The 128,405-nt window shown below is 58.6% G+C and overlaps 11 protein-coding genes, 2 long non-coding RNA genes and 1 other non-coding gene across 36 annotated transcripts; 7 read left to right on the top strand and 7 right to left on the bottom strand.

Annotated features, from left to right (window-relative positions):
- Window positions 1–8,086: 8,086 nt before the first annotated feature.
- On the bottom strand, window positions 8,087–29,345 carry TRAF2 (TNF receptor associated factor 2). 7 transcript variants are annotated; one of them, XM_019756727.2, is made up of 12 exons: window positions 29,204–29,287; window positions 22,401–22,685; window positions 22,063–22,281; window positions 21,441–21,519; window positions 21,098–21,196; window positions 16,773–16,934; window positions 15,672–15,746; window positions 13,675–13,749; window positions 11,550–11,879; window positions 10,902–11,079; window positions 9,389–9,537; window positions 8,087–8,860 (listed from the first exon to the last, which is right to left on the bottom strand). In XM_019756727.2, the coding sequence occupies exons 3-12, from the start codon at window positions 22,248–22,250 to the stop codon at window positions 8,642–8,644; spliced, it is 1,554 nt and encodes a 517-aa protein (XP_019612286.2). In that variant the 5' UTR covers window positions 22,251–22,281; window positions 22,401–22,685; window positions 29,204–29,287; the 3' UTR covers window positions 8,087–8,641. The 7 variants fall into 7 exon arrangements, 6 of the variants coding, with proteins under 6 accessions (XP_019612286.2, XP_019612285.2, XP_019612284.2 ...); XM_019756726.2 differs by lacking the exon at window positions 29,204–29,287 and adding an exon at window positions 24,387–24,401; XR_012496014.1 differs by lacking the exon at window positions 22,401–22,685 and having other exon boundaries at window positions 9,389–9,805; window positions 29,204–29,321.
- Window positions 29,056–34,323, top strand: LOC109460892 (uncharacterized). Its single transcript, XR_012496017.1, has 2 exons — window positions 29,056–30,172; window positions 32,337–34,323. It is a non-coding gene; the product is annotated as an uncharacterized LOC109460892 (transcript).
- On the bottom strand, window positions 34,209–40,425 carry LOC109460918 (uncharacterized). 3 transcript variants are annotated; one of them, XR_012496015.1, is made up of 3 exons: window positions 36,479–40,396; window positions 35,945–36,159; window positions 34,209–34,854 (listed from the first exon to the last, which is right to left on the bottom strand). It is a non-coding gene; the product is annotated as an uncharacterized LOC109460918 (long non-coding RNA). The 3 variants fall into 3 exon arrangements; XR_012496016.1 differs by having other exon boundaries at window positions 35,982–36,159; XR_002139585.2 differs by lacking the exon at window positions 35,945–36,159 and having other exon boundaries at window positions 36,479–40,425.
- Window positions 40,139–44,307, top strand: EDF1 (endothelial differentiation related factor 1). Its single transcript, XM_019756734.2, has 6 exons — window positions 40,139–40,165; window positions 40,647–40,914; window positions 42,430–42,481; window positions 42,803–42,963; window positions 43,290–43,383; window positions 43,862–44,307. Exons 2-6 carry the CDS (start codon window positions 40,837–40,839, stop codon window positions 43,921–43,923), a joined length of 447 nt encoding a protein of 148 aa, XP_019612293.2. The 5' UTR covers window positions 40,139–40,165; window positions 40,647–40,836; the 3' UTR covers window positions 43,924–44,307.
- A 1,025-nt stretch (window positions 44,308–45,332) lies between these two features.
- Window positions 45,333–54,640, bottom strand: MAMDC4 (MAM domain containing 4). Of its 9 annotated transcripts, XM_074331395.1 has the most exons (29): window positions 53,364–54,640; window positions 52,691–52,786; window positions 52,442–52,615; window positions 52,234–52,359; window positions 51,911–52,041; window positions 51,742–51,826; window positions 51,444–51,569; window positions 51,121–51,258; window positions 50,939–51,027; window positions 50,679–50,852; window positions 50,279–50,363; window positions 50,021–50,200; window positions 49,786–49,908; window positions 49,500–49,631; window positions 49,248–49,384; window positions 49,050–49,161; window positions 48,813–48,929; window positions 48,545–48,679; window positions 48,269–48,405; window positions 47,988–48,201; window positions 47,729–47,866; window positions 47,469–47,587; window positions 47,294–47,384; window positions 47,011–47,157; window positions 46,736–46,870; window positions 46,496–46,623; window positions 46,309–46,417; window positions 45,651–45,829; window positions 45,333–45,535 (listed from the first exon to the last, which is right to left on the bottom strand). In XM_074331395.1, exons 1-29 carry the CDS (start codon window positions 53,452–53,454, stop codon window positions 45,494–45,496), a joined length of 3,690 nt encoding a protein of 1,229 aa, XP_074187496.1. In that variant the 5' UTR covers window positions 53,455–54,640; the 3' UTR covers window positions 45,333–45,493. The 9 variants fall into 9 exon arrangements, with proteins under 9 accessions (XP_074187496.1, XP_074187494.1, XP_074187489.1 ...); XM_074331393.1 differs by lacking the exon at window positions 53,364–54,640 and having other exon boundaries at window positions 50,279–50,852; window positions 52,691–53,285; XM_074331388.1 differs by lacking the exon at window positions 53,364–54,640 and having other exon boundaries at window positions 47,469–47,866; window positions 50,279–50,852; window positions 52,691–53,285.
- Window positions 54,641–54,768: 128 nt separating this feature from the next.
- PHPT1 (phosphohistidine phosphatase 1) lies at window positions 54,769–56,583 on the bottom strand. Its single transcript, XM_019756740.2, has 3 exons — window positions 56,053–56,583; window positions 55,577–55,701; window positions 54,769–55,059 (listed from the first exon to the last, which is right to left on the bottom strand). The coding sequence occupies exons 1-3, from the start codon at window positions 56,210–56,212 to the stop codon at window positions 54,967–54,969; spliced, it is 378 nt and encodes a 125-aa protein (XP_019612299.1). The 5' UTR covers window positions 56,213–56,583; the 3' UTR covers window positions 54,769–54,966.
- Window positions 56,584–56,739: 156 nt separating this feature from the next.
- On the bottom strand, window positions 56,740–64,690 carry AJM1 (apical junction component 1 homolog). Of its 3 annotated transcripts, none has more exons than XM_074331396.1 (3): window positions 64,563–64,690; window positions 61,582–61,665; window positions 56,740–61,506 (listed from the first exon to the last, which is right to left on the bottom strand). In XM_074331396.1, exon 3 carries the CDS (start codon window positions 61,445–61,447, stop codon window positions 58,526–58,528), a length of 2,922 nt encoding a protein of 973 aa, XP_074187497.1. In that variant the 5' UTR covers window positions 61,448–61,506; window positions 61,582–61,665; window positions 64,563–64,690; the 3' UTR covers window positions 56,740–58,525. The 3 variants fall into 3 exon arrangements, with proteins under 3 accessions (XP_074187497.1, XP_019612297.2, XP_019612294.2); XM_019756738.2 differs by lacking the exon at window positions 64,563–64,690 and adding an exon at window positions 63,279–64,532; XM_019756735.2 differs by lacking the exon at window positions 64,563–64,690 and adding an exon at window positions 63,279–64,532 and having other exon boundaries at window positions 56,740–61,665.
- A 137-nt stretch (window positions 64,691–64,827) lies between these two features.
- RABL6 (RAB, member RAS oncogene family like 6) lies at window positions 64,828–86,274 on the bottom strand. 3 transcript variants are annotated; one of them, XM_074331397.1, is made up of 15 exons: window positions 85,908–86,274; window positions 78,469–78,603; window positions 77,391–77,438; window positions 75,053–75,105; window positions 74,206–74,297; window positions 72,207–72,347; window positions 71,425–71,533; window positions 69,878–69,981; window positions 67,936–68,252; window positions 67,612–67,762; window positions 66,928–67,131; window positions 66,626–66,848; window positions 66,299–66,470; window positions 65,488–65,549; window positions 64,828–65,406 (listed from the first exon to the last, which is right to left on the bottom strand). In XM_074331397.1, the coding sequence occupies exons 1-15, from the start codon at window positions 86,035–86,037 to the stop codon at window positions 65,230–65,232; spliced, it is 2,118 nt and encodes a 705-aa protein (XP_074187498.1). In that variant the 5' UTR covers window positions 86,038–86,274; the 3' UTR covers window positions 64,828–65,229. The 3 variants fall into 3 exon arrangements, with proteins under 3 accessions (XP_074187498.1, XP_019612298.2, XP_074187500.1); XM_019756739.2 differs by having other exon boundaries at window positions 71,425–71,530; window positions 85,908–86,273; XM_074331399.1 differs by having other exon boundaries at window positions 78,469–78,598; window positions 85,908–86,048.
- Window positions 86,275–86,575: 301 nt separating this feature from the next.
- On the bottom strand, window positions 86,576–96,333 carry CCDC183 (coiled-coil domain containing 183). The gene is made up of 13 exons (XM_019756827.2): window positions 94,831–96,333; window positions 94,170–94,291; window positions 93,646–93,723; window positions 93,293–93,460; window positions 92,985–93,089; window positions 91,151–91,273; window positions 89,831–89,956; window positions 89,687–89,738; window positions 89,082–89,182; window positions 88,294–88,454; window positions 87,749–88,109; window positions 87,550–87,646; window positions 86,576–86,819 (listed from the first exon to the last, which is right to left on the bottom strand). Exons 1-13 carry the CDS (start codon window positions 94,898–94,900, stop codon window positions 86,701–86,703), a joined length of 1,683 nt encoding a protein of 560 aa, XP_019612386.2. The 5' UTR covers window positions 94,901–96,333; the 3' UTR covers window positions 86,576–86,700.
- LOC141571215 (uncharacterized) lies at window positions 93,358–102,436 on the top strand. The gene is made up of 2 exons (XR_012496013.1): window positions 93,358–93,488; window positions 96,329–102,436. It is a non-coding gene; the product is annotated as an uncharacterized LOC141571215 (long non-coding RNA).
- A 1,588-nt stretch (window positions 102,437–104,024) lies between these two features.
- Window positions 104,025–108,048, top strand: LCN15 (lipocalin 15). Its single transcript, XM_019756704.2, has 7 exons — window positions 104,025–104,131; window positions 104,486–104,625; window positions 104,709–104,779; window positions 104,958–105,068; window positions 105,751–105,852; window positions 106,216–106,282; window positions 107,888–108,048. The coding sequence occupies exons 1-6, from the start codon at window positions 104,036–104,038 to the stop codon at window positions 106,248–106,250; spliced, it is 555 nt and encodes a 184-aa protein (XP_019612263.2). The 5' UTR covers window positions 104,025–104,035; the 3' UTR covers window positions 106,251–106,282; window positions 107,888–108,048.
- A 2,440-nt stretch (window positions 108,049–110,488) lies between these two features.
- Window positions 110,489–114,316, top strand: LCN8 (lipocalin 8). Its single transcript, XM_074331555.1, has 7 exons — window positions 110,489–110,572; window positions 111,587–111,717; window positions 112,184–112,254; window positions 112,575–112,679; window positions 112,765–112,854; window positions 112,954–113,109; window positions 114,207–114,316. Exons 1-7 carry the CDS (start codon window positions 110,489–110,491, stop codon window positions 114,314–114,316), a joined length of 747 nt encoding a protein of 248 aa, XP_074187656.1.
- Window positions 114,317–118,885: 4,569 nt separating this feature from the next.
- LCN6 (lipocalin 6) lies at window positions 118,886–122,177 on the top strand. 3 transcript variants are annotated; one of them, XM_019756680.2, is made up of 7 exons: window positions 118,892–119,291; window positions 119,496–119,635; window positions 120,345–120,415; window positions 120,918–121,028; window positions 121,433–121,534; window positions 121,860–121,885; window positions 122,073–122,177. In XM_019756680.2, the coding sequence occupies exons 1-7, from the start codon at window positions 119,202–119,204 to the stop codon at window positions 122,073–122,075; spliced, it is 543 nt and encodes a 180-aa protein (XP_019612239.1). In that variant the 5' UTR covers window positions 118,892–119,201; the 3' UTR covers window positions 122,076–122,177. The 3 variants fall into 3 exon arrangements, with proteins under 3 accessions (XP_019612237.2, XP_019612238.1, XP_019612239.1); XM_019756678.2 differs by lacking the exon at window positions 121,860–121,885 and having other exon boundaries at window positions 118,886–119,291; XM_019756679.2 differs by lacking the exon at window positions 122,073–122,177 and having other exon boundaries at window positions 118,888–119,291; window positions 121,860–122,066.
- Window positions 122,178–123,127: 950 nt separating this feature from the next.
- On the top strand, window positions 123,128–127,042 carry LCN10 (lipocalin 10). Its single transcript, XM_074331554.1, has 6 exons — window positions 123,128–123,238; window positions 123,883–124,094; window positions 124,579–124,649; window positions 124,926–125,033; window positions 126,101–126,199; window positions 126,587–127,042. The coding sequence occupies exons 1-6, from the start codon at window positions 123,128–123,130 to the stop codon at window positions 126,613–126,615; spliced, it is 630 nt and encodes a 209-aa protein (XP_074187655.1). The 3' UTR covers window positions 126,616–127,042.
- Window positions 127,043–128,405: the final 1,363 nt, after the last annotated feature.

The raw sequence follows: 128,405 nt of genomic DNA, 5'->3' as shown, positions 1-128,405 counted from the left end.
AGCACCACACACAGCAGGAACAAGGAGGAAATCTCGGCAACAAGGACACAACAGCCTACCCGTCCTGCACAAGAGGTGCCCGAAACCAATATCCAGAGCCCCAAGCTGATGCCGTGAAAAGGAGCCAGCAAGCCCCACACACACAAGCACGCTCTCGAGAAATTGGAGAAAATGAGCCATTTTCTGAAAAGGACTTAAGATATATCTAATTTAAAGTCATCAAGGAATCTAAAAACTAACAATCTATAAAACAAAAAGAGGACAGGAATCGAGAACACACAGAAACGTGAAAATTCAAGAGGACCAATGGAAAATCACAGGTAGCACATTTGAAATTAAAGCCCAACATGTGGACAAAAGGTTGGGCCAGATTCGTGTGGTGCAAGAGCCGGGAAGCAGGCTGAATGGAGGGGAAAGGACAACAACCCAGAGGGACGATCAAACGTGAAGGACGCATGCACCGCCGCAGCACTGTCCCTACAGGGCCCCGGAGAGGGCACATGTGGAGAAGTGGGTTTAGAGAACACAGCTTAGGTGTGTGAAGGTGAAATCCTCACATGCTGATGTGTAGTCACACATGACAAGGACCAACTCTCAGCGGCCCAGCAAGGGTACCGAGAAGTCCTAGAAGCTCTGAGGGGTGGTGCTGGGTCCGGGAGAGATGGAGCTGGAGCCAGCGGAGACCTGGTCCCCCTGCGGTGCAGCCACGAGACCTGGACAGAGACAGAGCCCCAAGAACCGCAGAGGGCATGGTGGCAGGCAGGTTGGGAGCAGCAGCACCGGAATCCCCAGAGCCAGCACCCTTCACCACCGTGTATCCTGGGACCTGGCCTGAACTTGCACAGTGCAGCCATGAGCACTGGGCGCAGTCTGCCCCAAGGTCCGGCAAAGAAAGGCCTGCTGCCCAATCCATGGGGAAAGGCCCAGGGCTTTCTCCTCTCTCTTTCAGCACCCCAGGCAATGTCCTAGTGGCAGCGGGAAGAATGGCTGTGGGGGCCCACAAGTGCCACTCAGGCAGGACCCTGCTTGCTCTCCAGTCAGTGCCACGCCACTCCCAGAGCCCGTTATTTTGTGTCCATTGTCCCACTGTCTGGACCAGACATGGACCAACTAAGGAAGGGCACGACAGTGCATGGTCACAGAGCCCTGAGGTTCTGGCTGAAGGGCCAGACAGACAAGGGGCAGCATGGGAAACAGCCCACGTGAGGGTGAGGACCGCCACACCTCCCCAAGTGACCAGAACCACACTCTGCAAACTTGCAGACGGCACCTGACCCAGCCTGAGGCCCAGGTGGGGCACATAGGACCGGCCCCAAGAGCGTGGCTTTGGAGCCTGGACTGATGCTGGGTCCAGCCCCAGAGGCAGTGGGAACGTGGGCCTGAGCCCAACAAGGCCAAGTGCCTGTGAAGACACCAACACCGTCCACAGGATGCAAAGGAGACGCAGATCGGACAAGTGATACTCAGAATGCTCAGAACATAATCCGCGTGGAGTTGGCACACAAAGACCCATGAAGATTTCAACTCACAACGGAAGACACTCGGGGGCCAAGGAGGAGAAGACAGATGTTGAAATTATGTGACAAGAACTCTGAAGTAACTATTAGAAAAATGCTTGAGCAAGCAATCACCAACAGTTTGTAATGGTTGTAAAAATACCAGTCTCGGTAAAGAAACAGAAGGTATTAGAGGAACCCAATGAAAATGTTAAAACTGAAAAGTACAATAACCAAAAATTTAAAACTCACTGGACAGACTCAACAGCAGGATGGAGATGATAGAGGAGATTCAGCAAACTTGGCTGAAGATAAATCAGTGGAAATTCTCCAAAGTGAGGACCTGTGGGGCAGTAAGAACAGAGAAACTAAAGCAGAATATTGGAAAATGTCCGAGTAACTCTGTATCATTATAGGCAGGAAACGGGAAACTGAGGAATAAAAACAGAGAGAACCACCAGGAAACAAAGAACAAAATGGCAAACATATCTAAGTATATCACCAACTACATTATTGTCCAAATGAAACCAACCAAAACAAAAACACTGTGCTGTCTATAAAAAACTCACTTCAAAAGAAAGGATGGAAAAACACATTCCACAAAAATACGATGAAGATAAACAGGATTGGCTATGTTAACATCAAAATACACTTCAGCTAAAAGAACATTACTGGGGACCAAGGGGCATCACACTGATGAGGGGGATTCAGCAAGGCACACTGCAACCCTAAGTGTGTGTGCACCCAACCAAGGAGCCTCAAAACACGCAGAAAGTGACAGCACTGTGGGAGCAGCAGACGACCCCACAGCTGGAGGTGGAGACATCAGACGCCTCTCAGTAAGTCTCCTGGGGCTGCTCTAACAAAGGACCACAAACCGGGTGTTTGGAACAACACAAATGTACGTCTTACAGTTCTGGAGGCAGAAGTCAGGTCGGGGTGCCGGCAGGACCAACGCGCTCTTCCCGTGGCATTCTCCCTGGGTCCCCTCATGTCACCCTCCCTCTGTGCATGTCTGTTTTCATAAGGACAGCAGTCATATTGGACTGGACCTGCCCTAACGACTTCCATCTTAACTTGATCACCTCTGTAAACACCCTATTTCCAAATAAGGTCACTGCGTTACTGCGTTACTGGGGGTTAGGACCTCAACTTGTCTTCTGCAGGGAGATAATTCAGCACAGAACAATCAGCTAATTTAATTTAACTGATGTGTGGAGGACATTCTTCTCAAGTGCACATGAATACTCACCAGGACAGGCCATAGTCTGCACAAAACACATCTCAACAAACAATGTCAGCACTTCTCAACTCCTCTTACGTGAGAGGAAATCCTCGGTACCAGAACCAGACAAAAGCTATAAAAAAGTCAGCTACAGACCAATATCATTCACAAATATACATGCAAAATCCTCAGCAAGATAGGAAACCAAATCCAGCAATCTATGAAATGAAGAGTATGCCGCAACCAAGTGGGGGTCATTCCAGGAGTGCAAAGCTGGTTCAGTATTCGGAGGTGAATCAATGTGAGGCAGCACACTGACGATACCGGCGAAAACCACACAGACAGGACACGACACAAAGAGGGCATTTTACAAAGCATCTAGTCACGATAAAAACCCAGCTAACCAGGAGCGGGAGGGAAGCTGCTCAACCTGGTAAAGGGCCGTGCCCAGAAACTGCAGGTAACATCACACTTAGGGTGAGAGGGACTGCTGCCTGCTCTTCCCACCCCATGCAGCCTCATGCAAGAGAAATGACAGGCATGCAGAGTGGAAAAGAAGAAATAAAACTCTCCCTATTCACAGGTGACGTAATTGTTTATGCACAAAATCTCACCAGATCTACCCCCAAATCCAAGAGCCTCCTCAAACCAATATGTGCATTTATGAAGCTTACAGGATGTGAATATAACTCACAAAAATCAACTATCCCTCTAAACACCAGGACCATATAATTGGAAACCAAAATTTAAAAATCAAGACCTTTTACATCAGCTCAAAAAAGTAAGAAACGCTTAGGCGTAAACCTAACAAAACATGTACAGACACGTATGCTGATCCTACAAAATAATGATGAATACAACCAGAGACCTAAAGAGGCAAGTTATATTCCCGGAGGGGAAGACCTGCCAGAGGTGTCATCGTTCCCCAAACTGATCTGTAGATTTTCCCATCAGAATCCCAGCAGGGTGTTTTGTTGATACAATACTAGCAATGGAACAAATACAGCAGAAACAATTTGAAAAACAATAACGTTGGAGGAACCACCTGCTTGAGCAGATGTAATGCCTACTGCAGATGGTGGTGAAGAAGACACACAGATCAGTGGAACACCACACTTCACATGAATATGGCAGGTGAACGTTTTTAAAAAGTACAAAAACAAGTCAATGAGAGAACAGAGAGGCTACAGTTACGTCAGCCAAATGATGGAAAGTCAGTTCAGTACATGGAGCTGGAACTGGCAAAAAAAGTGAACCCAGAGCGGAACCTCACACGTTGTAGAAAAATGGACCCAACGGATCATAGACCTAAATGAAAACTGTCAAACAATGCACACTTCTAGAAGAAACCATAGAAAACCTTCGCGGTCTGCATTAGGCAAAGACTCTCAGACGTGACCCCACAAGCACAATCCATGTTAGAAAAAGTTAGACTTCAAAACTTCCAATTTCTGTTCTGAAAAACACTTTTTTAAGAGGATGGAAAGGTAAGCTACAGACTGAGAGAAAATATTTACAAATTACATATCCAACAAAAAACTTGTATCTGGACTATACATAACTCAAAACTCAACAGTAAGAAAATAAGCAACTCAATTTAAAAATGGGCAAAGAACACAGACACTTCACCAAAGTAGTACCCAACATCAAACATTACAGAAATGCAAATTAAAACCAAGACAAGATGGCACACCTGACACTGGCTGGCACTTGCACACATACACACTCGTGCACACATACACACGCACACACATATGTGCACACATGCGCACGCACACTGCTCACGAGGACGGAAGCTGACCTGCACGGCGGGAACACCAAGGGCCACAGCTGCTGCGTCAGCCCACGGGCTGCAACCACCCGACACCACAGGCTGGGGGCTTCCACACAGACCTTCCTTCTCACAGCTCTGGAGACTGAAGCCTGCGGTCGGTGCCAGCGTGGTGGGAAGGGTCCTCGTTCAGGTCACATGGCAAAGGGGCTCTGGGTCCCTCCCATTAGGGCACTGATCCCATTCATGGGTCCCACCCTCACGACCTCACCACCTCCCAAAGGGCTCCCCCAACACCTTCACCTTGGGTTAGGGCTTCAATGTGTGGGCGGGGGGCACAAACACAGACCCTAGGCAGCTGCTCTGGAAAAGGGTTTGGCATTTTCTCATGACTTTAAACTACACTCACTGTGTGACATGGCAATGCCACTCCTTAGGGAAATGGACACTTATCTCGACCTGTGCTCACGTGTTCACAGCAGCTCGATCCAGAACTGCCAACAGCTGGAAGCACCCAAATGCCCTTTGACAGCTGTAGTCTCTAGACCAGCCGTGCCGTGGAGCGCTGCTTGGCAACAAGAGGCAGGGATTTTTTTACACGCAGCATCCTGACCCCACAGCACTATGCTGAGTGACAGAAGCGGCCTCAGGTTACACACTGAGTGGTTCCATCTACATGTCATACTTGAAAAGACAAAACTGGGGGTGCGGGGGGGGGGGTGCGGAGACCAGGCCCGTGGCTGTGGGGATGACGATGGGATAGCGTCCAGGGATGTCTGCTTGTCACCTTACATCAACCTACACCCATGTTAAAAGTCACATGGCACACCCAGGGGGACAGAAATCAGCTTTACACTGTGACAAACTAAAAAGCTACCAGGGAGAAAATGTTTTACCTGTACAAAGAGTAACAAACTTGCAGCCAACTTTTCATCTGCAACAGGCCCAGGGACAGTGGTGTCAACCTTCAAAGTGCTGAGAAAAAATAACCATCACCCAGAATTCTAAACCCAGGTCATCGACACTCAAAGTGAGGCTGAAGCTGTGCAGACACAGAGGCCAGAGGCCGGGGGAGAACGTCCGTGGCGCCTTCTCAGGACACGGGACACTGTCCACAGTGAGCCGATAGCACGTGCCACGCCAGGCCCTCCGCGGGACTTTTACAAATAATTATTTTTCTGTTGGAAAAAAAAGAAAAAAATGGAACTGAAATTGTAGATAACATGGAAGATGAGGGAGGACGTGGTCAGACTAAGGCATAAATTAAAATCGCGTCCTGGTGGTGTGTCCACGGGTGCAGCCACTGTGGAAAATGATGGGGCAGCTCTTTCAACAGCTGCACATGGCCGGGTCCCCACTCACAGGCACCTCCCCAAGAGAAGTGGAAACGCGTCCACACGGCGATGTGCCCCCGTGCTCGCGGCTGCCAGGGGTGGAACCGCACTGTCCCCTAAGGGACGAGCAGGCCAGACGCCCGTGCACACCATGGCATGTCCTTCAGCCTGAGGAGGAGGAAGTCCTGATTCAAACTAGAGCCGAGAAGTCTGTGCTCCGAGAAGCCAGACACAGGCCATGCTGTACATGGTCCAGGACAGGCAGAGCCAGAGACAGAAAGCAGGTCTGTGGCTGCCACGGGCTGGGCGGCAATGTTCGAAAACTAGGGTCACAAAGGCAGCTGTGTAACCCAGCTGGCCCTCAGTTGTGGGTCAGCTTGCTGCCTCCCGGGAGGGGATAAAGTGGCTGCACAAGGCCTGCACACAGGGTCTTCCCCTGGGGCCCTGGGTTTCCCCAGGGGGGCCTGCTTCCCTGTGGTATCACCCTGTGGTCGCTGGCACTCAGGAACAGCAGAGTGCTGGTGTTCTGCAGGTCTGGGTGAGGACTTCTGAGCCTGCCCCTGCCCTCCGCACTGCGAGGCAGGGGTCCTCAGCCCTGAGGCCCTCTGGCAAGTTCTCCAGGCTGAGGCCCTCCCTTCCAGGCAGGCGGGCGAGGGGTGGGGGGCACCCAGCTGCCCTGGAGAACAGGGGAGGACCTGGGGGGGCATGCCGGCACCCTGGGCCCGCCCTCCTCTGCTTGGATGCCACACCCCACCTTCCAAAATAGCTTCAGACTTTGCTTATGCTATTGCCTCCTTCCCTCTCTCTCTGACCTTGTATTTGAACACCTTTCCATTCCTCTCACTTTACCGTTCTTTCATTTTAAGGGAAAGGAAATAAACTCACCGACCTACTTGGTGTATAACCTGAACTGATCGAATAAAAAACACATATATATGTAAATACACACACACTACATGTAAACAAACCCAATGTTAAAAACAAGACTTTAAAACTGACAGAACGACACGAGGGTGTTTTACCACCCTGGGGAAGGTTAGGATTTCTTAAGTGGTCAGTAGCAGCATTCATAAAGGAAAGGGTCACCCCCTGACGGTCTCTTTCAATTTCTGTAACCACCAGCACAGAGCCAAGGCACCAAGGACCAGTGTCCACAGATATCAGGACCTCTTTCCACCAACAGGAAAAGAAGACGAACGACCCAGCAGACAGATGGGCCAAGGCAGGCCAGCCATTCTCAGAAGGATTCTGGAGGGGCAGGCCGGGGGCTACACCGGAAGCCACACCAAGGGTGACGGCCAGGGACCTCCCTGTCCGGGTCAGGAGAGCAGTGCCCAAGGGACCTGGAGGGGTGCCATCTGCGGCTGGCCGGCGGCAGCAGTCAGACCCACCGTGTAGAGTGTGCCAGCATGCCACGTTTTAAAGCCCAGGGGGTGGGAAACAACTACCTGCAGGTGATTCCGTGTATGAGTCTTACAAGGAACCAGATTTGTGTGGACGGTGCCTTGAAGAGCTAAGGTGACGAGAGGAAAGGAAAAACAGGCCTCAACTTCTAGACGTGTCTCTAATTAAAACCTATGCATAGTTGGAAAGGCGCATGTGTGAATTCTGGGATGTGGACACACGTGCTTGTCTCCTTATTCTCTGTGCTTTTCTGTTGTTTAACTCCTCGAAATGGATGAGTGAATGAGTGTCAAGGGCAGTCAGGTGTGTCATGGTTCTCTCTGAAGACCCCCATGCAGCCGGAGCCCGGCCTCGGACTCACGGGTCCTGAGAAGACACAGCTACAGTGCAGCAGGGTGCAGAAAGCCATCTGCTGGGACCCCCAAGGCGAGGCCCACCCTGTGGTCAGGGTGCCAGGTGCTGCGGCTGTTGGAACGCCTGGTGCCCACAGAAGTCCTGGTTCCAGGGGGCAGCGCTGCTTGTCAGACCCCCAAATGCAAACAAAGCCACTGGCCATTCTTCCAGGGTTGGGGTCACTGCATAGCGGGGTGAAGTGGGCCCAGAATTGGGAGGAAATGTGGTCCCGCTTTCAAGGCAGCCCTTGGCAAGGCATGAGGAAAAAGGAGTCAGCAAAGAACATTCCAGAAGAAAAAGCCGCAGGCTTCACCAGGCCCGCAGGCATGAGCTTGGAGTGTCAGGGAACCCACATTAACTGCTCAAGGAGCCGGAAACTCAGGCGGGGCAGGGCACCTGTGGGGAGAGGCCTGGGAGGGCCACCACCACCAAGGCTGGAGCCAAATGGACACCACTCACCACAGCGGTTTAACGGTTTAATAACCACTTCTCCACAGCCTGACAGGGCGGCTGGCACCCGTCTAGCGAACAGGCTGAATGTGCACCCCCCACATACTGCAGGGACAGCTGTTGGGACGCTCCAAGGACATGGGCCACCTCCCTGCCCACTGGCTGGCCAGGCTGACACACACCAGGAGTTGCCCTCAGGGCCAGGGGCCAGGCCTGACATCGTCCCTTTTCTCCAGGGGCCAAAGGGTGGGACCAGGCGCCAGGGGGCTTCGCGCTGTGGCCGGATGGGGGCAGCCCTCTCCTCATGGGCCCACCTCCCCTTTGCTTGCCTTGGCCCGGCCACTCCTGTCAAGCGCTCCGGGCACCACGCAGGCCGGCAGCTGGGCAGCACCCGCAGGCCCACGGCCCAGCCATGGCCCAGGGCTCAGCGCCCTCTCCCCGGAGGTGGCCCCCCCATGGGACGTGAACTTGGCACCCGCCCGCTGAAGCAAGGCTCAGGCGCAGCACGGTGGCTCCTCACCAAGCCGCTGGCCAGGCTGCCCCTGACCCCCGGCCCCAGTGGAGGCAGCTAGAGCCCCGTCAGGTCCACGATGGCCTTGATGAAGATGGCATCGTCGCGTACGTAGGAATTCTTGGCCTCCATCTTGGAGACAGGGCAGAAGAGGGGGCAGCCGCTTGCAATGTTCATGTCGCTGACCGGCCTCTGGAAAGAGGACGAGGTCACGTCGGGCCTGAAGGCGTCGATCACATGCTCCCGGTTGTTCTGGTCAAGCAGCATTAAGGTCACCTGGGAGGACAGTGCCCCAGGGAAGGGCAGCAGTGAGCCCAGCCCTCCCCTGCTCCCCCACATGCCAGCCCCTCTGGTGAACGTGCCCATTCCGGCATTTTCTGTCACGGACACCTGGGACCTGAGGACATCTGTGCTATGGAGTGGCGTCCACCTGACAGAACTGGCGGAGCACCGCGGGCCCCTGCACTGCGAGGGCCGAGGGCCGCCAGCGGCATCCACGCACAGGACGATTCTGTGCTGTCCTCGGCCCTGAACCTTCAATTCCTGAACCCAAAGTGGATTCTGGTTTTCAAAGGGCTTGATCACACCTCAGACCAGGGTCCCAAAGCTGTATTCCTTCCTTGGAAACAAACTCTGAGGCGGCATTTCCCACTGCCGGTCCCAAGTGGCTGTGAAGCCGGGGACTGGCAGCGTCGCTGACACTCAGGAGCCGTGGAGCTGACGACACAGCCACAGTGCTCAGTGACAGCGAGCCGGCCCATGGTCCCAGGGGCCCCACAGCGCCCGCGGGACAGGCTCACGCACCTTTTGGTTGAAGGGCCACCTCAGGAGGGCATCGTTGGGGCCCTTCATCACCACGAAGAAGAGAGACAGGTGCGTCCCGCGCCCGGTGCCGTCCCCGTTCAGGTAGATACGCAGACACATCTTATAGCCGTACCTGCTGGTGTAGAAGGCTGTGGGGCAGGCACCGGTGAGCTGGGCCTGCAGGGGCTCAGCCCACCTGGCCACCTTCCCCGAGAAACAGACACAGGACACGCTCAGGTTCGGGGTGCCAAGTACACAGAAGCAGTTGCTAGTGAAAACAAATTTCTTTTTAAAATGTAGTAATTATAAATAGTGTTTTTAAGAAACTTAATATAACCCCAAACTGGCCTGAACTGGCTGTGACCCTGAAGTCGGCTGGGACATCACATGGGAGCCACGGGCGGGGGCTCTGCCAGCCTGGAAGAGGCGACAGCCGGGGATGAACCAGAGCTGCCGGTAGAACAAGAGCGACAGCCAGAGACGAGATGGTTGCCGTTCAAGTAACAAGACACGATGGAACCGTGGGCCTTCTCGCTCGTGCCTCCAGGATCACCTTCCCTTGGCCCCCTGGCTGCCTACCCAGTCCACACCCAAGATGCGCAGGTGGGTTGGGCCTGGCAGCATCTGCCGGAGCAGGACCCACGTCCACAGGCGCGCCTCACGGGGCCACCCCAACCTGGCCTCATGCTCCACCGCCGGCCCTCTCACCCCAGGTCACTCTTGGGGCTTGTGAGAGCGGAATTTGCAGGAAATGAGTCGGCACTGACTTCAGCTACAAGGAGGTGCCCGCCTAGGCCCGTCCAGAGGGGACAGCGCCCACTCCCACACTTCTCATCGCAGCCCAGGAGCAGAGCCTGTGCACCTGGCCCAGTACATGTGGGGAGACAGCACGTGTCGGCCGCCAGGGGAGCTGCTGCAGCTCTGCCCATACTGCGCACGCTCAGAGCGGCCACCTGCCCTCCCCGCCCGTTAAGTTCAAACAAGACAGGAGCCTGTACCCGCTCGGCCCGGACTCTGGGACCCCCGATCTCAGCAGCAGATTCACCAGAGTACACATTAAAATAAAAGGCACTTGTGGCACGTCACTGGAGGTGGGGTCAGGGTACAGGAAGCGAGACGACGGCCCAGGCCACAGTGCACACATGGGCCTCACGGGAAGAACCTCAGGGCGAGGCCGCGGACCTGACAGGAGCACGGGCAGCTACGCAGGCACAGCAGGCGCCTTCCTCCACTCCACACCCCTGCACAGTGCCCCAGACCCTGAGCACCCAGAGGGGACCCACGAACAGAAGAAACAGCCAGCGGCCTGGCTGAGCTGGCGTGGGGAGTCCGCCGGCGCCGCTGCCCCTCCTGGCGGCCCCACAGCCAAAGCGAGTGCTGAGGTGGGGTACGGTGATTAGGGGCCTTCTGCGCCCCCCCCCCCCCCGGGAGGCACAGCACGGCACAGACTGGCCTGGGGGAGACATGAGCACCCAGGACAGCAGCAGCTTGAGCACAAGCTCCAGAACGGCACCTGGGGAGAAGATGGCGGGCGTGCGGCCAGCCACAGCTTCCTGGCGCTTCCTGGCGAAGTCTGAGATCTTCCAGACGAATACCCCATCGAAGGTGGATGCCTCCATCTCATGCACCTTCTGCTCCAGGTCGGCCATCGCCAGGTCCTTCAGGCCGATGCTCCTCTCCAGCTGCTGCACCTGGGGGTGCGGGGAGCCCCGTGAGGGGGAGCCCTTCAGGACGTGCCCGCGGGCCGCTGGGCAGGGGGCTTGCCCGGCTCGCTCTGTGGAGACCACCTTCATCTGGCAGGAGTGAGATCACAAAACCGCCCCCACACCCACCCTCCTGCAGTGTCCCAGGACTGAGGTCGCTGGGTCAGCCTCTCGGGCTGGCTCTGTCCCCACGAGACCCCACCCCACCTGGCCTGAGGTTCGAAGGCTGTATCAGGAAGCACACTCATGGCACCCACACAGGGCACTAGGCACATGCTCCATGGTCTCCTGTACTCCCGAGTCGGGTCCATCGGTGAACAAGGCTCACAAAGGGGCTCTGCTCAGAGGCAGAAAGTGCCGCCACGCTGGAAATCAAGAGGCTGTCCCCAGAGTCCTGGCTCTGAGGCCCGAGGCTCCTGGAACCTGCCCAGATGAGACGGCCCTGCCTGGGCACGAACCTTGTTACTCAGAGCTTCAATCCGGTCCTGGTCCAGCCGGTGCTGCCGGCCGCAGGCCTCGGCGGTCATGGCCACCCTCTCCACCTCCCGGTTCAGGACGCAGACGATGTTCTCGAAGGTGGCCGTCTTCCTCTCCAAGGCCTCGCACCTCTGCAGGAGCTCCACAGACTTGGAGAGCCCCGGCCCTGAGCCCAGCACGCCGGCCTTCCAGCTGACCCCCTCGCTCTGGCCCGGGGACGGGCGCGTGGCCTCTAGGAGGACGCCCAGCAGCATGGCCAGGTGCTCTGGGAGCCGCTGGGCCTCGTGCTCCTGCCGCTTCTCGCTCTCTACCTGCAGAGACAAGATGGGGGCTCGCCCCCACACCTGCGCTCAGCCCTGACCCAGGGACCCCCAGGCCACGCGGGTCTCAGCAGAGCATGAAAGTGCCACCTTGGCTGCCAGCCAGCGTTTCATTTGTAACCATCTGAAGTTCATCCTGTTTCAAAACGACAAACCTCCCCACTAAGTCACTCGTTCCTGTTCAACATAACAGAAGACACAGCATCAGACAAGGTGCCCACGGGGGCAGACGGAAGGGCGACAGTGGCCAGCCTCAGTCTTACTGCACAGAGCTGACTTGGCAGCCAAGTGTCTTCCAAAGCTCCACAACAAAGATTAAGATGTTGGACACTCCGAAAACCAAAAGTAGGGGCGGCTGGATGGCTCGGTTGGTTGGAGTGCCTGCTCTTAACAAGGTTGCCAGTTCAAGTCCAGCATGGGATGGTGGGCTGCGCCCCCTGAAACTAAGATTGAAAACAGCAACTGGACTTGGAGCTGGGCTGTTCCCTCCACAACTAGATTGAAGGACAATGACTTGGAACTGATGGGCCCTGGAGAAACACACTGTTCCCCAATATTCCCCAATAAAAAATTAAAAAACAAACAAAACCAAAAGTAGAAACAAAACACCTGCATGAGAGGCCTGCCCAAGGGGCATGGCCAGGTGCGCTCAGACGGGAGACGCCCAGGTGTTGCAGGGAGCGCCGCTGGGACAGCTGTGCAGGTCACCCGGAAAAAAGCAGACTGTCACTGTGCCTGGGGCTCAAGGTCCAGTGTTAGATCAGCAAAGTCAATGCAATGCGAGGCTTTAGCTGGCATTAGACCCATGACGTGTCCTGACTGCCCACTGAAGGGCATGGTGGTGAGCACCCTGGGCCCACGCACGGGCCCGACAGCCCCCATGTAAAGGGACCTGGGTCTGAGCAGGAAATGGACCAGCGCGGTGTCGCACAGAAAACAGGTCTGACACAGACTGGAGGGACAGAGCAGGTGCTGTCCTTATGCACTGTCCTTAGGGAAACAAAAGCAAAACACCTGAGACCAGGTCAAATGGCAGCACCACCAGGACCAGCACCACCAGAAATGGGGTTTCGCAGAGAAGCGGAGCACCGGCTGGCTGTGCCCAGTCGTCACAGGCCCCAGGCCCTCAGTCGACAGGACGGGGTTGCACACTCCCACCCCTCGGGGCGACACCAGTCGGGAAAGGGGAGCAAGGGGACACGTGGACAGAGCTGCCCCGGCCTGAGGGAGCCGCACAGAAACTGGCAGGTGTGCAGCATGTGGACAGCAGGCGGGTCAAGGTCCTGGTGGGGAGGTCAGTGAGCTTAAGAATGGCCAGGCGAGTGACAAGGGCAGAGAGTCAAGATCACAGGCAGCCGGGGCCAAAGTCACACGAAGGGAGGTGGGGGCAGCAGGTGGGGTTTGGAACCGTTGCCAGGCAGGGTGGTGGATTTCCGGTGGACTGGACGCAAGACACGAGGGTCCAGAGTGACTTCTGGGCATTTGGCCAGAGCGGTGGGGTGAACCAAGGTGCCCCTTCTGGGCAGAGGGGGAGTCGTGGGGTGCAGCTGAGGTCTGAGAGGCCCACTGGACATCAGGGAGGTGCGAGGGGTTGGTCAGGGCTCAGCCACCAGGCAGGGGACATCACCAGGGGGACGAGTAGGTAGAGCAGACTGGGAACTGGGCTTGGGCACCTCCGGCCGGGGCAGTGGATAGGCAGGGAGGTGGGCGGCAACAGGAGGCCTGTCCCAGGAGCTGAGACAGGACCCCCAGGAGGACCCAGGTGGCCCCGGCAGATTGCACTCACCATGTCAGGGCAGCCGACGTCGTGGAACCGGCAGGGCACCTGGCATTTGCCACACGTCCTGACGTGGTCCTGAAACTAGAAGGCGTGGCGTCACAGAGGCCACACTTCTCAGCCTGGGTCAGTGTTCACGCGGGGTTCCTGGGCCCACCCCACCCGCCTCTTCACTCTTGTCAGACCGAAATCCCGCAGCCCATTCCAGAGCCATCGGTGCACGCCTGCATACGCGCTCTGTGTCAATCACCCAGGTGCGGGCAGGTGGGGCCTCACACATGGCCCCCCAACACTTCAGAATGCCTGCAGAGACTGGTCCCCTGCAGCAGTGTGTGGGACACGTCGTGTCTGAGGCCCGGATTCCTGGACCCGGGAATGAGGGGTGCTGGCCTGAGCTGGCCCAGACGCCGGCACCGACCTATGCAGTGCTGGCCCCCGACGACCCACCCGAGACCGGAGAGGTGGAGCACAGGGCCCAGAAAGAGGGGGGCCCCTCCCGCACAGATACACAGCCAGGCTCCGTGAGGCAGCCGCAGGACGACCTAAAAGTGTCCCTCTGCCTCCGTCCTGGGGGACGGAGGGACCTGGAGTCTGAGCAAACCAGACCTCCGACAGCCCAGGAAACATGGGGCAGGGAGACGGCCCAGCTCTGCAGTGAGACAGCCTGAACAGGCCCCCCAAACAGAAATAAGCAAAGCAAAAGGACAATGACTGCAACTGAGTCCCTTACAGTCCCCCAAGAGGGAAGCACAGACCAGAGCCAGCAGGAAATGGGCAGCAGCCACAGATGCTCACACAGGTGTGAGAGAAATAAATGCATATGGACTTGAGCAAAACGACGCTCCGGCATGTTCCCAGTCTGAGAAATGCAAATTGCAGCCTCCCCGAGACACCACTTCTCACCCTCCACGAGGGCGGGCGGGCGGGCGAGACCCCACATTCTGCTGGCTGCTGGTGGGCCGGGGCCCCAGGGCTCCTCTTTGCTGATGGGGTACAGGTTTCTGCATCGCTGGGGACAGCCTCGGGCTGGGATCTGAGCTCTGCCGAGTGCCCTGCATCTCCCTCTGACTTCTCAGAATGCCCCGTTCTAGTTTTCACTTTGGAGCCACGTGACGGATTTCCAAAAGTACAAGACAATCTTTTTTTTCTTTTCCTTAAGGAGGGCACAGCTCACAGTGGCCCATGCTGGGATAGAACCGGCAACCTTGGTGTTATTAGCACCAAGCTCTAACCAACTGAGCCAACTGGCCACTCCAACAATCTTTTTTTTTTAAAGAGCAATCTTAAACACTCAAAAGCAAAAGGAAACGAATGAGCTTAATGGAATGCTGACCCGGCAGCCTGCCCACTCTAGAACGAGAACTAATCACCACGGAGCTGAGTCCAGTCAGTTGTGATCTTGGTGCTGCCGTCATATTACTTCATACAGTCAGATCACAGAGGAAACCACTGCCCGTGTTACTAGGTACCGTGTTTCCCCGAAAATAAGACCTAAGCAGAAAATAAGCGGTCGCGTGATTTTTCAGGATGACATCCCCTGAGCATAAGCCCTAATGCGTCTTTTGGAGCAAAAATGAACATAAGACCTGGTCTTATTTTCGGGGAAACAGATACTAAGACTTCCTTCAGCGAGAGCTGTAAACGGAAGTGAGGTACAGAGCTGGACTGACGTCACTATGAAGCCATGATGACTGTCTCATGAAACAGGGCCGGGGTCCTGCTCCTGACCCTGAAGCTGTGCTGTGGGAGGGGGGGCAGACATGGGGCACGCGGCCACCGCACCCTGAAGCTCAGGAACGCCCGGGGCCCCACAGTGCATGCTTGGCCTGGGTCACGCTCATTGTTTGCGTCACTGGTCATGTAACAGCAAAGCGGCCCAGGCGCCCCCACACCGGCAGGCGGCTGCTTCCCCCTCAGGCGCCAGGCCGCCATGCCCATGCCGCGCAGTGCGCCCCACGGCCAAGGCTCCGCCCGGCGCCTGGTCTGGGAGCTGCCCGACTACTTACTTTCTCGCGGGGGATCTTCTTCTTGCCACAGCCGTCGCACGTCAAGGGGAACTTGGGGCAGACCTCGTCGTGTGCCTGCAGAGAAGCGGTCAGGGCGTCAGAGGTGGGACGTGGGCATGCCGCCGCTGGGGCCAGGTCTGACACCACTGTCCTCGCGACACGGGGCCTGCGGTTCCAAGACGCCCGACCTCAGAGAGGGTGCTGGACATGGGCGGGTCCTGCAGGCACCCGGGAGTCTCAGAGTTCTTAGGACCTCGTCTCATCTGGTGGCCGCCAGAGCAGCACAGGGACAAGCCGCTGAGACAGACTTGACGAGAGCAGCACTGTTTGCTGCCCTGATGGAGACGGGCCCACACGAGCTGGAGAATGGCTGCGCTGGCCGAGGTGTGAGGTTGGCAGGACCTGACCATGAACCTGGGAGCAGCTGGAATATCTCTGAGACCCTGACAAGAGGCTGCAGGGTCCCTGGCACCCCGATGTGCCCTAGCCCTGAGCAGTCCTCGAGATCTAACAGTTTACGGGCAGAGGGGACAGAGGGACATGTGAAGGACACCTTGGGGACACACTCAGCTACCACAGAACGGCCTGCTTCTTCAATAAGTGGCAAAGAAAAAGAGACACCCACAGGGAACCGCTAGAGATGAAGAGACACCTCGGAGGGACCAATGAAATGCAGGCTGGACCGACTGGGTCCTGATGCCAACAAATGTACCCGACAGGCACGTTAGAGGCACAGAACGACAAGGAGCGGCATTTAGATGTGGGGGTGACACGTACAGTGCCCCTGCCTTTTACACACACATTTGGAAGAATTTTTAGATGAAACAACACGAAATCTGGGACTTGTCTCTAACAGTCTGGGAGGCCGACGCAGCCTGGCATGTGGTGACACTGACACCACGAGGGAGGTGACGTGCCTCACTTGCCCTGCAAGGGAAACGCCTTCACACCCGACCACTTCCCACTGGGAACCTCCCGCCACGTGGCTGCCCAGGAAGGGCTGAGGCGCTGCGACAAGCAGCAAAGGCACCATGCTGGCCCCAAGAGAAGGGCCAGGCCAGGCGGCACCAATGCCCAGGCCCTGCGAGCCCCCAGCCTCACCTTCATGTCGGCCCAGCAGCAGGGAGCCCTGCAGTGCCTGCAGCGGAGGCTCCTCTCCGGGCACTCGTACTCCGCGTGGTGGTCTTTGTCACCGAGGCGGACCAGGCCTTTACACGCCGGGCACTCGGTCAGCATGAATGGGCAGTGTCCCTCATGGCAGCTCTGGCAACAAAGGGAGCAAAGTGTCAGCAGAACTCTGCGGGCAGCCACGCAGCTGAGACTCTGCTTCGGTTTCGGTGCTGGACCACTGGACCCGTATCGACCCCACGGTGCCAGCGAGGGTCGGAGGTTAGGACTAATTCCAGCTGGCAGGACCCCAGCCATGCCATGACCCCCAGAATGTCCGTCCCTGCATCTGAGCCATGGGACACCGAGGGGACTGCTGCGAGTGACGTCCAGGGACCACAGGACCACCAGCCAGTGAGGGGACAGGCAGGACGGGACAGGGTGCAGAAAGGCAGGAGCAGAGGGTGGGCCCCCGCAGAGCCAAGGCCTGGTGACAGAGGGACAAAGCTGGCTGGGTGCCAGAGGCCAGGACACAAAGCAGACGAATGAGCAAAGCCGATGTGCTGCGAGGAAAATGGGCCACGGCGGCCAGAGCGAGACGCAGAGGAGGCACTTGGGAGGCGGCACTCATGCCCACACCCACGCCAGGAGCGGCCGGCGAGCCCCACCCTCCCGGAGCTCTCAGCAGGTGCAGGGTGACAGGGCCTGCTTTCCAGGCAACAGGAAGGACAGGTCAGTCCTGGTCCCTCAATAGCCCTGCGGGAGCCACGCGCTGAGCAGCCAAACTGCAGGCAACTCTCGGGAAGTCTGCTGTGCAGGGGCCAGAGAAGTGGCAGGTGCAGGGACCGGGAGCTGCAGATCTGTTTGCTACGGGTTTCATTACTCTTATTATTGTGGCAAAACACACGTAACACTGACCATCGCAGCCACGTTGCGGTGCCAGCTCAGTGGCCTTAGGCACAGTCACCCTGTCGTGCGGCCACCTCCTCCATCATCTCCAGGACTTTCTCGTCTCCCCAAACTGACACTCTGTCCCCTTTACACACTCACACCCACCTGCACCCGTGTTCTAACTTCTGTCTCTGTGAGTCTCACTCCCCTAAGGACCTCTAAGGAGTGGGGATCCAATAGGACTTGTCCTTTGGTGTCTGGCTTCTGTCACCGAGCATGATGGGAGGTTTCAGAACACACTAGAGCTTGTTTTGTGTGCTGACAGGGACGATGCAGAGAAAGGGTGCCTGCTGGGGGAGGGGGAGGCCCCGGGACAGGAAGTTCCGGAGAGGCCAGAGCAGGCGGCCCTTCACCATGGGGTAAGCACCCCACAAAGATTCGGGCTGGGCAGCTCAGGGCCTCCCTGGAGAGGCAGGAGAGCCCGATGCCTGTGTCTGCACAGCCCCCCAGTTTCCAGGATGCGCACCCAGCCTGGTGACGGCTTGGCTGCTGGGGCCGAAGATCATTATTTGGGAGAGACAGAGTGACAGGTGAACTCGAGACGCGGCACATGGGGCATCCTCTGGCACTTCAGACATGGCGCCCGGTGGCACCCACGCCTCCTCACAGGACCCCACAGCACTCGCCTCCTGGACACACACAGACCAAGCACTGCCTCCGATCCAGCCTCCCTGGGGACCCCGTGGCAGCCTGACGGGCGCTGGATGTAGGCAGGACAGGATGGCCCTGATGCTGCCGCAGCACAGGGCACGGGCTGCCATCCCCACCGTGCCCGCTGCCACCATGCAGGCCCCAGGCTGAGCCATGCCGAGCGCGGAGCAATCAATCAACCTCCTGAGCCAGAGGGGCCTCGCAAAAACATCGCACATCACAGTTAGGGCTCGGAGCCACTGCGGGGTGTGCTCTCAGCCAGGTAACACCCTCAGGGGCACGTGGGCAGCTGAAAGGACACAGGCCCAGGCACACAGCCACCAGGACCGCGCCAGCCCCACAGGCCACGCGCACAGGCCACACAGCTCTGCCCGCTCCTCACTCCTGAGACACCTTCAGAGATAAGCGCCGCTTCAGAGAAATCAATGTTCATTCAACCAGAATTCAAACTAAATGTTCAAGCCAGCGGTGGGAGGCCGGGCACGCCGCCTCTGCTGGCTTCTCCTGCCGCGCGTATCCTCGCGCGGCCCCTTCTCTGGGAGCCACCCACAACCCCCTCCCTTCCAGAGAAGCTGGGAGTCCTGTAGTTCAGCACCAGGATGGGCAGTGAGGAGGCTCCACAAACCTCTCTTACTTGCTGGACCTTAAATCACTGAGTTCTTAGAGAACAGTAACCATCACTGCAAAGGCAGAACATGCTCAGAAGCTAAACACCATTTTCCCCTTCGTGCCACACTTTCCAAACTCAGCCGCAGTGCAAGCATTTCCCGAGGCCACCCCAGTTCTGAGGGGCCCGAGGGCACACGTGCTGGCTCAGAGAGAAGCGGGGCTCCTGCTGCAACAAATGTGGTGGCACCTGTGTGCCCAGGCCAGTGGCCTTCCCAGCCAGCAAGTGTCCCTGAGCAGCGGCCGCCCGCCCACCCTCTCACATGACCAGCCCAGCTCGCAGGGACTTTCCGAGCTCCGGGGCAGCCAGGGACTTTCCAGCCGGGTGGGCGGGCGACAACCCAGGGCTGGCTGCAGTTCCTGCCCTCAGCCAGAGGCCCACGAAGCCACGACCCACACCACCGGCCTGGAGGCGGCAGAAAACCCAAAGAATCAGAAGGGAGGGTCGGTCCTCCTGTTCCCAGGGGCTCCTGGTCCCCTGCAAAGGCAACTGGTCCCCCGCAGGGCCTGCCCTCCCTGACCCGAGGCCCGCTCTCTGGACAGCCGGGCAGTAACAGCTGCAGGCCCCTCCTGCTGAGCGGGCAGCAGCGTCACCACTTTTGCAGGTGCAGCTCGGTGGTCTCTGTGCACAGAGGCAGGGGTCTCTTGCTCCCAGGAAGGGCACAGAGGGTGCCATAGTTGCTCCACTTGCAGCACCCCCGCCCCCATCTGCTCCACAGAGGCCCCTCCCCAGACGCAGCCCAGCTGTTCCTGTAGAACACGGCGGCCTGAAGACCATGCAGTCAAGTCGGCCCAGAGAGTGAGGGCAGCTCAGCACATGGAGCGGCGAGCAGGAAGGGAGAAGCCCGCCAGGAACCCAGGATCCCACTAGGCCCGGCACCCCCATCCCCTCGCTGTCCCCTGCTGTTGCAGCTCAGCCCCAGCCCGGTGCCCACCCCACGGCAGAGGGCTCCTGTGGCCTGGGGAGCCTGGATGGGTGCTCGTCTGGCTGTGGGAGAGCCAGGGTTCCACACAAATAGCCCCTGCAGCCTCGCCAACTGGGCAGCAGTGGATGGCACCAAGGCCTCACCATGCTGACAGCCCAATCTGTCACTGTGCCACTGACCACAACCCCCACCCACAGCCGTGTCCACCACCACTCCACTTCCTGTCCCTGAATCTGACTCCTCTGGGGCACTCACAGAAGTGGGTCCTGCAGGGTTTGTCCTTCTGGGACTGCGTCATCTCACCGAGCAGTGTCCTCAGTAGCCATCTATGCTGCAGCCTGTGTCAGAACTCCCTTCTATTTTATGACCTTTTTAGGGCTCACGGTCTGAACACAGCATGTCTTGTTTGTCCCTTCATCAGCTGGTGGACACTAGGCCACTGTGAACCTCTGGGTACATGTAACCATTGAGATGCCAGTTTCTAAAAGGCACTCATTGGTTAAGAAGAGGCGATGGCCAGATAATCAACCGCATGAGCTCCAGCGCCTCTCAGCCTCCACGCGGCAGGGCCAGCAGCCAGATGCCATCACGCAGAAACCCCGACATGTCAAAGCTGGGACGCAAGCCAGCCTGGCCAGGCACAGACAGGCCACGGAGCAGATGCGCACACGGCCACTGCCCATTACGAGCCAGACGCCTTTCTGTGACCACAGGACGAATGCACAGATGACATCCGCAATTCCCAACGTCAATTCAAAATGTGAAAGCCCGTGTCTGAAGACACGACAGAAATGTCCTACCAAGTGAGAAAGCTGATTTCCTGCATGAACAGGGACACGCCGCGGGGACAGTTGGGCTGGCACACTGCTGCTGCACCGCCACCGTCAATAGCAGGGGACTGCAGCCCATTTGACAGACCAGGAAACTGAGGCACAGAAAGGGAAGTGCCCCCCTAGCCCATGCCGCCCAGGCTCCATGGTGCGGGTCTGGGCTCTGCGCAGTTGAGTGTCTAAGTGGACGGGTCATAAGCAGCAGCCGCCCTCTTTGCAGGCGTCAGACACGCCAACACCAGCAGGTGGGGAGGGATTGTACTCCGGGGAGGCTGTGCCGCACAGGAGGCCCTACCTCGTACTCTTTAAGGGTCCCCTTCCAGGTGCAGCCCTCGCTGGGGCAGACGGCCGGCAGGCTCTCCACCTCCCTGCGGGCTGCATTGTCCGGGAAAGCCTGGGGAGAGAGCGAGCGTCCCTGTGGGTAAGCCCCTCCCAGTGGCCCGCCGGCCCACACACCCCACACGGCACCTTCCCGGACAGCGGCTCTCTGCCTGCGACTGGGGCAAATTCCAGACGGCACCGCAGCAGCAGGGGGCATTTCTAGCTGCTGAAGTTTCATCCGCCATCGGTGTTGTTAAAGGAAATGCGAAAATGTTTTCTGTTTATTGTGACATTTTTAGTGTAGATTTTCCACTTACGGAGCTGCTCTCTAAAATAGAAATGCCTTCTTCGTATATGCCCTCGTGCACACAGGCAGCACAGTTCTGAGGCCCGGAGCTGGTGGGGAGAGAAGGGGGTCCCTCCTGAAACCAGGTGCCAAGAATAAGTGGGCGTGACTGCTTGGCCCACGCCACTCCACACACCACTAGGCACCTTCAAACCCATCCCAAGTCAGCAACAAGCACACATCAGTGCTGTGATGTGAAAGCATTTAAAACAGGTCAGATGGTTCACTCCTCTGACGATCAATTACCCCCATCGTGACGAGGCGCTGGCCACCCAGAGACACACGCCCCAGAACAAGGGGCAGGCGCATCTCCCCTCCCGCCCAGCCACCCAGGCAGGTGCCTGCGTCCTAGGGTGGCCCCCCCAACACCACCAGTGTGCGCCGGCAGTGTCCAGTGCCCACCTTAAAAAGCAGGACACGCAGCAGAAATCACCTTTCATAATCAACAGGTTTATTTCACCCCCTACACCCAAACAGCGCGTGTCTCTCCGGGTTATTAACTTCCCAGTCCCATGGGCAGTGAACCGCGCCCACCGTGGAGACCGGGAGCCACCTCTCTGGCCAGCCCGCCCGGGCCGCCCTGCCCAACATACCTCAGGATGCTGCTGAGACAGAAGGAGCAGTAGCGGTGGCCACACTGCGCCTGGAAGGGCCTGCGCAGGACGTTCCTACAGGCTGAGCACAGGTACTTGTCCTCCAGCTTAGTCCCCAGGAGGCTCTTTGAGAAGCCGGGCTGGAGCACGTCTAGGGAGCCAGGAGGGGTCACGCTAGCTGCAGCCATGAGAGCTGCGTGCCCCGCAAGCCACCACGCCCTAAAGAAGAACACAGGCTGCATCAGGGCAGAGCCCAAGTGGTACCCCAACTCGAATATAATCCTCCAGGGAAAACGGCCCCCCTGCCTGGCGGTGAGGGGCTGGGGCATCAAACGGACCCGTGGTCCAGAATCTGCGAGCTGGGCTTTAGCGCTCTGGGAGCCCAGACACGATCCTCGTCCGAACATGGAAATCAAGGCTGGGCCACAGTGTGACCTGCCCGAGCCACGGCTGGTGCACGCCTATCCTGCAGCCCCTGGACCAGCAGGCTGTCCTCAAGGTCACCCAGTGCAGGCCTCCACTCCCAGGCCAGCGTGCTGCATGGGACCTGTGGCCAGCACACAGTGGATGCCGCCTTCCCGCTGATAGCAGTACCCTGCAGGGCTCGGTCTCTCCTCAGGGTCCTACAACAAGTGTATTTTCAGGAGGGTGGACGGCTTTTGCCGTAAGTCTTACACATCTGGCTGTGCCCAGGACAGGGCCGCACCAGCCAGCGGCCTCTCCCATATCAGCTTGGTGCAGCCACTCTGCTCCCCGCCCACCATCGTGAGTGTCCTCTCACTTCAGAGCCACACTCTGCCGTGCGCTAGGCTATGGCAAGGTCCCCAAGGCAAGGCAATCAGGACGGGTGATGGGGGTGGGAGGCACAGCATTCAGAGACCTTGCATGAAACCCACTGTTCAACATCCACAGTCTCAAAAACCCCAAACAAATCGTTCCTATGAGCCCTTGAAAAGGGGCAGTGCCCAAAGCCCCTGAACCCAAGGCACTGTCTCCCCAGGAAGCCTGAGGCCAGGAGGGCCACCAGCCCCTTTGCAAAACCCTCCCAGTGAGGGTTTCCTTCCTGTGTGCCCTGAAGACACCCCCCCTGGGTCTTGTGCAGGGGGGGGGGGGTCACACCGACTTTCAAACCAGGAAGCTATGAAATGACACCCCTTTCCAGGAGGAGAGAGGGGTCTGCGCAAGGCAGCGATGACATTCTTAGGCTGACACCGCAGGAAAGGGTGACAGACAGTGTGTCATCCGGGCAAAGCCACTTTCAGTGAACGTGTTTGCATTTGTAAGTGACGGGGCCTCACACGCGGACGGCACGCCACAGCCCCCTCTGTTTTCATGCCCTGCATTTACTCCTCCAGTCACCTGGCGGAGGGAGGGGACGCTGTGCCCAAGGTCAGCTCAAGGGCACACCTGTCTCTTGCTCGCTCACAGGTCCGTGTGCTCTCCACACACGGGGCGCCTGGGGCCCTGGATGACCCACCCACCCATCCAACAGCTGGGCCATCTCATGCTTTCAAGCCCTTGTGGCACAGGTGTGTAAGCACTAGAGGGTCCCTTCATTAAAACCATTTGGCAGAAGCTCTAAACCACAAGTTGGGAGACCTACAGACACACTAATAGTGCCCACTGGCCAGGGCACCGAGGCGGGAGGACCCTGCAGCCAGATTTTCCCAGGCCCTGTGGTCACCTGCCCCCCCAAACACACAGAACTAGAAAAAGGCCCACAAGAGCACACTCCTGTGTGACAGGCACCCCACATTTTCTATTTTACTTCTTTTTTCTGGTCACACTACCAAACTGATTCCAAGAACCATTCGTGGTTTAAAATCACTGCTCTAAACTACATTCGACAGAGGAACTTTTTCATATCACTAAAAAAGGTCACACTTTTTAGGTCAAAACTCTACCGTAAGTTTACTCCATTACAATATGAAATGTAAAGACTCTGATGGCGGTCCTGTTTTATACGGGCAAAAGGTAAAATACAGAATGAAGGCCGCCACACAAGAGTCCGTGCAATACTCTTTTTGCAAAATGTCGCTGATAGCTTCCTGCAGCGTCTGACACACAGGCTCTGTTCTTTCGAGCCAGCACCCACCTGAGCACAGCGGGCCTGGCCCTGGCACCCAGCCACACCTCTGTGGCAGACTGAACCTATTTTATTAACCCACTGACTATGACTTCTATCAGACACAAAAACACTGTCCTTTTTGACTGAAAGGAAAGGGAAGAGGCCCCAACACACAGCCAGGTCTCGACATCTGTCTGTCCTCTCCTCAGCGTCCTCATAAATACTGCCTCTTAGCGGTCACGACTACCTTACTTACATGCAGGAAGGCAGGGATCTAAGCTCACCCAACAGCAGGGCCCCAGCCACAGGTCAGACGGGCCAGGCCCATGGGGGTTCTCAGTGCTGCGAGCCTTCCACATCGCTCCAGTCTCACTTATAAGTACATTTTCACTTTTAAGAACTGGAATGAGAAACGCATGAAAGTGTTGCGTCACAATCTCCCCCTCTGAGAGCCAGCAACATGCTCAATCCTGCGCCTCCTGTGCTTGTCCAAAGCTTGGAAGAAAATTTCCACATCTCTGGCCGCGTCTGAAATCACACAGAGCGCGGGGAGCCCCAGCTGCCCACTGCGGACAGCTGCACAGACACAGCTGAGAGCGGCCTCTGTCTTTACAGTAGTGACCACAAGGGGTCAGGTGTCAGGAACCAAAATGCCCGCCTGGTCCTTTCAAGCTTCGGTTTGTTTTCCAAACCCTGCCTCTCTCAGGTAAAGTGGTTAAAAACAAGAACTACAAACTATCTATTTGCAATGACTTTGTGAGTGTGCAAATGAGCCATCCGACTTCATATTTCATTCCTCAAACACACTCCACACGTAAGTGAACTTCGCATGGCAGACTTATGCTTTTCTAGAAGGGCATTTCTGCCAGATACAAAGCAGTGTTATGGGATAATTCCAGTCTATCATGTCAGGGACAGCTCAGTGCGCTGTGGCGATGGAGGTGGGACAGCTCAGTGCGCTGTGGCGATGGAGGCGGGACAGCTCAGTGCGCTGTGGCGATGGAGGCGGGACAGCTCAGTGCGCTGTGGCGATGGAGGTGGGGCAGCTCAGTGCGCTGTGGTGATGGAGGTGGGACAGCTCAGTGCACTGTGGTGATGGAGGTGGGACAGCTCAGTGCGCTGTGGTGATGGAGGTGGGACAGCTCAGTGCATTTGGTGATGGACATAGGACAGCAATTACTTTGAGGGTGCAATAGTCATTAGATATTTGGTCTCCGCACAGAGCTCCCCAAACCCCTGGGATTTTCTGAGTAATGGGGACAGAGGAGCACCCTTTATCACTCATAAGCCCCTTTCACTGCCACCACCCACTCCCATACCCAGAGGGGGAGAGAGGCTGCCAACTGACTTAACCACCAATGGCCAACAATTTGATCAATCATGGATTCATGATGGAACCCCCACAAGAACACCTAACGATGGGGTTCAAGGGGTTTCCGGGTTGGTGAACACATCATGAGGCGCAGAAGGTGGCGCGCTGAAAGGACATGGAAGCTGTGCCCCCTCCCCACCCCTTGCCCTGTCATCTCTTCCATCTGGCTGTGACTTGTGTGTGTTTCCCTGAAATGGCTGTGTGAGTGTAGGTTGACGGCGTCAGGTGTCGTTACAACAATCCAGTGCTGCCCAAACTGACGTCAAATCAGGTATTGGAGCACCTGGCTGCTGGTGGCCCCAGCCCGCCAGTCGAGGCCATCTGATGCTCAGCGATGCCGTCCCTGACAAGCCTCCTTGAAACCAATCTGTGCCAGGCCTCCCTCCTGCGATGGCACAGCCCTCTGCTCTCCGTGGTATTGCGGACCTGTGCCCTCTAGCACATAGAAGCCAGGAGGAAGGGACTGGGGTGGGGGGAGATGGGGCCCAGGCTTGTGCAGGGGTGCATGAGCACCCTCTCTGCTCCCAGCTCTGCACACTCACTCCGACACCCCTTAACCCAGCCCTTCCTCCACACTGACCACTGGCCTCGCCGTGACCCACCCCACTCCAAAGCAGGGCACCTCGCTCCTGAAACCCACACAAGCAATTCCTTCTACCCGAGTTCCCTCCTCTTCTCCTCCTACCCCACCCCTGCTGTGTATTCCCTAAATCACAACCAGGCCACCAAGCCACCTGCTCTAAATACCATCTCCACCGCTGCTGGGCCCCACAGAGGACCTGGTCTGGACCCTGCCCCCGCTCAGGGCACAGCTGGGATCAGCTCAGCTCAGACCCCAGGACCCTTCTGCTGAGCCTGCCTCTGCCTCACCCAGGCTCAGCCCCTCCGGGTGGGGGAGGTGGTGGCGGGGCACCGTGCTGGGACAGTGATGGGCCCTCTCTGTGGCCACATGGTCCAGTGCACAGGAAGGACGGGGTATCAAGCAGTCCTGGACTCAAGACAGACAGAAGGTGCACCCACTCTTGCATGATCTGTGGGGCCTGTGGGTCATTTTTTCTGGATTTTTCCTCGCTGGACCTTTCTGCCATTTCCTGCGCATGCTCTTGGTGTCCTGTGTGGAAACCGCCTGCCAGGCCACACTGGATCAGTGCACCCACCAACCACTGGTGGTGGGGGGGGCAGGCTGGCATTTGCCACCTCACCTCATTGACAGAGAGGGGGCCCAAACCTGACTCTCAAAACACAGGGTGAAAGGCCTTTTTCTTCCTGGAGAACCCGCTTTATCCAGCAACAAATGGCCACTGGAAATCCTACACTCTCATCCCCACATTACAACTGTTGTTGAAACAACCTGTTCCTTCAGGTCCCCAGAGGAAAGATGTTCGGGTTTATTCCCCCAGTAAGTTTAGAAAGTCTTTGAGAGAGAACCCCTGGCTGAAACCCCCCCCCCCCCAAATCCTTGCAGCAGCATATGGCCTTCAGTCTAGCCATGGCCCCGCAGGGACGCTTCCGGGCTCCCGCCATGGCCCCCTGTGCCGCTGGGGAGACTGGTGCCTCACTACCGATGCAGTCCACAGGCCAGAGCCACACGGCACAATACAGCCTCAGGTGGCAGAGGTCGGGGACACAGGGGGACACAGGAAGAACGTTGTCAGGAGCCTGCAGGGCTGTCCCAGGCAAAAGGCCCGTGTCAGAGCGCATGCCTCTGGGAGCTTTGTCCTATGAGTGAGGGGACTGAGGTGGGGGAGAGGGAGGGTGGGCGGGGGCTGGAGGCAGGAAGGGCAGCTGCTCCTACGTATGACACACCACTGCTGAAAACAGCTCCTGCTGCTAGGAAAGGCTTTCAGAAAAGCAATTGCGAGGATTTTGTTCACTTGAAATTCAAGCAAGTGGGGACTGGCCGGGTGGCTCAGGTGGTTAGAGCTCCGTGCTCCTAACTCTGAGGGCTGCCGGTTCAATTCCCACATGGGCCAGTGGGCTCTCAGCCTTGACAAGGTTGCCGGTTTGATTTCTCGAGTCCCGCACAAGATGATGGTCTCCGCCCCCTGCGGCTAGGATTGAACACAGCACCTTGAGCTGAGCACCTTGAGCTGAGCTGAGCTGCCAATGAGATCCCGGATGGCTCGCTTGGTTGGAGTGCGTCCTCTCAACCACAAGGTTACCAGTTCGATTCCTTGACTCCTGCAAGGGATGGTGGGCTGCGCCCCCTGCAACCTGCAACTGGCAATGGCGGCTGAATCTGGAGCTGAGCTGCGCCCTCCACAACTAAGACTGAAAGGACAACAACTTGACTTGGAGGGGAGTCCTGGAAGTGCACACTGTTCCCCAATAGGGTCCTGTTCTCCTTCCCCAATAAAATCTTTAAAAAGAAATTCAAGCAAGAGTAGGTTTTGTGGTACGTAAGCTATATGCAATAAAGCTGTTTAAGTAAAAACAAACAAACAAACAAAAAACTCGAGCAACAATTTTGGGTTGGCTGGAACCTCCACCTGAAACCAGTAACTGACTCATAAACACCACAGTCCTTGCAGGTGATATGTGGCCCCCGTGTGCCTCTGCTGAGGGCTGAGAGTCAGGTCCCGCACACGCCCGTCTGCGGGACTCAGCCAGGCTGGAGTGTCTGCTCTCACACGTGCAGCTGTCCTGGGCTCTCCACTGTCTCGGTCAATGAAGACCCACCGTGTCCAGACAGCCTCTCAGCCACTCCAGGCTCCATCCCTCCCGGCAGCTGCCTCCACTCTGGATCCCAGCGCAGGAAGGCCCCTGGGTGTCCCAGCCAATTTCCATGTCCTCACCACCTACCTCTGGCCTCAGTTTCATCCTGGGACACGCACCAGACTCATACAGGCCAAAGGCGGATATCCCAGCCTCCATCACAGGCTTCCCGGTGTGAAAGGGGCGGGGCTGAAGGCTGACCTGAGGTACGCTGGCAGGTACCCTCATATTAACTCAACTGACGGAGAAGCTCTTCCAGGAACGAGGGAATGGGGGGCTGGGAACAGGGGCGCCGCGGGGGGCAGTGGAGGGACAGAGGAAGGAGTCAGGGGGCAGGTGGGTGAGGAGGGAGGCGCGGGGAGGGGGCACTGGGGCCTGCGGGACAGGCTGCAGAGGGCAGCAGTGAGAAAAGGCCGTCCCAGAGGTCGGATCGCACAACGCCGTCCTGAAGTTCGGGGGAGCTTGCTCAAACCCGAAGCAAGTCGGAAAGCCCCGCTGTGGGCAAGAGGAGACTAGGCAGGGACAGGTGAGCCCACCGCGGGACTCAGGGAAGGAAGGGGTGAGACGCCCACAGGCAGCAACCGAAGCTCCGGGCAGCTAGGCTGGGGAAGGGGGTGGGGGGTGCCAGGACCCCAGGCCGAGACCCCAGGTCGTAACCCTGCATCGTGACCCCCGCGCCGTAACCCCGCGTTGTGGGCCCCGAGCAGTGACCCACAGGTCATGACCCTGCGTTGTGGACCCCGGGTCATGACCCCGGGCCGCAGACCCCTGGCGGGGCGCCCGCGGGCGTTCGCGAACTTTCCTGCACCAGCCCCGCTCTGACTTTCAGTTTCCGGCTCCCCCGCCCCGAGAAATCCCCTCAGGCTCGCGGGGCGGCGGCGGCCCTTCCTGCGGACGCCGCGCGCCTAGCCCGGACCCGGCGCCGGAATCCCGACCCGACCCGGAGAGACCGAGACGCCGACGCGGAACCCCGAGGTCCGACTCACCAACGGTCGCCGCGCGTCCGGAACTGCGCGCCCGCCCGGCCGATGCCGCCGCCAACTCGGACCCGCCCCCAAGCGCGCCTGACCGGCTGACACCAGCGCCTACCGAGAGCGCGCGGGGGCCCCGATTGGCCAGCCTTCTCTCCGCCTTGGGCCCGCCCTGCTGACGGACTGACACGAGAGCCTATCATCGGGAGCTTATCATCGGGAGCAGGGAGTCGCTTTGGGCTGCGTACTCTTGTCACCTCCCGGGTTTCTCCGACTGGAGCCTGCTGGGTTTCCGCCAGGCAGCCTCCTGTGTGCAAAGTTCCGTGCGCCGCCAGAGGACCGGACTCATGCAGCAAAGCCCTCCCGAGAACCTGGCAGGTGTCCACGAAGGGTCAGGCCCGGGCCGACGGTACCGTGGCAGCACCTTCCCCACTCCAGCGCCTGGCTCAGAGCTGGGCCCCACCGTGGGTTACATTTACAAGAAAAAGCACGAAAAGACCCACTCATTACGAGCACTAAGGCGATGAGGTCTCCTTTCCGGGTAGTGTTCTAGAAGTAGGTAGTGCTGGTGGTGGGCCGACATTACGAGTGTACATGACACTGAATTGTATGGTTTAAATGGTGACCTTTGTGTTATGTGAATTTTACCACCAAACAAAACGAAAAACGCACAACCTATGGCCTCCAGACACACGGACTGAAATACGGAAATGGAAACATCTAGAAACAAGGCTGTAGTCTTGGCCAGAAAAAAAGGGGCAGCACTGGGACGGCGGAATGTTGGCCCCTTCGCTGCCCCTAAGTGCGTGACCTGAGGCCAGTCTGTGTTTTTATCTGCCAAGGGAAGAGTCGGGACAAAATGGATTATCTGTCATCGAACACGGGCTTTGCTAAATATCTGACAAACAGCGTGTCGTCTCATACCAGCGTCTGGAGAGGGGGACTGCTCTCATTTTGCAGAAAAGGAAACAGAGACTCAGAGAGGTAAGATTCCGTACCCCAGGTCATGCAGCACAGCTGGCACGTCCACTCCAGCGGGTAATCTGAAGCAATGGGAACTGCTTGAGGACATAATAACCGAAAAACAGGCAGGCTTTGAAGTGACCTCATTTGAATGGTTCACATGGCATCAGACGTGCTCGAGTCATTGCTGCATCAATCATTACTTGGTTTGGAGTCTGAACTCCCTGATCCAAAACACCGCATCCCTGGGAGACAACAGCAAGGCCCCCCTGCCTCTGATAGAAGCTCCAGGAATTTAAGCCTGAATTGGCACCTCCCCAGTTCAGTGAGCTTTCACCCCAGCCCCATGGTCAATCGAGCTCTCAGGTGTCCCAGGGGCTGTGAACCCAATAGCAACACTGCAGAAAATGGTTCCTGTTGCAAAAAGGAGGTTTGGCTGCAGCAGTGCACCCCGCTTCCTTGAGAGTAAAGTCGGGCAGTGTCAGCCCTCGCCCAGGGTGGGGACGCTGCCGAAGCTGTGGCGAGGAGCTACCTCAGCCCTGCCCCATGTCCAGAGATTTGGTGACTCAGGGCTTGCCTCCTGGGAAAGCAGCCAGCCGCCTGTGGATGCCACTGAGCCAACCCTGAAGTACCTGACAGTGCTTCTAGCATGGAAATGCTTTCATTTACTTTATTTTTATTTATTTATTTATTTATTTATTTATTTATTTATTTATTTATTTATTTTAAAGATTTTATTGGGGAAGGGGAACAGGACTTTATTGGGGAACAGTGTGTACTACCAGGACTTTTTTCAAGTCAAGTTGTTATCCTTTCAATCTTAGCTGAGGAGGGTGCTGTTCAGCTTCAAGTTGTTGTCCTTTCAGTCTTTGTGGAAGACGCAGCTCAGCTCCAGGTCCAGCCGCTGTTGCCAGTTGCCAGTTGCAGGGGGCGCAGCCCATCACACCTTGGGGGAGTCGAACTGGCAACCTTGTGGTTGAGAGGATGCGCTCCAACCAACTGAGCCATCTGGGAACTCAGCGGCAGCTCAGCTCAAGTTGCCATGTTCAATCTTAGTTGCAGGAGACAGAGCCCACCATCCCTTGCGGGACTCGAGGAGTTGAACCGGCAACCTTGTGGTTGAGAGCCCACTGGCCCATGTGGGAATCGAACCGGCAGCCTTTGGAGTTAGGAGCACAGAGCTCCAACTGCCTGAGCCAGCGGGCCAGCCTGCTTTCATTTACTTTAAACATTGCTGCTTTTACAGGATTTTCATGCACACATTGTTTGGGGTTTTTGTTTGTTTGTTTTGTGTGTGTTTTTTGACCCTGACAATTGGCCTGCAAGGTGTGCAGGATTGAGAATAAAGGGAAAAGGAGCCTCAGTGGCATGACGCTGACCAGGAAGTGGCTGACCCACCACTGACTGCCAGATCAGAAGGGGTAACACCTCTGTTCTGGCAGGCTGGAAAGGAGTGACTCACTCTAGCAGCTCAGGGGATTCCCACTCAAGTTCCTTCCTGTCAAAAAGAAAGCAAAACTCAGCCGGAGGAGGAAGCCACAGTGGGGAGGGGCCAGGAATCACCGGGGACAGCCCCAAGCAGATCTGGGACAGGGCCAGGGCTGGGGTGTCAGGAGCAGCAAAGGACACGCAGGGTTCAGGCCGGGACCCAGCCGCTGTCCTGTGCCTCAGTGCCCCCAGACAGAGGCGTGGGCCTGACTGCAGATGGGCCGATGCCATGTGGACGCCCACTGGTCACAGGCGCGGCAAGCAGGAGGGGCTCTGTCAGCTGGGCCTGCAGACTATGGGATGGGGGTTTGCTGCCACTCTGGCCAAAGGCTCCAGAAGGCAAGCAGCTCAGCCCATGCCCCCAGCCTCGGACAGCCCACCCCATCCCCTTTGTTTTCCTTTCTCATGTTGGCATCTGTGCCCCGAGGACATTTCTGAATGTTAATGGTACCTCTGACCCCACAGGTATTGCCCTCCTAAGGCCCTCCCCTCACGTCCTGTACCCACTCAGGCCTTTGGGAGGACACATGCCAGCCTTGCCCACAGGGCAGGAGGCAGGAAGGCTGACCTGGGCCTCTGCTTGGGACCTGGATGTGTGACGTCCCTCATATGCCAAGTGCTTTCCCCACGACCTCCCGAGGTGGGACCACCTCACCACTTCTCAGAGCTCACCCCTTCCTCTCTTTTCATTTTTCAGATACTTGAAGGTCAACCCTGGGCTGCAGCTTCTGAATGAAGCCGGTTTCGCTCTCACTCTGCCCTCATCTGAGGGACACGTTTCCAGAAAGGCCAGTGCCCCCAGCACTGTGTGAGAATTCCCCTGACCTAGCGCCAGCCAAGAGGGGCTCCCCCTCTGCGCCTCTTCCCCCCCAAAGTATACAGCCAATGTGGCCCCTCCCCCAGGGCAACCCCAGGGAAAAGAGAAAGACACCAGGTAGGGAGCCCCCCCACCGCTAATAGCACCAGAGCTCAGGGACCAGGATGCCGCTCCCAGAGCTGCAGGAAGGAGGGCGTGAAGCCCCCATCAGAAGCGTCAGCCCAGGGAGAGCCCACCGTGAAGGAAGCACGGCAGAGCCTTGCCACGTGTGCAGAGCAGAACTGGGAAAGAACAGGTCCTCATGCTTTGCATTCTCTGTCGACGGGGAAAAGAGACAGAGTGATAAAGGTGGAGGGGGACATGTTCACTGTTCACCATCTCACACTTTTTAAAACCACCTGAGGATAATACCGATTCAAAACACGTTTGTGTTTGAAGCAACAGAAGGTCACTTTGGAAGCTCTGGAAAACACAGAAAAGTACCAAGAAGAAAGCAGAGATCACCCCAAATTCCCCCACCCAGAGTCAAGCTCTGCAGAGATTCCCTATGCAGTTTAACATCCACCTCCTTTCACACAACCTCAGAACACAAATGTCACCCCACCCTCAGAGCCAAAGGCCAGGCGACAACCTCGCAGGCAGAACTGAAAGTGACCAGGTTGTCCTGGCGGGACCCCCCAGCCCTGCAGCAGGGCTGCCTGTGCCCAGGGCCTTTGCACCAGCCAGGCCCTCACTTAACAGTCCCCTCTCTCCCCCTGACGCTGTGCAGGCCTGGGCCCTGTGCGGGTCTTGGCATCTCCGGACGGAGTCTCTTCCTGGCCCTGTGTTGAGTGGGTCCCCCCCACTCGCCCCACGTGACTAGAATCGGTTTATGTGCCTGTTCTACCCCAGATGTGAGTCCCTGGAGGGTAGCGGCCCCTTCGGACTCATTGGGGTCAATTCTTGCCTCATTCTCGCTGGACGGAGAAAGGCTGAGTGGACACGAATGGCTGGGCAGAGTTCAGGTTCCAGGGGCTGCCTTTGGAGCCCGGCGCAGTGGCGGGTCCGCGCGCGTCATCTACCGGCCGCAGCCTGAACTGTCCGCGAACCCGGCCCTGACCTCCGGCGCAGGCACCTCGCTCCTCCCACCGCGGTGCGTGGAATCCGCAAGCCCTGCTCACACGCGGACCCAGCAAGTGAGATCACCTGAGTTCGGGAGGCTCCAGGTGCCCTGTGAGGGTCTCCCCTGCACACTGCCGCAGCGGGCGCTGCCGCCCTCCGCAGTGCTCCCCACCGGGTTCAGCTCTGCTGCTCCGGGACCCCCAGCGCTCTTCAGCCCACCTGGGACCTCTGACCCTGGTGCTGCCGCCTGTCCACCGTCCTTCCTTGCTTCCCCAGACCATGCCCGTCCCCACTCTCTCGCTGGCCGCCTGCCCTGCTCTGGCCACCTGCTGACGCCCTGCACCTGTCTTCTGCGGCTGGCTGGTGTGGGGGGGAGTCGCTCCCCAGTGCACTGGAGAAGCGGGTGGCCCTCCTCCCCCGCCCACCCTCCCGGGCCGACAGCCCACACCTCCCTTCTACTGCACACTGGTCTTGTGTCCTCACTGAGGCCCCGGTGGATCCTTTAGACCCTCCTTCTCCACAGGACCAAGATCTGTCCAGCAATGGCGGCAACAATGGCCGGAAAAGAAAAAGCAGAGAAAAGGTGAACTTCACCTACACAATCCTGCCGCTGGAAAAAGAAAACCCTTCAACAAACAGAAGAGGGCGAAGTGGTGGACCAAGACCTCATTACATTCACTATTCACGTATTTGTTTCCAAAACCAGAGAAATACTTACACTAACATGTCGGTTTTTCTCAGTAATGAATAATAACATTATAGTCCAGTTTGTTTTTGCATCTTAATGTCTGCAAATTTGGCAACAATTTTGCCATAATCGATCTTTTTCTTCTTGTCATGTTCAGTAGACAGTCCAGCCATATTTGTCCATCTATTTTCACTCACAGTTGACCAAAGGACACTTTTTATCAACCTTAATTTTGGTAACTTTCTTTCACTTCAAGCCACAGATACACATAGTTAGGAAGAAAGTTAAACATAGGCTACGTGTGGTACAGAGTCATAAAAATGCCGTTTCACACTACATTCTAGAAACTGATTCTACCCATGTTTGGTCGAAGCGGATCCTAGTGCGAGCCTGTGTGCATGGCAGGATTTTCCAGGGTGAGCTCCTCTTCAGGGCAATCAAGCAGGGACAGAGCCGTTTCTTCTGAGGGTCCCAAAGAGCACGATCTGGCTGACCCGCTGTCTTTACACATACTCCCAGCCAGTCCTGCTGTGTTCAGCCCCTCCCTGTAGCCCAGGCAGCCAGCTGTGGTGCAATCGTGGTGCCGCTCGCCTCCCATGACTTCACATTCTGCAACCCAAAGCGTGGATTGTAGTAACAAAATTAACCAAAAGTTCATTTGGTTTCTATTACTTCCATGTGCTAGCAATCCTAAATAATGTCAGTAATAAAGTACCCCTCCTAGAAATACCTTTTGTTGGCCCATGTGAAGTACAGCAGGCTCTAGACCTGATCCTTTAATACACATTGTATCCTCTGTGGGAAGGGAAAAAGCTATACACTTTGTTTCCCAGCTGCTCCCGAGGGGCTCCCTCTGCAATGTGACAGGCAGCCACGGGCCATCATCAGATATTAGAGGAAAAGACAGACCCAAACTGATGAAAGCAGCAGGGAGGAATGGTGCAGGAACCAGAAGAAAACACGAAAAGAACTGACATTAGTAACCTCAAAAGAAGAGAGAAGTATTTGTGACGCAGGATGCCACAGAATTCAGTGCTGTAAAAGGAACTTATAGGCTATAACAGGGAGCACTTAGACATTACAAATGTGAAATGAAATTCAAGACAAAAGTCAGTAAAAGGGTTATACATTGAGGGAATCTCCCAAAAGTAGAAGAGGGAAAAAAAAGTAGTTTAAAAATAGAAAAGATAAGAACAGTCGTCTCAGTGAGAGATTCTGAAATCTTAGTAATAGGAATTCCAGGAAGTGAAAACAAACAATGAAGGAAAAGAAGTTATCAAAGAAATAGCACAAGAAAATAGCCCTAACTGAGGGGCACTCTTTTCCAACTTTAGAGGGACTACAGTGCTGAGCAAATGATGCGGGGAAAGGCACACCAAGTCCATCATCATGAAGTTGCAGATAAAGGATAAACAGAAGATCCTAAAAACTTGCAAAGGAGGGGAGGGCGAGGGCACACAAAACAGACCGTGTATAAAGGACAGACCACCAGACAGACGTGGGACTACTAACGGTAATATGGAAACTAGAAGACAATGGAGCATGCCTTTGAAATTCTAAGAGAAAACATATTCCAACCTACAATTACTTGCTCAAACTATCAATCAGCCTGAGGATTGGATAAAGATATTTCAAACTGTATCTCAAAAAATATGCCTCCCATGCACTTTTGTTCAGAAAGCTAATGGAGGGTGCCCACCACCGTGAGGAAGGAAGGAAGCCAAGAAGAGGCTGACATTGGCTGCAGGACTGAGGAGAGAGGCGAAGTCAGCACTGAAGGCAGCTCTTGCCTGCCCTGTGTCTTGGGTCGGGAGCCAGCCACCCAAGAAGGCTGTGGAGAGCGGGCTGCAGAGGATGAGGCCCTGGAAACACAGGGAGGGCTGTGCCCAGTCTGGGCTGAATTAAGCGAGGGACCTATAGACATGTGAGTAAACAAAAAAGTTAGAGATGATTGTCAACACAGGGAATCACTTACGTGGGAAAGGAAATACAATCCTAGCACATTATGTGGGTCTGCTGCAACCAATACTTATATAACATTCATCAAAATACTGAGGAAGGATGGAACCAATAACTTTTACATTAAAAATCAGTTACAAGTAGCTGGTCTGTTGATCCAACCTGACGCTATTGGCTTCCACAGGGTGTTCAGCCCCGTCCACTCCTCCCACCCCGGCCAATCCAAATCCCCGGCAGCGCTTCCCCTGTCCATGCCTTGGCCCCACGTACGCACCTGTGTCTTCCACACTGTGGCCAGCAAGTTCTTCCCCAAAGGCAAATCTCAGAAGGTCACTCCTCCCCGAATCCTAAAAAGGCTCCTTCTCAGAAGGTGTCTGTCTGAAGGTGTCAGACCTGTGACAACTTCTACACTGGAGACGGAGCCTAGATGTCACCTCCTGTGATGTTTTCTATAATGGAGACAGAGCCCGGATACAGTATCTGAAATGAAAACTGTTTGGCCTTCATAGCATATTGGTGATGGCAGAAAATAGAATGAGTGATCCTGAAGCTAGAACCCTAGAGATTATCCAACCTGAAGAACAGAGAGAATAAGGACTGAAAAGAAAAAAAAAGAACTGTGAGACATAAGAAGCAGAATTATATACACTAATTGGAGTCCCAGAAGAAGAAAAGAAAGAGAATGGGACAGGAAAACAAATATTTAAATACCGATAAGAACGTTCGCAATTTAATGAAAATCATTAATATAAAGAAGCTCAGCAAGCTCAAGCAGGGCAAATACAAAGAAAAGTACACTTGGGCACATACTAGGAAACCACAAAAAACAAGAGAAAATCTTGAAGGCAGCCAGAGAACAGGTCACATTACATGCAAGGGACAAGGATAAAATGGATATGAAGAACAGCTCACTTCTCATAGGAAACAATGGAAGTCAGGAGACAATGGAATATTTATATCTTTCAAAAGTATGGTGGTTACTCAAAAATTAAAAATTACAATATGATCTAGCAATTCCACTTCTAAGTATACACCCAAAATAATTGAAAGCAGGGTCTTGAAGAGATATGTGTACACCATGTTCATAGCAGCATCACAATAGGTAAACATGGAAGCAACCCCAGTGTCCACTAAATAGTCGAAAAGTGGTTATGTACATGCAATGGAAAGAAATTGTGACACATGCTACATGAATGAATCTTGAGGACACTATGCTAAGTGAAAGAAGCCAGTCACAAAAAGACAAATACTATAGGATTCCACTTATATGAGGGACGTACAATAGCTAAAATCATAATGACAGAAAGTGCAATGGCGGTCACCAAGGACTGGGGGGAGGGGAAAATGGGAGTTATTACAAGGGGCAGATATTCAGCTTTACAAAATGAAGAGTTATGAAGATGGATGATGGTGATGGTTTCACAACATTATTCATGTATTTAATATCACTGAACAGTACACTTACAAATAGATAAGATGGCGGTTTTTATGTTGAGTGTATTTTACTACAATAAAAAAGTGTTGGGGGTATAAGGGGAAAGGATTACACAAAGTCTGGACTACCAGGAGGCGGGGTCATGGGACCACCTTAGAATCTGTCTGCCACTGCCATCATGAATGGTCCTTAAATGAGTAACCCCTCCTTCACGAGGTATTCAAACTCTCACATTTACTAGTTTTTAATTGATAACTTTTAATGCTATTTGTCCTTAGGTATGCAATATTCAAATTAATATCCTTATTTTAAAAACATAGAAATATCTGGGGTTTTTGTTTCCCAGAAGGCTTTGGAATTGTATTTTCTCTATGTATGAAGATAAATGGATGACACTGGTAAACTGCTTATCTTAAAAAATGCAGAAGAGGATTATTGAAATGGCAGTGTGGCAGCTCTGGAGAGACAAGAACTGCTAACGTGGCCTCCCAAATGGGCTCTCCGTGCCACCTGCTGCAGCTTCATCATAAAGACTACTGTCCCCTGGCCCTGAGTAAAGTAGAAGCACCCAGAGCCAGGAATGGGTGTGCACAGGTGAGCCGAGAGGGAATGGGTGGGCAGTGGCAGTAGTGCAGATACCTGCTCCGTCTGTGCTCTGGTGGTAGCAGGTGCCACGAAAATAAGGGTAGAAGTCTTTGTGGCATCAGGCCTGGACTCTCGACCAAAAGTCAGGTGGGATGGTGACTATCGTAGCAGACCCCTGCACTGACAGAGGACACCTAGATCTACATGCCCCATCTCCAGGCCCGACCTAACCAGGGCAGATACAACACCTCGGAGTTGATGCAACTTCTGCTGGGATGCCAGCCATGATCTGGAAGATGGTCTTGAAGTGGATTCACTTAGCCAAGTGTTGGTTAAATTTGCTGAGTAGGATGGTTTAACTGCAATCAGTTAAGACCACTGCCTCTTGGTAGGCTGACTCCTCCTTAGTCACCCTCTTCCTGGGGCCCACTGGAGTGACTACAAGCATTTTTCGGACCCCATCGTGAAAAATAAAGAAAACCTCAACTAAAATTGGGAGTAGGGAGGGCTTGCAGGGAGAGCTCTCCTGCCCTACCACTCATTGTCTGTATCTCCAACAGATGTTTTCTAGGTTACTACCCTAGCAGGAAGATTTTCTATTGGCCTGGGTACAGCTCAGCCAGTGAGACTCACAAACCAGCCAATGAAAAACCACTGCCCTTCCAATTTCCATTTTCTTCCAATAAATTCTTTGTAACAGCCCCTCCCAACCCCACACTTGGCCTTTGTTCTTCAGATTTGCCTGGGGTTTTGCTATAGGTTGCACGTCCTGAATTGCGATTCTTTGCTGTTCCTCAATAAACCTATTTTTGCTGGTAAAATAGCTTCTATATTTAGGTCAATACCACGAAAGGGGACTTGAAATGGGATGCATTTAGTTGGGGTTTATGGGATATTTTCATGCAGTTCAGTCTGGCTGGTCTGTCCTGGGGCGGTATGTTCTCTATGGTTGCCAACAACTACCCACTAGAACAGTGCCCAGCACTGAAAGTATTCGGAAGTGAAGAAGAAACAAAGTCTATAGCATGAACCAGAAGTGAGTCTGTGCGAAATTCTTCCAATCATCCAACATCCTAAGGTTCTTCTTCCCTGGATAAAACTAAAGTTGTCTCCTCTGACGAAATGTATCCCATAATACAGCATATACAATTTAATACACCATATGCCTTTTTTCCTACTGGCTGGGGATTGCACTGATCAGGATTCCTGTATTTGTGCAACACTCACCTGTAGGAATGACACAGTGGGCACTTCTATGTGAAGCCCCAGGTATTACCCAAGCCAGTGTCAGTACTAACAATCAGATACCAATTAGATCAAACACACTAGAGAAATGTCTGAATCATCTCTTCTTTCCACAAAACAATTCTGCAAAGTCATGATGTGGCATTCAAAGAGAACACAGCCAAAATGTAAGCAGAAGCACTAAAGAGATGTATCCGTTAATCCATACAAATGTTATTTTTCTAAATTTTGTGATGTTTGTGATATTTGTCAGGTTTTAAAATTTATAATTTGAGTTCTCATTATATAGTTATTGTAAATTAACTGTAAAATATTACAGTATTATACGATATGTATACATTATATAAAATAGACGTTATACAAAGATCTATTTCTAATTTTGGTTTCCTAATTTTAGTTTTCTTAAAGAGAGCCCTACCCCAAAATGTACCCCAAACATTTCTGCATCACGTGAGCACAACTCCAGAAAAACAGAACTTCGAATTGCATGCAGGGTGGTAAAATAGAGGCATGAAACAGAAACTAAGTTCAACTACAGAAAAATTGATTATGATACATTTCCCTTGCACCCATTTGTGAACGGATATCCGCACCCCCTTTGAGCACGTGGCCAGGCTGGGGTTGGTCCATCCCTATCCCAAAAGGTGCGACCCGGCAGCTGGGTGGGCCCACCGAGAGCCAGGGGGCCTCTCACAGGTTTGCCGAGAGGCTGTGCAGGGCGCAGACCCGCTGGGGTCGGGCTCCGGGGATCCTGCCCTCCCAATCCTCCCTCCCGGCATCTCCTCCTTCCCCCAACGCCCTCCTCTCCACTATTCAAGCAGCCCCTCTCCCCGCGCCGCCTCTTCTACCCCCGCTCATGGTCCGCCGCCGCACCCCTTCTTCTCTTGTGGCCCCCAGTCTCCCTTTCCCTTACAACGTCCCTTCTTCCTCCCCAGCCGCTCTTCGTCTCTTCCCCACCCCTCGCACCCTCCCTCAGCCCAGGGTCTTCGTCTCTCGCCCCGGCCCGCGCCCCCTCCGCGCCCCCTCCGCGCCCCCTCCGCGCCCCCTCCGCGCCCCCTCCGCGCCCCCTCCGCGCCCCCTCCGCGCCCCCTCCGCGCCCCCTCCGCGCCCCCTCCGCGCCCCCTCCGCGCCCTGACGTCGACCTCTCACGTCGCGCGCCGCCCTGGCGTTTCCTCAGGCGAATCGGACGCGGATTGGCCCCGAGCCGCGGGAAGTGCCTGCCCTTCAGTCCGCCGGCCAATGGGAGGCGGGGGCGGGGCCGCGGCCGGCGCCGGAAGCAGCCGAGCGACGAGGCGTCGTAGCGTCGCCGGGTTTGGAGCAGCTGCCGCGGAGCCGCCGGACGGATTGTCGGACTCGCCCGCCCCGCCATGGCCGAGAGCGACTGGGACACGGTGACGGTGCTGCGCAAGAAGGGCCCCACGGCCGCACAGGCCAAGTCCAAGCAGGTGAGGCTCCGCGCCGGCCCCCCGACCCAGGAGCGGCCAGCTGGACCAGGCGGGGCGGACGCGGGGCCAGGGGCCGTGGGTCAAGGGGCCGAGCCGGGGACTAGAGCAGGGAAGGCCGGAGGATTGGGGTGGGGCCGGGGAGGGGCACGGGGCACGGGGCACGGGAGATGGCCGGTCTGGGACGGTCCGGCGCGGATGTGGGGGAGGGGGGCTGGGATGAAGACGAGCGAAGAGGTAGGTCCCGAGGAGGGTACGTAGTCCGGGGGGTGGGGGGTATGGGGCGAGGACAAGGGCTGGGACAGGGCAGGGCGGTAGGGAGACTGGAGCCAGGAGGGCGGCGTGGGTGTGGACAGGGCCTGTGCCCCGAAGAGGGCAGAAGGGTCGGGGTTTTCCTACGACTGATAACAGGCCTGAGGGCGAGGCTCGGGCAAGGTCTCCAGGCCTTAGACCTCTCGGTGTGGACGGGGAGGAGGTTGGGTGGGAGGACCTTGGGGCAGGGACAGGGGTGGGATGGGACAGGGGCAGGGTGGGGGCCTCCCCCCAGACGGTCTGTTCAGTCCAGTGGAGCCCATCGAGGCACATTGCAGGCCATAGTGAGTTTTTAGCCCCAGGCTGAGGTGGCTTAACGGCCCAGCAGACTGGTGGACATTGCCTCCAGGTCTTGCAAGTGTAGACGAGCCCTAAGCAGTACTGGGGCCAGAAGGTTCCCAGGTTGGCCAGTCCAGGTTCAGCTGTGAGTCCAGCGTAAGCGGTGCAGGGCTGCTTCAGTCACCACCCCTGGAGGGTTTTTACCTCAGGAGCCTTAGCTGCACAGTGGCGGGTCTGGGCCAGGACTGGTTGCGGCCCTGGTGACCAGCATTCAGTGGCCTGCCCTGGGCTCATTGCGTGGTCAAAACCAAATTCACTCTCTTTTTCCACGGGAAACTTAATAGCCACAAGCTAGGAGTCATGTGAACACGTCCAGAAAGAATCTTAGAACGCATCATGCTTAGTGACCCACAGTCACTTCTCTGAAGTGTGGAAAGCGCCAAGAAATGCTTCACTGTTGGACAGCTATAGGTCAAGTGGTGTCGCTCCCCCTGGCGGGGCTCTGTGCCGTGTGCCATCGCTTTTACCGGAGCCAGATGCCCTGAGGAAGGCACTGGCCGGTCCTCCCTGCTTTTGCAGTAGAGTCTAGTAGAGAAATAAATCCAATCCAAGTGTGAACTCAGAGGAGTCTGTTGGCGTGTCTTTCTCAACAGCAAAGAAGTGAGCTATTCCTGTCTCCTTAGCAGCAGCTGATTGAGACTTGCCTGGATATTTGGTCGTTGAGGGTTTTGCATAATGAGCTTCACTTTTAAACCCAGCCCTGGTGTGAGCCCTTGAAGGAGCCTGGCTTGTGCACACACTGAGCGGACGGCCGTGCTCAGGCAGCCCCAGGCGTCAGCGCGGCCTGGCTCCCAGCAGTCCCAGCTGGTATTTGCCGGACACTTGCCAAAGCTGATTTTGATCATAAACCATGTTCTCATATTCTAGGCCATCTTAGCAGCTCAGAGACGAGGAGAAGATGTGGAGACTTCCAAGAAATGTAGGTACTCATGCTTTCACTCACAAATCGGGGTGGGCTGGCAGGGTTCACCTCTGCAGACGCGTGCTGGCACCTGGGCTGGGGAATGCCTAGGACCTGAGCAGAGTAGCTGCGGTGGTCATGGGTCAGGAGGGCTTTGCTACCTATTCCTGCCGCGGGGGGACAGTTGTGTGGACTCTGTGCTCTTGGGTCTGTGAACTTCACGTGTCACCTGGACGCAGGGTGCTTGTTGGGCCTGGTTCCTGTCCTGAAATGGCTTTCCTTGGGGTTTGTTGCAAAGCCTGTCTCTGCTCTCGTCCCCCCTCTCCCCTGCCGGTCCAGGGGCTGCTGGCCAGAACAAACAGCATTCGATCACCAAGAACACAGCCAAGCTGGACCGGGAGACTGAGGAGCTGCACCACGACCGGGTGACCCTGGAGGTGGGCAAGGTGATCCAGCAGGGCCGGCAGAGCAAGGGACTGACGCAGAAGGACTTGGCGACGGTGAGTGTGGCAGGTCCCCCACTCCGGGGCTATTGGGAAAGCGCCTATGGCCCAGTCTCTGCCCACCTGCTGACTTAGGGGCTTCAGGTTGCCCTTGGCCCAGGGCCCCTGAAGACCTCTGGGGAAGCTATGAGAGGCCAGTGTAACTTCCTCTCATGTGTGATGTGGCTGCAAATGTGTGCAGACCCCAGAGTTGCTCTCTACTAAAGCCCTTGGTCCCTCGCTGTCACAGAAGGCTGTGCTCTGCGGTGTGTCACCCGTTTGTGTGCTAGTTCCGCAGTATTTCCTTACTGAACGGACACACATGCAGCCCGTCTTCTCTTTAGAAAATCAACGAAAAGCCACAGGTCATTGCGGACTACGAGAGTGGACGGGCCATTCCTAATAACCAGGTTCTGGGCAAAATTGAGAGAGCCATCGGTGAGTGTCTTTGAGGCCTTGGTTGGGTCTGGGCTGCCACTGCCTGACCAGTCCCGAGGGCCGCCCTCGGGAGGGGTTAGTGCGGGTGGGGCCCAGGAAGGCCAAGACCACAGTTTCCTCTCCCCTTCGCATATCCCCCACCACCCCCTCCTCTAAGCCTGGGAACAGAAGGCTCCCGAGTTCTCCCCTGGCATTGGTCACGTCCTGCTCCCACATGCCCCTTTGTGGTGTCCGCTAGAACCTGGGACGTGGGACTCCCAGAGCACTGGTGCTGGGAAGGGACGTCTGCTCTCGTCCATCGGATAGCCCAGCCGGGGATGGAGCGGTGCTCGTCCCTCCCTCCCCTCTCTCCTTCCTGTGGGGTCACGTGGGCACCCGCTGTACTTCTGGCCGATGGCTGGGGACGCTGTGGCGCTGCCCTGTCCTTTGAAGTTCCAGAGTGGGCGCCGCAGTGGTCAGTTGGCCGTGACTCTTTCAGGCCTCAAGCTTCGGGGGAAGGACGTTGGGAAGCCGATTGAGAAGGGACCAAGGGCGAAATGAAGACACAGCCTCGAAACCAGTGCGTCCGGCCGACCTCGCCAGGCTGGGGCCCTTTGACCACCAGCGCCAGCGCCGGCCTCTTCCATGGCCAAGCGGAAACTGGGCATCAGCCCTGCCTGGGAACCCCTCTACCCGAACCTGCTGTCAAACAAAACCTTGCAAAGTGTTTGCTTCTCCAGATTGTTTTGCCTCCCTCCTCCCACGCCTCAAACTGGGGTGCAGAATGCTGCCGTCGTCTCCCAGGGCGTCAGCCTAGCTGTGGGCGTGGCTCCTGGGGGAGCGGAGTGAGAGGGTACGGGGTGCAAGGCCCGATCTGGTCGATGGCAGAAGGTTCCGCCTCTGGTCCGGCTGTTGGAGAAGCTAATAAACCTTCGCTGCCCTTCCTGCTGCTGTGTCCTCATGTCCCATCCCACCTGTCTCATCCTTAGCACCCCGTCCCTCTGGCCCCCATCATGGGGAGGGGGAGTTTTCATGACAAACACTGTAGGGGGCATCTGAGGGGCCATGAAGGTCACTGTCTCCTGAGACAGTTCGTGGGCATTGGCTGACCTCTTGGCAGTGGAGCCCACCCTCCCGTGGCACTGAGTCCCCGGCCACACCCTTCCCAGCAGAACCCAGTGGACCAGGAGCGGGCAGGAGGGGAGCACGTGGCCATCACCACCCCCCCAAGACAGTCCTGCCCAGTGGGGCCTTCTAGGTCCATGCGAGGTCCTGTCCGAGTCCCACGTGGGGAAGCAGAGCCTGGGACCCTCCCTGCGTTAGAAAGCCCTGACTCCGTTTCATTAGATGAGGATGGCATGTGGGTGCACCAGGGTTCATGACACATCCAGGGGAGTCACCCTCAGACCTCATGAGGCCAGCAGGTCAGGGACCTTGGTTGGTGCTCAGGCATCACGGGAGTACCAAGTGACCTCGGCTTTGAGATGTATACTTTCAGGGACTGGTTGGACCTTTAAAGTGGGGTGGTAGACGTGGGGGAGTGTGCCCATGGGACGGTGGGCCCTTCCTGTGGGACAGGCACAGAAGGGCGTGCCCCCCACCAGACTAGCTCCGTGCCACCTGGGACGGGTCAAGTGTTTGCTCCTCAGACTGTCGCCTGTGCCCATGGGCGTGTCTCCCCGTGCAGATAAGTTACCCAGCAGGGCGAGCCAGACACCCCTGCCCCCCCCCCCCCCGTCAGATTCCATCACGTGGGGTGGCCTCCCTGGCCTGGGCAGTGGCTACTCAAGGTCCTATTGCGCCTGCTCCTGGTGCCTCTAGCCCCTGGCCGTGTCTGGTATGGCCTGTGTCCTGCCACTGATGTGGGAGGTGCCCCCAAGTGTGGCCTCGGCAAGTCTGGGTTGGGCACCCCAGGAGCCAACTTCCGGCGGGCGGGCAGGGCAGGATGCACAGACTGGCCTGAGCGGGGCTGTCTTCACGGTTGGTGTGTTTATTGGGGTGAGGGCTGTGCGGGCACGTGGGTGGCAGTCTGTGCAGGATCAGGGGTGCGAGGCTTAGCCTGTCCTTGGGGGGGGGGACAGGGCTGACAGGATGGGGGGGGGGGGCGGGGCGCTCGTCTTCTCTGGGTCGTCTATGGGTTGTCGGTGACTAATGCAGGCAGGGTGACCTGATCCTAGGATGGAGGAGAGGCGCTCGGCGACCGCTGGTGGTGGGGGTCCCACCGCTCCCAGCTCCCCAGGGCCAATCCGAGTGTGGCCACGGCGGTCCCCCCTCCGCAGGGCCCCTACCGCATTGAAGAGAATGTTGTCAAAGCCGGGGGCAGCGGCCACAGTGCTGCCTGGGGAGGGGCAGCCTCCCTTCTTCTGCAGCCAGAGCCGCCCCAAGAGTCCAAGCAGCCCCAGGAGCACGAGGAGGAGGAGGGCGCCGCCCACTGCGGCCGGCACTGAAGTGGCCACTGCCGTGTCCCCTGTGGGCCACAGGGCACGTGAGCCTGAGATTCAAGCCCTCCCTGTCAGCCTCACACCCAAGGCCAAGGACGATGCCTGGGGGTGGCCGGTCCCTGCAGCCCGTGGGTTCCTGGGGTGCACCATCGTGCCAGCACAGGCTGCAGGCTAAGGTTGGGAACTTGGCAGACGGGTGTCAAGGACCCGGCTGGACCCCACTTCATTGTGAACTGACAACCAGTGCGTGTCCCAGCAACAGGCTGGCATCAGCATCCAGCCTGACCAGCCTAGACGTGCCCTGGGAGGGCACCCAGGGACCAGGGACCAGGGAGGAGGAATGGTCCAGCCCAGGAAGGGAGGGGACAGTGGGTGGAGGGAGGGGATGGTGCAGAGCCCTGCCTTGCTGGCGGTCCTGGCCTCTCTGGCAGCCAAGTGGGCCACGAGCTGCCAAACCACAGATGCCCAGACACAGAGCGGGGCCGGCAACCTGAGCAGGGCTTACCCTGGCTGGGTGCAAGCAGCTGGCAACGCTGCCCGGCCAGATACTCAATGTCATCCAGGGCAATGGGCCCCAGGGCTGGCTGACCGCCCAGAGTGGCTTCAAACACGATCTGATTGGGAGGGAGGAGAAGCTGTGTGGACTCGCAGAGGACACCCCACCTGAGCTCTCCCGAGCAGCCTGGCCTCACCTGGAACTCCTCGGTGCTGGCCACCTCCACCTGGCCTTCCAGCCACTGGTGCCGCCGGTGCCCGCCCGCGCCCCACACAGCCAGCTGGCCACGGGGACTTCTCAGGAGCACCCTCAGCTCGCCCTTGTCTGAAATCGGGCCGGGGGGCGGGGGTGAAGTCCCTGACCCATCATGATGCAAGGCTGCCCCCCGGCCTCTGCTGCCCCCACTGCCCAGGCACCGCTGGCCCTGCCGACGTACAGAATTGCTCGGGAAAGCCCATCTGGTACCAGAAGCGGAGGCAGGAGGCCTTGGTGGCAGGCAGAGGCTGGCTGTGCAGCCAGGCCGCCCGGCCCCCTGGGCCCAGCACGCTGGTTTCAAAGAGAGCAAAGTGGCCTGGAAACAGAGAGGGAGGGGCCAGCCCACAGGACTTGAGGCCTCTGACCCTGATGGCATGGGTTGGTTGGCCTGGGATGGGGTGGGTATGTGCCCCTGGGTGTGTGTGGCTCTGGGGTCCCTTCCCAGCTCAGACCCACCTGCGTCAGTGCCTAGAGTGTGGTCCACGGGGGGCTGGGGGTAGTGGGAGGGTGTGGCTCCACTGCTCCAGTCCCAGCTGTACCTGCCCAGGTCAGGCCAGGGCAGATGGCTCCAGCCACACAGGCCAGTCTCAAAGTCACAGGAAGCTGCAGGAGACCAAGGCAGTAAGTGGAGCTGCCCCTGCCCCTCCATCCCCTGGGGCAGCACCACTGCTGGGTGCCGGGTTGGCACAGTTGGCGCCACCCACAAGCCAGGGCCAGGGCCAGGCCGCAAGGCTCCCACCTGGCCGAGGGCAGGGTCCGTCCTGGAGGAGCAGGTCATCCACCGCCATGTAGGAGCGCTCTACCCCAGCAGCCACGGCCTCGAACACCACCTGGGCAGGTACAGGGCAAGGTGTGCTCACAAGTGGTCTGAACCGCCCTTGCGGGTGAGGAAGGACACTCCCCCAGGCACTCACCCTCCAGGCCCGCTGGGCCTGCACATCCACGCTGCCCAGGCGCCAGGCAAGCCCCCCGTGGTCATTGATGCTGAGCACCTGTCGCCTCTCAGCCTCCTCCACGTGGACCTGCAGGGTACCTGCCACGCCAAGCAGCCAGCTTAGGTCAGCAACAGTGGAGGAACGGTGCTGGCTCAGGGCCCTGCACTGATGGGCTCCCAGATGGCCTTGGCATAGGGGCCTGGGTGGACCCCATGGCCCCTCCTCCTGGCAGCCCTCACCTGGGTTTTGGAGGCTCAGGTGGTACCAGAAGGTCAGGCAGGAGGGCTGGGCCAGGGGCCTGTGCTCCTCTGAGGTCAGGGAGGCAATGTGGCCTCGTGGCAGTGTCTGTGGGCTTGTGTTCACCACCATATAGTGCCCTGGAGTGGGGGTGCCAGCTCCAGCCTGCAATCCCGCCCACCCTGGCCCCGCCCCTCACCCTGGCCCCGCCCCACCTGAACCCTGGGCCCCTCAGTCCTCAGCCCCACCCCAGGCCCACACCCTGAGCGGTCTCTGTGGTGTGGTCAGTGCTGGGGCCCCAGGTGGCACGGCCAGTGGTATTGGTCTGGCGTGTCCAGAGGCCCCCAGTGGAGAAGCCACAGGCTGAGTCTTCGAAGGAGCAGCGCTTGGGGGCCCAACAGGGCCCGGGCCGCAAGGCCACGTCATCCAGTGCCATGGTGCCATGGTACCCATCCCGGAGGCCCTGGAACAGCAGCTGGGGGCAGAGAGTGTTAGCGCTGGGGCCTTGCCCTGCCCCTCACCACCCAGGCACCGGACCTCACTTGGTACTGGGCACCAGAGTCCATCTGGTGGTGGAGAGTGGCCCAGGCCTCATGCCAGCAATTGCCATGGGTGCCTGACTGTGACCACAGGTGTGTGTCTGCCTTCCCATCCTGTCTCATCACTAGACGCAGTGTCCCTAGAGGGAGGGTGGAGTTTAGAGGGGACTAGACCCCCACTCCTGATAGCTTCCCACCCTCTCCAGATCCCCTGAGGGGGAGAGACAGAACTCAGACCCCTGTGGGTCTCCTAGCCCTGCCCGGCTCCAGGTCACTCACCAATCTGGGGCCCGTGGAGATGGTACCAGAAGGAGAGACACTCCTCAGAGGCTGCCGGCATCTGGGGCTGGGTGAGCAGGTGCCCACCAGGGCCCCGGGCTGGGGGGTCTGTGGGGTTCAGGAGCACAAAGTAGCCTGTGGGGTGGGGGTGGGGGACACGGCTGAGCTGCAGAGATGTCAGGCTCCAAGAGGGGCACACGCTGTGTGAGCATGCCCCCACCACCCAGGTCTGGGCGCTGCCTCCCAAGTCTGGGTGCCCTCGCCCTACCTTCACCTGTGGTGTGGTCATATCCAGGGCCACGGCTCTCCATCCGGTGCCAGTGGGCATCTGTGAGGTGGCCCGTGTGCCAGCCGCACGTGTCCCGCTCAAAGTTACAGGAGACCTCTGGGGTGGGGCAGTGGTGGGGTTAGCAGCCCTCCTGGGTCCTCAGAGGTTAGGGGGACTTGCTCTCTGGAGTGGGTCTCCCAGAGGTCTGGGTGGGGACGGGGCGAGGGAGGGAAGGACCTGTGTCTCTCTTGGTGGCCACTGAGGTACTGCAGTCCTTCATGATCACGTTGTCCACCCCAGCGCCTTGCTGGCCAGGGCCATCCAAGTCCACCAGGCCCACAAACTCCAGCTTCATGGGGGGCACAAGGGAGGAGGAAGGGGCTGTTAAGTCAGAGCCTGCTTCTTGCGCCCAGGCCCCCAGGCTGCCCTCCTCACCTGGAAGGGCCGGCGGCGTGCCCCCAGAAGGACCGTGTCCACCTTCCAGCTCCTGCTGCTGCTGCCGCTGTTGCTGCTCGGGGCCTGCCACACCAGCTCCCGGGTGCTGCCCTCCACCACGACCAGCGCCAGGAAGCCTGGCCAAGGGGGTCACCATGGGTAGGCCCACCCCACCCCTACCCTCCTAGAGGGTGCACCTCAGACCTCTCACCGCCCCAGGGCTGGGCAGAGGGCCTAGAGGGACAGTGGTACCTTGGGGGTGACTTTGAAAATGGTAAGCCAAGTGGAGTTCACAGTGGGGGCCTGAGGGGCCTAGGGGGGGTGTGAGGACCCGGGCCTCCGCTGTCAGCTGCCCCCAGGCCCTCTGCAAAGACAGGAAGTGCCCTGGGAAACAGCAAGGCAGCTCAGAGCAGATTCCTTCCAGCGACCCCCCAGCTCAGAGACCCTCCCTAGCAAAGAGGCAGAGCAGGGGACCCCTCTGGGGGTACAATTCACAGGCAGGCTCCAGGCTTCCCTGGGCGGGGAACTGGGGCCTCACCAGCAGCAGCTCCACTGGTGCCAGGGTCCCCACTGTCCTGGGCCAGGAGACGCCCCCACTGAAGCCGTCCCACGCTGGCGTCCTCCCAGCCCCCGGCCGTGGGAGGCTCGAAGTCTGTAGTGCCTGCAACACAACGGGCACTGAGCCGCTTTGGGCCCAACGCCCAGCAGTGGGGAGGGTCTGGAGGGAGGATACCCCCCTCCCCCTTCCCCCTCTCTCCCCCTCCGCCCCTCACCGCACTCCTGCTCATCCTCGCCCCCCTCGCACTGCTGTTGGAAGTCACACAGCTGCTCTGGGGGGACACACAGGTCACCACAGGAAAGATGTCCTGGCTCACAGAACCTTTGGGGCTGCAGGCTGGACGGGCCCGGCCAGGATGCTGGGCTCCAGAGCCCAGGAGGTGAGTGGGACACCTCTGTGGGGGCAGAACAGAAAGAGGGTCAGGTGGGGGGGGGGGCAGCGCTTGCCGGGGGGAGGAGCTCCGCAGGCTCACCCAGGACTGGTTGGCAGCCGTCGGACAGGATGAGGTCGTCCAGGCCCACCACGCCTCCTGGACCCGTCTGCCCTGCCAGGTGAATCTGAGAGCACAGGGTCTCAGGAGCCCACCTCCCTCTGTTGTCCCCAGGTTGGCTCCTCTGACCCACACCTTGTACTTCGTAAGTGCGCACACCTCCTCCCATCACACCCCCACAGCCCTTCAGGAGGGGCCATTGGAAAGCCACCCCGCCTTGGCTCTGGTCTCTCCACACACATGCTGCCCACAAAAGAACCCACGAGCTTCCTGCAGACAGCCTGGAGGCCCCGACCTGCTCCCTGAGCTCCCTTCCCCAGCTCCCTGAGGGGCTCCCTGGGCCACCTGCTTGTCCCCCCAGCGCTGCCCTTGCTGGCCTCACCCGGAAGGGGTGCTCGCTCTGGATGTCAACCCGGTCTCGGACCCAGGCAGCCCCCAGCTCCCCATGGCGCCTACGCAGCAGAATGGGGACCTGGGGGGCACTGGGGCTCTGAGTCTGCAGGAATAGCTGGAGACAGCTGGCCTCGGACCCATGCAGGTAGTGATAGAAGATGAGCTGGAAAGGGACGGGGGATGGTCAGGGGAGACTCTCTGGGGCCACAGCAGCCAGGACAGGCAACCCTGCGTCCCCCACCGCTTCACCGAGCAGTTGTGGGGGCCCGATGCTTGGAACTCGGGGCTGGAGAGGACAGCAGGGGCAACGGGCTCAGCCATGGACACCAGGAAGTAGCCTGGGGAGAGAGCAAGCATGAGCCGGGTGGCAGGGCGGGCGCTGCGGTGGGCGTGGGCCAGGGCAGTGGCTGAGGGTCCCCACTCGGCCTCACCCTGAGCGCTGTTCCGGCTGTGGTCACGGCGAGGCCAGGCGGGGTGCTCAGGGCCACCAGCGCTATGGTTCCGGGTCCAGCCCTCAGAGAGCTTCCACAGGCCCAGGCCTGTCTCAAAGTCTGTGGACATGTGGTGGCCTAGGGAGGGAAGCGGGGTTCAGGCCATCTCTGGGCCCCTAGCCTGCCCATTGGTGCTGACTGCCCCAAGCCGTGTGGCTCCGTCTCCAGGTGGACACAAGCCACCCCACCTCCAGAAGGGCCGTGCCAAGGAACAGCCCCCCCCCCCCCCCCCCCCCCGTGTTCTCTCAAGGATCCCTGCTCACTGCAGGTGGGCGTGTCCTCATCTGAACTGTCCCCACAGTTGTCGTCCCCATCGCACAGCTGGTGGGGCTCCACGCAAGCCTTGTTCCGGCAATGGTGATGCCCCAGAGGGCAGCGCGCCTGGGGGGCTAGGGTGGGGGAGGGTTAACTCATCACCCTGGCCCCAAGACCCTGGGGATGGGGCAGCTGGGGGAGAAGCTCAAGACCTTGTGGGCCAGGAGCGTGCAGGCGAGGAGCTCCAGCTAACCCATTGTCCCCCAGATGTGCCCCCCCACCCCTACCCCCCACACAGGGCCTTACTGGGCAGTGCACAGCCCCAGAAAGCTACGTCATCCAACGCCACAGCGCCCCTGTGGGTGGCATTGCGGATGGCAGAGAAGGTCACCTGAAGAAAACAGGGTCCTTAGGACCTAAGTCAGGGCTCAGACCTTTCCTGCTACCCCCACCAACCAGACCACCCACAGCTCACCCGGAAGTCACCCCGGATGCGGCCAGTGGCCACCACCAGCTCCTGCCAGCCTGGGCCCCAGGGTCCCGAGCTTTGCCACAGGGTCAGTGTCTCCATTCCATGGGTCAGCTCCAGCCGCAGCTCAGCCACATCTGTAGTGGGGGATCCTGGGGCACTTAGGTCCCTCTGGTGCCTCCCAGCCTGCTGGCTGTGCCCTGCGCCCAGGACCCCTACCCCTTCTTTGGGGCACCCTGCCAGTCTCTGCAGCAGTGCCCCTTCCTTTCCCAGTCCCTGGGTTTAGGACACCCCACCCAGGCCGCAGGATCGGGGGTCCAGGTGCACACCTGCAGAGGCTGCGTGGTACCACAGCCTCAGCTCACAGGTGGGGGCCGCCTCGTGTAGGACAGGGGAGCGCAGGGCTGCGGTGGACGCCTCTTTTCCACGGTGGGTGACAACCGCCACATACCAGCCTGAATGGGCAGAGAAGTCAGATGAGGCAGGAACCCAAGAAGGGAGGGGGTGGCATGGAGACGCCCCCACACCAAGCCTCACCCAGGTCAGTGCCAAGAGTGTGGTCTGAATGGAGCCCGGGGTCCTCTGGCACAGCCCCTGCCCGGTCTCGGAACCATCTGTAGCCTGAGGTGCTGATGTCTCGCCAGCCACAGGAGTCCTGCTCGAAGTCGCAGGTGAAGGGGGCACCCAGGGGGGGTGAGGCCCCATGGTAACCTGGGATAGTGGGCGGTCAGGTGAGCTGCCTGTGGAGGACTGGCCCTGCCCGCTCCCTGTACAGCCATGGCTCACCACACTGGGTCTCGTCCGAGCAGCCCCTGCAGTCACACACGAAGTTGCACATGGCCTCGCTGGGGGTCCTGCAGAGGTTGGGGACCCAGGCCCAGCCTGGGGACCTGGCTGCCACCAAAGAGACAGCTAGGTGGTCTGGGGCAGGGTGATTTCCCCACCCCAGTTGGTCGGAGACTGTCCCAGTTCTCAGAAACCCCTCAGACTCGGGCACCCCAGGACATTGGTCATCCTACTTTGGGGCCCAGGCAAGGAGGTCGAGGGAGGGGGCTGGGTCTGAGGCTAGAGGCCCCCTGTCAAGGCCAAGCAGAGTACATCTGGCCTGCGAGAGGCTGACTACACATCAGTACTGGGGGGATGTGGGTGGGTCTGCATGGGACCAAGGGCCCCCCTAGGCTGGAGCACCCCCTGGGGAAGGAAGCAGGAGACCAGCAGGGAAGCAGAGGCCCCCTGCCAGGAGAGTGCCCCCAAGGGGAGGCACCATGGGTGACCCAGGCCCCCTCAGGCTCCATGCAGTCCAAGGGCACGGATGTGACTCCAAGACCCTCTCACCTTGGGCCTGGGAGAGCGGATGTTTTCCCTGGTGGGACAATCCCCAGGACCCCAAAGGCTCACCCTGGGGTCCCCCACGGCCTTGCACCCAAACCCCCGGCCAGCCCTGCTTCAGGAGCAGGACCTGATGACTCACCCAGGAGCAGGACCAGGGTGGGCAGGAGGTGGCTGGGCAGAGGCATGGTCAGAGCAGAGGGTGCGAGGCCAGGAGCCATGCTTGCACTGGGCAGCCAGTGGGGACTTTGCTGGGTTATCAACCTGTGGCCCCATGGGCTGACTGCTCTAATTGGAGAGCGGCCCCCTGGCCAGCCCCTCCCCTTGCTGATGAGGTACTCTGGGTTGTAAAAGTGTCCAAAAGGGGCCCCTGCCCCAGGTCAGCCCCCACCTGCCCAGCAACTTCAGATCAAAGGTCAGGCCCCGCTCATCATGCCCACTGCCACACAGCCCTGCCTGGTGGAGGCACCAGCTGGGGCAGTGCAGACAGCACCGGCTGCAGCCACTTCTCCCGAGGCCTCTGTCCCCACCTGGCTGCGAGGTCAGCATGGCCCAGGGCTACCAGCAGGAGCCCAGCTTGTGCAACCCATCACTGCGGGCGTGGGGCAGCAGCCAGAGACCTTGACCATGTCCATCCATCACTCAGTCTGCAGTTCGTCTATAGAAAAGCACTTATCTGTGGACAACTGTCCTGAGCAGCATGGCTGGGCGTCCAGGAGCCTAAAGTGTTATGGCACAGACCAGACCCCCAGGGCAGGGTTGGGAGTCAGGGTCTGCCCACAATTTACACTGACCTGGGAGTCTGTGTCACCGGAACCTGTTTCCTTGTCTGTAAAATGAGGTGGCAATAGCACCTGCCTGGTGGCTACCCTGAACTCACCTATGCACACGTGATCACAGGCAAAGTAGGAAGCACCCACACTCAGTAGCCAAAGGGACACTGTGTCTCAGTGTATCTGGCCCTGCCCTCCGTGTGACCCCCCCACATACAGCCTTGCACCCAGAAAGGAGAGGGTTCTGGGAGAGGAGACAGGCTTCCAGAACATGGCTGTTGGAAGCCCTGCCCATTCACTTTGAGCAGGAGGCCTTGGCTGTGGGACCTGCTCTTGGAAGCAAGGTGTCACAGGTCACTTTCATGTGTGACTTCAGCTGGCTAAGCAGAGACCCTGAAAACAGGCAGCCATGACGGTGGTCACTGGCACCCTCTCTGCCCTGTGCCCTGGGAAGGCTACCCTGGCCCTGGCCGGCCCTGAGGGACCAGACACTAAGCTCTTGCATAAGGGCCAGGTGTGCCTCCTCCCAGATGTCCTTGGGGATAGCAGCCTTGTGGAGGAGCAATTAGGCCATAAACGGGGACAGCAGCTCCAGGGCTCCCTTATCAGACCCCAAAGGGCTGAGTATGCACTGCCACTCCCTGGGGCCCCAAAAGGTGGAGTCAAAGGGATCCCAGGGCTGCCTCTGGCTCTCCGCCACCCTCCTGCTTTACTCAGGGGTCCGTAGGGGTGACCCATGAGCAGAGAACCTGACACATAGCATCCAGGGACCAGAAGGGGTGACAATGCTTTTAATTCCCATGGGCGAGGTAAACCCAGGCATTGGGGCCAGGCTGCTGTCTGTCTCCCAGGCTGGGCCAGGGTGGCACAGTGCCAGGGGATGCAGCCCAGCCCCTCAGGAGGGGCTTCAAGGGCAGAGTTCCAAATGGATGGCTCGAGGCAGGAGGTCTCAGATGGGTCTCAGTAGCCGTCATCAGCCCAGGTGACCTCATAGTCAGGGTACCTAGCTTTGATCTTCTCAGTGGAGACAGAGTGCTGGGCTCGACCGTATCCCTGAAGAGAGAAGACAGCTTTTACAGCCCCTGTACTGGCTCTGGGTGGCCAGTTAGCAGGTGACACCCAGGAGCCAGATTGGGGAGGGGGGCAGGGCGGAGCAATCACCCCTAACCACCCCAGAGAGCTGTTCTGCGGAAAGGTGGCCACAAGGCGAACAGACATGGATGGCGAGCCCTCTAGCCCAAGCTCTGAGCTATGCTAGGTGCCAAGAGAACACCCGTGTCCTCTGGTGGCTTGGTGATGGGAGAGGGAGGGGCCTGAGTTTCACCCCAATACTGACTGCCTCAACGAGCTGAGGGACAGCGACAGCCGAGCCAGCCCTCTTGGGTGGGACAGGACTCAGCTCAGTGTAGCTGAGGGTCAGGCAGCCGCCTCCCTCCCACCCCATGTGCTTCCAGCCCCATGTCACATAGGAAACCGGACTGTCCGGGCCCTGGACTGGGGTTCTGCAGTTGAGACAGCAGTGGGTGCTTGTGAGAGCGGGTCAGGCAACTGGGAGGGCCAGCAAGCTCACCATGGAGTAGCCGTACACGTGGATCTTCTTGTCCTGGCTCTGGTGGGAAATGCGCCCGCCTCCCATGCACTCGCAGCCATACCCCTTCTTCTGCATCTCGCCAGACACCTGGTCGTAGATGTCGGCTGGGAGGAGGAGGGCGGCTCAGCACTCAGCTGTGGCTGCCCTTAGGGCCCAGGGGGTCTGTTGCCCCAGCTCTGAGCAGCTCCTTCCTCAGGACAGGAGCCCCTCCAGGCTGGGGAGGGATGAAAAGGAAAACGGGGGCTCCTGGGCAGGGGCGCTGGGACTAGGAGAGCCGGGTTCGGGCCATGGTATCTTCTTGGCCTCCCGGACCCCCCCTCTTCTGGGCCTGACCACGATCAGACCTGACACAAGATCACCTCCCAAGACGTCCCCTCGGCCCCGCCCCACAGCGGTGGCTGATCCCGCCCACAGACTCCGGCGGCCCCGCCCCTGACCCTCCGCCCCGCCCTCACCGTGGTACTCGGCCCACTTGTAGCCACGCACGATCTCCTTACTCTCCCCTGCAGGGGCCCCGGAGGGAGCCGTCGCATGGACTCGAATCAGCACGTATTTGAAGACGCCATCGGAGTCGATATCCACATCGGGGATCTGGGCGAGGTCCGCCGCCGCCATGTTCCTCGGAGCGCACCCGCCCCTGCGGCCCGCACCCCTCCCCCCACACAACCCAGTGCAGGAGGCGGGCTCTGGGAGTCCGTAGCCAATCTCGCGGGGGCATGCTGGTTTGGCCCTTAGCCTATCGTGCCGCCGGCCCGCAGCAAGGACTGGCCAATCGCAACCTAGTTCCTTGCGTCCCTGAGACCACGTGGGTCCTACTTAAAGGGGAACGTGGGATCCCGAGTGGATGGTGGTTAAAACCAGCGGAAGCAGAGTTCTTTTCCAGCCCGGTGACAGGCTGGTGGCAGTCGCCTTTGGAGGAGGTTAGGGGGTCCATGAGTTCGGGAGAACATTCGCTGGCTCCGACCTGACCGCCTACCCCACCGTCTCCTAGAGTCTCCCTCCCCGGTCCGCCGCCCTGACCGAGGGCCGCCCTCCCGTTTCCCCCACCGTGTCCGGAGGGTGGCCTCCTCCGCCCCCTACCGTGTCCGAGGGCTTCCTCACCCTGTCCCACCCGCGCCCCCGCACAATGAGGCAGCAATGGCTACATTCGAGTTGTTTTACTTGGTTTGAAAAGCGCTCGCCCTCTAGAAACAATCCCGGTTCAGGGATCTTCCAGGACGGCCGGTCCTCAGGCGTGGGGATGAAGGCGAGTGGGGCAAGCGGGGCGTGTGGCCGTCGCAAACGCGCGGGGCCGAGGCGGGCGCGCGGGCGTGTGGTGGAGGGAGGTATAGGGGGCACAGTCGGGGGAGAGAACCGGAAAAGGAGGCGTTCACAATTTAATTTGAGGAACCTCAAATTCAATTGATGCCCACTCCCGGCCCCGACTGGGTGCTGGGCGCTCCAGGAGGGCACCTTGAGGGCGCCCAGCCTCGCCGCTTCTCAGGGTCACTTGTCCTCCATGGAGTCCGGGCCAGGGCCAGATGCACCCCGGGGGAGGGCGGGTCCGAGGGTCACCCCAGCGTGCGCTCCCGAGGGCCGGAGTCGGGCCGCTGGCCTCGCGTTTCCAGCTCGCAGCACAGGGCACTGCCAGAGCAAGTGCGCGCGGGCGGGGGCAGTTCGTGCAATGGTTCTCCCCACCCCTCGGTGGACCCCTGCCCTAATTCGTTTCCGCACCTGCTTCCACCACGCTTTTCCTGCCCCACTCCCAACTGGGAATGCCCTCTGTCTCCCTACCTGCTTCCTGCCTCACTGTGAGGTTAGGGCTTGCGCTGCCGTTTGCAGCCCCGCTCTGCCCTGGCACGTGCCTAGGCCCATCCTGTCGGGTGTGGGCAGGCGGCTGGACTCACGCCCAGCCAGATCTCAGCTCTGGACTGGCGCCTGGCCTGCGCCCCCACCCACACCCTTTGTTTCCCCTGGCCGGGTCCTCCTCCCCTCTGGCTGGGTATCTTTGCGCGTGGGCCGAAGACCTCCAAGTACTACTCCCCTGCCTCTTACCCCAGCCCCTCCTGTAGGGTGGCCTGTGGTGAGGGGAGGCAGGCGGGCCCCAACGAAAAACGCGCGGGCTCGGGGGCCGGCTATTTCCTTTCCAGCCGGAGCTGGGATCAGCGGAACGCACCGCGCACCACCAGGGCAGGACGCGCTGGGGACACGGATACACCGAAACCAATCAGGGTGTTTGCCAAAGAGGAAAGGCCTCTGAGCAGGACGCATCCCAGACCACAGGAGGTTAAAGGGGACGAGACTAGTCTTTGGTCAATTCGGGCCCTTGGACCAGGGCAAACCAGGGTTGGAGAGGTTCCAAGGAGGCCCTGCAGACGACAGGGGACGGACGAACAGTATCTGCGCGCTGGGGTCTGCAGTAGTGACCCCTCCGCTTGAAGGCAGGGCTGGGCGGTCCTCAGGCCCACCCCGCCTCCCAGCGGGGAGCACCAAGTGGCCAAGGACCAGACTCTGGGTAGGGCCGAGGGAGGGCTGGGAAAGGGATAGCAGGGCTGGACGGGTGCGGGGGACGCAGGAGAGGAGGAGGGAAAGACAGGGCCTGTGAAAAACACAATGGGGTGCGACCTGGGCGGAGCTCTTGGAGAGCAGGACAGAGGCTGGGCGAATTTGAGGAGGGGCTTGGGAGAAGCAGGGGCGGGGTCTGAGCGGACCCTAGGTGAACTGGGCAGAGCCTTAGGGTTGGGCGGGGCGTGGGCCCTTGTGGACTCGTCCGAGTCTGAATGGGCTGAGCAGGGCTCGGAGCATCCCTGGGTGGATTGGGCGGGGCCTGAGTGACTTGGGCGGGGCTCGGGGCGGTCCTGGGTGGGACCTGAGAATGGTGGGAGGGCCCAGGGTGGACTGGGTGGGGCCTGGGTGGATTGGACCGGGCCCTATCGCGCCCCTCGCGGCTCACATGATGTCGTCGAGCAGGTTGGCACTGGCCACCCAATCGAGCGCGCGAGGCTCGGAAGCGGCCATGATCATGCACATGAAGGGGCGGCCGGTGCGCCGGTCAGTGGGGTAGATGGTGGTGGGCGTAAAGCGCCGGTTGGCCTCGACAAATTCGCAGAGCTGTTCGTAGACGCGCGGGAACTCGTGGCGCAGGAAGACGCCACGCAGCCGCAGCTCGCGCTGGATGTGGATAAAGGCCACCTCGCGTGCGCGCCGACCCGCCTCGCCTTCCTGGTCCAGGCCCGCCGTGCCTGGCGGCGGCGTCAGAATCAACGTCTCCATGTCGGGTTCGCGGCCCCGGGCCGGGGGTGGCCGTGCCGGGCTGCCCGCCGCCAGCGCCACTTTGGCGAACTTGCGCACGGTGGGCCCAGGGCTGCGCGGGGCGGGCCGGGCGAGGCCGCCGGGGGGTGCGGCCCCGGGGCCTACGGCCACCGACACGCTGAGCAGGAAGCACTCCGCCGGCTCGTAGAGGCGCCCGGCCGCCGCCAGCTCACGCGCGTAGCTGCCCAGGGGTGCCGCGTGCGTGGCCAGCTCGCGCAGCGATAGGTAGGTGGGCGACAGAAGCAGTCCCTCGAGGCCGAAGCGCAGGAAGTTGTCTGCGGAACCAGGGCTCGGGAAACCCAGGAAGAGCACACCACGGCCGCGCGACAAGAAGCCGACACGCGCGATGCGAGAGAAGGCGCGGTGCACTGGGCCGCTGTCGCGGCAGAACTGCAGCACGTGGCGGCACACGCTGCCCACGCGGCCATACACGCAGCGCGCCTTGTGTGCGTCCCAGTCCTCGCGGCGGCACAGCCGCGAGCAATAGTAGGTGTAGCAGCTGTGGCAGGACTTGAAGTATAGGCAGGCATTGAACATGGTCTCAGTGCGCCGGCAGCGCGCGTTGGAGCACGTCATCAGGTCGTCCTCATCCGCGCTGGGCTCTGGGGATGCGTCGGCCGCCTGCCCCGGGCCTGTAGGCTCCTCCGCGCTGCCCGCAGAGGCGGGTGGTGAACGCGGCGCCAGCGCGAGGACCCCGGGGCCCGCAGGCCGAGAATCCAGCAGGCGGCGAAGCTGGCGGCCCAGGCCGTTGGCTGCCGGCTCGGGGACTTGACCGGCTGGAGGCCTCGAGTCGATAACCAGGTCAGTGATGAGCTCGTCCAGCTGCTCGAGACTGCGCTGGCGGCCAGAGGTGGGGCCGTCGGGGGCAGCGCGCGGGGGCGGCCCGGGGCGGCCCCCAGGCAGCTCCCAGCCCCTGGCAGTCGGGCGCTCGGCGGCGCGCAAATCATTGTCGGTGATGGTGATCTCGGGCGTCACGTACCAATTGCGACCCGGGCCCTCGCCCGCGCGGCCCTTCTCCGACAGCGAAGTCTCAGACAGTGACAGTGCCGCGTAGCGTCTGGGCGAGGTGGACAGGTTCACAACGATGGGTGGGCGGCGGCCTTCCGGGGAGGCGCCTTGCGGCTCCCGCGCCTCGCGCCCTAGCAGGTTCTCGTAGCTGCGGCCGCGGCCCAGGGGATCCTCGCGGCGCGGCCCAGGCGCCAGGATGTTGTCCCAGGAGCGCGAGTAGTGGCGGCTGTCGGTCGCCAACCGGGGCGGGCTGGTGCCGGTGCCACCGTGCCAAGAGGCGAGCAACGGGCCGTGGTCCGGGGGAGGCGCCACCTGCAGGGTGCGGTAAGGCCGCGGGCCCCAGTCGCCCCAGGCCTGGCTGCCACGTGGGTGTGGGTAAGTCCGCGTCACGGTGTCGCGGTCGCGGTACCACCCGAAGTCCTCTGTGTAAAAGGATCTGGCGGCGGGGTGGGCCTGGGACTCCTCGGGAGGATAACGGGGGCCCCAGGGTGGGCCGTAGGCTCGGAGTGCCTCCCCATAGTTGGAACGGGAGGGAGGTTCCTGGACCGGGAAGGTGCGCGCTTCCCCTGCATAGTAGGCGCCCCCGTGCCTTGGATTGGGGCCGGCGTGCTCCTCGGAAGGGAAGGGCCTGGGGTAGTAGCTGTTGAAGTGAGGACCGGGGCTGGCTGTAAAGCCGCCGGGGTGGCCCTCAGGCTCCTCGGTGTAGAAGAATTGGGTGGGGCCCGGCGGGGTGGTGAAGGGCAGACTTCGGCGCTCCAAGTAGTCCCGGGGCCCCGGCAGGGGCCCGTCGCAATACAGCGCTCGAGGGTCCGCACAGTACAAGTCACTGGGGGTGGGGGTGCGCGACAGCGCCATGTGGCGAGGCCCGGGCACTGTGAGGCCGTGGAGCTGCGGGGCGGCTCTGGCCCAGGATGTGGTCTCGGCGGGTCCGCAGGGCCGCGAGCCCCGGACCGCGTGTTGCAGCACCGCATCGTCAGGCTTGATATCCAGGCGGCAGCGGACGTGGGCGGCGGGCACGACGGGCGGCTCAGGAGGCGCGCATCGGCCGGCGGCGGCGCATAGGGGCGCGATGCGACCTGGGCCGCCCCGCTGCGGCTGCAGCTTGATGGGGTGCAGCTCGTTGGCGAGCGCACGCAGAGCGGGGTACGCCGGCTCGCGGCGCGGCGACCCCTCAGCCCGCACCGCTCGTTGGGCCTCCCTGCCTCGGCGCGGCAGCACTGGCGGTGAGGCAGGCGCGGGCGCAAGGCCTGGGGGCGCGCGGGGCGCACTCTTGGAGCGGGCGCGGCGCCGGGATTCGCCGTCGCGGGGCCGGGCGCGGGGCGCCGGGGGCTCCGTGGGCGGCGGCTCAGGGAGAGCCTCCATGGCCGCCCCGTCCAGCGCCTCCAGGAAGTCGAAGCTGCGGCAGTGGCGCTTGTTGAAAGGCGCGGGCGCAGCAGGCCGGGCCACGGGGCGCTCACATGGCGGGCGCCTGGACGCGGGCCCCGGGGCCGCCACTTTGATGTCCTGGTACACGGTCGACACCAACAGGTCTGGCGGGTCCGTGCGGGTCATCTTAAAAGAGGTCCCCAGAATGGCAGCTGCAGCTCACTCGGCCTTGTGGGGCTTTCGCCCTGGTGGGAGACACCGGTCAGGGCGGCCCCTTCGCATCCCAGGCCGGGCTACACACACGCGCTGGCCCGACTTACCTGGGGCGCAGTGGGCAGAGCAGCCCTGGTTTTGGGCCTTGGCTGAGGCCGCAGGCACTTGCTCCATGCCGGCGTCAGAAGCACCTGCAGGAGGAACCCATTTGTGCAGCCACTCAGGTCCTTTCCCCGTGCCACCATCTTTGGGCCATTTTCTACTGGGATGGAGCTGGGATGGGTCAGCTAGAAAGGTGATGCCTAGAAAGGTGATGCCGCTGCTGTGGTTCCCGAGCTCCTGGCCCTAGTAGTGACCACTGGACAGGCTTGGTTAGATCCCCTTTCCTGGGACAGGACAGGGTAGGAAGAGTAGGGGTGCCCTCCTCTCCCCCTCCCATGCCCACAGGCTAGAATGACGGTGAGCTCATTTGGAGCATCAGGTACAGACAGACTTCTTTATGGCTGTTGGCTCCACAAAACCGGTGGGTGACAGAAGCCCCCTCCTAGCATCCCGTGCAGAGAAAGCCCACCCCTGGCCTTGGCCTTAGCCAGCTCTGCGCAGTCTCCCGCCCCACCTGCTGACCAGGCTGGGCATGGAACCCTTCCCCTAGTGCTGCTGCATTGGGGACAGCCCACTGTGCCAAGCCTCAGTGGGCCCCGAAGTGGTCCCATTAGGTCTAGGCCTGGTCCCTAGGCTGACGAACTGGCACATCCCACCGTTGACACTTACTATGGCCCAGGCCGAAATAATGTCCCCGAAGAGCATACTGGGCCCTAACGCCTCCTTTCCTTTACAGAAACCTGACTCCAGCTATCATGAGCTGGTTGAAACCCACCAAACTCCCTGGGGTATCATGACAAGGCCTGGAAAGTGACCCACTAGCTTTGCACCCTGCCCATTGCAGCCTGGAAACCCGTTGCCAGACCACGTGGGTGTGTGAGAGCCATGGTCATGGCTGCCCTTTTCCCCTGAGTAGAGCACCTGGTCAGGAGGCCGCCAGTGGAGGAGGCAGGGTGGTGGGCGGCCAAAGCCCCTCCCCCCTTCTAAGGAGCAGTCCTCCCCCCAGCAGCTCTGGGAGGCTCCATGGAAACCTGAGGTTCCAGGCCTCTGCGATGCTAGCTAGGTTGGGGTCCACCCCTCTGCACCAGGCTCACAGACTTGGGCCACCCGCCCCTCTAGACGGTGCTGACAGGGCCCGACCTCCTCACAGCCTGGGGGCGCATGCTCCAGGGTGAGCTGGGGAAGGAGGAGCTGGGCTCTCATCTGGCAGGACTTTTGGTGGGGTAGACCCTCTGTCCCAGCTGTGTACGGGGCTTCCCACCAGTAGGGCTGTTCTTCTGGGTCAGGGCCACTAACGCCCAGTGCTTGTCCCCATCCCGGCCTCACATCCACCACAACTCTCCCTGATTCGCAGGACATCCCCCATCGCCTCCTGCCATCCATCCTAAGCTCAAAGCCAGGCCGGAATTGGGGGCCGTATGACAGGGTGAGACTCCGCCCCAGGGAGGTGACAGCCTGGCCTTGCCGCTGCGGTGGTGAGCGAGACACCCCACTCCATGGGAATGGGGGTGGTCTGCCCCGCTTGGGTCCCAGGCCTAATAAGCTTCGCAGGTGGCCCTCCCCACCGCGCAGCCTAGCCCCGGTCCCCAGCCCGGCCCTCGCGGGACCTGCCGGTGTCGGCCAGGGGTGGGACCCCTCCCCCCCATCTTGTGGGCGCCCCATCCCCACATGGCGCGCGGGGCAGTGCCCGCCGACCCCTTACCTGGGCGCTGCTCCCCCGCGGAGCCCAATGGGCTGCGCAGGCCCAGGCCCACCCGTCGTGCCCCGCTCCACCGCGTCCCGGGCGCATCCGCGCCGCGTCCCCGGCACCGGCAGAAGCTTCGAGGCAGCGGCGCGGAGGCCGTCCGGCCGCTCAGTGCTGCCCCCGATGGCCACCGGTGAATTTGCATTTAAAGGGGCCGCGCCATGGGCCTGGGACCCGCGCGGCCCGCTGGCTCCACACTGGGGCTGTGCTGGGTGCTGCGTGACGAGCCCTCCTGCATCCAAAAGGGTGGGGTCTAACCAGGATACTCGCGCCTAGGGAGCAGCCTACCCATCCTGCCAGCCCCTACCTGGTGTCCTGGAGGACCCCTCCCCAGGGCAGCTGGTGGCCCAGCAGGATGTGGCAGCATGGCTCTGGAGGAGCCCCAAGTCCTGGCCGGGGCTGTGGACAGCTCCCACAATGCACACCTCGGGTTGGGCCCAGGCAGGAGCAGATGGGCTGCTCCCTGCCCTGCTGGCTCTGTGCTGCAGTCGGAGGCGCCAAACTCTGCAGGTACCTGGGGCCATATGGCTCCGTACCTGAGTGGGCCCTGAAACCCCGTCCCCTGATGCCCAGCCTTTTCCAGGCGAGAACACGCTCCTGGTTCCCCCCTCCAGCCCCGGCATTCAGTGTCCAGGCAGGCAGAGGCTGTCACTACTCATAAGCCACATGTGGATATCATCTCCAGCCCTGCCAGTCACTCCCAAACAAGATGCCAAGCCAGGGAACATTCTAGCTTGCCAGAGGCTCCAAAGAGCAGGACCTGCCCACTGTGGGTTCGTTAGATGTGGGGCCCTGGGCAAGTCCACTTCATATTGGCCTTGTCCCCACATCTGTGGGCACCACAAGAATGATCAACCTCATAGGCTGTGTGCTAAAGGGAGTCCCTACATCTCAGCTTCGTGCCCGCCCCCTCCCCCGCACAATACTCCAGGCACAGGAATTGGGGACCGGAGGCTTCCTGGGACTGGGAAGGCCCAGCCACCATCCTCCCACCTGGAGCACAGTCTGCCCAGCCCTGGAGAGTGGGGCAGCTCCAGTATCAAAGCTGTTCTCCCGGCAACTGTGGGAAGTGGGAGGAGCCAGGTGCTGCAGGCCCCTGGAGGGGGCAGGGCCTGAGGGGAGGCAGGGAGTAGGGAGATAGCTGGGACAGGACAGGGACTCTCGGAAGCCAGCAGGGCAGAGGCACACACCTGCCCTCAGGGCTGGACACCCCCAGGTATTCCCCGGGAGCAATTATCCAACCTTGGCCTAGGCGGGCTGGGACAGGCACGCAGGACAGTGGCCATGCCGGGGCCGTCCTCTGAAGATGTCTGGCCAGTCGTGCTGGGAGGCCTCCTACCCCAGAAGGCAGTCTCCCTTCTGGGGAAAATCGGCTCTTCAGCCCAAAGGCAGGGAGCTCAGGCCTTTCCCACCAGCCACAGCAACTAGGGGCAAAGGCGGCCGCCTGGCAGGCGTTCCCACCTCGCTGCCCTGGGAGCCCAGCAGCAGGGGAAAGCACACACAGACGCGCAGTAAAACAGGAGAGCTTTATGGTTGGAGTGGAGTGGAAGGAGAAAAAGGAAATGAGTGAGGTGTCCCGGCTCTGGCTGGCGGGCACGCCCATGCAGGTGCAATGCTGGACACCGTGCCTGGGAGAGGCGCCTGCACTGTCCAGAGGACCAAGGTCCGGGACGGGCACTCCGCAGCCCTGGTGGAGCGACGGCAGGAAGCCGAGCACTGCCGCATGCGGTGGGCTGGGCAAGCAGGAGCCAGTGCTGCGAGGACGCCCCGTCCCTGTAAACAGCCTCACGGGTCTCCGGGGGCCTCAGTCCCTCCCTGAGAAGCGCTGGGGGCCTGCTGCCTGCTGCCCCCCTCCCTGCAAGGCGGGCCCAGCAAGCAGAGTGGGCCTGCCGCCCGCCGGAGGCCAGGCCTACAGCTCCTCGTAGTCCCCGCCCCCGCCGTGGCCGGCTGGGGCCCCGCCCCCCAGGAAGGCCTCCAGCTCGTCCAGCGCCGACCTCCGGCCGCGCGGCCGCCGGCGCCGCTCCTCCCCGCCTTCCTCCTTGCCCCTCTTGTGCTTGCTCCTCTTCTTCGCGGCCTTTTCTTCCTCCTGGGGGCACAGCATGGCATCACTGGGCGCCGAGAGACCAGGGCCCACCGGAGACCCCGGGCGGCACTGGGGAGCACTTACCTCTCTGCCTTTCTTCTTCTTCTTCTTCTCCTTCTCCTTGGAGGAAGGCCTGCCCTCCTTATCTGCACAGAGAGGACACAGCAGGACACTGCGTCAGCTCCCCCACTTGGCTCCCTGCCAGTGTGGGAGGCAGAGGCTCCATCTCAACCGGGTGTCGGTGGGAGCCGTGCCCCTCAGCCTCTGGCCAGGGTCTGAACGCCCCTCTCCGGTCCTGGCCACAAGGCTGACCTGCCGGCGACCCTAGTGTGCTCACTGATGTGCCAATACTTCAACCCCAGGACAAGCCTAGGGAGGTAGTTTTCTCTCCATCCTGGGGACCAGGAGCTTCTGGGACATATCCCAGGTGGCACTGCTAGTTGGGGCAGAGCTGGGCTCACGTGGCAAAGGGTGAGGCAGAGCCGGGGAGCCAAGGCGCCAGCCAGTGCCAACACAGACCCTGAGTGCTCAGCAGGCCTGGAGACCACACCAGCTTGTACGGAGCGCTGGACTCGGGGTACACAGGGCTCGGCCAGCTCCCGGCAGTGCCAGCAGTGCCACCAAATCCCTCCTGTGTGGACACCTGGTCAGATCCCTCCAGTCTGGTCGTGGCCTGCTGCCTGACACCGAGAGCCTGGGATGTCATCAGAACACAGCTGGACCCCAAGCAGGGCCGAGGACTGCCTCGTGGGGCTTCTCAGGGCCCCGCCGCTCTGAGGACCCCGGGGTAGAAAGCACAGTAAGGGTCAGAAGCATGAACCCGGGCTGGGCCGCCCCAGGTCACCCAGCACCCAGGAAGACGGGGGTGAGGACAGGATGTGAAGGCCCCCGATACCTTCACTGCTGCTCGTCTTCCGGCCTGTCTCCTCCAGCCCCAACCCGAACAGGTCAGCGTCGCTCTTCACTCGGAAGGAGGGGACCGGGGGCTGGCGGGGTGGGGGCGGCTGGGCAGGGCCAGCATCCTCGTCGGTCACATCGGAGAGGTCCTCTCGTACCGGGAACTCGTCCTGGAGAAGGAGCGGGCAGGGCAGGCGGCCCCCGCCAGGTCCCTCCATCACGGGGCTCCTACAGTCAGGCTCCCCTGTTTCCCAGGCAGGTGACAAGCCCCCTCGCACACCACCCTCCTGGCCCGCCTGCTCAGGGTGTCCTCGGGGCTCCTCACCACTCTCCTGGGAGTGTCAGAGTCACTCTCGAAGTCGGGGTCGTCCATGACAAAGGATAGCATCTGGGCCGCAATGGGCCCCTCAGGGTCGCTCTCTGAAGACGCTGCTGGTTCACCCGGCTCATCCGCGTGCCCTCCAGAGGAGCCCTCAGCAGGGGGCCCTCGCGGCCCTGCAGCCCTGGGAGCCGCGCCCCTGTGCGGCCTCAAGGCCTTTGTGGAGGACCTTCGGGACAAGGAGCTGGTCAGGGGGTCCACAGGTGCCCCATCCCAGGATCCCTTTCCTCGGCGACCCCTCCACATACCGTTTGGTCTCTGATTCTGTGCACTTCTTGGGGGCCAGGACAGTGGCTTTGGGGCGCCCTGCTACCTCCTCACTGGAAAGAATGATCTTCTCCGTGGGGGCGGGACTCGTGGGTAGCGGGGGACTGCCAGGTGGCTTATCTTCGAGGTCCACGTCGTCCTGGAAACCTGCCACCATCGGGTTTCCTCCTGGGGCCTCCCCATCGCTGCAAAGGAGGAGCAGGGCGGTCAGAGGTCACGAGGGGGTACCGTGCTTCGGGCACTCCTGGCATCCACAGGCACTGGCCGTCCCCTCTGCAGCAGGCATGGACACTGTGGGTCTGATGCCTGCGGTGCTCACATTCCCGTGGGGGGACAGACGGCAAACAGGGACCTACTTCGAGAGTGGCTGCAGGGCTGCTTTGCAGAGGGGCCCTACTGCTGTGACAAAAGCGGCAGCAGCATAGAGACCAGGCCGGTGAGAGCGGGGCCTGCTGTGTCCTGCAGGATGGGGGGTAAAGGGTGGACCTGCAGGTGGCGCGGGCACTCGGGTAGGAGCATGGTGCTGCCTTCACTCTGCCACTTTGCATTTTTACAGGGACGTTGTGACGTTGCATGTACAGGAATGTGGGGGTGGCTGAGGCTGAGAAAGGCAGCTGCTGGCTGTGGCGGTGCCATCGCGGGCACAAGCCCAGCGCCATCCTCACCTGTCGCTCTCCTGAGGGACCTCGGCCCCGACTTTCTTCTCATCCTTCAGGGGAGCTGTGTCGTCCAGGAAGCCGTGGTCAAGGCCGTCTGCAGGAACAAAATCCTCCACGTCTTGGACTTTCGGTGGGGCCTCTGCAGCTGGGGTGGGATCTGTGCCCACAGGGCCGGGACACAAGCAGGGGTGATGTGTGACTGGAACAGCAAGCTGCCCACCCAGGAGTAGGGGACCCTGTCCCAGGCTGGGGGAGCTTGCGGGGCCAAGGACACAGCACCAACCACCACTTAGGCCACCCACACCCCGAGGGGCCTCGCCTGGGGCCTACCTGGGGGCGCAGGGGCAGCCTCAGTGGCAGGCGTGGTCCCAAACAGCCGGGAGATGATGCTGCGTCTCGGTGGGGTGGGGGCCACAGGATGTGCTGGGGGCAGCGGGGCCTCCGAGGGCGATGTGGGGGAGGGGCCGGCTGAGGGGGTGTGCAGCGCCAGCTGTGGGGCCGGCTGGGGCGTGCTGGGGCTGGAGCTCCCCGTGGACACGGTGCTCGGAGGCACCACTGGGGACTGCGAGCCCGAGGACGGGCTCTGCCCATTGGCCGCCAGTGGGGACGCGTGGCCCCGGCTGCGTGCCTCCATCATCTCCAGGAAGCTGGGAAAACAGGGCAGAGTGAGAATCCTGACTCCTAGTCTCGTCCAGATTTGCTGGCAGTGACGGGGGTAGCAGTGTCCGTCCCAGGCTCAGCAGCCCTTGTGCCCCATGGCATCAAGCAGCACATCCCTGGACAGGGACCGGGGCTGGCAGGCAGGCCTTGCCCCCCTCACGCACAGCTTCCCATAGGGACTGAGCCCCTGACAAGCCGTTGTCCTTGGGCTGAGGATAGGTTCTCTAAGCTCGAAGGAAGGCCTATGTCCTTCGACGGGGCTTTCTCCCAGGTCTGGGGACGAGCTGGCCCCTGCTCGCCTGCTGTGGTCCCCGGGGACCAGGAAGGGGGTGTCGGCTGGCTGCCCTCACCTCTAGGTTGGGACTTTGAGGATGAGGCGTGGTGCAGGTTGGGAGTAGAGTCCAGACTGGCCCAGTCCTCGGCCAGCCCCCATCTCCTACGGGTGGGACATGGGCACAGACCGCCATGTCCCTGGGACAGCGTGCCGGGTGGCGGGGGTGCATACGCTGTCAGAGGAAACCTGTGGGAGCGGCTCGGCAGCTCCTGGGCAGGGCTCCCTCTGGGTGCACTGTTTCCAGAGCCAACAGCCAGGTCTGCATCCAGGGAGAGACCCAAGGCCCTTCTGAGAGTCCCCCTAGGGACAGACACCTGCTGGGGGAGCCAGAGGGGTCAGTCTCCCGCCAGGGCCGCCGCCAGAAGCAGCGTTTCTGGAGCCCTGACATTTAGGTGCTTTCTTTGGGAGCCGCGTGTCTTCAGGTTCCACCCACGCCGAAGTACAAGCGCCTCTCCCTCTCCTCGCAGCTGTGGGCACCCCAGGGACCCCAACAGGGCAGAGGTGCTCCCTCTTTGGCCTTCGACGCAGGGGTGCTAAGCACCCAGGCAGGGCCAGGACAACGCCCCACCGTGAACGCCAGCCCTCGCTATCAAGGAGCCCACACGCCTCTGCCACCCAAACCCTCCCAAGGTCGAGGAGCTCTCTGAAGGCCCTACTCTGTGCTGGTGTCAACCTGGGAAACCGAGCTCCAAAGGCGGCAGCCTGGTTTTGTCTGCGCCTTGGCTGGAGAGGCCGCCAACAGGCGAGGCTGGTTTGGACAGAGGCGCAGCACCAACAGCTGCACCACCTGTGTCCCTGTCCCCACGGCCAGGTGGCTGTCCGGGGCGGGAGCCGAGCAACCATCTCTGGTTATGCCTGCCAGTTCAGAGCCACCCATGTGTGGGTCCTGTCAAGCCAATCGACACGGCCACACCTGCTCAGTGCCTCTGGAAGAGCCAGGTATCTCTTCCCAAGGTCAGGTGGGCTGCACTTAAACTTTAACCCACTTGTTCTAGACAAGCGCTTCTTTTACTCTAAATATTTTATTGTTGCACATTAATAGTAAAGCACCTGACACAGGGAACAGAGAGCTGCAGGCCTCCAGGCACAGTGAGACCCACCCTCACCCACCCCGCGGGGCCTAGGTTGTCCCACCTTCGCAGCTGAAATGACTTGGTTTTTTTGGAATCTCATAAGTCACCCAGGCCCACAGAGCTAGGGACAGGTGGTACTGCCCCCGCTGTCTCGTCAGCATGAGCCCCGCCCCCGATCCAGCCCCGGCCCCCAGGGCCGACGTACATGCTGTAGTTCTGGTCCTCGGTCTCCTGCTGCACGGACAGTTCCTCCAGCGTGGCGTCGATGTCCAGCTGGTTCGTCTCCAGCTGCCGCAACAGTGTCTCCCTCTGCGGGAAGGAAACAGAGACCTGAGCAGGGATGTCGCTGCAGCGAGCCGCCCCTCTCCAGCCTCACGACCCCACCGGGCTAGCCCTTGATGAACTGAACAGCAGCTGAGGCACGGCTGCTCGGAGACCTGGACGCCCACGGGACACCGAAGTCGCTCAGTGTGGCTACGAGGACGGACCTCAGTGCTGGGACAGACCAGCCAGAGGCGGCCTGATGACACAAGGTGCTCCGGAGGTTCAGAAAGCCCCAACATTAGTTGAAAACAGTCTTCCTGCCATCTGCTTTTCCACGCCGAGTGGACACGGCCCCCCGCCGGTACCAGAACTCAGCCCTCACATGTGTATCCACTACGGAATATTCTGTCACTGGTCTGACACCGGATGGCACCCACAGCCTGGGACGGAGCATGGGACCTTCGGAACCCACCTGGGTTCTGTCCCTGGGGGTGGGGGGTGTCACACTTGGGTAAAAAGCTAAAGGCGACACCAGGCATGCAGTGACACCCAGCCCCCATCTAAGTGGGGACACCACCACCCACATCAGCCAGCAGGATCCGTGTTTCTTTTAAAACAAATAGGCAAGAAGAAAGGAAGACCACCAGTCTCCTGAGCAAGTTTCCTGTCCTCCTGGAGAAGGAGTGAAGCCACTGCAGCTGCACTGGGGCCGCAACTCAACACACTGGTGACAAGCAGCGTGGATGTCACATGCCGAATAAAGTGACTTCTGCGTGTGGGGTGGGACAGAAGGACCCTGGAGGTGCAGAAGGCAGACCAAGCCTGCGGTTCTGTGGTTTTGACAAAAGCACCGTGCGAATGTGATGAGCTAACACTAAGCGAGGGGCACAGAACCCTGTGCCCATCTCTGTAACTAAGAATCACCCCCAACAAAATGTTTATAAAAACAGCTATGTCACGTAGGCCCAGTGGGCTGCAAACCTGGGGCTGCATTTGCGCAGCGTGGGGAGGGGGCATGGGACATCTGGGCAGGAGGCTGGGCACCTTCAGGACAGTCCCCACTGCTGCTGAGAGGGGCCGGGTCCACAGTGGGGGGTGGCTGGCCCAGCCACAAGGGGGTCAGAGGAGCTGGGGTGCAGCATGGGCACCCACGGCGAAGGGGGACAGGCCATGGCTCAGCACAGGCTGAAGGGAGGGAGTTGCAAAGCCCGCTGGTCCAGGCATCTGGTTCTCAGCCCGAGAAGGATGCCTTAGGACGCCCACGTGCTCCTGCTGTCTGTCGTTCTAGAAAGGCCCCTGTCCCACGCCAACCTGGCAGAGGGGAGGGGACAGAACGAGCTGTCCCGGGGCCACCAGCACCATCACGCAAAATTCTAACTGGTGACTGCACTCTGAGCTAACTGCCAAACTGCCTCCTCAGGCTCAGGAGCCGGGCGCCCTGTGCCAGAGCACGTGGAGAAACATGTCCCCACCTGCAGGCAGACTTACCTGGAGCTGCAGAAACGGAATGTTGAAGAACTTATGAAGGTACTTCAGGCCAAAGCTGTTCTTCATGGAGGACTCGGCGTAGCGGAAGTAGGACGAGCCTGGGGGCCTGCTTGCAGAAAGAACAGACCTGGCACCGTGGTGGCACTGGGCAGTGTGGCGTGTCCCCCCTGGGCTGAGGACTGCCCCTGGGCCAGGCTGCCCTGGACACCCCGCGGTCTGAGCTGCCTTCTGCAGTTGACCGCCCCTAGTGGAAGGACAAGAGCCAGCGGCCGCACGACCCCTGGGCCTAGCCCTAAGTGTCAGTGGGCCCTGCTCAGCTGAGCGCCCAGCGGGCGATGACTGGACTAGGCCCCTGTGCCCTCCCTCCCGGCATGCTCGTTGCCAGGAAGCCAACTGCCACCCCTGGTCTTGTTTCAGGTCCCTGTTGCAGAGCGGTCCTGCCATCCGCCACTACTCTCCAGCCCTTACTGCTCGAGGCGTGATCCAGAAGGCCCGCCCTTCCTCCCTCCCTACCTCCCATCAGGTCCACGTCTGTGTCCCACCCTCATCCCCACTGTCCGCCTCAGCACCATGGCCTCAGGGGCCAGGCCCACCATGCAGGGTGGCCTAGCTGTTTGCCTAAAGGTGGCGCTCGTCTACCTGACTGGACTAGAGGGCGGGGCCCTAGAGCAGGGCAGCTGGTTGTGGATGGAGCCCGTGGGAGGGGAGGCCAGGCCAGGAGCAGGTCTCACCCACAAGGTGACAGGAATCCAGGCTCCCAGGCCCTGGCTGACGGCACTCACCTGTCCAGGCTATTGATGAGTCCGTGCACGTCGTCGGGCAGGACGACGCGGTGCTCGCCCATGTCACGGTAGTTGCCCAGCACGCACACCGGCACGTGGGTCGGCACCTTTGGGAGCTCCCGCAGGATGTAGCTAAAGGTCCTTCGGAGCATGGAGGAGAGATCTGCCTGAATTTCAGCCCAAGACCCCAGACCCAAGGCCCCTCATGTTCACAGAGCGCGATGGGAACAGCACGGTGGGCGTGTGCAGACCCTCCCCCACTGTTGTCATGGTCTCCGCCCCACTGAACAGCCTTTGGTGTCTGCCTGTTTTCAGCTGCTCATGAGTCCCCTTCCTGCGTATATCCTTTCACGACTTGCGCAGGTCACGGCTGTGGCTCTCCAAGGTGTCCTGCTGGCTTAGTGCTTTGCTCTTGTGGACGTAGGGCCTCGCACGGTCCCCTCAAACAGGGCCCACACCTGTGGGGCTGATGGTCATTCACTCTAATGGCTGTCACACAGCGTCTTCCAAATGGCGCGCAAGGAATAACTAATGGGAGTGTGACGACACTTCCCTCATGCAGAGCAAGCCAGTGTAAATCAGTGAGAGGTACAGCACACGCCATGTTTACGGCCTGGTTCCATCTTATTTACACACGTATTTGAAACTGTTGTGGGACCACAGGGCTCAAGAAGCGACTGCTCCCCAGCCTGGCACCACCTGCCCACTAGACACCTGTGCCCAGGTCTCATGGGCTCACGGACACGCTCTGCCACCACCTCCTCGGGCCCGCCTGCCCTGTCTCCCATGCTTGACAGGCCCAGGGGGCTTTCCTGTCACTCTTCTGTACTTCGGTCACTGGTTGTCCAGCAAAGGCTACAGAACACTCCAGTAACGCTGGGTGGCCGAGTGTCTGCCAGACAGACGCACCTGACTCCCCGGGCAGCTCCCACAGCACACACGCTGGTCTCCGCTGGCAAGGGGAGTCGCTGCCTCTCCCACAGATGTATCTGGGAGAGGTGTGCTCCGCCATCCTACTCCACACGTGTCTCCAGCGTGCTGCCTGCTGCCACCCAGGGGCGTCAAACGTGTTGGCAGTCAGTCCGCACTGGGAGGTGTGTCCCTGCAGGGCAGCGCAGCTGGGCACCAGGGGACGTGCCCCTCAGGAAGCGTCGTCTGCAATGTCCTAGTTCTGTAGCGAACGTCTTGTGCAATGCTCAGGAGACCTGGCTGTGCTCCGCCACACGACCAGAGGGAAGTCTCATGACGGGCTCCGTTTTTCTCTGCACGTCCCAGTTTTTCTTCAGCAAGCATGGATTCCATATGCAGCGATAACGGTCACCCTCGAAAAGCAGAGCAAAAGGGCAAACACCCCACAGGCCATTTGTAAACATGCTGCTGTCAGCTCCTCCTTCGGCATCTTGAAGACTGTCATTTTGGGCGGCACCAGAGTGGCCCAGGGAGGCCCGGCCTCGAGGCTGCTTCCACACTAGTTCAGGACGCCTGCCTTTCTGCAGGGTCGGAAGTCCCATGTGCTTTGTCCCACAGGATTCCACGCGGACAGGCTCTGGGAGCTGGAGCCCTACACTAGCCCTGGCACCCCCCCGCCCCCGCCATCTTGCTCTGGAGCCTTTCACTGGGGTGGGTCTTAGCTGTGCATCCTCCTAGCATGACTCAAAGAATGGAGGGTCCTGGAGCCCCTGACACAAGTGGCCATTTGCTTCTGCCGAATTTTAGACGGTGTTTTCAGGAAGGTGCACACCTGGTCCCACCACCTTGAGCAAGCCTGCCCTCCACGCACAGATGTGAACACCACCCCACCTGGTCCCTGCCCACATTTGCGGATACCCAGAGACATTAGGGTCGTGGCTTCCGTGTGGCTGAACCACCAGCACGCACACTCACAGCTGGCCCTCGAGAGATTCAGCACCAGCAGGGATGCTGACGAAACTAGCATGTGTTCAGCCACGGGGTGGCCCTTGGGGTGGGGTGGTGCTTGCCAGCCAGCGTCCTGACTTACCACTGCTTGGTGATGTCAAACATCATGACCACCCCGTTACAGTTCTTGTACACATCCAGGAACTCTGCGTCCAGGGCCATCTCAGACTCCGCCTGGGGACAGGAAGGAAGAGGCATGAGTCGGTGTTCCAAGCGGGGTCCCCCAGGTGGGTGCCCACATCTGGAAAACGCTGGACAGGACTTTTACCATCTGAAAAGATACCAGCTCATCTCATTTTGGAAAAAAACATGTAAACGTAAGGTCATCCAGTGTGGGGTCAGAAAGCTTTGCCGCAAAGGGTCTGGCAGTAACTATTCCAGGCTCTGGGGCCACATCACTCTGCCCCTGTCCTAGGGGGCTCTTCTCCACTAGCCATTGGCGGCACCCCACGCTCAGGGTCCCGAGCTCCTCAGCACTCAGAAGGATGAGGGTGCCGGGGCAGCCAGAGCCCCATGGCAAGACATGCACTGCAGCGCCGAGGAGACTTCTAGAGCACACAGATCGGGGCGGCAGACCTGGCCAGGTGGTCACTTAACCTTCCTGACATGAAAGGGAGTGAGGAGGCTGACTACGGACAGCAGGACAGAGCAAGACCCTTAGAAACACCTGGAAAGCTTCCCTGGAACAGAGAATGCTGGTTGGCCCCAACTTCTGTGTGTCCAGGGCAGTGACCGCATGAGAGCCCCCTGGGAGCCACGCCCATGCCCACCTGTGCCCGGGCCACAGCTTGAAAGCATGTCCTGTGCTTTTAAGGGCTGAGGCCTCTGTGATGGGGATATAAAATTTGGCCAGGTCACCTAAGCCCCTCTCAGGTCACTGAAGCTCTGCGCAGGGCCTGGCAGGCGTCACAGGGCAGGACGCAGCTTACCTCCTGGGGGTCGTTCTCCATCTTCAAGCCATCACCTCGCTTTTTGCATTTTCCTTATTGAAAGACACAAAAATGACTGGGTAGAATTTCTAGGCCCAAGGACAGCCTGAGGCAGGAGCACCCCTCCCCATGTCCCACCCCCACTTCCAGTAGGAGCCACACTGACTGGAGGCCCTGGGAGACCTGCTGATGGCAGGATGCGCTGGGAACCCAGTGAGGCCTCCTTGGCAGCTCCGGTCTGGAGAAAGGCCCCCCTGGGCCTGGCCTTGAAGGCACGGGCAGGCCTCACACGGCTCAGTGGCCGCATGGTGACACCACCCTGAGGCCCCGCCGAGCTCTGCTTCAGATGCAGGCACTTCCTTCCCGGACTGACAAGCACCAGCTGGCCCAGCCTGAGGGGCTGACTTCAAGGCCATGGCGGGCTGAGCTGTGCTGAGGGTGGACAAGCTGACCCCCGGGGCTGAGGCTGGGCTCTGGTGGCTCCTGAGAAACAGCTGCTTCGCCATCACGTGCCCTCCCCTTCGTGGCTGAGATGTTACCAACCAAGGCGGAAGGACTGCTTCTCACCCTGGGAATTCCAGCCCCCGTCTCAGAGCAGCGCGTCGGCAAAACTAACAAACAACCCCCAGAACAAACGAGTTCGTTTATTAGAAGACCAACTTCTGCCTCTTTCCACAGCTTCCTGAACCCCTCACCATCTCTGACCCCATCCAACAGATGACAAGTTAGGGTGGTAGAGAGAAGATGTCTTTCCTCCACTCAAGAAGGTTCTTACCACAGGAGAACCAGGTGACACGGAGCTGAGAGGACGCCGAGGGCTGGCATGGAGCCCTGTGCCCACTGGCCCGCCAGCTGGGGACCTTTCCCCTGCTGTGCAGCCCCGCCTCCTTTCCAAGCCGCCAGGGACTCTGTCCTGGGAGCCTGCCCCTATGACTTCACGGTGTGAGGCTCATGCCTTACATAGGCAGGAAGTGAGGCGCTTGGAGGTCCCCTGGGATGAGCAGTGTCTACCTCTGCACCCCAGGACAGTTCCCAACCAGAACACATGCTACTCAGAAGGCGCCCTGTCCCCAAATAGGGACCCCAGTCCGGACACATATCCCACCCAAACGAGGGAATACGTAGGGGTCCGGAGCTGGGCATGGGGCAGGGGCAGCAGGGAGGAGGTGCACCCAGGGCACGGAGGGCAGCTCTGGCTGAGTGACGGCTTCCCCTTGCCCGGGACAGTGACTGGGCTGAGCAGGACTGCCTTCCAAACGTGCCCACGTCCCCACACATGTGACGCGCTGCAGGCACGCTCAGGAAGCACCAGGCCCTACAGGCCCCACCTGGCTTAAGGTGTCCTGGCACTCCTGCTGGCGCTCAGGCCCCAGGGCTGCCATCAGAAGCCTCACTGCCCTTCCTGTGCCAGCTGAATTGGTCCTCGGCACCCACGCCCACCCCAAAGAGCACGGCAGGGGCAGGGGCCTGCACACTCTGCACCCGGAACCACAAGCTCACAGAAGACACAGCCTCCTTTGTCACCGGAGGACACATGCAGCTAGTGTGCCTGCGAGGTCAGACGGTACTCAGCAGCAGGGAGGGACGTGGGTCCCCCCCAGGCATCACAGAGGAGGGACTTGTGACCTGAGTGTGAGGGGGAAATAAAACAAGGCGCCCAAAGGGGAACTTGCTGCCCTCACCACTGGGTGCACACGGCACAGCCCAGTAGCTTCGAGGGGGTCTGTGTGTGTGTGCTGGGGTCTCCGACAGCTCAAGTGCTCCCCTGTGAGGACATGGAGACAACACAGCTGGCAGCGCCTGTGAGGCAGAGCCAGATGGACACATTACCCCAGGGACAGCTGCTTCAGAAGCCAGGGAGCTGGTCCTGGGCTCTGGGCACTCATCCACGGGGGCTCTGATAAGTGGGGTGCTATACTAGCGGCACTGCAGGAGGGGCTCCCAGAAGGGCCTCATGGAGGCCTCTGGGTTTGGAGCCCACCCACCTCCACCAGCCACGTCTGCCCGCACTGCCCTGGCCTCGGTTTCAGCGGGCGAACAGATGTTTACACAGCAGAGACCGTGGTCCCTCACAGGTCACTGCTGTACATCCCATCGTCCACCAGACGCCAGGGAGCTGGCCCAGGACCCAGACACTGAACGGACAGCTAGCGCCAACCCAGACCTCCTGTGGCCAGGGCTCCGCAGTGGGGAGAGCCCACACCAAATCTGACCGGTCAGCAGAGATTTGAGGGACATGCAAACGAGCCAGGGAATAAGAGGGGAGGGGGCGGGCTCATCTCTCTACAGGAAGAATAAAACATGAAAGAAAGGTACTCATAATAAAGACACGACTTACCTTTGTCAACTACGTCCCAGACCTCAACTTTCACGATGTCATCAGTGGCTAAAATGGGGAAAATGAGGATTAGTTCCCAAGTAAACTGCCGGTTTCACAAAGATGGGCTTCCCAGCAGCTGTCCTGGAGTCAGTACCCTACCTGGGTGCTGTCCCCAAGGCCACCCAGCTCCTGCCCAGGTCATTTGCATGTGCAGGGACCTGGAACACTCCCTCCCTAGATGGCAGGAAGGCTCGTGGCAGTGGGCCCACCTCTCTACCCCAAGGAGAACTGCTGTGCACCTGCCCCAAGCTGGGGGGCAGCTTCACCCAGAACTGGGAAGGGGGTGCCCTGGGTGGGTGGGTGGAGCTTGCCATGCTGCCCTAAGGCTCCTGTCAGCACCTGGCGGGACGCAAGCCCATGCAGGTGCCCCAGGATGTGGTCTGGCTGCCACCAAGTGGGAGCCAGAACTTGCACCAAGGCCCCCATGGGTCCTGTGGTTGACCCACTACATTTTTTTCTCAATGAAATGGAACTTTTAAAATGTTTCATGATTCCTAACATGCAAAGCAGCCCACCCGGCTGCGGGCCGAACACCAAGGAGCGAAAGCACAGGCAGCTCTGGCCACGCCCAGAGGGCGCCAGGTGCGTTCTGCTCACCAATGGGTCTTGTAAACCAACCACCTCCCGGCACTTTTGGGGACAGGCACTTTACAAACCCTGGAGTAAAGACCTGGGCTCGATGGGACGGAGGGCACCTTTCCTCTGGTGGAGCAAACGCACGGCTCAGGGGCGGCAGCACAGAAGCTCCACCTGGGGGAGGCCTTGGCTCCCCCAGGACGTGCCTCGGGCTTAACTGGCGCTTTTACATTGCCAAGGTCACCAGGATGGAGAGTGGATTTCAGGGCCCCAAAGCAGCTTGAATGAGCACCCCCATGACAGCCCCTCTGAGGTCACGGGGCCTCCCACACGTGTACAGTTTCTATGACGACACCTGGTTGAGAAGGCGTCTCCAGGGAACCGAGGCCAAGGAAGGGCAATAGGATGAACGACCCCAACCTGCAAAGGGCACTGCACCTGCCCCCTCGCCCAGCCTCACTTTTGTAGTTCCAGTGGATGCTGGTGACCTGGATCTCCTGCGTGGGAATGTACTCTTCCACAAACTTCTTGCCTTGCAGCCGGTGCCACAGCGCAGTCTTGCCGGTGTTCCTGTCTCCTCGGATCACTATCTTCACTGGCGGGAGGCAGAAAGGGCAGATCAGGTAAATAAACCAAAGGCAAACTTGAACTTCCCCGACAGGTCAGATCACACACATGGCAGCCTGCGCGGCTGGTGAGCAGGGAGGAGCCGAGCGCTGGGGTGGGGGGTGGAGGACACCACCACCGGCATAGCTGTGGAGACCAGAGACCCCGTGCCCACCCGCTGCACACCTGGGGGTGCTCCGGGGCGACCAGGCCTCTGCTCTCCCTCCCTGCTCACAGAGGAGGACCTGGGAGGCATTTCCTCCTGGGCTGACGGACTGATAACCTGCTTGCACTGGACTCTGTACTGGCAGAAAAGCCACCTCCCCTAGAGCTGGACACCCAGGAGGGTTCACAGAGTCAGGGTCAGGGTCGGGCTGCGGGAGGTGGGGAGGGGTGCGCTCCTTAGGCAGTTTCCTACATCCGGATGGTTTGCTCTCAGCCTTGTACTTTTAGTGCACAATTCTGCAGAACGCCAGGCTTTTCCAGAGCACAAGTGTGGGCTTACAGCAGAAAGCCTGTGCTCTATTTTGCCCTCTCGACAAGTATTTATTGAGCGGCCTGTGTGCCAGGTGTGGACGCGGGAGGACAGCACAGGGTCCCGGAGAGCACAGGTCGGCCCGCTGGCGGGACAAGCGGGGGCAGGAGCTTGCAGGGGCTGGAGCCCACAGCTCCAGGCAGGAGCTGCCTCTGAGAGAAGGCATGGGTTGAGCACAAGAGTGCCAGGATCTGGTCTGTTCTGGAAAGATGCTGAAGGAGGGCAGACAGGAGTGCCATGCAGAGCCAGTGTGGCAGACCGAGGATGGGAGTGGAGACGACAGCCTTTGGGGGGGCACTGGACCTCAAGGGAGATGGTGTCAAAAACGGCTGAGGTTCTGGCCCATGAAAATGCGTGCTGGCGGCCCTCTTCAGTGAGCTGGGCAGGCTGCGGGAGGGCCTGAGATGTTTATGGACCTCGAGGGGAAGTGGAGGGCCCGGCTGGTCGGCTGGAGCTCCCATGTAAACTGGAGAAGGTGCTTTATGCCGGGGGGCTGGGGGAGGCCATCAGGGAGCTGCTGTCTTGGCACCCTGACCTGGCAGGGTGTCCAGGGCCGTCCGGCTGCTCTCTCCTCGCACCACTCCCCTCCTATTTCAAGGCCTCTCTATTCTCAGAGACACTCGCTTCTTTTTCCATGAAACTCAGTCACCAAGTCAACTTCCTCACTCCATTCCTTGTTCCCCCAAAGTCCCAACCTTAGTCACTGGAATGGATTAGTTGTTCTCAAACTTTCAACATCCCTGGTCGGATCTCAGGGATGTGTCTCTTCCACCCCCTTTACCGTGTCACCAAACAGGACACAAGGAGCCACTGCTCTCAAGGTTACAGGCAGCCTAGCCCTGATCCTGGCCAGAGGCCAGACACGGCCCTGGGAGAAAAATCAAGACAGGCTGCTGCTATGAACACGGCTGTGGGCCATGCGCTGGGCCCGTGAGTGTGAGCCCAAGCTGACGGGCAGGCGGCGCGCTGGGCCATGGAGCTCCCGGCACAGGAGGCCCGGCAGGAGCCCTGAGGGGAGGGCCAGGTGGACAGAGAGGCCTCTGCAGCCTGACCCCAGGCCTCCCTTTTACTCCGAACACCTCCCTTCGGGGTTCCGTGTTCTCACTTCCTGCTGCAGGTTCTTACCTTTTCTTCGCTCTCTTCTAAATCCACTTGGTCTTTCTGTAGAGCCTGTAGGTTCCTGCGTATATTTTCAAACCTCTTTTACTTCTTTCAATATTCTGCATGTCCTGACTTAGTGGGTCTGATGTGTGCTGTCACCGCTGCTCCCACTCCCGGGATTTTGTTTCCTGTGCATTTCTCTCCTGATTTCTGACCGGCAGTTGTGGTTTCTTGCAATCTTGCGGTAGGGGTTGAAGTGGCAGCCAGCAGAGGGTATGTGTGATAGACAGGCCTGCCTGCAGCCTGGAACACTCCCAACCAGGAGGGACCTCTTTACGCAAATTCTCCACTTGAGGTTTTTGGGACCATATTGATGGTTTTGAGGCAAACCCACCTAGAGGTCAACTTGGGCCACAGAACAGGCTCTGTGCAGGGACCTCCCTCCTCAAAGAGGCTCCAGGTCTCCCCATGGAAACGGAAGCCCAGCTCCCAAGGTCGGCCTGGCGCCCTCCTAGCACCCGCCTCTGCTTTTGAGGACAGTGAACAGCTGTGTGCCCTTCATCCAAGCTGAAGAACTGAGTGAGGAGTTAATGTTTTTCTAAATGTTTTATTCCAACTTTAAAAATTGTTTTTAAGGGCAGGGCTGTTCAGGTTATCAATTTTATCATACTGCCCGAAATAGAAGTTGGGCGCTGTTGTAAAAGCCATTTTTCAGTCTAGTGTTCAGTTTCTTACACATACAAGCATGTGTATGCGTAAAAAAAGAGAAAACTCACATTTCTGATTTTGTTAATTTTATCCCTAAAAAGGGGCTTATTTATACCCACCCCCAACCCCCATTTTTCATTTTTCTTGTGCCGGGCAGAATCCCAAACACCGATGAAAAGCTCAGCGAAAGCAGGGAGTCCTTGTCTTCGTCCCGATTTTAAAAGGAAGGCTTTTAATGTTTCATTGTTTCATCTGGTTATGGGCTTGGTAGGTACCCTGGAAGAGGTAAAAGAAATTCCCTTATGCTCCCAGTTTGCTCAGAAGTGGGCAGCTTTGGTGTTTGTAAATCATGAATGGCTGGTGAATCTTACCAGGTCTTTTCTTGCACCTATTGAGATGAGAATGTTTTTCTCCTTTAAATCATACGATATATATTTTCTGCTCAACAACGCTTACATTCCTGTAATTCTACTTGGAACCGAGGTCATAATTTGTTATCAATAGTATTTTAATGATTTTCTACACCCGTATTCCTAATCTTTTAAAAGACCCAGAGTCAGACTTTCCCCTTTGCCTGGTGAGTCTGCCTATCCCCACCGCCTGTGACGGGACAGGTGGGGTCACTTCTCCTATTGCAGGCACAATTTCTAGTTCCTGCCGCTGCTCCCACCTTCTATCATGTCAAGCAAGGTTCTTTTGTTCCTCGTTTTGCATGGTACTTGGAAGAGTTGCAATCTGTTTCTATTCTCTGAATGGTAACTCCTAAATCCCAACATCCCCATTTGCTGTAATAGAGTGTGAAGTTACATTTCTCCGCCGCCCTCCTAAGTAAGACAGGACTTGCACATGCCTGAGCTCTGGTCGGCTCCCTCCTGCGTGATGTGATGTGCGGACTTCTGGGGTTTGTTTCTTTCTTCATTCCCCGTATTAACAAACAGCACAGTGATTCACAGAACCAGCGTGTGCCTAGACTTCGCCCACATGTGCCCATCTCTGTGCCTTTTGTGCCCTGTGAACCCACTCCTACCTCTGAGCTCCGTTTCCGTCTGTCTAGAGTACATCCTTCAGTATTTATCTTGGCAAGAACCTGAGCACAGGAAGCTGTCCATCTGAGACCAAAAATGGGTTTAATCGTACTCATCCTGAATAGCAGCTTGGCTGGTATAGGTTTCTAGGCTGACAAGGAGTTTCCCTCAGGCCACTCATGTTCCTGTAAGTTGTGTGATCAGTTTACTGGCTGTTACTCTAAAGACAGTCTTTTTGCTTTGGTTGCTTCTATGATTTTTCTTTTTGATTTGATGTTCTGAAAGTTTCCAAGGATGTGTTCAGCTGTGGATGTTTCTAGAATGCTGGACTGAGATGTCGTGGAGTTTCAGGTATTTCATAATTATGGAAAGTCCTCGGTCTTTTCTTCCAATACGGACTTTGTCTCCATCCTTGTGGTTCTTTCCATCTGACATTTCCATCCGACGTGTGTCGGGAACCGCTCAATTTCTGTGCCACATGACTCTCTCCCAGGTACTAATTCTCTCTTCAGTTGAGTTACGCTGACTTTTCTATTTTAATTACCATGTTTTCATTTCTCTTTGGTTCTTCTCCAAAAACTACTTATCTGTTCAGAGTCTTGATAAATCTTAGAGCTGGCTCCTTCTTTTTATCTTTACCAATTTCTAACACATTTGTTTTCTCTTCTCTTTCAGCTTTTGTGAATGAAAAGTTTTACTGTGTCTCTCCCGAACTGAAATCCTTTTAAAATGTGAAATTTATTAATTGAGAAAGTTAACTGGAAGAAACCCTATAATGTTAGAAATAAATAAATAAAATGATCTGGCTTCACATGTTTAAAAAAGTAACTAGCCCCTACTTTTAAGTTAAAAAGTCAAATCAATCTCAGAACCTTAGACACTGGCTCGAGTAAGGGATTCACGTAGGAAACCTTTCATTAAGATTCTTTCACCCACCAAGTGATAAGAGAAGCCCTTTACCTAAGAAGCACGTGGCAAACTAGCTGTTTTAACAACAGGTTGTTAACTCTCGACTGCTATTCTGAGCTGTCCTTTTAGTCTAAGTGAAGACACAATGCAGGAAGCGGGGCTCTATTGCAGGACCGTGGATCTTTTTTTACCCCTTGATTTAGCTTTAATTCACTCACAGCCTCAAACATTTCCTGCAAAATAGGGAATCATTTTCTTTCACACCAAAAAAAAAAAAAGCATATGGTTCATCTTAGATGCAAACGTGCATCACCTCTGGAGGATGCATGAGTCTAGGTCCTAACAACGGCCTTTCCTGGGCCACCATCACCTTACCAGGGTCACTACCACAAACTCCCAGTGGGTCCCCCTGCTCCGGCACTGCTCGTTCCCAACACAGCACTCGCTCTTCTGCTCCGAGCCCTTCAAAGTTCTCTCATTTACAGAGTCCCTGCGAGGGCCTGAAGGCCTGCATCGCCCTCACCTCTGTGGCCTGGCCTCTGGCACTTCTCTCCCGATCACTGCACTGCGACCTTGGCCCAGACACACCTTTCTGTACATCCCCGCGTCCTCCCTACCTTCTGCTCTACCAGGCCCACTCTGTCTGACCTGCTATTTCAAGTCCAAACCCCTCCCCACCCTCACCTTGTTCTACCTGTTTTCGTAGCACTCAACCCTTCACAGGCTACACAGTTATTTACTTATTGTGTTGACAGTGAACTATCTGTATTCCACCCTCCACTAGAATCTAAGTCCTTCCAAGCAAAGATTAGTGTCTGGGTTTTCACCAATGAACACTCAATAAATATTTGCTAACTAAATGAACGCTACAGAAGGGAAACCTGGAAAGGAAAACGTGGCATGTCACAGACAGCAAAGGCTCGGGAACTTGCAGATCGGCCCTACTGGGACAGGTCAAATAACTCACCAAACTCACCTGTTTATTTCCTACAGGAAAAGCTCTCTGAAACCTGAAATCAACGTTTCCAAAGGTTTCCTAGTGAGGAAGAGTCCAAGTGCGTTTTTAAATTCTCGCGCCAGAGATCCGACTGGCCAGGACTCTGGCTGTGGCACAGCCTGGAGGCTTTCTTGGTGAGGAGCGCAGTCCTGAGCGAGGGCAGTCTTCCCAGTTCCTCAAGACTGGCCTCTCCTCACCCAGGAAGCTGCCCCCAGTGACAGCTTCTCCACCAAACACAGCTGATAAATTGTGTCCAACTGCGATAAAAAAGGTTCAGACCAGTTCAGGCAACATTCTTTCAACCAGTCTATATACAGATGGCTTCCAAAGTACAAGTATGGTCCAGTGTCTAATTCAGGTTTTGATCCCATTTGACTCGTATTCTGGGACTCTGCATGTGACATGACTCACTTCTCATTACCACAGCAATTTAAAAGAAAGTGACCTATTCGCCCCAAGAGGATAACGTTCTGTAAGAAACATATACTTGGAAATCTTCAACTCTTACCTATAAAAATCCTGAATCTACATTGCCGATCTGTCCCTCTAAGGAAGATATCTTGGGAAATAAATACTAGAAACGTTCTATTCTACTGACTAATAATGGAAATCAAGAAGTCTTAAATTTGCATATTATTCAACTCTAGGGAACAACATCCCTCTAAACTGTAATTCGGGTACAAATCCCAATTTTGGTCCCCAACTACTTGAGGGTGGGGTTTCTTCTCTGGGCAATTTCACTGCCCTTTCTACTTCCGCCCAGCGACACTAGGGGGCGTGCCCATCAGGGAGTGCTTTTCCAAAGGACTAGGATTAAGTTTAAAATAATACTATAAGTAATAAAATTAAATAAAGGATCCAAGTGTAGATTTAAAAAATGTGTGTAGATGCGTTTGACTTACTATTCTCTGAATGTGAGAGAAACACATACAAAATTGTGAGCAGAATACATTTACAACGACCTCTTTTAAACCTGCACAAAAGTCTTTCCAATCTGTTTCCTAATATCATACATCACCACCAAAATACGTCATCATAGACTGGAAGGCTCCCCTTAAAGTAGCAAGGGGGAGACAGGCCCAAAGCATGTAGCATATATGGAAATACTTGAGAGGGAAACAACTTAAAAGCAGATAACATAAAAAGCCTTTAAATACGGCTAGGAAAAAGCTAGAAGATGGAAAAACTTAAAAGAGGTCAAGAGGACGGTCAGCATCTAGGAGCTATACACCCTACATAATTTATAACGGGACTGGGAATGTGCTGGACTCTGGGGCAGCTGTAAATAGCTCCTTGCCGCTGGGGAAGAAAGGTCTCCTACAATAGCAAGTCTCTGTGCCTTCTCCGGCTTTCCTAAATAGATCCCTCACAAACACTTCTTTTGAAAAGGGGAGGAGAGCAAAAATGTGTGGCGTAGCTGCTATTCCGTCTTCAAACTGAACACCAAGTCTACAAAGGCAAATCCCGCTGCTCAAACTACCAGAGGCAGCTGGATTTCACCGCTGCTTTTGCAGGTTATCACTGTCCATTGGCCGAGAACCCCTTAAAAAGTGTCACAGACCATAGAGCCCGCTCCACGTTATGTAAGAATCCCTCTTAGACGAAGTCACCTGGGCCAATCGGGGGACCGCAGGGCGCCGCGGGAACCGCCTGGGCGAACTGATGTGCAAACACACTGATTTCTGACGGTGCCAGCATTCCTCGGGAGCCCGTCGGGGGGAAGCTCAACCTCCGCACCGGGGTCCTGTAGGACCCGGCCTCCGGCCCAAATAAACGCCTTAGGGCACCCGCAACGTGCCCAGCACAGGTCAGAGGTCACCACATCTTAAAACAGCCGGACAGCACCAACCACAATCGCCCCGCAAACGGCGAGGTTCCCAGGGCGCGACCCGGTTTCTGCCAAGTCCCAGGTGCGGCGGCCCCGGCCTGCGGACCCCGCAGCACGGCGCCCTCCCACAGCCGGGCCCTCGGGCGCGACTTCCCACGTCCCCCCCGCGGAAACCCCGGCCCGTACTCACTGTTGTATTGCACTCCCTTGGCGAAGCGCCTCTGCAGTGCCTGGTTCATGGACTGCAGCCCGGCGGGGATGTTCTTGTCGCGACCCGGAGCCTGCTCCGATCCCACCAGCTTCTTGAGCGCGGAAAACATCTTCCCGCTCCCTCGGCCGAGCTCGGCGTGGCCCGCGAGGTCAGCAGCGGCGGCGGCGGCGCGGCGCGGATGGCACCATGCCCCGCGTCGCGGCGGCCGGGCGCCTGCCTCGAGGGCAGCTCGGGGGCTCAGCCGCAGCGGCTCCGCTCCGGCCCCCGCGGACCCCGGCGCGGCAGCCCTCCGCCCGTCAGCACCGCCATCTTGGCGCCGGCTCAGCGGGACTCGCGGCTACGGGGCGCCGCGAGGATCACAGGGTGGGGCGGCGCGCATGCGCGGGCCCGGGCGCGCTGCTACCGGGCGCCGTGAGGGTCACAGGTGTGTGGCGGGGCGGCGCAGGCGCGGGCGGGCACGAGCGCCCGACCCCGGATTCGGCGGTCCCGCCACCGGAGCAGCCCACGTCCCTGACCGCATCCCAGCCCGGACCCTGTTTCTCGCCCTCACCCCCCCACTCCGGGGATCCACACCGAGCACCCCACTTTCCGCAGTCTTCCCAATGTGGTCCCCCACGTCTGGGTCCCTCAAGTTCACTTTCTGAGACTTGTGTCTCCCCGCCATCCCAGGTGCCTCCAGCAGTCCTGGAAAAATGTTTATTTGTGTAACAAAGCGCCGGCATGGGAGCGGGGGCTGGGGAAGCAAGGCACGGTCCCCCCTCCTTCTGGGGGGTCACTTCTTCTTCTTCTTAGTCATCTTGAGCCTCCCCTCAATCAGCTGCTGGGCCTGCCTTTTGATCTCGGCCCGCGAGGGCACGTAGCTGTGGTCCACGTCGGCGAACTGGAAAGTTTCTAGGAAGGAGGGAGAGGAGCGGGAAAATGACTGCAGACCCGCGGCTCCGACCGCGGTCCCGAGATCCCGGGTTTGTCCGCCCGCGTTCACGCACCACAGGGCCCGCGGGTGTTAGCGGTCTTCTTTTCCGTGTTCCTGATGCTCTGGCTTTTGGGTCTTACAGACCCGGGGGGAGACTGCGACCCGGACTAGCCAAGTCTTGGAGGCCGGTTGCGCGCTCTGGGCGTGTCTTCCACGCAAACCAACCCATGCAGAGCCCTGCCCCCCTTTATCAAACTCACACCGACTCACCCAGGGCCGGGGACCAACCAGACAGACTGCGCACAGCCCCCAGGCCCCGAGCCGAGCCCACTGGAAGTATTTCAAGGAGCTGATCTTAAACTGTTTACCCTGCCTTTCTTGCAGAAACCCCAGTAAGGGCCTGGGGCTCCCCTCGCCCCTCTCTGCCTCCTGACAGGGCTGGTGCTTCTCTGTCAGGAAATGTAACAAACTCTCCTTTCAAGGGCAACAGCCTCTCCAGGTGCTCAGTAAGTCACCTCCATCAATTAAACTCCTGCGTACAACTGACACACCCTTTCCAGACCGGACCCTCCTCAGAGCTGCCCTGGTCAGATGGCGCGAGTGGCAAGTGCCATGCCCAGTCTCTGTCCCTACACAGCTCAGACCAGCCGCCCACCGCACAGCCACTCTCACGCAGGGCAGCCTGACGCCCCAGCGCTGAGACAGTACCTATCATATCTTCCTCCAGGTCCTCAAAGCTTATCCTGGTGTTCTGCTTCTCCTTCAGAGTTGAAGACTCCAGGGCGCGCCTCACCTTTGCGTTGACCTGCAGGACGGGGGGGCGGGGTGGGGGGGGTGACGACACAGTCTGCCGGCTCCGAGGGGACGTGGGACAAGTAGGCGCCCCCCACCCCTGGCCCAGGGCTACCTCCTCAGTCCTGAACAACATCTTCACTCGGTCAGCCAGGTGCAGCAACTTCCTCTCGCAGAACGCCAGCTTGCTTTGCACGTCTAAGCTGTCGGAGGGCACCGCTTCCGTCCGCAGACCAGGAGGAGGGGCTGGTCTCCCAGGAACGCTGTGTGGGGGCAGGGGCTCCGCCCCATTCCCCACAGCCGGCACCTGGGCCCCGGGCAGGGGGATGCCCATCAGCCGGAGGTACATGCTGTCGATGCCCGTCTGGATGGTCAGCAGCAGCTTCTGGCTCTTGGTCATGTTAGCGTGGGCCAGCTGGAGCCTGTCCTCCTCCTCTCTCAGCCTGTCCTTCATCTTCTCCTGGGTGGACTTAAAGCTGTTGAGGACGATGGGGAGGAAGGTGGCACAGTCCTGAGGGTGAGCACCCCATGTTAGGTGCTGTGCTAAATTCAGGGGCTCAAGAGCTCGGATGTGGGCGCATGAGTCCCCGGCCCGTCTGCAGAGCACTGGCAGCCCCACCTGCTGGGTGGCTCCCGGAGCAGGGCAGGGCCCCTGGGTACCTGACGGAGCTGGGTGTCTGGTGGAATTTGAGCAGTGTCTCCTCTGTTTCCAGCTTCTTCATCAAGGCCTCCAGCTGACTCCGCCTGTTCTCACAGTCCTGCATCTGCAGCTCCAGGTTGTCCTCCGTGTTCCTTTGAGCCAGGAACTGGCCCGTGATGTCCTGGCCGGGCCAAGGGGAGAGAAGCAGGAGGTGTGGCCAGGCGAGCAGGGGCCCCACAGGACTAATTCGCTGGGTCCTTCCCAGTGGTCAGTAATGATGTCGACCGCAGCCAGGCACTGAGGGCTTGTGAGGGGCCAACCATCAGTGAAGCCCTCACAAGGAGCAGAGGGCAGCTGATCCCAAGGCTCGCACAGGAGACCACCGCTAAGAGACTGATGGCTTTGAGCTGCTTGTCCAAGACTGGACAGGCTTATGTCAGGGCCCTGGACAGGAGCTCAAGGCTTACTACTAATAAACCCAGATCAGATTAAAATTAAAGGGGGGGACAGGTGGAGAGGCGGCTGCTCATTATGATGCTGTCCAGTTTGGGAAGGGGAATCGGCTGAACATGCAGGCCATGCTCTTGGTGTTTGGACCTCAGATTCTGTGGTTCTGTGCGTCCCCTGGAATGTGGCTGGGATGTGTTAGCCATGTCCCAGGTGTGCCCTCTACTCTGAGCTGTGGGGGCCACAGTGTTGTGTGTCTGTTCACTCAAAAGGTGCCTGCACAGCCTGGCGCAGGGACTTGGGTGGGGCAGGGACCGCACCCGCCCTTCCCCCGTGCCCCGGGGGCTCCAGAGAGCAGTACCCAGAGGCGGGAGCACCGCACAGTGGTCTTGACTTTCTCAACCAAAGCGGTCAGGTACGTCTGGTATTCCATGTCTGTCTGGGAATTCTCTTTTTTCCTCACTGGGCAGAGCAGAGGGGAAGGACGGCCAGCATGCAGGAATGGTGTGGGAGCTCTTCGCAAGACCTCAGATGCCTCCGTACGTGCCCAGTCATCAGGGAAGGCCACCCAAGAGTTGGGTCTCCTCAGGGTCACCGCACCTTATCCTTCCTCCTCCTCTGACCCGGCCCTTCATGGATGCTCCAGGGCAGCCCCATCCGGAGGACCAGAAGCAGACCTCCATGGGGCTCGGGCCAGGGGACTGGACTCATTTCTTCTGAGGAATCACTGGGTGATTGGGCCCTGGGGTGCCGGTGTGTTTCACAGCGCACAAGCCGGGGGGCTCAGCCAAACGTGGCTGCGAGCCTGAAACCGGCTCTCGGCCTCTGCGGGTATAGCCAGGGAAAGGCAGGGGCGTGTCTGTGTCCCTCACCCCGGCTGCAGCTGGTCACACCTGGCCTCATGGTGACCTGACCCAGTGGACCTCCCGGGACCCCGGTCATGGCACTGAGGGAGCTGAGCATTACCTTTCAGCATCTCTGTACTCATCAAATTAGAGAAATCCAAGTCCCTCCAGCCCTGATGGGAGGACAGGGAGGTGAGCAGTGTCCTCTGCTGAGGGGCCACCCCACTTTCCTCGTGCTGCAGTGGCGGTCATGGAGGGGACCCACCCGGCGGTGCTGCTCCCTGGTGTCCTTGGTAAGGACCTTGTCAATCAGCTTCTTCTGCTGGTTGAGCTGCTTCTCCCGTGCCCGGTGTTCCTCGATGAAGGTCGCCTCCCCTTGCCTCATGTTCATCTGGGGACACAGGGAGGCAGGTGGGGTCTGTCTCAGCACGGCGTGCCATGGCCCTGAATCCGGCAGTCACTCTCAGTCCCCATCTTCCTAGATTTGGGAACAGCGTTCGGGGCTGTGGGCCTCACCATTCTTCCCACAACATGGTGCCTGCTGCTTCCTCCACCCGTCTTGGTTTCCGCCATCCTCTCTCCCACCTGGCTTCTGAGCAGCCGTGCCTTCCCTTGAATTACATTCCTAGCTGGAGCCACCCAGCTGCAGCCACAGCTCAGGGAGCCACTCCCATGTGGTAAGGGATTTCTCTCTCCAGCCCAGGCTCTCAGCTGCCTCCTGGCGGGCTCCATTTACAGCTCACTAAAGTGGGGTCCACATGTCTAGAAACAAACTCATCATCTTCCCCAAACCTGGTCCCTTCTAGCGTGTCCTGCTTCGGCGGCTAACCACTGTCCATCCACGTCTGCTGTGGCATCCTGGATGCCACTCTCTTCCTCACCACTCACATCTAACTTGGTGCCAAACCTCATCGGGTAACTTCTTGAAGGTTTCTTGTCTCCCTCCACGTTCGGCCACCCCACTCCACCACTGGTCTGGCCTGAGCGACCAGCCTCTCGGCCCTGGTCCCCTCCAGCCTCTGCAGCCAGAGAGCACCTGTTTGAAAATACACATCTGACCCGGTTTCCTGTCACTTCCCAGGGCTCCAGGTCAGCTGCGGGCCGACACCTGAGCCCAGGCTCGCTCGCTTCTCTGCAGCTTCTGGGTTCCCACTCCTCATGAATCCTTTGGGCCCTGTTCTGCACCCGGACCTCTGTTGTCCTTCCGCCTCCAGGGCCCCTCTCAATACCAGCTCCCTGAGCAGGTCAGCGCCCCACAGCACCCTCTCTCTCTGCAGCGCTGGCCTGAGGCTATGTGACATGGATGGCTGGATGAACACTGCCTCTCCACCGTGCCTCGCAGGGGTCTTGAGGCGACCTTGGCACAGACTGGGTGAGTGGGTGGCCCTGCCCAACTCAGGCCCGTTCTCTCCCTCTTCTACCCCATGGCTTCCTGCCTAGTGGGGCTCCCTCTGTCCACGGCCACAGTGTGAGCAGAGCAGGCTGGCACAGGGGTGGCGCTGGCCTCCTCCAGGCGGCATGGGCATGGCAGTGTCCTGATGGGCTCTAGAGTCCTGCAGGGAGCCCAGCCGGGACCTGAGCTCACCTTGACCTCATCTGTAATCATCATGGCGTCTCGGGACATGACTGTCACATCTGACAGTTCCAAGCAGTAGTCAGCCATGAGCTTCTGCAGCTTGTCCAGCTCTAGGGGGTATCCTGCCAGCTCCTGCACCCAAGGAGCAGGGAAGGTGGGCATAGGGTCAGGCACATGCCACCTGTTCCATGTCCACTCCCTGCCCTGCCCCCTCCTCACTTCTCTTGTGGCCTCTAATCCCACCCCTCACCCCATACTGAGGGCGCAGAACAGTGGACTGTGGCCCCGGCCTCCCGCCAGATGCAGAGCAGGTGAAAGGAAGTGTTTTGGGGAGGGCACAGCATCTTCCTGGTAGACCCTCCCACTGCCCGAGCCCAGATAGCGCAGAGACACTTCTGATGAGGTTGCGATGGGGTGTCCCACTGTGGAGAGGTGACTCTGAAACCCAGCAGGGCTGCTGCTGGGGAGCAGCTGCTGTCGGAAGTGAAGCAGAGGGGCTCAGAATGGGTTTGGGGTCAGAGGCTCAGGGCTCAAGGCCAAGGCCACCCTGACCAGCTGGCTGTGGGACCTTGGGAGAGCCACTTAACCTCTGTGAGTGTCCCCATCTGTAAAAAGGTGATAATGGCTCTTTCAGAAGGGTGCTGTCAAGGTCGGCTGAGGAGGTAAGTGAGGTACTTAGAATCGGGCCAGGGTCATAAATGTCCAAGATATCTCGGCTTTTAGTATTTTGTCGTTAATAACTATAGTGTAGAATCTTCGCTGTGTTGTGTATTTTTTTGGTCTTGTTTTAATGCAGGTGATCACTGGTGTTATTAGTAATTTTTAAATGCATATGTTCTGAGAAGATAGGAAGGTGCCCTAGGGGGCGGGGTGGACAACACAATGTGCCCAGGTGGGCACCCTGGGGTGCAGTCGAGTGGGAAGCCGTGTGAGGAGGAGTGGGCCCAGGAAGGAAAGGGGAGCAAGGCCTTCAGGTGAGTCTCTAGGACAGGGGACCGAGGCAAGAGGCACAGGCTGGAGCACGAAGCTGTGTGCTGCCTGGCTCTGGGGGCCACAGTCAGGGTCAGGGTGCTGTGACCCCAGCCGGGAAAAGCTGCAGTGCTGACCCACCCACCACATCTTGCTCCCAAACCACACCTCTCTCACCATCCCGGCCCCACTGCCCTCCTGCCCTCCAGAGCTCCGCCTACTCCAGCCTCAGGATGAGCAAGTCTCGGGCGCTTCCCTCACTGTCCCTTCTTCTCTCAGCACCTTGGCACCCACCCTCCAGCCCTCCTACCATCTACACCTGTGGCAGGCGCCTGTGCTCTGCTGTGTGGGCGCTAAGGGGGGCCTCCTGTGAAGGAGTTTTGCCTCAGTGGTCTCATGGCCCCCAGGGGCCTCCGCTTGGTCTCCGCCACAGGGAGCAGGGCAGCTGGGACAGAAGATAGGTGGGCAGGTGGGCAGAAGACGAGGTGACAGGCTTGTTCTGAGGAAACTTGCCTGTATGATGCGGGGACTTTCTGAGGGTGCAGGGCTTATCTCTTGCCCTCAGCGGAAAAATGATGGGAAAATAAAAGCCACACTATACCATCAAGTACATGCAAGAAATCCAAACAATTCTCATTTGTCCCGTAAGATGCCTTCTTGGAGCAGGAAATGATATTCCTGAAGGAATGTTTTTTAGGTGCTAGTGCCCTCGGGTGGTAGGCCTGGAGGAGATTGGCAGGCCTTGGAGGCGGCCCTGGCCAGGAGGCGCCTGTCCCCACGGAGATCCCAGCCCTGCGCACAGGCTGGTGCCTGAGACCCCTGCCCCTGCCGGCCAATGGGCTCCCTGGGGCTGGGCTGAGGGTGAGAGGCTCACTTTCTTCAGATAATCCAGCAGGTCCACGTATAGCAGGTGGATGTTCTGACTCGTGGTGATCTTGATCATGGTTTTTTCAATGTTGTTCTCCAGCTGGCGGATAACCTGGGGATTGCCCAAGGGCACAATGAGAGCCAGGCTATCTGGAGCCTCAGAGGCCAGCCCAGGATGAGGCTGGGCTTTCTTCCAAGGGGATCTCATTCACCTAGCCCCGCCTTCCCCATTAGCCCTGCCCCACCCCGCCCTCGGATCCCCAACCCGCGGAGCCCCGCCCCTCACGAGCTCTGCCACCAGGCTCCCGTCGCCACCTGCTGCAAGCGCAGCTGCTCCTTCGTGGTGTCGGGCTGGTTCTGCAGGCTGGTCAGCTCTAGCTGCTTGCTTTCCAGCTGCTTCCCGCGCAGTCGCACCAGGTGGATCAGCACGTTGTGCACGTTCACGCGGTCGAAGACATGCTTGCGCAACTTCTCCCGCGTCCCCTGGGTTGGGGAAGGACACGGCTGGCATGTGAGTGCGCACGGGGGCCCCGGGCCCGCCTGCAGCCGGGCGGACGGGGAGGGACCCTGGGGTAGGAAACTCGCTGTGCCCTGCACCGGCTCCCCAGCGTCGTTTAGTGAAGGGTGCACTGGCTGGGCTGGACTGAGGGGCCCTCCTGACGTCTTACCTCCATGGTGCAGCGGCAGTGCGCCAACCTCGTGGGCATGTCCTTCCCGCAGGCCTTGGAGACGGTCAGCTGGTCATACTGTGGGGCGGCAGTGGCTGAGCTGGTGGAGGTCCTCTCTGCGCCTCCCTGCCCCCGGCCCCTCCAGGCATTCTCCCTGGGCCTCTTCTGCCCAGGGCTACCCAGTAGCAAGACCAGATGTGATGGGGTCCAGAGAGGAAGGCCCGGGTGTCCCCTACATGGCCAGAGAGCTAGAGGGGCCCCAATTGCATGGGGAAGCCCAGAAAAGGGAACCTAGTCAGGGAACCGGCCCTGCCCTCTGGGGTGGGTGGTGGGGAACCTGCCCGCTGGGCTCTCTGGAGTGACTGGAGCCAGCACAGGTCCCTGTGAACCTCTCTTCAGATGCTCCCTGGCTCCAGAAAGGGGAGAGGAACAGAGCTGCCCGCCCTCCACCTGTGTGTGTAGTTTCAGCATGTGCCCGCCCCACCCCCACCCCTAGGCAGCAGGGAGGGGGCAGGGCTGTTCACCTTCCTGGCCAAAGCCTCATCTTGGGCCCCACGACGGATGTTTCTGCGCAGGAGAGCCAGTGTCTCCTGGTTCTTGACTGTCTTCTCCTTCACTGCCTGGACCTGCACCGCCCGGCATTGCTCTGTGGCCCGGGGGATGGATGGGATGGCCACGGTGTAGGCCAAGGGCCTGGCAGATTCCAGGGGATGGGGGCGGGGAAGCTGGCAGCAAGGGGCATTGCCTCCACCTCCATGCTCCTAACTCCTTCCCAGCTGTCCCTGCCAGTGTCACTGCTTAGCAGTGCTCATCTGGATGGGGGGCAGTGCACAGCTGTGCTGGGCAGTGGTGGGGAGGCAGAAGCCAGGGATGGGAAAGTCCTGTGATCCCTTCCAGACCTGCTGGCCACAAAGGGGGTAGGTCCCTTCCTGTCCCTTCCGGCTTGGGGCCCATAATGCTCACGGATCTCCTTGAAGCCCCTCCCAGCTTGTCCCCCACCCCTGTCCCCTTCTTGGCAGGCCCCTTTGAGCCCTTCTCCCAGTTCAGTTTGGGGGGCTGGGCAGTAAGGCAACCACTAGCCGGTTTGCCCTGGACTGTCCTTACGTTAATTGAAATGGAAAGTCCTGCCTGTGGGAGCCCCTGAGCCCAGTGCGGGGGTGGCGGCGGTCACCCAGCAGGGCTCACCCTGGAGCCGAGTGATTGTCTTCAGCTCCTGGATCTGCTCATCCATGTCTTCCTCGCTCTGCATCTTCATGGTGGCTCTGCTCTGCTCTGCTCTGCCGGCCCACCCTGTTCAGCAGGACGGCAGTTCAGATTGCCCTGGAATCCTGGCCATTGTGATGTGTTCCCAAGGTTTCCAATGCCCAGGGAACCCTGGAATTCCTGGCCAGCCTCCTCTCCACCGTCTGCACCAGCCAGTGTGGGGTGTCCCCTGGACACTTGAGTCTTGTGGCTGCCCTCTGCTCAGGAGCGCTGTCTGGGCTGGGCACCCTTCTTCCACAGGGAGGTGATTTGCAGTGGTTTGGCAGTGCACCCCACACCGGCCCCCCCATCCCCTCCATTGAGCCTCCTACAACTCCCGACCTCACTGCCTTCCTTACAGGATCTCCATCCCCCCACGCCAAGTTCAAACTGCATGCTCTAGGTGGCCTGGCTCATGAGACCCCCAGCCTCGGCCCTCACTGCCCAGCCTTCCCTCCCCTCGCCTGCTGCCCGGAGCCACGCTGCTCTACCTCCATGTCCCTGGGGAATTCCTGGGTCTAACTTTAGCTGTTTCTCCAGGAGGGGTCAGTCCCCTATCTCTGCACCCCCAGGCCAAGCTTCCCTTAGAGCGCTGTGCCCCAAGCACCGGGCAGCCTGGGATTCCAGGGGCGCACACCAGATGGGTGACTTTCCCAGTCATACTGCATGAAGTCGCTGGGACGCCATACAAAAGTACCACAGACGGGCGGCTTCAACACCGTTTCCCCGAAAATAAGACCGAGCCAGACAATCAGCTCTAATACGTCTTTTGGAGCAAAAATTAATATAAGACGCAGTCTTATTTACTATAAGACCCGGTCTTATATAATATAAATATAATACTGGGTCTTATATTAATTTTTGCTCCAAAAGACGCATTAGAGCTGACTGTCCAGCTAGATCTTATTTTCGGGGAAACAGGGCAGCAGACATTTATCGTCCCACATCCTGGAGTCTGGAAGTCCAAGGTCCAGGGCAGGGCTGACTCCTCCCATGGCCTCTTCCCTGGGCTTGCAGACAGCCGTCTTCTCCCTGTGTCCTCACGTGGTCTTGTCTCTGCACCAATCTGTGTCATCTCCTCTTATCAGCACACCAGTCAGGTTGGATCAGGGCCCACCCTCATTTGAACTGAATCACCTCTCCAGAGGCCCTATCTCCAGATGCAGGCATACTCTGAGATCCTGGCGTTAGGGCTGTGATATGTGACTTTTGGGGGACACATTTCAACCATAACAATGGCCTCCACCCATATCCTCTCACTGTGCCCGCCTTCTTCTATGTCCTCTCATACAGATCCTTTACCTTTACGATCACGCTCAGTTTTTAAAAAGTGAGTCCAGTCTGCTCTAAAACTCCAAGTTCGCCTTCTGGCCTCCCTCCGAGCCCAGGCCTTACCTCCAGGGAGTTGGAAGGACCTGACATGTACTCCCCCTTCTCCCAGGGCCTGAAGCAGAGCCTGCTTGCTGCTCCCCAATGTTGATTCTCCCTTCTTGCTCAGATGTATAATAGAACCACTGAATTGTAGTGGGGCACATGGCTGCTCAGAGCAAGACTGCCTTCCTCAGTGCCTTTGCACAAATGTACCACACGACTCGGTTCTGGCCAGTGGAGTCTAAGCCGAATGGTGAGTGAACTGCCCTCCTTTTTCCTTCCTTTGACTGGGAGGGATGAAGACATGATGGCTGGAGCTGGCACAGCCACCTGGGGCCACAACAGGGAACAGACTAAAAGCAACCTGGGTCCTTGACTCCGTCAGCCCCAGGCTACCCACTTGACTTTGACACGAAGGAGAATTTAGCTTGCTTCCACCATCGTTACCCTGGGCTTCCTGTCTTTCTGTCTTCCCACCAACAGACCCCTGGTGCACAGTAGGTGTCAGTAGATATTCCTTTGAATGACTGGCAAGGCCAAGAGGCAGAGGGGCTGAGCTGGGCACAAGCACATGGCCCTGATGTGTGTCTTCAGTGTGACTGGGAAGCCAACTGCCAAGGATGATGCACTTGCCCAGTCTTATATCATCCCTGCCTCTTTTTGTGTGGGGGTGGGCGACGTGGGTGGTCTTTGCCCACTCATGAGCTTTCCTTCCGTGAGGACAGGGCTCCAGTAAGCTAGCTTGGGCCTCCCTCTGCCCCTGGAGAGAAGTGACTTCATCTGATAGGTGTGTTTGGGATGATAGGCCGGTGGGCATAGTCACGTCCTGTCCCTCACATCTCCAGAGCCAGGCGCTGGGCTGCACACCTTGTACTCTCCTCCATGTCAAGTGGTGCAGGAGCAGACCCCCATGTGGCGAGGCCTTGTGGTTCTACAGGGCCAGCACGAATGCCTAATTTTGGGCTTCAGTGTTAGGAACGGCCTGGCATGGCCTCTAGTATCAGCCATGTGGCACTAAGGTGACATTTGTTGCTCAGCTTCCTCCTGCTTTGGATGCTTCCCAATCACTGTAGAACTCAGGTGGGAAAAAGAAAAAGGCATTTATTAGTCCCACAACCCCAGCAGCATGTGTCACCTGACTGTGGGGGATGCAGGGCCAGAAAGGGAGTGTGAGAGCCCCAGAAGTCCTCCTCCCCACCACGTGCCCCAGAGCTGTGCTGTGTCCACCACGTTTCTCAGTGCCCTACAGGAGACCAGTCCAGCAATGGCCCTTGGGTCTGACCTGGGCAGGGCCCAGCCGACTGTGTGGACTTGGCAGGTCTGGCCATACCTGTGAGCAGTGGACATGGCTGGGGTACCTTAGGGTGTGGGCACGGCCTATATAAGGGGGGAGGGCCAGCCTGGGTTGTGGAGGCACTGAGGGCTGTGTTCTAGAATTCTCCAGCTCCAGGTCTTTTGCGTCTTGGCTGGAACTTTCCTAGCGGCGCTGATCTGTAAGAGGCAAACGGAGACAGCTTGATCCACACCCTAAAGCTGTCCCTGCATGGTCCTTGCACCCATTTTATCGAGGCCTCAGGCAGTGGAGGCTAGGCCTGAGATTCACCAGCTCGGTGTCTGATGCCTGGCCTCTCAATCTGGGTGGCCGCTCTTCTTGGGGTGCCACGCTCCTCACTCTTCACTCCCCCATCCCAGGGCCACCCAATGCCTGCTGGGTCTTCCTTCTGCACCAGGGTTCTAAGAGGTCCATCTGCTGTACACACTCCCATTCCAGATGCACATGCCAAGGGCTCAGGCCAGAGGGGAGAGGCCCTGTCCAGCCCACACCTCGGGCCACGGGCTTTCCTGCCTGAAACTTTGGACATTGGAAACTAAGTTTCTGCCTCCCAGCGCTCCTGGGCCTCTCACCTGTGCCTGTGTCTGTGGGGAGCTGCCCTGTCTCCAGGAAGAGCCAGAGGTTACTGCATTTCTGGGACTCCACTCGGGTCACCCAGTAGCTGGCCACTGAGCCTGCAACTGGGGAGCAGAGGCAGGGGCTGGTGGGCCCAGGACTCTGTACTTCTCGGGAAAGGGAACCTTAGCACCGATTCTCCTGGGCAGATGGTGGTCAAGGGCTCTTACCGAGAACTGGGGCCCCATCCCAGGATGCAGGGATGCCTGGAACGCAGCCCCCCCCCCCCCCACTCCTAGTGGGAACCCATCCCTGCTGAAGAGCCAGCGCCACCTCTGGCAACTGGAGTACATTTCAGGGGCCCTGGGAGGGACCCTGGAGTACCCACCCACGGCCACCAGCACGTTCCACTGAAAGGGGTACTTAAACTTCCTCTGAATGAACATCTGCAGGCCCAAGGTCGCACCGGTACCTGCCAAAAGACACGGTCCCCATCAGCCAGCCTGGCCACAGAGCTGGGGACTGCCTGGGCGCAGCCTGAGTGCCCACAGCACCTGCCAGACTCCCAGCACCTGCAGGCAGCTGAGCTGGCGCCACCTGCGTGGGAATCAGGGTGACACAGGAAGGGGAGGTCTCTACACCAGAGGACACGTGGACCCAGCCTACCTGTGACAAAGGTGAAAAGGCCCTTCACGAAGGCTTCCGACTGGCATGCAGCATACTCCCCCAGCCCCTGGGAGGGGAGAGGGGGTTGAAGGCTCAGTTCCTCTCCCTCTTCCTTCTTCGTTCCTTCTGTCCTTCCTTTGGGCACACTCGGGTCGGGCGGGGACCACTCATCGTGAGGCCCTGGGACGTTGGACACATCCCACTGCCCCCATGCCCACCCAGGAAGCCCCACCTCATAGCAAGAGGGTTCGGACTCTCTGCCCCTCTTCCCTGACGAGGACGCCCCCACCGAGCCCCCCGCCCCGCTCAGGTCAGCTTCTGAGGTCCTGGGCCTGCCTCCCAGGCCGGCCTTCTCACCGGGTGCTTGGCAGCCACGGCGTCGTCCACCCGCGACAGGCCCAGGTTGACCATGGCTAGCTGGCAGGGCTGTCGGGCGGCTCTGCGCAGGACCGGGAGGAGGGGCCTGGCGGGAGGGCTTTCGCAGAGTCTGACGGAACCGGGAGGAGGGCGAGGGGACGTATGCAGGCGAAGGGGGCGGAGCCTGTTGCGTCCTTCCCAACCTGGGCTGTGAAGTTGGGCGGTGGGCGCAAGGGAAGGGGGCGGAGCCTGGCGGGAGGGTCTGCAGAGATCGGTGGAGTGGGCCGTGAGCGGAGCCGGGCGGAGGGAGCAGAGCGAAGCTAAGGGGGCGTGTCCTGACGGAGGGGGCGGAGGCTGAGGCGCCTTCCCTACCCCGCTCTGTGACCTAGGGAAGGAGGTGTCAGGGCCAGGCAGGCGTCCGTCCTCGGTCACCCCACGTCATTTCCACGCTCGCAGAGGCGTAATGATATTGATAGTATTATTTGTTGTGGTGGGGCTTTGTTTAAGGGATTAAATCTCTTGGAAACGACCACGGGGTAGCGAACTATGGAATGATTATTTAGCAAATTAATTCCAAAAACACTGTAAGCCCATACTTGATGCCAGTTTAGTGCTGGGAGCTGGGGGTCCCATGGAGGAGTCAGAGCCCCTGCCCTCGTAGAGCAGACAGATAAACAGACCCAGGAGAGAGATCAGGAAAACAAAATGGGGAGAGGGATAGAGAGGGGCCAGGCCATGCGCACTGCGCGACCCCTCCAGCAGGCCCTGAGAGGGAGAGACCTCAGGCAGAAGTCTTTCAAATGTGAACTGCTGAGTAGAACTGAGCGAGGCTTATTTGCAGAATGTTCCGGAGACCCATGTGGCTGGAGCCAAGGGCAAGGGGACAGGGGTGGGCCCTGAGATCAGGTCGACACCTGCTGTACCTTGAAACCTGGTGCTCACCCTGTGCCAAAGCTGGACGCACTGCCCTGCAGTGGGTTTGCAGCTCCAGCAGAGGTTGTGGGGGGAGGGACCACCCAGCAGTTGAGACCCTTACTGTGTCCTTACATCCAGGCTGTGCTCAAGGCTGTGGTGGGGTGGGGGCTGAGCTGGGCTGCATTTCCGTTTCCCACAGGGACCCCCCCAGCCCCTCCATCCACAGCTGGGTGGGTCTGTGGCAGGAGAATTGAGTGTTCTGTCCCTTGGTCCTTGGTGACTCCTGGAAGAGGACTGAAGTTTCGCTCTTGCCCTGTAGTCCTGCGTTCAGAGGTCCAGCGTCTGTCCTGCCCCATCCCCGCCCCCACCCTTTCCCTGGTGCTCTGGACTTGTGGCTGGGGCTTACACAGGCCACCTGCCCTCAACCCAAGAGGCAACATTGTAGGGAGATTGTATATGCATACGTAGCTTATATGTACACGAGGTCTGACAATGAAGTTTGCGAACTTGTTGCAATGATGTTGCTAACCTTTTTTGATATCAGAGGGATTATTCATTATGAATTTGTACATTATGAACTTGGTTAATTTGGACAAAGTTAACCAAGTTTACTATTTGGAAGTCCTGAAAAAGCTGCATGAAAAAGTTAGACAAAAACAACCTGAACTTTGCACCAACAATTCATGGCTCTTACATCACGACAATGCACCAGCTCACACGGCACTGTCTGTGAGGGAGTTTTTAGCCAGTGAACCAATAATTGTATTGGAACACCCTGCCTACTCAACTGATCTGCCCCCCAATGACTTCTGTCTTTACCTGAAGATAAAGGAAATATTGAAAGGAAGACATTTTTATGATATTCAGGACATCAAGGATCATATAATGACAGCTCTGATGGCCAGTCCAGAAAAAGAGTTCCAAAGTTGCTTTGAAGGGTGGACTAGGCACTGGTGTCGGTACATAGCTTCCCAAGGGGAGTACTTCGAAGGTGACAGTAGTGATATTCAGCAATGACGTATGTAGTACTTTATCTAGAATGAGTTCATGAACTTAATTGCCAAAATTACATATTTTAAGAGATGTTATCTATTCATTATTTTTTGAAGTTGAATTGAATTATGGTAGCAATGTGTAGTATGACGTTTGTTCAAAAAATGGTGTTAATCAAATGAATGCTAGCATCACCGTGCGACAGGCATGACAGTCAAAGAAAATGGCTGAAGCATGGTTGTCGTTCAAGGAGCGCAAGGCCATTTTGAAGTGGTATTTGAAATTTGAGGACGTTGTGGAAGTACAATGATGGAGGCGTGAGTATGCAACAGAACCTCCAACATGCCTAATGATTGCATGCATTTGTGATAAGTCTGAGACGCATGGTGCTGTGTGACATGCACAAGGGAAGATCCGGGGGGCCTCACAGAGCAACACGTCCTGCTGCTTCTGTTGTGGTGTTGGAACGTTTTGCACACTTGCCACAGAAGTCTACCAAACAATGTGCACGTGAAACAGGAGTTAGCGGAACAAGCATATGACACATTCTTAAAACAGCAAAAGGGGAAGTTTTCATCCCAAGATTATTACATGCAATGAATGAAGATGACCCTGATCGAAGGGTGCAGTATTGTGAGCGGTTTCAAAACATGGTACGAGAGGATGAGGGGTCTGTGGGGAAAATGGTTTGGTCTGCTGAAGCACAGTTTAAATGGAACAGAACAGTGCACCAACATAATTGTGTGTATTGGGCTCCAGAAAATCCACACGTTCATGTGAAGAAAGAAATCAATGTACCAGGCCACAACATCTGGTAGACTGTCATTAAGGTCACTAATTGAACCATTCTTTTTTGAAGGTGCCATTACTGGTCAAGTGTGCCTAGACATGCTACGCACGTCCATTTTACCTGCAATTCGTACACTTTCTGGGAATGATCGATTTTACTTCCAACAAGATGGCGCCCCACTGCACTTCCACGGAGACGCGAGAGCTTACCTCAATGAGAATTTTCCAGGACAATGGATAGAACGAAGAGGTGTGGTTGAGTTTCCCCCACGTTGTCCTGACTTAAGACCCCTTGACTTCTACCTATGGGGGCCCTTAAAGGATATGGTGGGAAACCAGCTACATTGGTGGTACTTCGGGAAGAAATTGAAATGGCACATGCAGTGATACAAGTGGACACTTTGGTCAGCGTTGCTCAAGCAGTTCGCTGTCAGCAGAAGTGTCTGGATGCTGATGGGAACCACTTTGAGCACCTGTTGTCATTGCAGAAGTCAAACGTGACTTGTATTCATCTTCTGTTATAAGTATATATTATTACAATTTTAATACAGAGTTTTTCCTTTCTTAAAATGTGTATACATTTTTTGGGCACCTTCTGTATATAGGGGCCATCTTGGGAGGAGAGTTGCTTTTTGCACGTGGGTGGCTCCCGGAGGTGTGTGTTCTCACACTGCTGTAATGGTTTTGCTTTTTTTTCTTTTCCTGAATAAATCCTCTTTTGGTGGGCTACCTGGAAAATTACTTGTCCAGTCAACATTCTGGGGTAAGTCCCTAAGTGGGATGGTCAATGAGTGCTGAACTTTATAAGACTCTGCCAAGCCATCCTCCCAGTGTGCTTCCATCTTTCCCTACCTACCCAGCAGTGAGAGTATTTATTTTCAGACTTGTTGCCATTCTGATAGGTGTGTAGTCCTGTCTCAGATGGTCTTGGTTTGCATGCCCCCAGGATGAATGACGTGGGCATCTTTTCATGTTTCTTTTCCATCCGAATATCTTCTTTGGTGAAATATCTTTTTAAATCTTTTCCTTTTTTTTTTTGTTTAATTGGGTGGTTTGTTTTTCTATCATCAAGTCTTGAGACTTCTTTGTAGATTCTGGATCTAAGTCCTTTATCAGATGTGTGTTTTGTAAATATTTTCATGGGAAGGCTTTGCTGCATTCTCTCCGGTGACTCTGGAACCTGGTTGAGAGCTGGCGCCTCCTGAAAGCCAGTGGAGGCAGCCAGCAGAAGCCTCGGCTCCACCCCTCCTTCACGCTGGGACATGAGGGTCTTTCTCTAACCCGGTACCCCCCTCTGCTCCGGAGCGCTGGTAGTACCGGTCCTCCTCGGGGAGCCCTGCCCTGACCAGAGGCGTCTGGGTGGTGTGCCTCATGTCACACACATGCTACTCCTTGTACAGTGTCCTGGGTGCTCTGTTTGCGTGGACTGGAGACATTGCCTGCAGAGTCTTTGCCAGCTCCCCGGTAACACTCCTGCCCACATGCTTATGCAACCGGTGATAAGGTGGTTTTGAGACCATAATCCTCCCTAAGCTGAGGCTCAGCCCCACCCACCGGATGACCCAGCTGGTGGATGACCCAGCTGGTGTGAGGGTATTGGGGGGCTGGATTGGGGCACCCAGGCCTTTGATGTCACCTCTCTCACAGCTGCCCTACACAAGGTCCAGAGGCCTGGCCAGTGGTGACTCCTCTCCTGTGTGAAGAAGGGAGGGCATGAGGACTCTGGGCAACCCAGACCCTGAGTGGGGACCCGCTGGCCAGAGCAGACCTGAGCCTGGCTGCTTCCCAATAGCACCCTGAGGTCCCCGGGCCCCCAGCCCCAGCCCCAGAGGTGGACAGAGGTGCGTAGGGGCCAGGTCCCAGCAGGCCATGGCAATCTCTGCTTGGGCCCCCAGGACTGCCTGGCAGGTTTGGAGGACAAATCCTCAGCTCAGGGGAGCCAGGTGAGAGCCTGGCTCTCTGGAGCCCCTGAGTAAATGACCCCTGGAGCCGACATGGACACAGAAGTGATTGTGCCAAACAATGGACAAAGGAGGACTGGAGTTTCTGGAGCCCAAGTGCCTTCGGCTCCCCCACCTGCTCGTCTGCCAAGCCCAGCGGCTGGGCTGGGCTATAAAGCCGGGTCCACTGGGGTGTGGACTCAGTGCCAGGGAAAGCACAGCTGTGGGGATGAAGTCTGTCGTGCTGGCCCAGGTCCTGCTGCTACTCTGGGTGTCCACAGCCTGGGCTGAGGTCCTGGTGCAGCCAGATTTTGATGCCAAGAAGGTACCAGAGGCCTCCATGCTCTGCTGTGGGTGGGGCTGGGAGCTGAGCCCCTGCTGGAGACAATGGCGACTGCCCCCCCACCCCACGCCTGCTGTCCTCGGGGCTGCGAGCCCTTAGACTTGCTCTCCATGTAAGCCTGAAAACACATTGTGTGGGGGTGATTACTGACCCATTCCACACTGGGTACTGAGGCTCACAGGTGATGTGACCTGCTCCAGGTGAGTGAGAACAGGGTTCTTTTCCATCCAAGAGGTAGACACTCTGGAGACCTGGCTTCAGACAGGTCCTGGTTCTGGGCTGTCAGCCTTGTGCACCTGGGTCCCCTGGCCTGCTACCCACGGAGCCACCTTGCAGTTCTCAGGCCGCTGGTTCGTGGTCTCCATGGTGTCCGACTGCAAGGTCTTTCTGGGCAAGAAGGACCACCTGCTGATGCCCACCATGGCTGTCACAGCCGCGGCACAGGGCAACCTCAGCGTCCACCAGCAGTTCCCTGGGTGAGCCCGGTGGCCATGGGACGCAGCTGGTGGGGCGGGGTGAGCCTGGGCAGCTGCAGAGTGAGCGGGCTGTGCACCCCCAGGGCTGACGGCTGTAACCAGGTGGATGCCGAGTACGTGAGGGTGGGCTCCCAGGGGCACTTCAGAGTTCCAGGTAAGTCCGGCCCCTCCTCCCGTCTTCAGGGGCGTCTGACATTGGACTGTCCTTATATCCGGGATCCCCGCCTCCGTCGCCATCTCCTACCCCTCGCCCTTCCCTCCCCCTCCGCCTCTCGGAGCAGAGGCCGGCACGAGTGGGGGTGGGTGCCTGGGTCCTGTGCACTTCTCCGCAGCCCTGGGCTACCTGGACGTGCGCATCGTGGACACGGACTACAGCTCCTTCGCCGTGGTCTACATCTACAAGGAGCTGGAGGGGGCGCTCAGCACCATGGTGCAGCTCTACAGTGAGGCCCACCGTCCCAGGCCCCGCCCCCGCCCTCCCTCTCCCCTTGGTCCCGCCCCTTCAGGACCCGCCTCAAGCCGTCCTCCTCCTCTGCCCAGCCAGGTCACACGCTCCCAAGTCTGGGCCCCGCGAGGATCAGGTGGGGGTGGGGTAGGGGCAGCGCTTTGGATGGGTAGCGGTTGACTGGAGGCGCCTGCGAAGGACCGGACACTCAGGCCCCACTCTGGCCTTCTGAGGGTGGGGACCCACCTTCTGTTCAGGCAACAGGTCTCAGGCAGACCCTGAACCGGGGCTGAGATCCTATTGCGCTTCAATCTCCTAGGAGATAAGCAGAGTGGGCCAGGAGCGCCCCAAGGTGCAGAGGCTAGGGTGAAGGCCGGAGGGTGGTCTTGCGAGCTGCAGGAAAACATGCCTAAGTGGCGTGGAGTCCAGGGCACATGGCCAAGGAGAACAAGCCGGGCCACCCCAACCTCTTTGACACCCTTGTGTGAATTAGGAAAGGGTGCCCCTCTGGGCCACTTCCAGTTCCCACTGGTCCCTCAGCCAGGCAGGCACTTGGGGAAGGGGGTGGCAGACCTGCTGTCAGCCCTCAGGGAAGTGCAGCAAGGCCAGGAGACCCCGTCTCTCCTTCCCCTTCAGCTCTGTGAGCCTCAGGGTTCACAGGGTCCCCTGCTGTGCCCTAGGCCGGACCCAGGAAGTGAGCCCCCAGGCCATGAAGGCCTTTCAAGACTTCTACCCAACTGTGGGGCTCCCCCATGACATGATGGTCATGCTGCCCAAGTCAGGTACCCCAAGAAGCCCCACTCGCTAAGCCCTGCCCCCATCCCGCCTCCACCCGGGCCAGGCCCCACCCTGCCAAGCTGCACCTCCCGCCCCCCCTTTCCTGTTTCCCAAAGGGTGAAGGCAGGAGGTGGTCTTCTTTTCTGAGGGTGGGTTGGCAGCTCCTCCACCACTCCTGCCCATAGCCCCCTACTTCCCCCACCACAGCCAAGGGAAAGGTTTTGGGGAGCCAGGAGGGAAAGTCTTTTGTCCCCACCCTCTGGTGGTGGCTGTGGGGAGCCCTGGGGCATCCAGGGGTTGGGGGCTGCAGGAAGGGTTGGCCAATCCTGGCCAGCTCAGCTTCCCATGAACTGTCTTTATTCCCACAGATGCGTGCTCCTCAGGGGATAAGGAGGCACGCTGACACCTCTGGAGACGCACCTCGTCCCTTCCCAGGTGGGGGACGGGTTAAGCCCTCCGTCCCATTCAACAGGGCCAGAGTGGTTTGCCCCTGTGGCCTTCTCATGCCTCCAAAGATTCACCAACCCCCTGTTTCTCAGATTACACATCACCTCTTCCAGGAAGTCTCCCGATTCCCTAGGGCTGCCATAACAAATGAACTGTTTAGCTTAAAAAACAGACATTTACTTTCTCACAGTTCTGGAGGCCGCAGGTCGAAAGTCAAAGTCTGGGCAGGGTTGGCTCCTTCTGGGGGCTCTAGAGGCAGATCCTTGCCTCTCCAGCTTCTGGTGGTGCCAGCCATCCTTGGTGTCCCTTGGCTTGTGGACGCATCACTCCCATCTCTGCCCCCATTGTCACATGGCTGTCTTCCCTCTGTGTGTCTGTGTCCAAATTTCCCTCTTATAAGGACACCAGTCATTGGATGTAGGCCCCCCTCATCCAGGGGGAGGTCCTCAACTAATCACCTCTGAAAGACCATATTTCCAAATAAGGTCCCACTCAGAGTTCTAGGTGGACTCGAGTGTTGGGGGACCCTGTCCAACCCAGTACTTTCTGTGTCCCCATACCCCCTGGCTCACCCCTGGCACACGGGGCCCTTCCTTTGGATGGCCTGGCTCCTCTTCCTCTCCCTGAGTGTCCCATGAGGTGGGAACCGCCACCTTCTGTCATTAGAGGGCTGGGTCCCCTGGAGCCCATGGGACATGGATGCAGGTGGGTTCTTGGGGACACCTTCCCCCAAAGTAGACACCAGGAAACCATAGGGCCCCTTCCCCAAGTTCATCGCAAAGAATTTGGGAACCTACATAAAACAATAAATAACAGAGAAGGCATGACTGTCACCAGAGACAGGAGGCCAGCCTGTGACCTCTCTTGGCATTTGCCTGGTGGGAACGTCCTCATTATGCTGCAGTTAGTGTTCCCTGCGTCCCTCCGCGTCCTTCTGCTCTCCTTGGCTGTCCTGGCTATCAGCGAAGTGGAGCTGAGGACATTTGGGCTGTTTTAACTTTTCATGGGTCTAAATGACACCCAGCATCCTGGCTCTGTCTTCCATCACACCTATGGCTGTTTCAGAAATGTTACTGGATGGGAGGAGAGGGGGGCAAGGAATGGAGCCAAATCCCCCTCTGGAAGGTTCCATCTGCAGAGAGTGTAAGCTTTGTCTTTATGCTCTGGGCCCCACCCTCTGATTATCTTAAAAAGAAAAAGCAGCTTTGGGGGTAATGTGCCTGGTGTGGACCACCTGTCAGGTGCTGTGGACTTGGCTGAGGTTTAGTGGTCATTTTGGGGCTTTCTTCCAACACCAGCCCCCTCACTGCTAGCCAGCGAGCGAGGCACTGGGAACCGTGGCTGGGTCCCCGGGGTCCTGGGGAAGGGGGGCAACCTGGGACTTCTGGGAGCAGTGGTAGAGTGGTGGGTGTTTCCACATCTGCAGAAGTTTTGGTGGCAGAATTAGCTCACACGGGCCTCGCCGGTGATGCGAGGAGCAGCTGGGAGTGTGAGGGCTGCCCTGCTGTGTGTTCAGGGCAGCTGGGGGCATCTGAGGAGTGTTGGCTGAGTGAGTGGGTGGATGGAGTGACTATGCCTTTCCTGTCTGTGCAGGGCAAGAGGGGGTAGCAGGCCTCATCACCCCAAGTCGTCCAGATCCGGCCTTCCCTTTACCCCACACCTTGGGTCACCCCCTCCTGCCCATTCCCCATCCCCAGTGGGGTGTCTCCCTGGGCCTCCCCTTTCCACTCAATAAACAGATTCTGCAGTCTCAAGTCTCCTCACCTCTTTGGAGAGCCCCTCAGGGAGGGCACAGTGGGCCCCATCTCAACCCTGGGCTTCTGGGTAAACTGAGGCAAGGAGGTGGTGGTGAAGGGGACTCTGGCTTCTGGGCTCCTCCTGGCTGAGGGGCAGGAACCTCCAGCCAAGATTGGACCCTGTGGGGGGCTGCACCCCCAGGCAGCACCTAACAGCCACCGGCCCGGCCCCCATGGGTTCATAGCACCTGTGGGAAACTGAGGCACCCTGTGGAAACCAGCCTGCTGCGGGAGCTCTGCTGGCTGCAGGAGCTGGAGGCAGACCAGCACGGGGCTTTGGGGCTTTCCCTCCTACCTCTGGTGTGACCTGGACCCTGGGCCCACATGTAAACCTCTGAGGCCTGGAAATGGGTCACGGTTGGGGCCAGCGCTCCGAGCCCTCGCCCGCCGGCCTAGCCTGAGGGCCTCACAGTGGGTCTCTGGACACCCACAGTGAGCTTGTTGTTCTCTTCGCTTTGCAGATCAGGAAACTGAGGCACAGAGAACCAGCAACTGGTCCAGCAAAGGACCAGGCTGGAGTTCAGGGCCAGTGGTCAGGCTCCAGGACCTGGGCTCTATGCTGACCCTCGATGAGAGGTGGGGGGCAGCAGATCCCTCCCTGGGGGGCCACTGCCACCGTCACTCTCGTCCCTGACGCTGTACCCCATGATCTCCCTACTAGGAGCTCTGAAAGTCCAGCTTCTGTCCGCCCGCACACACTTCAAAGGACAGGCGTGGGGGCTGGGCAGGAAGGCATTGGCCGTCCTGCTTCACTGCTCACGGGCCCGGCAGCCCCCGCAGGGTTGGAGCCGGAAGCACTCAGCCCTAAGGGGCATTTGTCCTCATCCTGTCCCTCGTCACCCAGAGACAACGGGTGTCCCTCATATGTTCTGCCCTCCCTCTCCTGTCTGACCAAGCCTACCCCTGGGGGCCCTGGCTTGTCAGCCCAGGCTGGCATCAGCCCAGTTCTGGGGTCAGCCTGGCACTGGAGCCAGGAAGTCCGCAGCCCCTGGGCTCCCACCCCCACCGCTCCCGCTTTTTGGATGGTCCCTCTTGGTTTCCAGTGTGCCAGCCAGCTCTGCGCCACTCCTAGCTTGAGCCCCCCATGGCTGCCTGAACCCAACCCAACAGCCTTTGTTGGAGGGCAGTGCCATATCCAGGATCCCAGGTGGCCAGTCCCTTGGTGAGTGGGCCATCCCCTTAGTCTGGAGCCATTCCAGGATGGGCATTTCCAGACCAAAGATGGGAAGGCTGCCCCCTGCTGGCCAAGGACCAAGGATGCCATCTGGGTGGGAGCTGTTTTGGGCACCCGCAGACCTCCTTGGCCATGTGGCACCTGCCTCTGTGCTTTGTCACCATCACAGATAGGGAAATGGAGGCAGAGTAGCTCGTCCTGGGTCACACAACTGGAGGGGTCAGGGCTGGTGCCCAGGAAGCCTGAGACATCTTCACCCTGACATGTTTCTTGTCTGGTCTAGGGTTCGTGGGTGGTGTGGGGCCTGGGCGCGGGTGGGGAAGAGGTGGTCGCTAATGTTCACAGTCCGTGCTCAGATCCTGGCTGTGTGCTCACCGGCCTCGGAGCGTGAGCAGGACAGGGCCTCTCTGGGTAGCCATCTGGGCTGGGGGTCCCACCTTGTGTGCACGTGGGGCCTGAGTGAGTCATGTAGGACGCTCCACAGGGCCTGGCACAGGGTGGGGCTGGTTATTATCATGGTGTGAGAGGACGCAGGGCACAGGAAGAGAAAGGACAGCTGGTGACTCCTGGCTCCTGCAGAGGTCCACGAGGCCCAGCTTGACCCCCAACTCTGTCTCCCGTGGGCACCCCCCCCAGGCCTCGGTGCCTTTGTCATGCTTCCTCCTCTGCACAGAAATTCTGCCGTGGAGACCTCCCAGGCAGAGGAAACCCCTCATTCACTTCCCCCACCTAGAGGGCAGGACCCCCGCTCAGCTCTGTGCTGCCTCAGGCAGCACCACACCCAGCCTTCGGAGCATTTGTCCCAAGACTCCTCAGAAAGAGCCTGGAAACCTTGTGCCCATGGGGAGGTGCCTGGGGTGTGTGCAGGAGGCCCTGAGCCCCTGGGGCCTGGGCTGGCACATCCGTCCTGTCAGCCCCTGCGTGGCTTGGAGATGGAGTCCTATGCTGCCCCTGGAAGGGGGACTCCTGTTCTCAGGCCCCTAAGTGGGCCCCTGGGAAGCGTCCACAGTCATCCCCAGGCTGCTCTAGTCCAGGCCAGCCCCACCCCATGGCTGTGGACGTCACCGGGCCTGCATGGCCCTTCTGCAGAAAGCCAAGTTTCTCCCAGCAGCCCTCAGCCAAGTTTGCCTGATGACAGTCTCAGGTGATTGCGTAACACTGGCCGTCCCTTCAGCTATAAACTCAGGTGCTGGGCAGCAGAGGCACTGCGAGCGCTGAGCTGCCATGGAGGCCAGGCTGCTGAGCGCCATCCTGGGCGTTGCCATGGTGCAGGTGCAGACAGCCGTGCAAGACCTGGACCTGCAGAAGGTGGCTTCTCTTCCGTGCCTTAGGGAGGCTGGGCAGGGGGGCCCAAGTGGCCAGCTGCACCAGTGTCCCGTCACTCCAACCCTCAGCAGATGTTGGAGCAGCTCCCTCGGGGCCTCAGGACCACCCATGTCGGCCCCCTCAGGCAGGCGGCTAAGGGTCTGAGCAGAGCCTGCCTGGTCTCTCCTCCCTGTGAGAGATAGTGCCCAGGGACAGGCAGGGGCAGAGGCCTCCCTGCAGGTCTCCCATGGGCAGGCCTGTGTCCTCAGCCAGGCCGCTGATCCTTGAGGGTCTCAAGGGTCCAGGGCTCAGTGTGGCCACCTCCGGCTCCTGGGTCAGTGGGGTCCCTCCTGCTCACTGTGGGCACAAAGGAGGCCTGGCCCACTGCTTTGCTTCTCATCTAGATGGTTCCGTCTTTGCTGGGTCTGTGTTGGCAGCCAGGCCAGGACAACATCAGCTGGTTCAGAGATGACAGGTGTTGGGGACAGATTTTTTTTTCTTGCAAAAATGATCAGTTTCCAAAGTTTCAGATGGAAGTTCTAGGTTCTGGGTGGATTTCTTAAAGGAAGAGTTCCCCCCTGCGGTGAGCTCAGACAGGGCTGTGCCTCTTCCGTGGTGACAGGGCTGCTGGTTGCTGGGGCCCCCCGCGCTGCCACCTGCTTCCGGGCATTTTTCACAACTGGCGCTGTCCAGCCCATCTCTCGTGGGCTGTACCCACCCTTGCCCTCTGGCACCCTCTTCCCAAGGCAGGCAGCAGCAGAGGCCCTTCTCCTGGGGGTCAGGCCTGGGTGGGGAGGGGCTCACCCTGTTGGCGACACTGTCTGATGACTTGAAGGGACCCCTCGGAAGGATGACCACCTGCTGGTTTGCCACTCACCCTTGGAGCTGTCCGCTGACCTTTTGGAGCCTGCCAGCTTCCTGCCCCAGGAGGTCCTGGAGGATGTGCCCCCTGAAGCCTGGGGTCAGGGTCTCTGTCCAGTTGCCCCAGACAGGCTCGGCTCCAGCTCCTCTCTCTAGATTACAGGATTCTGGCAGGAAGTCGGTGTGGCCTCCAACCAAACCCTGGCACTGAAGACCCCGAAGAGGCTGGAGGCCTTGTTCCTGACTTCGAGTGGGGACCAGCTGACCGTGAGGGCTGCGTATAGCAGGCAAGGGGCCTCGGGCTCTCGGGGGCTTGGGTGGGAGCAGCCTCTGGCCATGTGCCTGCGAGCAGCCTGGCTACACTAATTGCAGCTGTGGGATCTGGATGATGGTGTCACTTTGGTGGACCAGCCCTCACTGCCCAAGACCTTCACCCCTCCCCCCAACTGGCACCGCCTCCTAGAGCTGCCAGATGTAGACCTGCCCCAGAGCTGCATGTTCTCCCACACGTAAGCGGAGATTTTTGATGAAGCCCCGTCAGTTTATGAGAAAGGGAAATGGGCAGGTGGCTCTCAGGTGGTCACAGAGCCACGGGGAGAGGCTGCCATGGCCCCTGCCCTGCACCTCTGCCCTCCCTGTCCTGCTCCAGGCTCTCCTTCCTGAAGACATGCTCCCCACCAGTGCCCCCCAAGTATGCCCAGCAGAAGGAATGTGGGCTGGTGTTTTCCTAATGCTCACTTTGCTGCCTTCCAGCTCAGGAAGTTGTGACATGGAAAACATAGTAGGTTCAGGGACAGACGTTCCGGGGAAATTTGTTTTTCCTGGTAAGAACCCTTGCCCTGTTGCTTCAGCTACAGCCCCTGGCCCTGCACACAGTTATTTTTGGCCTCGCTGTTCCCTATGCTGTTCCCCACACTGTGCCCTGCACTACTCCTCATGCCCCAGACTCTCCCATTCTCTCACCAACAAGCCCGACGTCCTACCGGGGCTGCTCTAGTCCTCCCTCTGACCCCTGGCGTTATGGGCGGGTCTGGGTGCTGGGCAGGGAGACACTGGATCTGACCCTGCACCCGCCCACCTGGGAGGTCCGCCGACCCCAGGGGTGCCGTTCTGCACAGTCTAACCTGTCCCCCTCGCTTCCCAGGCAACAGGGAGATCCGTATCATCGACACGGACTACAAGCACTATGCCATCCTGCAGCTGTCCCTCTGCTGGCAGGGCAAGGACTTCCATGTGCTCAAGTACTTCAGTAAGCTCCCTGGGGCGGGGGCTCTGCCCTGCTACTGCCTGCGGGGGGCAGGGGGAGGCGCTGCTCAGCCCCTGGTGCCACACAGCTCGCAGCCTCGAGGACGAGGATGGACCAGGCTTCTGGAGGTTCCGGGAGTTGACAACAGACACGGGGCTTTACCTGGTGGCCCGGCACGGTGAGCCCCAGGTCTTTGGGATGAGCAGTGGGCTGGGGACCCCATGGATGGGGTCGGGGTGCCTGTCCTGCAGCCCCTCACACTGTTTCTGTCCCACAGGGAGGTGCGCCAAGCTGCTGAAGGAGGTGAGCCTTCGTCCAGCCTGTGTTGAGCTCCACTTGGGTCCCTGGCCTGATGGAGGCCCTGGCTCCTCTACATCCTGTGCCTCCAGGGTGGTGACAACAGGCTGCCAGGCCGGAACCCTGGGGGTTGGGTGTAAGGGCGGGGCTGGGTGGAGGCAGGGGTGGGGCCTGGGCCTTGGTCCCCAGGCTTCACCCAGCACGGTGGGCAGGGATGCTGGTGGCTCTGCGGGATGCTGGTGGCTCTGCGGGATGCTGGTGGCTCTGCGTGCTCACATCCTGCCTGGTTGGGGCCCTGTGGGCATGTCTCGGGCCCCTGTGTCCCACACACATAACCTGCTCGACTTCTCTGTCTCGACACAGCCCCAGAGGTGGGGACTGTCACCCGCTTTACAGGTAGAGGAACTGGGCGTGCTTTGCTCAAAGCCACACAGCAGTTAGGACACCTGGTCCTAGCTGTGGCCCTGATTGCTGCTCTGTGGCTTTTGGGACGGCCAGCCCCTGAGCCCCTGCCCTTCCGAATTGCAGGAGATGATCTAGAGGGCACCCCGCTCCAGCCACAATGCTGGGAGCCCCCCACCCCGCTTCTCTGGTTCTTGCCCAGGGGGCCACCTGCACCAGCTCCAAATAAACCCACTACCAAACCTGCTACCCCTAGTCTTTCCTGGGAGGCCGCTGGGAGACAGGCAGGGGAGGTGCCCTAAACCCGACAGCAAACCTGACTATTGGGTGGTCTTCGCTATCTACTGTGACAATCGCTGCTGTATGTGAGCCATGTCAGATGCCACCCCTGACTGGACCTCCCCTGAAGGAGCTGAATGGGGGGCCACAAAGTTACATGCAGGGTGACAGCCCCCTGTCCTCTCCCTGCCTCCCCCCAAGGGTTTTTCTCTGCCCTGCCCTGCTCAGAGCCTGAAGGTCAGGTTGCCCCAAGGTGACGCTCACTGCTAAGTCTTATCCTGCTCCTGAGGGCCAGAGGCCACCCCAGGCAGGGTCCCTGAGCAGAGCTTCTGGTTCAGATGGCTGGGATGAAAGGTGACCACACCCCACTCCTGCCTACATTCTCCCTATTGGGAGAATGGCTCTCAGTTGTCCCGACTCCAATCCCATGGACATTGCTTTCCAAGGCTCGGTCATGGCTGCTCTCCCAGGCCTCCTCCTCCCAGGCCTGGGTCCCGTGATGGGTGGTCTCGCCCAGACCTGCACTATCGCCCCTTTTTCTTCCATCCGCAGGGGCTGGAGTTGGTGGGCAGAAAGGGTGGTCTGGCTCAGGACAGGGTGACCCGAGCCTCATGCTCAAGGTCATGAGTGCGGGGGGGCAGAGGGCAGCCCAGCCAGAGTAAGGACCACCCCAGAGTAGGGCCTGCCTGGGACTCGCCTTAATGAATCTTGAACCAGATCCCAAAGACCCACTGGAGAGATGCCTGGAGGCTGAATTCTGACAAGCAGAGGTGCTGGGAACCACTGGATGTCCCATGGCTCTGTGTGGCCACAGTTTGAGGCAAGCAAAGGAGCCTGGCCTGATGGAAAGCACTCAGTCTGCCTGCCGACATCACAGAGCTCCACCGGCTGGGTGACTGAGATGACAGGAAGTTATCTCCTCAGGGTTCTGAAGGCCGTGCGCCCTTGATTGGGTTGCTGACGGCTGGTTTCTGCTGAGGACTCTTGACCTGCAGACACGGGTCCCCTGCTATGTCCTCCATGGTCTCTTGTCTGCCACACGTGGAGAGGTCTCTAATGTCCCCCTCTCCTGTAAGGGCACAGGTCCCACTGAGTTGGGGCTCCACCCTTATGACCTCGCTTAACTCCATCACCCCTGAAAGGCCTGACCGCAAACACACTGGGGGTGAGGTCTCCAACATCGGAATTCTCAAGGGACACACTTCAATCCATGACAGACGCCAGCGCCGTTCAGAGGGTGATAATGGAAACCAGGGCTTCTACAGAGGCTCATCACTAGGGCCAGCACAGAAGTTACTGGACACGCGGAGAAACAGAAACGTGTGAGCTGTGGGTTCAACAGCAGCAAATGAAAGGGCTCCTGAGAGGATCCGGGGCTGCACTTTGGAGACCCGGTGCTTAGAGCAGCTGCTACACTGAAGCAGTTGTTCCTCTTGGCGGGGCTGGCTGCCCCACGCTGCGGCGGCTGTTAGCGCATGAGCGCGCCAGCCACAGCTCGGACAGCTAGGCCATCTCCAGAGCCTTGCTTCTCTGTTTCTGCCGTCGTCTACGTGCCATCCACGCACCATCTGTCGGTCATTTGCCTATCTATCGTATCTGTCATCTATCTATCATATCTGTCATCTATCTATCATATCTGTCATCTATCTATCATATCTATCTATCTATCTAGCTAGCTACCATCTATTTACCTATATCATCTGTCTACCTATCATCTATCACTTATCCATCTATCATCCATCTACCGTGTTTCCCCGAAAATAAGACCTAGCTGGACAGTCAGCTCTAATGCATCTTTTAGAGCAAACATTAACATAAGACCCAGTATTATATTGTATTATATTATATTATATTATATTATATTATATTGTATTGTATTGTATTGTATTAAAAAGACCCGGACTTATAGTAAAATAAGACCGGGTCTTACATTAATTTTTGCTCCAAAAGACACATTAGAGCTGATTGTCTGGCTAGGGCTTATTTTCAGGGAAACACAGTATCTATCTATCTATCTATCTATCTATCTATCTATCTATCTTTCTATCATCTATCTATCTATCTATTTCTTTGTCTAATAGGGTAAAACTTGACAAACTGAGTTTTCCTATAAATTTATCCATTTCATTTTGAACCTCAAAATTATTTGCTTGGAGGCCAGCAAAGTATTTTCTGTTGATGAAATTTCCCCCCTTCTGTTCCAAATATCATTCCCTGCTCTTGTCATTTATTACTTTGTGTGTTTATGGTCTCTCATCTTTTTCTTATTTGCGTTAGCTACTGGTTTGCCTGTTCTGTTCATTTTTCGAAGGATTTTGGTTCATTAAGTACATCTGCTACTTTCTATTCTTTACCTATGATTTTCTGCTTTTATCATTCTTGTGGTTTGTTTACATTTTGTTCTTTGTTTAGTTTTAAAAAATTAAATTTATTGAGGCAACACTGGTTATTATATAACTTCCAGGTGTAAACATTGTAATACGATATCTGTCTGCTTTTTTGCGTTGGGGATTTATTTTTATTCTTTCGTTTTTCATGATCTAAATGGTTAAGGCTGTGATGTTCATCTTCTGACCACTGTTTCATGGTGTTTTTATGACATTTCTTTTAAATACATTCTGTAATTTCAGTTTGTATTTTTTTCTTTCATCCAAGAGTATTTTTTAAAATAGAAAGTGACAAATTATCCTAGTTTTATTGTATTTTTGTCAGAGAAGTTTGTTTGTAATCATTCTGCTTCGTGGATGCTTTCTTTGTGGCTTAAAAATAATTGATTGTGTGCAGGTTTTACTGTGTATTAATTCAGATGCAGCGTGACGTGCGTGTCCCTGGCATCCCCGGCCGCCTTGGTCCTGACCCACATTGGGTCTGTTCAACCCACTTTTGCTGCAGTGCTGTGGCAGGTCCCTGTGGGCAGTGTGTTTCTAATGGCTTTGCTTGCTGTTCTGTTTGCTCTGGAAACTTTGAAGCCAGCTTGCTGCCCGCATTCTGAAAGACATTTGTCATTTGCCTGGAGACGCTGAAGCACCTTGCTGTATCAGTCAAGCCCCGTAGTACATTTGTTTCCTAAGCACAATCAATTCCCATTTCATTTTCTCCTATTTTTGTTCATTGCTGCTCTTAGCTTTCACAATTCCTCATTCGAGATGTTCTTTTCCTGCCTTCAGTGCATTTAAGTTACTTTGGAGTGTGTGCCACAGTTTCCTTCTGCTTTCCCACCCTGCAGGGTTTCCATTTGGGGAAAGGTTTTTATTTTTGTTTTTGTTTCTCCTTATAGTAGCGAAGTACAGACTACTTGAATCTGTGCATTTCCTGGACCGCGCTGGCAGTTTGGGTGGCTTATAACTTTCCTAATTCATGTGTACCCACCAATGAGAGTGCAGTAAATTCTCTTGAATGGATGGCATTTTGGGGTATGGGTGTATGTGTGACATTTGCTTGTTTCGTCTAGAAAGGCACCCTTAGCCCGATCTGACTCTTCTGTGCCAGCAGTGCTGCCTTTCTGAGGTCACCTGAGCCTCCCAGTCCTGTCCCATGGAATGGGGGGGCACTGTCCTACCCGGGCCCCTTTGCAGAAGTCTTGCAGTCAGAGCAGACCCCTTCTCCTATGGATCATTTTAATCCATCTTTGGTCTTCCGTCTCCTCTCTGTGGGTTTTGCAGACCTCCGAAACTCTCCACAGAGGCTCGAGTGAGACCCCTGATGGATCTTTGGGCTTTTTATTTACAGACAATGGGAGGTTTCTAACATTTGTTTTCCTCTTTCAGAGCCACTCAGCTTTCAGAGGATGGTGCAGAGATTCAGTTTGAGTAATTGTTATTACCTTGTGTTACACAGAAGTCCTTCATCTACACCGCTTTTTGTAGGTTTCATCTGTGTTATGAAAATCATGCAAATTCAACACAATTTCAAATATGGTTCTCAGCTCATTAAACAGAGGAATCACAGCCATTTTTACAGGCTTTGCAGTTTGTGTCCCCAAAAGTTCATATGTTGACATCCTAACCCCTGATGGGAGGTGGGATGTTTGGGAGGTGAGGAGGTCGTGAGGATGGGGCCCCCATGAATGGGATTAGTGCCCCTTCCATCCCGTGAGGACATTGCGAGAAATCTGAAACCTAGAAGGGGGCCGTCCCCACCCCACTAGCATCCTGCAGACTGTGAGAAACAAATGTGTGTTGTTTACGAGCCCCCACTGGTGCTGGTGACTGAGCCGGTTGGCCTTGTAGCTCCAGAGCAGGAAGCTGCACAGGTCTGCTTCTATCGTCTGTTTCGCTGTGGCTTCACACACGTCATCTTAGTCTCCATTCTTGTCAGGAAGCTGCACTTGAAACAACAGCAGACAGGATTGATCTGAAGAGTAGGGAGATGTCTTTGTCTCCCTGTTTCCATTTTCTCTGTCAGCCACCTAGGAAGCCGGCAGTTGGGGACCATCCTGATCCAAGTTCAAGGCCTGAGACTCTGGGCCCCAGAGGGAGTAGGGAGATGAGCTGCGGGTTTGTGCCAGGCTAGTCTACTTTTGTTCACCTTACCCCACTGTGGGTCTGCCATGGTGGCATGTCAGAGGCCCCTCCTTGGAAAGCCCTGGCCAGACAAATGGCTTCATCTTTCTTCCACCTTCCAAATCTTGCCCATTCTTATGTCAACAGGCGGGAAGCCGACAAGCCAAGGGTTCTGGGAAATGCAGTTTGTACGTTCTCCACCGCCCCCCACCCCCTGGCAAGGACCCTCCAGGCCTTCTTCCCTGGGTTTCAGGTGCTCAGTCAGATTCTGTTGAGCCCTCTGCCTTCTGCTCTCAGGGAGCCCTGGGGGTCATGCAGTCCCCGGATGGCCCTGCCAGGGTCTTGGGGAGCAGAGGTGGCAGGCTGGCCAGAGTGGGTCGGTCGGGATGGGTGGAGCGGAGGCTGGAAGAACAGGACATTCCAGGCTGAGATGCTGGCTGTGTGTGGGGGCAGGGGGCCAAGGCTGGCAGAGCAGAAGGTGGGTGGGCCAGGACGGAGTGGGAGCTTTTTTCCTTTTGATTTTGGGGACGTTTTGTATCTTTAACAATGAACAAAAAGATAGACAAAGCCACAGCTACTGAAAGAGCCACTTGTTCTTGGCCCTCTCCTGGAACTTGACCTTGGCCTGCTGTTGGCCTGGGCTTCCAAGCAGCATCTCTGGTCTTCCCAGACAGAGCAGTGAGGGAGAGTGTTGGACCACCTAGGGAGGGGAGGAGACTAGGCTGTGTTTGGCCTGGGATGAGGGTGTTTATTTGGAAGCTCCAAGTGGAAGGACATCTTGAGACTCTGGTGGTGTAGGGCAGGGCTGGGCACACATTGCCCGCTCTCAGTGTGTCTGGGCAGGGTGCAGAGGCCACCACTGAATTATAAGTCCCCTCCTTTGGGTAATTTCACCACTGTGAAAGAAGAGAGGCTGAAATGGTATCCCGGTGGTTACTGGCCGCCCACAGCGACACATTCAGAGCCATATAAACGGGTTTCCAGCAGCTAGAGGGACTGTACCCCAGCCCGAGGAGTGTGCACTGGTGTGTGGGCCTCTGGGAGGATGAGGGGTGTGCTGCTGACTGCCCTTCTGGCTGTGGTCTCACTGCCCAGGGCCCAGGCAGTGTGGCTGGGGAGGCTGGACCCTAAGCAGGTAACAGTCCACCTGTGGGGGTCTGCACATGCCATGGGGCACGTTGGTCCTGGAGGCCAGGCCCGTTGAGGGCCACACAGCCTCTGGGCTACCCCAGGGCCAGCCCAGACCAGCACAGGCTATGGGGGATGGGCTGGTCGGTGGGAGGGGTGCCTGGGCTCCCAGGCTGGTGGGGGGTGCCTCACCCACCCCTCCTCCATCCAGCTTCTGGGGTCCTGGTATGTTCTTGCTGTGGCCTCCGGTGAAAAGGACTTCGCAGCAGAGAAGGCCACAAAGAATATCGAGGGGGTCGTGGTGACCCTCACTCCAGAAAACAACCTGAAAGTGCGGTCCTCCCGGCACAGGTGAGCGAGGGTGCACCATGCCCACTGCCAGGCCTCGCTCAGCAGGTGGGCCAAGTCCGATGGCCCCGCACAGAGGCTTCCTGGTGCCCGCCTTCCCTCCCCTCCTCGCCCACTCTGCTCCGAGCTCCACCCTCTGCCTGGCCTCTGCATAGCATCTTTGAGGCATTTGGGATTTCACCCTGGGGAGAACGTGAGGTTCGACTTCGTTCTTTTCTAGATTGCTACCCAACTGCCCAGCGTCATGTAGCCAACTGTCCTCTCTCCCGCCCGACCCGAGACGTTAACTGTCCTGCATGAAACACACGTCTTTCGATTTACCTTCAGACTTGCTGTTCTGTTCCTTCATCAGCTTATTTGTTTGCAAACACTGTTGTTTAACGACCACAGCTTCTAACATGTGTTGTTTGTTGCTTGGCTCTTGCTGTTTATTCTTCCTTCTAGAGTTTCCCTATTTCCTCGTGACCGTGGGCACGAGCTCATCCTGGCGTGCAGAGACCATGGCACACTTGTTGGGTTTGTGCTCTGCCGGCTTCAGGACGCTGGCCCCACGGTGTGGGTACTCAGAGGGGTCCAACTGGGCCAGGAGCAGGGCTCCGGGTGCCCAGGTCCCTGAACAGAAAGACGCTGGCCGGGCTTGGGGGGCAGTGCTCCCCTCCGGTGCTGCGTCTGGACCCCGAGCTGACCATGGGCCCTTCCCTTTCTTTCCCAGGCTGGAAACGTGTGACCTGAGCGTTATGGAGTTGGTGAGACAAAACTCTGGATGGGTGTTTGAGAATCCATGTAAGGAAGATGCCACTGTGGGCGCTGGCTCTATTTCCCTGCCTGCATTGGGCCGCAGCTCTGGGCCCTCTGTCCTCCTCAGTCTCCCCAGGCCCCCTGCAGGTTGGGTCCAGTGCTGGTTGGGAAGGGGCGGGCCCCATCCTGAGCCTTCAGCATAGCTCTGGGCCAGGACATGAAAGGACCTCGTTTCGCCAGAGGTTTGGCGCCAATCCTGAGGATGGAGAACTCGACTGCCCTTCACGCTCAGCTGGGACCCCAGGACTCCCTGTGTAGTGTGTGTGGGTGGTGGGACCCTGGCACTCGGTCCCAGTGGGGACAGGATCCAGGAAGTGTGACCTGTGGCTCCCCAGTTGCCCAGGATGTCGCAGTCCATCTGTCACTGAGAGCAATGCATGTGGCACGGGTCGGGCAGGGGCGAGGGCAGAGCTCGGGGGCTGTTGGCCTGCTGGGAGGGCCTTGGGGAGGTCTGACGGCCCCACCCTCTGGGGCTCTTGTCCCCCAGCCCTGGGCGTGTTGGAGTACCGCGTGTTGGGCTCTAACTTCAGAGACTACGCCATCGTGTTCACGCAGCTGGAGCTGGAGGGCGAGGCCTTTAGCACGGTGGAGCTGTACAGTGAGTGTCCGAGGCGTGCTGGGCGTCCGTCCTCTGCGTGTCAGGGCTGCAAAAGCACATGCAGGCTGCAGCGGGGGGGGTCCGCCCCCCACCCCCGTGCGCCTGTGCCTCCTTCTGCTCCTCATCCCGGCATGAAGTCGCCAGCTGCGGTCCCCACACCTTCCTTCCGGGCCTTCATCCCCCACTGTCCTGCTCTTACTCTGTCTGCAGAAGGCAGGGCCCTGCATGGAGGGAGGGACGGGGGCCCCCTGACGCCAGTGCTGGGGGTGGGGGAGGGCCCCACGGGGCGAAGGGCCTTGGGGTCAGAGCAGGGCAGAGTCCCTGCCAGCCAGCCCCCCAGTCCTGCTGCAGACAGGCCTCCCAGCCCCAGGGCTCTCAGGGGCACCCTCCACCCCGCCCCCCAGGTCGGGCGGAGTGGGCCAGCCAGGCGGGCCTGAGCCTCTTCACCAAGTGGAGCCAGGGCCTGGGTTTCCTGTCGCAGCAGCAGGCCAGGCTGCAGACTGACCGTGAGTGTCACTGGAGTGGCTCGGGGCCATTCTGATGCCCAGGGGCGTGCTGGGACATCAAGGACTGAGGGAGCACACGCTGACCTATCAGTCTTGGGGACCCTCCTGGCCTCAGGGAGTCGGGCAGGACTGGGGGGTCTTCAAGGAGTCACTCATTCCCTACCCAGAGTCAGGCCTGCAGGGACGGCCCCATGGCCTGTGAGGCTGTGGGCAGGCATTGGAAGGGCACCTGGGTGCTGGGGTGGCTGAGGTCTGTCCTGGGCAGCCCAGGGGGGCAGGTGAGAGCTACCCCACCTCACAGCCCATCTCGCCCCTACCCCTGCAGCCACCTGTGCACGGAAAGCCTTCCAGGTAAGCTGCTTCTGAGCGTCACCCCGGGCTCCCTGTGCAGCAGCTAGACCCCGGGGGCACTGGGAACCCCCACATCCCAGTAGGCAGGAGGGGCCAGTGTCTCCACTGCCGGGAAGGACTGGAGGGCCAGGGGCCAGGTGCTTTTTGGGGTGAACCTGGAGTCCCCTAGTACTCTTCTCATTTCCAGTGAATGGCATGGCTGCTGGGGAGCCAAGACCCACCTCTCTCAGCTGCCCGGTGCTCCCAGGGGATTGGGTGCTGCAGACCTGAATAAAAGCATTCCAGAAGCCCGCCCATGCCTCCCGTGTGTGCTTGGGGCTCATGTTCGGATGGCAGGGCTGGTGCTCGGCTGAATCACAGAGCAGAGAGCCAGCTCTGGGACAAGATGGCTCGTCTGTACCTGCGTCCCTCACAGAGTCCCTCTGGGTCTGGGACACCAGGACTCAGACCCTGGCTCAGAGGTGGGGCTGGGCTGTGGAGAGCACGGCTCTGCAGATCGGAGGCTGCTGTGCCTGGGCTACAGCAAGACCTGGTGGTCTGGATGCACTTTGGACAGGGTGCTGGGCGGAGGAAGCTGGCAGTGGTGCCCACCAGGGCTCCTGGCTGGGCCACCCTGGTGTCTGGGGCATCAGAACTTGGCTTTCCCTGGTTGGGCTCAAGGCAGGGGCAGCAGAGGGCCTGAGCCACTCGGGCCTCCTGTATTCTGGGGGCCCTGCCTGAAGTCCTAGAAAAGCAGGGCTGTCGGGGGAGCTGGGAGGGAGGCCGGGTGGGAGCTGCCCACCACTCACAGTGAGGTGCACGCGGGCCTCGCTCTTCAAGGCAGAGCGCATGCATGTCCAGCCCAGGTCTGCCCATCAGTCTCTGCTCTGGCACCATCAGAGCCCCAGCTGCACGTGTCCCACGCAGTGAGTGACTCACAGTGACGCCTCTCTCCCAGGGGCTAGAATGAGAGGCCCTGGGGCTCACTGCCAGCTGAGATAGCTCCAGGGCACACATGGCGACTCGAGGCCCAGGGGAGTGACCTCGGAAACACGATGGCCTCTGTCTTCACGGCCTCCCAGGCAGGCAAATCCCAGAGTGGCTGTGCAGCTCTATGTCCCGGGGAGGGCCCAAAGCCCCGGCCCTCCCCGCCTGCCCACCCCAGGCTGTCTGAAGGCTCCGGGTTGGCTGGACGCCCACGGCGGGGCAGGTGGGCGGGGTAATTTAAAGTCGGTGTTCAGTGGCTAAGGGTGTAGGGCCAGGATGGGGCTGGGGCGGTTGCCACCTGTGCTGGTCTTGGCGCTGGTGCTGCCTGTGGGGTCTCAGCCACAGGGGCAGCTCCCCAGGGAGTCTCACAACCTCAACTGGAACAAGGTCAGCCTGTGTGCAGTCTCTGGGCCAGGGGCCTGGCCACAGAGGGCCGGGGTACAGGGTGGACAGCTGGGAAGATGTTTCCTGACAGTCTTCAGGTGGCCATCCGGGCCCATGGGCAGCCCCCAGGTGACAAAAGGGCTCTGCCGGCCCAGCAGGCTGCCCCCCTGCTGCCCACCTTTCCCTCAAGGGCTGATGACGGCATCTTTTAGGGACAGGCTAAGATTGCAAAACTCAGCTGACAACCATGGGCCCCAGGGGCTAGGAGCCCCTGGGTGGGGAAGAGCAGAGAGCCCCAGACAGGTGCGGCCTGAGGTTACCTGGAGATGCCAGGTAGGTGGGGGGAAAAGGAGGGAGAGCAGGGCATGTTCTGAAATAATGAGATCATTGGCCAGTGGAAGGTTTTGGTGGGGGTGGCCGTGGGCACAGGCTATAATGGACTGGTCATGCCTGGGAGCGCAGGTTTGCAGCAGGATGTCTGTGGGATGGGGTGCAGGGGTGAGCTGGAAGGAAAGGGGTGCCAGGGAGGCCCACACAGGAAGGAAGTCCTGGCATGCAGCGCCCACAGCCCAGCTGGGCATTTGCCCCTCCCCCGCCACGGCCCTCGACGTGGACAGGGCCTCAGGCAAAGGTCACTGGTCCAGTAGGTTCTCAGGGGCTCTAAGAGGAGCCCCAGAAACTGGGAGCAGCGTCTGTGCTCCCCAGCACCCTCTCTGCAGTTTTCAGGGTTCTGGTACATTCTTGCCATCGCCTCTGACGTCCACGGCTTCTTGCCGGACAGAGACAAGTGGAAGCTGGGGGCGTCCGTCGTGCAGCTTCACAACGTGGGCCAGCTGAAGGTGGTCTTCGCCTTTAGCCGGTGAGGGGATGAGCACAGGGGTCCCAGCACACCCTCCATAGACCACTGGCCGCAAACAGGGTGGCTCCCTTTCCACAGGAGAAAGGGGCTGGGGTGCAGGGCCATGGCTCTGTCTGCAGGTCCCACAAGGACTGTCTGTGCAGCCATGACCCCCATCACTTTCTGCCCCTGAAGTTCAGGGGGCTGATTTGGGGAGAGGCCATCACAGCCCATGGGGCCCTCGGCAGGCAGCAGGTGTTTGGAGGTTTCCTTGAAGCTTTGGGACTGGCCCTTATCCAAGTTGGAAAGTTCTGGAATAACAGAGCCTTGAATGGACAGGAGTTGGGGAGTGAAGCTTCGAGGTGCTCCTGGCCTCAGCCAGCCCCACGGAGCAAGGGCGGGAGGAGGGGGACAGAGAAGGTCGACCTGAGGAGCCTGGGGGGGCCCCAGGTGGGAAGAGAGGCTCCCGGGCCATGAGTTGGCAACCCCACCTTGCCCCTCCCAGGTCACGGGGCTGCCAGTCCCACACGTTAATTCTGCGGAAAGATGGGAAGAAGGCCGTGTTCAGGAATACCTGTACGTATGGGGAAGACCGAGGGGTGGAGGGGCCATGGGCTCATGGCCACTGAGACACTGGATGTGATGCCCCTGACAGCACTGTCCCCCAGGGGTCCCTTTGCCCTGAGAACATGGCGGCAGGCCGGCCGTGGTCCCAGAGACTATCCTTCCCAAAGGCCACAACAGGTGTCATCCTGGCACCTGGGCCTGCAGGGCGGGGTCAGGGGAGACCTTCCAGGTGCCCTGTGTGGGCGGGAGGGTCAGCGCAGCTGTCTTCTCTTCCCGTCCATCTAGTGAAGGGGGTGCAGGGCTTCCGCGTGCTGTCCACTGACTACAGCTACGGCGTGGTGGACGTGCGCCTGGGCCGGGCCGGCCGGACCTCCAAGACCCTGCTGTTATTCAGTGAGTCCAGTGGGCCAAGCCCTGGTCCGGGCATTCTGGGTAGTGAACGAGGAAGGTGAGGGGGGCGGGGGGCTCTGCCTCAGGCAGTTCGGTGCGGCACCACAAGTCGTGGATTACAGAGGGACATTATTTCTCAGGTGCCAGCAGGGTGGGGGTCTGGGGAGGGCCCTCTTCCTGGCTGGCAGGTCCTCACATGATGGGGGAGCTCTGGCCTCCTCTTCTAAGGACACCAATCCCATCCTGGACCCCACCCCCGGCCCTCACCTGAAGCTCGTCCCCTCCTAATGCTATCATACTGGGGCCTGAGCGTATGAAGGGAGGACAAAGGAGCAGCCAGCCCACAGCGGTGCAGAGTGGTGGGCAGGGAGAAGGGGGAAAGGGGGCTGGTGGGGAGTGGGGACTCAGATGGGTGGGCAGAGTGTAGGCCTCTGGACACCGAGGCCACACAGGCAGGTCTCCCAAGTGGCCACAGCAGGGGTGAGGGGAGAGGCACTGCAGAGCTGAGGTCAGAAAGTAAGAGTCTGGGAGCAGGGCCTACTATCTGTGTGGATGCAGAACCCCCACTCCAGGGCTGAGGTGGGATTAGGGGAGCAGGGAGGTGCTGACAGAGAAGGTTCATATGGAACCAGGATGGGAAGGTAGGGACGTGAGCCACTTCCAGGCATAGAGGGGACGGTGCAGGGAGGAGGATGAGCAGCCCCCCTGGAAGTGCTGGAGAGGGCAGGGAGGGGCCTGGGGAGCCTCCTGGCAGGCCCAGCAATGCAGCGGGAGGGCTGCCAGCCGGGCCTGGGCAGACGGGATTGGATGAGCAGAGAGGGCTACCTGAGGGACCCTGCATCCTGGGCCTTGCTGGGGACACCCGCCTGCCTGGGAATGGAGAGCACACAGAATGACATCCACTGGTTTTCATTTTGCCCTTAGCAGCACCCTTGCTAATCCGCCTGAGAATTCCGAGGCATTTTGGTGTCTGGGGGCAGGGTTGGGGCGGGGGGGGGGGGGCGGTCAGGGGAAGCCCCAGAGAGCGGAACTGGAAACTCTGATGTTGAGATTGTGCTTCCCAACTGCAGGCAGACAGAACACATCCAGCTTCATGAGTGTGAAGAAGTTTGTGGATATATGTGAGATTCTGGAGCTCACAAGGGGTTCGACCATTCTCCCCAAAGATGGTAAAATGTGGACGCAAGGCTGTCAGGCAACACCTCTCCTGCCCCTGCCCCTTCCGTTCGAGAGCTGATGGAAGGGTGACGATGCCATCTTCGTAAAGATGTGAAGCCACTGTGCAGACATGCCAGAGTGTGATGCCCTGTCCCCTCCTCCTGGCTTTTACTGACATCGGGGCTTGTCACCCGGGCAGGCCCTGCACAGGCGGGCGAGGTGGCCCCGGAGCATCCCTGCTCCGTGGGATCAGGTCTGCACTGTGGCTGGAGGAGCAGGCTGTGCATGGCTTCGCCCTCTGCGGTGCCCCAGACTAGCACACGGGGAAGTAGGGAGAGCAGGTGTGGGTTCCCTGACAGCACCCCTGACCCTGTCACCACCTCCTCCCTCTCCCACAGCCTCCTGTGCGCACACCATCCTGCCGTGAGAGCCAGCCGTCTTCCTGTTTTTCCTGTGGGGCTGACTTGTGATCCCCCAGGCCCCAGAGCATTGTTCCAGATGTCAGGTCTTCACATCCAACTGCTTGTTGAGAGGTGTTTGGTGGTCCCAGGCCATCGACAGTGTGACACCCAGGGACACGGCTCTAACCTACACGACCATCAAGAGACGGGGGTAAGAGGGCACGTGCTGACTGGGCAGGGAGGTGCCAGACCAGGCCCCTTCTGCCCTGTCCTCTGGATTACACGGCAGAAAGATGCTGCCAGCCCTTAGCTGCTGTGAAATAGACCAGGGCCAGTCCAGTGTCATCCTTCTCCTGTGTCTTCTCTGCTGTGAGTTTCTGCCACCATTCTCTGTGTTCCTGGACATCCTACGCTTTCTTGGGAAGCCACTGGCTTATTCATCAAACATTTATAAGCACTTGCTGTGTGCCGGGCATCATGCTAGCTGCTGGGGGAGGGGGACGAAGCAGTGAGCAAAACAGGCAAAAGAGCTCTCAGAAGTGATGCCTGGTCAGGACAGCCAGGCCCCGGAGCAGGCACCAGGCTCACCGTGCCTGACACTGAGAAACAGACCTAGAGGGACCAGCGCTACACAGCAGCAGGGCTGACAGTCCGGGTTGGGGAGAGCTTCTTGGAGGAAGTGCCATGTGAGCTGGCAAGGGAAGGGTGGTGGGAGTCCAGTAAGCGATGGTGGGGCTGGGGGTGCAGCTCCTCTTGGGGGGAACTGCCTTTGAAGAACCCCTTGGGGAGGTGGTGATGGAGCCGTTTGGGGGGCGAGGGGAGGGACTGGGAGAGGTAGGCCAGAGCGGGTGGCAGCCACAGGAGAGGGAACGCCAGCAGGGTGTGGGGGGTGTGCCTTGGAGTTCCTCTAGGACATTCCGTGCACATGTCATGTAGGGAGCTGGAGTTCAGAGGAGAGGTCCAGGGTGGGGACAGATGTTTTGGAGGCACTGGCATGTACTTGGTCATGGAAGTCACGGCATGGACGAGGACATCTACAGAGGAAATCACAGGAGTGCGTCAGGCAGCTCTGACCACATAACAAACAGCCACCATGGCACCTGCTGTCACTGTCTCACCTGGGTCCGTTGCTTCTCCAGTGGGACACACTTCAAAGCCCTGGGCAAGGGCATGGATGCAGGAAGGGGAGGAAGCTCCAGGCCCTGAACGCAGCCCGCACCAGCTCTCACCTCGGCCACACACTTCACGTCCCTTCTGCCTGTCAGGTGTCTTCACCCCATCTTGCCTCTCAGGTTCCCTGAGTCTCATTTAATCAGGGTGTTGGCTCAAATCAGGGATCTTGTGGTCTCCACTCCACAGAGGCCCCTCTAGGTCACACACCTTAGAAGTAAATGGGAAGTTACCAGATCCCCACTTGCTCAGCACCTGTGGTGGGACAGCGAACATGTGACTGCAATAAAACGGTCCCGTCAGAGAGAAGCATGGGGGGCACGGAGCAGCCGCAGTCCAGGCAATTCCACAGTCTGCAGGGACCACGTGACTGCCTTCCTTCTTCACATGTTCCTCCCTCACTTTGGCCACTTCTGAAGGAGACATTGGGACACGGCCATGTGCTCAGCAGGTTTCCTGCCTGCAGGAAGTCGGTGGCCCCACAGGCCTTTTTCCACTTTGCACCATCTCAGTCAGTGCTTCTGCCAATGCAGCTCTTTGAACCACTTTGTGGGTTTTCTATGTAGTGGATTCTAACTTAATCCAGGTACCAAAAGTCACCCCACAGTTCTGCAGGGAATAGCCTGTCTCTCCATTTGGTTGTTAG

This window comes from Rhinolophus sinicus, linkage group LG04, assembly GCF_036562045.2.
Source record: "Rhinolophus sinicus isolate RSC01 linkage group LG04, ASM3656204v1, whole genome shotgun sequence".
Taxonomy (NCBI): domain Eukaryota; kingdom Metazoa; phylum Chordata; class Mammalia; order Chiroptera; family Rhinolophidae; genus Rhinolophus; species Rhinolophus sinicus.
The sequence above is the reverse complement of the archived record's forward strand: the minus strand, read 5'-3'. Positions and strand labels throughout refer to the sequence as shown.

Bases quoted from the DNA above. Each gene is read 5' to 3' on its own strand.
- LCN8 (XM_074331555.1), top strand. From the start codon at position 110,489: ATGGAGGCCAGGCTGCTGAGCGCCATCCTGGGCGTTGCCATGGTGCAG. The intron at 111,718-112,183 runs GCAAGGGGCCTC...GCTGCCTTCCAG, and splicing joins GTGAGGGCTGCGTATAGCAG to CTCAGGAAGTTGTGACATGG. The intron at 112,855-112,953 runs GTGAGCCCCAGG...TCTGTCCCACAG, and splicing joins TTACCTGGTGGCCCGGCACG to GGAGGTGCGCCAAGCTGCTG.
- AJM1 (XM_074331396.1), bottom strand. From the start codon at position 61,447: ATGACCCGCACGGACCCGCCAGACCTGTTGGTGTCGACCGTGTACCAG.
- RABL6 (XM_074331397.1), bottom strand. From the start codon at position 86,037: ATGTTTTCCGCGCTCAAGAAGCTGGTGGGATCGGAGCAGGCTCCGGGT. The intron at 69,982-71,424 runs GTAAGTCTGCCT...TCCTTCCCGCAG, and splicing joins TTCCGTTTCTGCAGCTCCAG to AGGGAGACACTGTTGCGGCA. The intron at 65,407-65,487 runs GTAAGTGCTCCC...CTGTGCCCCCAG, and splicing joins AGAAGAAGAAAGGCAGAGAG to GAGGAAGAAAAGGCCGCGAA.
- CCDC183 (XM_019756827.2), bottom strand. From the start codon at position 94,900: ATGAAGATGCAGAGCGAGGAAGACATGGATGAGCAGATCCAGGAGCTG. The intron at 93,724-94,169 runs GTGAACAGCCCT...GCCGCCCCACAG, and splicing joins ATGAGGCTTTGGCCAGGAAG to TATGACCAGCTGACCGTCTC. The intron at 86,820-87,549 runs GTACTGTCTCAG...CCTCCTTCCTAG, and splicing joins CCTGGAGGAAGATATGATAG to AAACTTTCCAGTTCGCCGAC.
- PHPT1 (XM_019756740.2), bottom strand. From the start codon at position 56,212: ATGGCGGCGGCGGACCTCGCCCAGATCCCCGATGTGGATATCGACTCC. The intron at 55,702-56,052 runs GTGAGGGCGGGG...TCCTCCTCCCAG, and splicing joins CAAGTGGGCCGAGTACCACG to CCGACATCTACGACCAGGTG. The intron at 55,060-55,576 runs GTGAGCTTGCTG...TTCTCTCTTCAG, and splicing joins ACGTGTACGGCTACTCCATG to GGATACGGTCGAGCCCAGCA.
- LCN15 (XM_019756704.2), top strand. From the start codon at position 104,036: ATGAAGTCTGTCGTGCTGGCCCAGGTCCTGCTGCTACTCTGGGTGTCC. The intron at 104,132-104,485 runs GTACCAGAGGCC...GCCACCTTGCAG, and splicing joins CAGATTTTGATGCCAAGAAG to TTCTCAGGCCGCTGGTTCGT. The intron at 105,069-105,750 runs GTGAGGCCCACC...GCTGTGCCCTAG, and splicing joins CACCATGGTGCAGCTCTACA to GCCGGACCCAGGAAGTGAGC.
- MAMDC4 (XM_074331387.1), bottom strand. From the start codon at position 52,742: ATGTGCAACTTCGTGTGTGACTGCAGGGGCTGCTCGGACGAGACCCAG. The intron at 49,632-49,785 runs GTGAGGCCCCAG...GCTGTTTCCCAG, and splicing joins CACCAGTGGAGCTGCTGCTG to GGCACTTCCTGTCTTTGCAG. The intron at 47,385-47,468 runs GTGAGTGCCTGG...GTACCTGCCCAG, and splicing joins AGGCCCAGCGGGCCTGGAGG to GTGGTGTTCGAGGCCGTGGC.
- LCN6 (XM_019756678.2), top strand. From the start codon at position 119,202: ATGAGGGGTGTGCTGCTGACTGCCCTTCTGGCTGTGGTCTCACTGCCC. The intron at 120,416-120,917 runs GTAAGGAAGATG...CTTGTCCCCCAG, and splicing joins ATGGGTGTTTGAGAATCCAT to CCCTGGGCGTGTTGGAGTAC. The intron at 121,029-121,432 runs GTGAGTGTCCGA...CCCGCCCCCCAG, and splicing joins TAGCACGGTGGAGCTGTACA to GTCGGGCGGAGTGGGCCAGC.
- LCN10 (XM_074331554.1), top strand. From the start codon at position 123,128: ATGGGGCTGGGGCGGTTGCCACCTGTGCTGGTCTTGGCGCTGGTGCTG. The intron at 125,034-126,100 runs GTGAGTCCAGTG...TCCCAACTGCAG, and splicing joins CAAGACCCTGCTGTTATTCA to GCAGACAGAACACATCCAGC. The intron at 126,200-126,586 runs GTAAAATGTGGA...CCTCTCCCACAG, and splicing joins GACCATTCTCCCCAAAGATG to CCTCCTGTGCGCACACCATC.
- EDF1 (XM_019756734.2), top strand. From the start codon at position 40,837: ATGGCCGAGAGCGACTGGGACACGGTGACGGTGCTGCGCAAGAAGGGC. The intron at 42,964-43,289 runs GTGAGTGTGGCA...TCTTCTCTTTAG, and splicing joins CGCAGAAGGACTTGGCGACG to AAAATCAACGAAAAGCCACA. The intron at 43,384-43,861 runs GTGAGTGTCTTT...TGACTCTTTCAG, and splicing joins CAAAATTGAGAGAGCCATCG to GCCTCAAGCTTCGGGGGAAG.
- TRAF2 (XM_074331401.1), bottom strand. From the start codon at position 24,458: ATGGGCCTGGCCCGTCTGACCTGTGGCTGGGGCCCTGCTGTTGG. The intron at 11,880-13,674 runs GTGAGTGCAATC...TTGTCTCTGCAG, and splicing joins ACGTCGGCTGCCCTGACATG to GTAGAGAGCGAGAAGCGGCA. The intron at 9,538-10,901 runs GTGCCGTTCTGG...CCTGCCCCACAG, and splicing joins GCCCGCCATCTTCTCCCCAG to CCTTCTACACCAGCAGGTAC.